Source organism: Vipera berus, assembly GCF_964194415.1.
Source record: "Vipera berus genome assembly, chromosome: 1".
Taxonomy (NCBI): Eukaryota; Metazoa; Chordata; class Lepidosauria; order Squamata; family Viperidae; genus Vipera; species Vipera berus.
Genome location: NC_138202.1, coordinates 353,315,838 through 353,460,016, shown reverse-complemented (window position 1 = coordinate 353,460,016; position 144,179 = coordinate 353,315,838). Strand labels below are relative to the sequence as shown.

The 144,179-nt window shown below is 44.0% G+C and overlaps 3 protein-coding genes across 5 annotated transcripts in view; 1 reads left to right on the top strand and 2 right to left on the bottom strand.

The window, feature by feature from the left end:
* The window catches only part of ACACA (acetyl-CoA carboxylase alpha), a 254,747-nt gene extending 213,939 nt beyond the window's left edge, over positions 1-40,808 (bottom strand). Inside the window, exons 1-3 of the mRNA XM_081313199.1 lie at positions 40,490-40,808; positions 23,131-23,177; positions 21,468-21,714 (exon numbers count right to left, since the gene is read on the bottom strand). Of these exons, the coding sequence (XP_081169325.1) occupies positions 21,468-21,714; positions 23,131-23,177; positions 40,490-40,608 (413 nt within the window). The 5' untranslated portion in view covers positions 40,609-40,808. The remainder of the gene's footprint in view (positions 1-21,467; positions 21,715-23,130; positions 23,178-40,489) is intronic.
* A 9,871-nt stretch (positions 40,809-50,679) lies between these two features.
* RRP15 (ribosomal RNA processing 15 homolog) lies at positions 50,680-64,182 on the bottom strand. Its single transcript, XM_081346621.1, has 5 exons — positions 64,078-64,182; positions 61,832-62,109; positions 57,989-58,086; positions 56,276-56,477; positions 50,680-55,288 (listed from the first exon to the last, which is right to left on the bottom strand). The coding sequence occupies exons 1-5, from the start codon at positions 64,157-64,159 to the stop codon at positions 55,127-55,129; spliced, it is 822 nt and encodes a 273-aa protein (XP_081202747.1). The 5' UTR covers positions 64,160-64,182; the 3' UTR covers positions 50,680-55,126.
* A 1,666-nt stretch (positions 64,183-65,848) lies between these two features.
* On the top strand, positions 65,849-123,025 carry TADA2A (transcriptional adaptor 2A). 3 transcript variants are annotated; one of them, XM_081346606.1, is made up of 16 exons: positions 65,849-66,081; positions 70,347-70,435; positions 72,947-73,053; positions 73,475-73,534; positions 77,856-77,947; positions 79,625-79,782; positions 81,496-81,584; positions 90,884-90,956; positions 94,927-94,990; positions 98,935-98,978; positions 100,670-100,780; positions 105,674-105,745; positions 111,169-111,301; positions 114,013-114,056; positions 118,742-118,815; positions 122,773-123,025. In XM_081346606.1, the coding sequence occupies exons 2-16, from the start codon at positions 70,411-70,413 to the stop codon at positions 122,956-122,958; spliced, it is 1,332 nt and encodes a 443-aa protein (XP_081202732.1). In that variant the 5' UTR covers positions 65,849-66,081; positions 70,347-70,410; the 3' UTR covers positions 122,959-123,025. The 3 variants fall into 3 exon arrangements, with proteins under 3 accessions (XP_081202732.1, XP_081202733.1, XP_081202734.1); XM_081346607.1 differs by lacking the exon at positions 100,670-100,780; XM_081346608.1 differs by lacking the exons at positions 118,742-118,815; positions 122,773-123,025 and adding an exon at positions 117,114-117,314.
* Positions 123,026-144,179: the final 21,154 nt, after the last annotated feature.

Genomic DNA, 144,179 nt, shown 5'->3' with positions numbered 1-144,179 from the left:
CAATTCCGCTAACATTAATTCCGTCAACTTTTAAAACACACGTCGTCCAAAATTCTACATCAAAGCTCCCCACAAACGATCCACCTCAAATCAGATCGGAAAAATGTGCCCAGCCAGCAATCTATTTATTACCTTTGAAGCATATAGTATCTCAGGCCTTGACTTTCTTCTCCCGTCGGTTCACCCATGCTGCCCGAGAAACGCAAAGGTATCTTCCAAAGTTTAGAGACTCTTTTGACAAGACAACTGTGTGACACCCAATGCAGCTGCTTTAAACTAGTTTTTCATGTTGCCCTCCCGCTCTCCAAATAAGCTAGATTTTTTTTTTTAGTTCCTATCAACTGTTTTGCATTTTTAACCTTTGTCCCCTTGCTTTTTTTATGCCCATCTCTCTCCCTGCACGCACCCTTGGCAGTAGGCAGGGACGGAGGAGAGCTACTACAGGCTGCAGCTGAAAGGGAAAAAACAAATTAAATAAAATACGCACAAGCCTTGGAGGAGGGAAGCCAGAGTAAAGAGCTCGCTGATTATGCAATGGGAAGGCACGGGCTTGCTCGTCCTGCAAAATCAGAACACTGCTGACATGAACTAAGAGAAACCCACAAATTGCAAGATTTTACCATCTTTTTCCAAGCTGGCCACGCCAAAAAAAATATAGTAGTACATTTATTCGTTTTTGTTTTATTTATCGCAAAATTTAGAAACCTCCGGGCGGTACACAAGTAAAATATTAAAAATAAAAGCAGGGTATGAAATTTAAAGAAGTGCTAATCCTTGAAAAGTGGGATTTCCAGCTAAATCTCATAGCTGGATTCAGCTTTGGGCTACAAGAAATGGATACCGCAAAAAAGTCATATTTTTTTTAAAAAAATAATATGCTGGAAGATTCGACTTGCTGAAGCAGCAGTTAAGGCAACTCCCTACCCCACCCCAGAATGAATGCAGAAATCTGAATGCTGAACTAGTATCTGCAGGCACAAATTGGAGAGGCATGGGAAAAGTTACTTTCCAATCAGACCCAAAAGCAATGCACTATCCAGAGGGTGGGGGGGGAATCACTGACACTATGATAACTCACTCACATTTGTCACAAAGCAAAGGCCAGCTGAATTTGGCACTGGGTAAATTAAGCAAATAAACAAGTTGCGTAATTCCACTGTGCAATTCAGGGGAAAAGACAAGGATACTTCAAAATCACGTGAAACCTGGTTTTTCAACAGTTTGGGGGGGGTGGGGTTTCAAGCATTTCTTTCCAGTGGTGTTTGTTGTTCATTGCGAAGTCGTGTCCGACCCATCGCGACCCCATGGACAACGTTCCTCCAGGCCTTCCTGTCCTCTGCCATCTTCTAGAATCCATTTAGGCTCACGCCTACTGCTTCAGTGACTCCATCCAGCCACCTCATTCTCTGTCGTCCCCTTCTTCTATTGCCCTCGATCTTTCCCAGCATTAGGCTCTTCTCCAGTGAGTCCTTCCTTCTCATTAGGTGGCCAAAGTATCTGAGTTTCAACTTCAGGATCTGGCCTTCTGAAGAGCAGTCAGGGTTGATCTCCTCTAGGACTGACCGGTTTGATCGCCTTGCAGTCCAAGGGACTCGCAGGAGTCTTCTCCAGCACCATAGTTCAAAGGCCTCAATTCTTTGGCGCTCAGCCTTGCTTATGGCCCAACTTTCACAGCCATACATTGCAACTGGGAAAACCATGGCCTTGACTATGCGCACTTTTGTTGGCTGGGTGATGTCTCTGCTTTTTAGTGTGCTGTCTAGATTTGCCATGGCTTTCCTCCCCAGGAGCAAGCATCTTTTAATTTCTTGGCTGCAGTCCCAAATCTGCGGTGATCTTGGAGCCCAGGAAGATAAAGTCTGTCATTACCTCCATTTCTTCCCCATCTACTTGCCAGGAATTGAGAGGGCCGGATGCCATGATCTTGGTTTTCTTAATGTTTAGTTTCAACCCAACGTTTGCACTCTCCTTCTTCACCCCCAACAAGAGGCTCTTTAGTTCCTCTTCAATTTCTGCCATTAGAGTGGTATCATCTGCATATCTTAGGTTGTTGATATTTCTCCCGGCAATCTTAATTCCAACTTTTGATTCATCTAGCCCTGCCTTTCTCATGATGTGCTCTGCATATAAGTTAAATAGGCAGGGCGACAGTATACAGCCTTGCCGGACTCCTTTCCCAATTTTGAACCAATCAGTGGTTCCGTGTCCAGTTCTCACTGTTGCTTCTTGACCCGCATATAGGTTTCTCAAGAGACAAATAAGATGGTCTGGTACTCCCATCTCTTTAAGAACTTGCCACAGTTTGTTGTGATCCACACAGTCAAATGCTTTAGCATAGTTAATGAAGCAGAAGTAGATGTTTTTCTGGAACTCTCTAGCTTTCTCCATGATCCAGCGTATGTTGGCAATTTGATCTCTAGTTCCTCTGCCTCTTCGAAATCCTGCCTGTAGTTCTGGTAGTTCTCGATCCACATACTGCTGGAGTCTAGCTTGTAGGATTTTAAGCATAACTTTACTAGCATGTGAAATGAGTGCAATGGTGTGATAGTTTGAACATTCTTTGGCACTGCCTTTCTTTGGAATTGGAATGTAAACTGATCTTTTCCAATCCTGTGGCCACTGTTGAGTTTTCCAAATTTGCTGGCAAATTGAGTATAGCACTTTTACTGCATTGTCTTTTAAGATTTTGAATAGCTCAGCTGGAATACTGTCACCTCCACTAGCTTTATTGTTGCTCAGCTTTCCTAAGGCCCACTTCACTTCACATTCTAGGATGTCTGGCTCGAGGTCAATGACCACCTCATCGTGGTTATCAGGGACGTTAAGCTCATTCTTGTATAGTTCTTCTGTGTAATGTTGCCACCTCTTCTTAATCTCTTCTGCCTCTGTTAGGTCCCTGCCATTTTGGTCCTTTATCATGTCCATTTTTACATGAAACGTTCCCTTCATCTCTCCAATTTTCTTGAAGAGATCTCTGATCCTCCCTATTCTATTGTTTTCTTCTACTTTCTTTGTACTGTTCATTTAAGAAGGCATTCTTATTTCTTCTAGCTATTCTCTGGAATTCTGCATTCAGTTGGGTGTATCTTTCTTTTTCTCCCTTGCCTTTCACTTCTCTCCTTTCCTCAGCTATTTGCAAAGCTTCCTCAGACAGCCATTTTGCTTTCTTGCATTTCTTTTTCTTTGGGATGGTTTTGGTTGCTACCTCTTATACAATGTTGCCAACCTCCATCCATAGTTCTTCAGGCACTCTATCAGATCTATCAGAACTAATTCCTTAAATCTATTTGTCACCTCTACTGTATATTCATCAGGGATATGATTTAGTTCATACCTGAGTGGCCTAGTGCTTTTCCCTACTTTCTTCAGTTTAAGCCTAAATTTTGCAACAAGAAGCTCATGGTCAGAGCCACAGTCAGCTCCTGGTCTTGTTTTTACTGACTGTATAGAGCTTCTCCATCTTTGGCTGCAGAGCACATAGTCAATCTGATTTCTGTGTTGACCGTCTGGTGATGTCCATGTGTAGAGCCGTCTTTTGGGTTGTTGGAAAAGAGTGTTTGCTGTGACCATCGTATTCTCTTGACTAAATTCTAACAGCCTGTGCCCTGTTTCATTTTGTACTCCAAGGCCAAACTTGCCTGTTATTCCGGTTATCTTTTGGCTTCCAGCTTTAGCATTCAAATCCCCCATGATGATAAGGACATCATTTTTTGGTGTTAGTTCTATAGGGTGCTGTAGGGCTTCATAGAACCGGTCAATTTCATCCTCTTCAGCACCGGTGGTTGGAGCATAGACTTGGACGACTGTGATATTGAATGGTTTGCCTTGGATTTGAACTGAGATCATTCTGTCATTTTGGGAATTGTATCCCAGTATTGCTTTTCCTACTCTTTTATTGACTATGAAGGCTACTGTCAAGCAATAACATTCAATGTTAGCATTGGAAAGCATCGGAAACTTCACAGCTACTCCATTTCTTCTGAGGGATTCTTGACCGCAGTAGTATACCTGATGGTCATCTGAATTAAATTCACCCATTCCTGTCCATTTTAGTTCGCTGATTCCTAAGATGTCGATATTCAGTCTTCTCATCTCTTGTTTGACCACGTCCAGCTTTCCTTGATTCATGGATCTTACATTCCAGGTTCCTATGGAGAAAAAATCTTTACAGCATCGGACTTTCCTTTCACCACCAGACACATCCACAGCTGAGCGTCCTTTCGGCTTTGGCCCAGTCGCTTCATTCTTTCTGGCGCTACTAGTACTAGCCCTCTGCTCTTCCCCAGTAGCATATTGGACGCCTTCCGACCTGAGGGGCTCATCTTCCAGCGTCATATCTTTTTTTCCTTTTGGTACTGTCCATAGGGTCTTCATGGCAAAGATACTGGAGTGGGTTGCCATTTCCTTCTGCAGTGGATGGCGTTTTGTCAGAACTCTCTGCTATGACCTTTCCGTCTTGGGTGGCCCTGCATGGCATAGCTCATAGCTTTATTGAATTATGCAAGCCCCTTCACCACGACAAGGCAGTAATCCATGAAGGGGTTTCCAGTGGTAGGGGTTAAAAATTTACCATTTTGCCTTTCTTCTCCAAAATTTGATTTATATTTAGAATAGAATAGAATAGAATAGAATAGAATAGAATAGAATAGAATAGAATAGAATAGAATAGAATAGAATAGAATAGAATAGAATAGAATAGAATAATGAGAATAGAATAGAATAGAATAGAATAGAATAGAATAGAATAGAATAGAATAGAATAGAATAGAATAGAATAGAATAGAATAGAATAGAATAGAATAGAATAGAATAGAACAGTTAGAAGGGACCTTGGAGGTTTTCTACTCCAGCCCCCTGCTCAATCAGGAGAACCTATACCATCTCAGACAAGTGACTGTCCAATCTGTTCTTCAAAATATTGGAATACTGCTATCATGTCTTCTTTTCTTTAGCCAAACCCAAGTCCTGCAGCTATTCTTCATATGTTTTAGTCTCCAGGCCTTGGATCATCTTAGTTGCTCTTCTCTGAACTTTTCCAAGGTTTGGTAGTATGCTGACCAAAATTGGCTGCAGTATTCCAGGTGTGGTCTCACTAGGGTTTTATAAAGTGGCACTAATACTTTGCGTGATCTGGATTCTATGCCTCTGTTTATACAACCCAGGATTGTATTAGCTTTTTTGGCTGCTGCTGCACACGGCTGCCTCATAGTCAAGTGATCGTCCACTGGGATTCCAAGGTCCCTGTCACATTTACTGTTTTCAAGCCAGGTTTCACCTAATCTTATTATTAATTTGTTGATAGAAACTTTTCTTTCACTCATTTCTATGAGTGAAAAGAGATTGAAGTAAATATATTCCAGGAAATTGACCCCCAAAGCTGTAAATTGAGGCAATAAAGGTAGTCCTCAACCACCGTCGAGCCCAAAATTTCCATGGCTAAGCGAGACAGCTGTTAAATGAGTTTTGCCCCATTGGATGATCTTTCTTGCCACAGTTGTTATATGAATCACTACAGCTATTAAGTTAGTAACGTGGTTGTTAAGTGAATCTGGCTTCCCCATTGACTTTGCTTGTTAGAAGATCACAAAAGGTGATCACATGACCTTGGCACACAGCAATGGTCATAAGTATGAACCGTTTGCCAAGCGTCTGAATTTTGATCACATGACCATGGGGATGCTGCAACAGTCATTAAGTATGAAAAAGGGTCATAAGTCCCTTTTTCAGTGCGGTTGTAACTTCAAACAGTCCCTGTAAGGCGAGGACTACCTGTATTTAAGTGACAATATTTAGTTTTTTTGAACCATAATTATTTTATCATTTAGTCATAGCCATAGCCAGATTCACTTAACAACCACGTTACTAACTTAACTTCAATTGGTGCAGAATGCGGCCGCGCGAGTTGTAATGGGGGTTTCCCGATACTCCCATGTAACACCTCTACTCCGTGAGCTGCATTGGCTTCCGGTTGCCCTCCGGGTGAAATTCAAGGTGCTGGTTATCACCTATAAAGCCCTAAATGGCTTGGGTCCGGGATATCTGAGGGAACACCTGCTGCCGGCATCAAACGCCCTTCGCCCAGTGCGCTCCCACAGGGAGGGTCTGCTCAGGGTCCCGCCGGTAAGAGATTGCCGGCGGGTGACACCCAGGGATAGGGCCTTCTCGGTGGGAGCGCCTGCCCTCTGGAACCAGCTGCCGGTGGAACTGAGAACTGCCCCCGACCTCCGTTCATTCCGCCGGGGCCTGAAGACCTGGCTCTTCGAGCTCTCGGGCCCAGACTGAGGAGAAATTTTTAATTGGGGTTCTTTTTAATTGAGTACAGGGTCAATTTAATATTTTTTAATTTGGTTCTTAACTTTTGTATTTTGGATTTTTAATTCCCTGTAAACCGCCCTGAGTCCTCAGGGAATAGGGCGGTATATAAATATAACTAAATAAAATAAATAAATAAATAGCAATAGCAGCCATAGCAATAGCACTTAGGCTTACATGGGAAAATGTCCTATCTGTACACAAATCACTAGTGTACAAGGACAGATTATTTATCTAGGGTCTGTAATCTGTGCTCTTCAGGCAGAAATCAGGTGTTCAGTTCAGCCCTCCTACTCTACTGAGCCTCCACGCTATCAGCCCCCTCTACCACCAAGATCCTGCAGGAGAAGGGCAGTGTGGACAACCGTGGGATCTGGCAGGGTGAGAGCTGTGAACCATAAACCCAAAGCTTTCAATGTGTCCCTGCATAACAGATACAGTGCCCTTGCTGACCTTAATAGGGACATTAAGGAAACAGGTCAAGGTAGTTGTGATGATAACTCAAATAAGCAGGGGACCATTGTCCGAGATGAACTTGTTTTCGACAGGGAGAAGTGCGAATCTGGTATTACACACCAGTCATGCAAGAACAGAAAGGCATCCCAAAAGAGAAGCCACCTTCTGGTTGGTGATTCAATTATAAGGGATGTAAATTTAGGAAAGGACACAGAGGGTTCAAAAGAGGTCAGGTGTCTTCCAGGTGCTACTGCCAGTAGGGACAAGGAGCGTATTTTCAAAATAGTCAACAATGCCAGCAAGGAATGTGATGTGGAGGCTATTGTACATCTTGGCACTAACGATCTGTCCCAAAAAGATGTACTCTGTGTGCAGAATGATTTCCAGAGCTTGGGGCAGGAACTCAGCAGAATAGGCTGTAGGCTCACTTTTTCAGAGGTTTTACCAGTGTATAAGGAGCAAAATGGAAAAGGCCAGCGTATAGCAGAATTCAATATGTGGCTAAAGGAGTGGTGTAAAGGGGGCTTTGGTTATATTAGTCACGATGTCTGTAGCTGGTCCAATGAAAAAATGTACAAAAGAGATGGTCTGCATCCATCCAAGAAAGGGACTGAGTTACTTGGCAATAAATTCACAGCTTTACTCGAGGAACATTTAAACTAAACAACGTGGACAGTGAGTTAATTAATACAGAACATCCCGGCAATCTAAGAAAATAGGGGAAGTCAGGCACCACACAAGTTATGTAGCAAGTAAACACAGGGTCAGTCATAAAGGACTCAAATCACTATGAACAGTAAGCAGGGTGAACTAGAAATTCAGGTAAATGAGGGCGGATATGATATTGTTGCCATTACGGAAACATGGTGGGACGAAACCCACAAATGGAACACACAGCTAGAGGGATTTAAATTATTTAAAAGAAACAGACTAAACAAAAGAGGAGGTGGAGTTGCTCTCTATATAAGAAATAACTTTATCTCTACAAAAACAGAGCACAACAATGATGAAATCTGTAAACTGGAATGCATTTGGGTCAATATAAAAGGTGAAAAAAATGACATGGCCATAGGTGCATGCTATAGGACACCCAACCAAGCAGAGGAAATAGATGAACTTTTTGCTAGTCAGCTAACTAAGGTATGTAGGAAGCACATCACAATAGTAATGGGGGACTTTAATTACCCTGATATCAACTGGGAGACAAACTCTGCACCAAGTGGAAGATCAAACAGATTCCTGACAAACCTAGTAGACAACTTTCTCTCCCAAAAAGTAGAGAAGGGAACTAGGGGATTAGCCATATTGGATTTAATTTTCATAAACAGAGATGAAATGATAGAAAATGTCAAACCCACAGGAACCTTGCGGGGAAGTGATCATGCAATATTGGAATTCAACATTCTGGAAGCACAAGCAATAGAACACAGCCAAACTAGAGTCTTGGACTTTAAAAGAGCTAATTTCAATAAACTTAGAGAGACCTTGGGAAGAATTCCATGGATGAGAATCCTAAAGGGGAAAACAACTCAAGAAGCTTGGGAAATTTTGAAAGTGACATAATAAAGGCCCAGTCTAGCACAATGCCAACAAAGAAGAAAAATAACAGCTCTCAAAAGAAACCAGCATGGCTGCATAAAGAACTCTCTGATAAATTGAAAGATAAGAAGGACAAGTATAAGAAGTGGAAAGAGGGGCACGTAACTAAGGCAGAATATCAGCAAACAGCCCGTGCCTGCAAAAATGAAGTGAGGGAAGCTAAGGCTCAAAATGAACTAAGGCTTGCGACCAAAGTCAAAAATAACAAAAAAAGCTTCTTTCAACATATAAAAAACAAGAAAAAAGTTAAGGAAATGATTGGTCCATTAGTGGGGGAAAGTGGCAAGAAGGTGACAAGCAACAGGGAGAAAGCAGAACTATTTACTGTAACTCGTTTTTTGCATCTGTCTTTACACAAAGGGGAAAAACAATCCAACTTACCAAAATCAGCGCTATAAAAAACAGAATAGAAACGCAAGTTAAGATAGGCAAGAAAATGGTAAGTGAGCACCTGTCCAGCCTAGACGAGTCCAAATCACCAGGACCAGATGGATTACACCCCGAAGTTCTCAAGGAACTGGCAGACGTGATCTCAGAACCACTGAACTATATTTTTCAAAGATCCTGGAGCACTGGGGAACTACCAGAGGACTGGAAGAGAGCTGATGTAGTTCCCATCTTCAAAAAAGGGGAAAAAATAAATCCAGGAAACTACAGACGTATCAGCCTGACCTCAATACCTGGGAAGATTCTGGGAAAGATAATCAAACAACAAATCAGCGAACACCTTAATGCAAACTAAGTCATCACTAAAAGTCAACATGGGTTTGTCAAAAACAGATCATGCCAGACAAATCTTATTGCATTCTTTGACCAAGTGACAAAATTAGTGGACCAGACGAATGCTGTAGATACAATTTACTTGGATTTCAGTAAGGCATTTGATAAAGTAGATCACAACCTACTACTTGATAAGATAGAAAAATGTGGATTAGATAGCATCACCACCAGATGGATTCGTAGTTGGCTGACAGGCCGTACTCAGCGTGTGGACCTCAACAGAACTGCATCTACATGGAAGGAAGTGTGTAGTGGGGTGCCCCAGGGCTCTGTTCTGGGCCCAGTGCTCTTCAACATCTTCATCAATGATTTGGATGAGGGGATAGATGGGGAACTCATCAAATTTGCAGACGACACCAAGCTGGCAGGAATAGCCAATACTCCAGAACAGGGGTGTGAAACTCAATTTCATTGAGGGCCGCATCAGCATTGCGGTTGCCCTCAAGGGGCCGGGTGCGTATGGCCAGGGTGGGTGTGGCCTACTGGGTGGGCATGGCTAGAGTGCGTATGGCCTACTGGGTGGGCATGGCCAACTCTACATCATTTGCATCAAGGGTGCCTATGGGGGCCTGGGCAGGAGTGGGACAGATCTAAGGGTCTCTGGCAGAAGGAGGGTCTCTAGGTCAAGGCCAAGGCAGTGGGGGCCATTCCCTCACTGTTTCCAGGCCTTGTGTTTGACATGTCTGCTCCAGAAGATAGGCTTAAAATATAGGAGGATCTGGACAGACTCGAACACTGGGCACTATCTAACAAAATTAAATTCAATGGTGAAAAAAAATACTTTCTACACTTAGGCAGGAAAAATCAAATGCACAGGTATAGTATAGGTGGTACTCAATAGTAGTAACTGTGAGAGGGATCTCGGAGTCCTAGTAGACAATTATTTCAACATGAGCCAGCAGTGTGCTGCAGCTGCCAAAAATCCAACACAGTGCTAGGCTGCATTAACAGAGGGATAGAATCAAGATCACGTGAAGTACTAATACCACTTTACAATGCCTTGGTAAGGCCACACCTGGAATACTGCATCCAGTTTTGGTCACCACAATGTAAAAAAGATGTCAAGAGTCTAGAAAAGGGTACAGAGAAGGGCAACAAAGATGATTGGGGGACTGGAGGCTAAAACATATAGGGAACGGTTGCTGTAATTGGGTATGTGTAGTTTAATGAACAGAAGGACGAGGGGGGACATGATAGAAGTGTTCCAATATCTCAGGGGCTGCCCCATAGAAGAGGGAGTCAAGCTATTCTCCAAAGCACCCGAAAGCAGGACAAGAAGCAACGGAGGGAAACTAATCAAGGAGAGAAGCAACCTAGAACTAAGGAGAAACTTCCTGACAGTTAGAACAATTAACCAATGGAACAACCTGCCTCCAGAAGCTGTGAATGCTCCAACACTGGAAGTTTTTAAGAGGAGACTGGACAGCCATTTGCCTGAAATGGTATAGGGTTTCCTGCCTGAGCAGGGGGTTGGACTAGATGACCTCCAAGGTCCCTTCCATCATCATTATGATGATGATGATGATGATGATGTTGTTGTTGTTGTTGTTGTTGTTGTGCCCTATAGTGATTCTCAACCTTGGTAACTTTAAGACGGGTGGACTTCAACTCCCAGAATTCCCTAAACATCCATGCTTTTTTACACCACCTAAACTTTCTGAATTAGAAAAACTTTCCATGTATGGATGGCTAGGATGCAAAGACACTGTCTCAGGTTAATGGATTCCCTAAAGTTACCGAGCCTTTTGACATGTTCACCCACCTCACATCAGAAGTCTGGAAAGATAAGGATAATACTTACACCAAGTTGACTACTAGAGCAAAAATCAAGAGGTAAACAATACTCCACAGAGAATGAGGTGGCTGGATGGAGTTACTGAAGCAGTAGGCGTGAGCTTAAATGGACTCCAGAAGATGGTAGAGGACAGGAAAGCCTGGAGGAACATTGTCCATAGGGTCGCGATGGGTCGGACACGACTTCGCAACTAACAACAACAAAACAATACTCCAATCCAGGAATTACCAACACAGGCAAACAAGCCAGCAGTAAACTACAGCCAAATCAAGGAACCACACTCCTAATAACACTGATAGTGTGAGCCACTTTCATATTAACAGAGAGCAAACCCCACTCCCTTCTAGCACTGAGGACATTGCCTAGTTGGGTGATGAAATGTCCACAAGAAAACAACTAAGCTCAAAGAGCAGCAAGGACATCATAAACGAAACAAAACGTATTCCTTAATATACTTTTAATAACCAAGGCAAAAAAAAAGATTGTAAAATTGGGCAAGGCTAACTTAACAACCACCTCATTTAGTAACAGAAGTTCCAATCACAATTGTGGTGGTAAGCCGCAACCTGTAATTATGAACTTCAACTCCCAGAATTCCTGAGCCAGCCATGCTGAGGAGAAAGGGAGAGGTTTCCATGCTGAGCCATGCCGGCTCAGGAATTCTGGGAGTTGAAGTCCACAAGTCATAAAGGAGCCAAGGTTCCCCACCCCTGTATCTGTCCATGAGTCTAGAGCAGGGGTGGGGAATCTTGGCTCTTTTATGACTCATGGACTACAACTCCCAGAATTCCTGAGCCAGCCATGCTGAGGGGAAAGGGAGAGTTTCCAAGCTGAGCCATGCTGGCTCAGGAATTCTGGGAGTTGAAGTCTACAAGTCATAAAAGGGCCAAGGTTCCCCACCCCTGGCCTAGAGGAAGAAGTTTGTGCAATAGGATTATCAACAAGCCAAGCAAAGCACTCAGGGCACAGTGTGATGTCCAAACACAAGAATGAAATCAAGCACCATCAAGTTCAGTACAGGTGCTCCTCAAGTTATATGACCACAACGGAGCCCAAAATTTCTGTGGCTAAGCAAGATGGTTGTTAATGAACCTTTACTGTCAAAGTACAACCATGTATACATTGAGATTGGCTGAGCCTCCCTTCGTGCCCCCACCCCCAACTCACAGTGACAACAAACCCTCCATCTTATTACACCATGTGAGCTAATTGCACAACACACCAGCCTCGCAAGTCAATCATACATAAAGTTTATAAAATTATTTCCCGTTCAAGAGCCTAACAGCCCATGGATAAAAGCTGTTCTTCACCCTGTTGGTACGGCTGGCTATACTCCGTGTAATGTTTTGTGACATTTTACGACCTTTTTATTGCCAGTTATTAAATGAATTGCTGCAGTAGTTTAGTTTAGTGATTCCCAACTTTTCTGGCTCCATGGACCGGCACAGTGGCGGTTGTGGCAATGGTGACAGGGGGGAGGGGATGGTTTCACACACGCAATCCACATTTCACACATGTGCAAATGAAGCTTCATGCACTCGCCCACCGCTTTTGCAACCTGGTTCCCCAAAGGCCACAGGTGACCAGTCCTCAGACCTGGGCTTGGGCACACCTGGCTTAGTTAGTAAGACGGTTGTTAAGTGAATCTGGGTTCCCCATTGACTTTGCTTGTCAGAAGGTTGCAAAAGAAGATCACATGGCCTCGGGACACTCCAACCGTCGTAAGTATGAGTCAAATGCCAAGAGTCCAGATTTTGATCACATGACCCTGGGGTCATAAGTGTGAAAACGGTCAGAAGTCACTTTTCTCAGTGCTGTTGTAACTTTGAGCGGTCGCTAAATGAAGTGTCGTAAGTCGAGGTCTACCTCTACTTGAAATATGGATTTTCATGCGGTTCTACCATCATAAATATGAGTCAACTGCCAAGAGTCCAAATTCTGATCATGTGACCATGGGGTTGTAAGGGTGAAAATGTATTTATTTATTTATTTATTTATTTATTATTGGGACTTATATCCCACCCTATCTCCCGAAGGACTCAGGGCGGCTAACAACAATAACATACAATAAATACAGAAATTAAGATAAAATTAAAATTAAAGGCCTCTGTACAATAAATTAAAATTAAAATAAATTAAAAAATGGTCGTAAGTCACTTTTTTCAGTGCTGTTGTAACTCTGAACGGCCACTAAATGAACTGTTGTAAGTCGAAGACTACCTGTAGTTTGCCCTTAACCTTCCTGGGACTAAGAGAGAAGGGCTGGCCCCAACAATACCAGCGGCTGGCTTTATTTATTTATTTATTTATTTATTTATTTATTTATTTATTTATTTATTTATTTATTTAATTAATTAATTAATTAATTACATTTATATACCACCCTTTCCCGGAGGACTCAGGGCAGTTTACAGGGTAATTAAAAACCAAAAATACAAAAGTTAAAAACCAAGTTTAAAAAAGATTAAATTTATCCCTGTATAAATAAAACCCCAGTTAAAATAAGATTAATCCTCAGCCTGGGCCAGAGAGCTCGAAGAGCCAGGTCTTCAGGCCCCGGCGGAATGAACGGAGGTCGGGGGCAGTCCTCAGCTCCACCGGCAGCTGGTTCCAAAGGGCAGGCGCCCCCACTGAGAAGGCCCTATCCCTGGGTGTTACCCGCCGGCAATCTTTTACCGGCGGTACCCTGAGAAGACCCTCCCTGTGGGAGCGCACTGGACGAAGGGAGCTTGATGCCGGCAGCAGGTGTTCCCTCAGATATCCCGGACCCTCGCCATTTAGGGCTTTATAGGTCATCACCAGCACCCTACAGCTGGGCTAGAACTCACAGTCCCCCAGCGCATAGCTTGGTAGCATCCCATGCTGTATTTATAATGGCAAAAACAGGGTAGGGAGGTGTGGTGGTCCTCGACTTACAGGTGGTCCTCGACTTACGACCACAACTGAGCCCAACATTTCTGTTGCTAAGTGAAACATTTGCTAAGTGGGTTTTGCTCCACATTACAACCTTCCTTGCCACAACTGTGAAGTGAACCGCTGCAGTTTTTAATTTCGTACCACGGTTGTTAAGTGAATCTGGCTTCCCCCACGGACTTTGCTTGGCAGAAGGTCGCAAGAGTCAGATGCCAAGCGGCTGAATTTTGATCACATGACTATGGGGGGGGGAAATGCTGCAATGGACATAAGTCTTAAAAAATGGTCATAAGTCACTTTTTTCAGTGCCATTGTAACTCTGGACAGTCACTAAATGAATAATAGTAAGACGAGGACTACCGGTATCCAGGGAAAACAGCAGACCACATTACCGTATTTTGCAAGTTATTTTTTTTGGGGGGGGGGGGAGAATGGGAAAGAGGGAACCAATTTTAAACCTAATTTAAATTTGAGGAGAGGAAGGAGGAGGTGAGGGAGATGAGAAAGAAAACAGTATTTTATTTTCCCTAGTAATTTGGCAGCAGCAGGTCAAATAATCTTGGTGGCCCAATAAATGCAAACAGATAGAGAAAGATGTTCAAGGCTATGGTCCCCTGGCACGCAAAGGTGTACTTCGTGCCATATTTTAAACACACAACAACTGCGTGGTTTTGAGGGCACATCTCCTGGGCCAATTTGGCTATTTAGCCTTCTGATAACTTTACAGAGCTTGGTTAAATTTCAGGAAAGAACGTTAGGTGCCCAAGGGGGCATGATTTCGATGAAAGATTATTTAAAATATTTTGTCAAGCATATTCAAGGAGACCTTGACTTATGAGCACAGTTGAGCCCCAAATTTCTGTTGCTAAGCAAGACAGCTGGTAAGTGAGTTTTGCCCCACTTTACAACCTTTCTTGTTACAGTTGTTAAGCAAATCACTGCAGTTGTTTAGTTAATACGTTCAACGCTTCTGGAGGCAGGTTGTTCATATGGTTAATTGTTCTAACTGTCAGGAAATTTGTTCTCACTGTAGTTCTAGATTGCTTCTCTCCTTGCTTAGTTTCCATCCGTTGCTTCTTGCCCTGCTTTGGAGAATAGCTTGACTCCCTCTTCTTTGGGGCAGCCCCTGGGATACTGGAACACTGCTATCGTGTCACCCATCGTCCTTCTCTTCATTAATAATGATAATAATAATAATTTAATTTTTATACCGCCCTTCTCCCGAAGGACTCACTAAACTAAAGGACTCACTAAACATTAAACTAGACATACCCAGTTCCAGCAAATGTTCCCTGTATGTTTTAGCCTCCAGTCCCCTAATCATCTTTGTTGCCCTTCTCTGCACTCTGTCTAGAGTCTCAACATCTTTTTTATTTGTCTGACATGGTGTAGCGTCTCTGCTTGAGCAGAGGATTGGATTAGAAGACCTCCAAGGTCCCTTCCAATTTTGTTATTCTGTTCTTTTAAACCATAGAACTAAGGAGAAATTTCCTGACAATGAGTAACAATTTATCAGTGGAACAACCTGCCTCCAGAAGCTGTGGGTGCTCCATCACTAGAAGCTTTCAGAAAGAGACTGGACAGCCATTTGTCTGAAATGGTATAGGGTTTCCTGCCTGAGCAGGGGGTTGGACTAGAAGACCTCCAAGGTCCCTTCCAAATCTGTTATTCTATGTTCTAAAAAGGAATTTGCTGAAACTCCCCAAACAAGGAAAGATACTGTAAAATGTGTCAACACAGACTGAAAATGTTCCATGGCAGGAATAGAACGGAATCTTTTGGAAGAAAGCAATGTTCTGATCGGCCTTGAAGAGGAATGGAGATTTAGATTTAGATTTAGATTTTATTAGATTTATATACCGCCCTTTTCCCGTAGGACTCAGGGCGGTTTACAAGGTGTTTAAAACATCAATACAAAAATTTAAAAATGATTAAAAATGATTAAATTCAGTCCCTGAAGTAGAAATATAAAAACCCCAATTAAAACTCTCAGCCTGGGCCGAAACGAACGAACCAACCAACGAAATGAGTGACGGTCGGGGGCAGTCCTAAGCTCCACGGGCAGCTGATTCCAGAGGGCAGGCGCACCCACAGAGAAGGCCCTCCCCCTGGGTGTTATCCGCCGGCATTGTTTTACCGGCGGCACCCTGACAAGGCCCTCCCTGTGGGAGCGCACAGGACGAAGGGAACTTGATGCCGGCAGCAGGTGTTCCCTCAAATATTCCGGACCCAAGCCATTTAGGGCTTTATAGGTCATAACCAGCACCTTGAATCTCACCCGGAAAGCAACCGGAAGCCAATGCAGCTTGCGGAGTAGAGGTGTTACATGGGAGTATCGGGAAACCCCCATCACAACTCGCGCGGCCGCATTCTGCACCAGCTGAAGCCTCCGAGTGGTCCTCAAGGGCAGCCCCATGTAGAGAGCATTGCAGTAGTCTAACTGGGAGGTCAAGAGCGCATGAGTGACTGTGCGTAGGGCATCTCGGTCCAGGTAGGGTCGCAACTGGTGCACCAGGCGAACCTGGGCAAAAGCCCCCCTGGTCACGGCTCCTATATGATCTTCCAAACTGAGCTGTGAATCCAGGAGGACACCCAAGTTGCGAGCCCTATCAACCGGGGGTAACACCCCACCCCCCATCGTTAATGATGGAATAAATTGGTTAACCTGAGATGCCGATATGCACAGCCACTCAGTCTTGGCAGGATTGAGACGAAGCCTGTTTCTCCCCATCCAGACCCGGACCGTCTCCAGGCAACAGGAGATCACGGCGAGGGCATCACTGGGTTGGTTTGGGGTGGAGAAAAAAAGGTGGGTATCATCAGCATACTGATGATACCCCACCCCGAAACCACGAATGATCTCGCCCAGCGGCTTCATATAGATGTTGAACAGGAGGGGAGAGAGAACCGACCCCTGAGGAACTCCACAAACGAGAGGCCTCGGGGCGGATCTCTGCCCTCCCGTCAACACCGACTGTGAGCGGCCCAGGAGATAGGAGAACCACTGTAAAACGGTGCCTCCCACTCCCAACCCCCTGAGATGCCGCAGTAGGATACCATGGTCGATGGTATCAAAAGCCGCTGAGAGATCTAATAGGACTAGGACAGAGGAACAATCCCTGTCCCGAGCCCGCCAGAGATCATTCACCAGCGCGACCAATGCCGTCTCCGTGCTGTACCTGGGTCTGAAACCCGATTAGTACGGGTCAAGATAATCCGTTTCCTCCAGGAACAGAGGAAGCTGATGCGCCACCACACTCTCAACAACCTTCGCCAAAAAGCGAAGGTTGGAGACCGGATGATAGTTGTTCAAAATCGCTGGGTCCAGGGCAGGCTTCTTGAGAAGGGGCCTCACCACCGCCTCCTTCAAGGCGGCGGGGGAAACACCCTCCCTCAAAGAGGCAATTATTACTGCCTGGAACCAGCTTCGTGTCTCCTCCCAAGCCGCATAAATCAGCCAGGAGGGACACGGGTCCAATAAACAGGTGGTGGAGCTCAGCCTCCCCATAATCCTGTCCACATCATCAGGGGAAACAGGATTGAACTCAGTCCAGATAACATGCTCAAGACCGTCCGATTCCTCCACGTAAGACTCTGCCCAGTCAGAGTCCAAACTGGCCTGGATCTGAGCGATTTTGTCCGTCAGATGGTGACTAAACTCCTCGGCCCGACCCTGTAAGGGATCCTCCCTCACCTCCTGGTTAAGAAGGGAGCGAGTCACCCTAAACAGGGCGGCCGGGCGATTATCTGCGGACGCGATGAGGGCAGCGAAGTAATTAGCCTTCGCCGTCCTCATCGCCGCGAGATAAGACCTTATAAAGGTTCTTAACTGCAATCGGTCAGATTCAGATCGGCTGGACCTCCAACAGCTCTCTAGACCCCGTCTCCGACGCTTCATCTCCCGGAGCTCCACAGAAAACCATGGAGCCCAACGGGATCTGCGCCAGGTCAGGGATCACAAGGGTACAACGTGGTCGAGTGCCTCGGTGGCCGCCCTTTCCCAGGCATCCACCAAGTCATCGGGCGGGCTGAGAATGCTAACCAATTTAATCGCAGGTCCTCACTTGTTTGTTAACGAACGCCAACACAAAAACCACAACACACTCTTCCAAGAGGATCGTTTAGCCAACCTCACTGGGTTACAAACATTGTTCTGGGGAAACTCGGGGCTCTCTGGAAATCAATCAAGGGCTTCTCAACCAGTCAGAGCAAACGAGCATCCCTCCCCCAGTCCTGATGCCTCCCAATGGGTTGAAACATCAATTCCCACAGTCATCGGGCAGCAAAAGATGGTACACAGGCAGTCCTCGACTTACGACCACAATGGAGCCCAAAATCTCTGCTGCTAAGCGAGACAGCGGTTAAGTGCGCTTTGCCCCATTTTATCACCTTTCTTGCCACAGCAGTTGTTCAGTGAATCAGTGCAGTTGTTAAATTAGTCACACGGTTGTTAAGTGAACCTGGCTTCCCCACGGACTTTGCTTGGCAGAAGGTCGCAAAAGGGGATTGCATGACTCCCAGCACACTGCGACCCTCATAAATATGAGCCAGGTGCCAAATTTTGATCACGTGACCAAGGGTCGTAATGGTGAAAAACAGCCATAAGCCCCTTTTCGGTGCCATTGAAACTTTGAACGGTCGCTAAATAAACAGTTGTAAGTTGAGGACTACCTGTCATGCACCGGAGACATTGACTCCTTGCGGAAGGATCCCAGCCTGTTGCCTCTCAGTTGTGGGGAAAAGACGCACAATCACCGAAACGTATTTCTATTACTCGTAATCCTTGACCTACAACCATTTGTTTAGTGGCTGTTTGAAGCTGTGACACACTCAAAAAAGTGACTTATGTACATTTTTCACACTTACAGCCATTCCAACATCCTCCGGTTCACATGGTCAAAATTCAGCTGCCATGGCTGATGGCTGCAGTGTCCCGGGATCACATGATCACCTTTTGTGACCTTCTGACCAGCAAACTCAATGGGGAAGCCAGATTCACTTAACCATGTTATTCATTTAAGAACTGCAGTGATTCACTAAACAACTGGGGCAAGAAAGCTAGTAAAATGGGACAAAACTCACTTAACAACTGTCTTGTTTAGAAACAGAAATTCCGGGGTCATTTGTGATCATAAGTCGAGGATTACCTGTATAAGCGAGGCTTGCATTTTGGACCTAGCAAGCATAAGATTTTTTTCTCCCCTAATGGCTTTTCTAGTTCTTTATTTTATTTATCGTATCTAGGAACCGCCCATCTCTTTCACAGAGGGACTCTGTATTCTTGCTATAAACATAATCAAACCACTGTGTTCTTGAAGCACCATTGGCAAAGCTTTTAATTCTAATATTGGCTGGGAGAAAGCTGATGCACAACACATGCAAGAGCAATTAATATTCTGCAAGAGCTCATCCTCAGAAGAGAACCACTGCATGGCAGACTTTTTAAATGCCAGGTGCAAAAAAAAGAGACAGGCTCATTTAAATTTTCGCAATCTCACACGCTGTTACTTGCAAAATCCCATGTAGGATTGTCAATGTAAATTTGCACCTCCTTCATCTGAAACTTCACCCAATCTCACAAAAGAACACTGAGATCCAGCAAACATTATTGAGATGGTGAGACTTTGGCAATTCTGATTATTAGGGCAGGGATTTTCAACCTTTTCACCCATTGTACCACTTTTAGGATATGGCAACATCTGAATACCACCAGTTGCCTAGCAAGGTGTCAAAAACTTGATGACCCCCCAAAATAGGGAAAAAAATGATGAAGTACAACAGGTAGTCCTCGACTTACAACAGTTCGCTTAGTGAATGTTCGAAGTTACAATGGCACTGAAAAAAGTGCCCCACAAGCCACAGCTGAGCAAGACACCTGCCTGCCCGCAGGGGTCTAATCAAAGAGAAAAGCAACCTGACAGTTAGAACAATTAATCGGTGGAACGACTTGCCTCCAGAAGCTGTGGGTGCCTCATCACTGGAGGTTTCAAAGAAGAGATTAGACAAACATTTAATAATAATGATGATGATGATGATGATGATGATGATGATGATGATGATGGAAGGGACCTTGGAGGTCATCTAGTCCAACCCCCTGCTCAGGCAGGAAACCCTATACCATTTCAGACAATTGGCTGTCCAATCTCTTCTTAAAAACTTCCAGTGTTGGAGCATTCACAGCTTCTGGAGGCAGGTTGTTCCACAGATTAATTGTTCTAACTGTCAGGAAGTTTCTCCTTTGTACACAGGCAGTCCTCGACTTACAACCACAATGGAGCCCAAAATTTCTGTTGCTAAGCGAGACAGCGGTTAAGTGAGTTTTGCCCCATTTTATCACCTTTCTTGCCACAGCAGTTGTTAAGTGAATTGGTGCAGTTGTTAAATTAGTCACACGGTTGTTAAGTGAACCTGGCTTCCTCACGGACTTTGCTTGGCAGAAGGTCACAAAAGGAGATTGCATGACTCCCGGCACACTGCGACTGTTATAAATATCAGCCAGTTGCCAAAAGTCCAAATTTTGATCACGTGACCAAGGGCCATACTGGTGAAAAACAGCCATAAGTCCCTTTTTTCCAGTGCCGTTGAAACTTTGAACCATCACTAAATGAACTGTCGTAAGTCGAGGTCTACCTGTATTTGAAATATGGATTTTCATAAGAAAACCAAGATCATGGCATCCGGCCCTCTCAATTACTGCTGGTGAGGAGGGGGCCACGGGGGAGGCGGGACTGGGACGACGGTGCACGTGCCCACAAAGAGGGCTCTGAGTGCCGCCTCTGGCACACATGCCATAGGTTTGCCACCACTGGTTTATGGCATTCTATTCTTCTCTACCATTTTGCTCTAATGGCAGAAAGTGAAGAGGAACTAAAGAGCCTCTTGTTGCGGGTGAAGAAGGAGAGTGCAAAACTTGGGTTGAAACTTAACATTAAGAAAACCAAGATCATGGCATCCGGCCCCCTCAATTCCTGGCAAATAGATGGGGAAGAAATGGAGGTAGTGACAGATTTTATTTTCCTAGGCTCCAAGATCACCGCAGACGGGGACTGCAGCCAAGAAATTAAAAGACGCTTGCTCCTCGGGAGGAAAGCCATGACAAATCTAGACAGCACACTAAAAAGCAGAGACATCACACCCTGCCAACACAAGTGTGTATAGTCAAGGCTATGGTCTTCCCAGTTGCCAATGTATGGCTGTGAAAGTTGGACCGTAAGAAAGGCTGAGCGCCAAAGAATTGAGGCCTTTGAACTCTGGTGCTGGAGAAGACTCCTGCGAGTCCCTTGGACTGCAAGGCGATCAAACCGGTCAGTCCTAGAGGAGATCAACCCTGACTGCTCTTTAGAAGGCCAGATCCTGAAGCTAAAACTCAAATACTTTGGCCACCTAATGAGAAGGAAGCACTCACTGAAGAAGAGCCTCATGCTGGGAAAGGTTGAGGGTAAGAGAAGAAGGGGACGACAGAGAATGAGGTGACTGGACGGAGTCACTGAAGCAGTAGGCGTGAGCTTAAATGGACTCCAGAAGATGGTAGAGGACAGGAAGGCCTGGAGGAACGTTGTCCATGGGGTCGCGATGGGTCGGACATAACTTCACAACTAACAACAACAACTACCTCATGAGAAGAGCCTCTTGAGCTGCGGAGGAACTGAGGTCTGAAAGAGAGTCCGAACTGATGGAGACCGGCGAGATGGACAGGTCTTTGTCTTCTAGCAAGTCAATTTTCACCAAGGAGCTTGTCTCGTCTTCAGAGTTATCCTCCGAAATGGAGCCGATGATGAAATGGGAATGTAAGTTCAGCTCCAGAAGTTTATCGTCCGGAGGAGGTCTGTTACTCATCGTGCCGGCGAAGATTTGTACCGCTAACCAGAAAAATAAAAAAAACTTAGTTTTAAGAAGATTAACATTCAAGAATTTTTCAACATTTAAACACGTTGTCAAATACAGGTAAGTCCTCAAGTTACAACCACAACGGAGCCCAAAATCTATGTTATTAAGGTGAGAAATCTGTCATGTGAATTTAACCTGTTGCTGTTAAGTTACTAAAATGGTTGTTAAGTGAGAATCAAGATTCCTCCATTGTTTTTGCTTGTCAAAAGGTCGCAAAAGGGGATGACGTGACTCCGGGACACTGCAGCCATCATAAATGTGAGTGGGTTGTCAAGCACTCGAATATAAATCACATGACCATGGGGGGATGCTGCAATGGTCATAAGTGTGAAAAATGGTCGTAAGTCACTTTTTTTTCAGTGCCGTTGTAACTTTGAACGGTCACTAAACAAAGTGTTATAAATCGAGGACTATCTACAGTACTGCACTAGCCTTTTTATTTTGCTTGAATAACAGAGATGTCCCTATGTGTCAAAACTGAGAAACAATCAAAAAATTCTTCTTAATTACTTACGGTAAGTCCTTCTCTTATGTATTAACCGAAATATCCCCAGATCTTTCCATTGTGTTTCTGAATACACAGCGGTGTATTATAATTCCGTTCCAAACTTCCAACAGATCAAGCAGAATGCAATGGAGATTGCTTTAAATCAGAGGTCTTCAAACTTGGCCCTTTTATGACTTGTGGACTTCAACTCCCAGAATTCCTCAGCCAGGCACATGCCTGGCTGAGGAATTCTGGGAGTTGAAGTCCACAAGTCATAAAAGGGCCTAGTTTGAAGACCCCTGCTTTAAAAGTTTGTTATTTATATAGGTCAAAAAATTCCTCTTTTCTTGCTACCATAATTGGATTTGCCCCAATTCAAAAATGAATATACTGGTAGTCCTTGACTTGTGAGCACAATTGAGCCCAAATTTTATGTTGCTAAGTGAGACATTTGTCAAGTGAGTTTTGCCTCGTTTTACAACCTTTCTTGCCCCAGTTGTTAAATAAATCTTTGCAGTTGTTAAATTAGCAACACGGTTGTTAAGTATATCTGGCTTCCCCATTGACTTTGCTTATCAGAAGGTTGCAACACTGCAACCGTCATAAATCTGAACCACTTGCCAAGCATCTGAATTTTGATCACGTGATCAGGGGGATGCTACAACAGTTGTGTCCAAAATGGTCACAAGTCACTTTTTCCAGTGCCGCTGTAACTTTGAATGGTCACTGAATGAACTGTTGTAAGTCGAGGACGACCTGTATAGGTCACAGAATTCCTCTTTTCTTGGTACCATAATCAGATTTGACCCAATTCAAAAATTAATATATTTGAAGCCATGGAAAAAGATCAGACCAGAATGCCCCCAAATCATAAAAAGAAAGAAATTTGATAGTGACTGACCTTCAACAATTCTTGTTATCTGAGTTGTGATCCACCGCCAAAATGAACTGAAAGGGAGGGAAAAAAATAAGAAGGTGAGATCAAGGTCAAATCATAATTTTGAGCACCGGAGCGTGTAATGCAAATAATTCCTGAAAGGGGAAAAAGATGATGAAAAAATAAGCTTAATTGATGCTCCATTGCTTAATGAAGGGACAGGGATTAGGCCTCCAGTGCCCTTGGTTGAAAAAAAAAAAACACTTCATGAGCTACAGATAAGCCTTGGTTTATGAGCACAACGGAGCTCAAAATTTCCATTGCTGTTAAGTGAGTTTTGCCTCATATTAAGTGAATCACTGTAGTTATTAAGTTTGTAACAGGTTTTTAAGTGAATCTACGTTCCCTGTTGACTTTTGCTTGTCAGAAGTTCGCAAAAAAGGGATCACATAACCCCGGGACATTGCAGCCGTCATAAACACGAGCCAGTTGCCAAGCATCTGAATTTCGATCACATGGCCAGGTGGATGCTCAACAGTCATAAGTGTGAAAAACAGTCATACGTTGTTTTAACGATCACTAAACAAATGGTTGTAAGCCGAGGACTATTTGTATTTCTGGGGACAACCGCTGTAACTTTGAATGGTTGCTAAGCGGTTGTAAGTCGAGGATACCTGTACTACTATCATGCAAAAGGCAGTTTTCATCCTAAGCAGGAATACATCAAGAGAAGAGAAGAGAAGGGAAGGGAAGGGAAGGGAAGGGAAGGGAAGGGAAGGGAAGGGAAGGGAAGGGAATGGAATGGAGCGTTAACGGAATAATGATAGAATGGAATGGAATGGAATGGAATGGAATGGAATGGAATGGAATGGAATAGAATAGAATAGAATAGAATAGAATAGAATAGAATAGAATAGAATAGAATAGAATAGAATAGAATAGAATAGGTTGGAAGGGACCTTGGAGGTCATCTAGTCCAGGCCCCTGCTCAAGCAGGAGAACCTATACCATTTCAGACAAATGGTTGTCCAATCTCTTCTTAAAAACTTCCAGTGTTAAAGCATTCACAACTTCTGGAGGCAGGTTGTTCCACTGGAACCAAAGAAGACGCCATGAAGCAACACCTCGTGAAGGTTGAGGCAATGTCCCAGATCTGTCTCAAGTCTTCTATGTCCCTCTGTTTACCAGTCCTCCAAACTCAACATACTAACGAACCGAGCTCAACAAGTTGGTATTTATCATTTGAAGAAATTAAGGGAAGAATATATTATGAATATTGGGGGTTTTTTAGAATGTTGATCATTAGGGTTTTACAATATTTTAAATGCACTGATGATGTTACCTAGTTTGGTAATGAAATGTCCGCAAGAAAACCAGCAACCTCAGAGAGTACCAAGGACTCCTCATTTCAACCCTGAGCTACAAATATTCTCTTCTATCAGATGTTTAAAAAATTGGTAGCACTTGCTTAAACTTGGGGAGAGGCGGTTATATTGTTGTTATCTCTGTTATTTTTTAAAAAAGTCGCTTTTGTTATAAATTTATTTGACATAATATTTTTGCAACTTTTCATTTATTTTTTTATTCCCCGTCCCTTTCCCCTTTTACATTTGTTTGCATTTTAATGGCTAGCTTTGAAAAAAGATGCCATGAAGAAAAACAAACAAGTATCTACAAGTACTGCTCCTTAACAGTGTCAACACAACAGTGCTGCATCTCACTTACTCAACAGCCCTACAACACACACACACACACAGACACACACACAGGCACACACACACACACAAAGAGGATTTCCTTAACCAGTTCTGGACCACCCACACAAAACTTCGAGGACCTCACCTTTCAGGATTCTTGGCTAAGATGTCTTTCACAAGAATCACTTACGGCAGGACTTTTGCAGACTGAGACTTTCACAAGGCGAAAAAAAAGCCTACAACTCAGTATTTCTGATTTCAGCTGTGTGGACTTCAACACCCAGAATTCTCAGTATAACCACAGCTGAGGATTCTGGGAGTCGGATGGTCTGGGAACCTTCTCCCATCAGTTGTGAAGGTAGCTGACAGATGTGGTATAATGCTTAAAGCAGAGATGTCCAACCTTAGCAACAACCTGTGAACTTCAACTCCCAGAATTCTCAGTATAGCCACAGCTGAGAATCCTGGGAGTCGGATGGTCTCGGAAGCTTCACCAATCGTTGTGAAAGTAATTGACAGATGACATATAGTGCTTGGTGTAGCTTAAACCTTGGCAACTTTAAGACCTGTGGACTTAGATTCCCAGAATTCCCATGCTGATGGATTTATGGACTTCAATTCGGAAATTGTAAATGCTCCAACACTGGAAGTTTTTAAGAAGAGACTGGACAACCATTTGTCTGAAATGGTACAGGGCAGGGGTAGGCAAGCTTGGCTCTCTTATGACTCATGGACTTCAACTCCCAGAATTCCTGAGCCAGCCATGCTGTGGAGAAAGGGAGACGTTTCCACGCTGAGCCATGCTGGCTCAGGAATTCTGGGAGTTGAAGTCCACGAGTCATAAAAGAGCCAAGGTTGCCTACCCCTAGTATATGGTTTCCTGCCTGAGCAAGGGGTTGGACTAGAAGACGCCCAAGGTCCCTTCCAACACTGTTGTTATTATTGTTATTATTATTTCCCAGAATTCAATTCTGGGAACTGAAGTCCATAAGTCTTAAAGTTGGCAAGATTGGACACCCCTGGATTAAAGTAAGACCCTGATGGCTGTTTTCTAGCTATGTCAAACAGATGAAGGGTACAAATAAGGGTCTTCTCCAAAGTTTACTTCCATTCGAACAATAGCAATAGCACTTAGACTTATACACCTGTCTAAGCGGTTTACAGAGTCAGCATATGGCACCCAACAATCTGGGTCCTCATTTTACTGGAAGGATGGAAGGCTGAGTCAACCTTGAGCCAGTCAGGATCGAACTGCTGGCAGCCGGCATTCAGCAGAAGTAGCTTGCAGTACTGCATTCTAACCACTGCGCCACCAATGCCAGCTAAGCAACTATCAATATTTTTTTACTGTCTATGGTGGAATCTCCAGTTAGAAATGGAGGCACTGAATTCTGTTCAACAGAGGCCAGCCAGATATTGCCACCTATTGTAGGACTGTCATCAACTGTGCCTTTGATACCTCAATCAGAAAGCATCAAATGACTGGTTCAAGCAAAGCATCAATTTGAGACTTTGTGCAATCCATCTGCCTGTGGCCTTTTCTGCAAATGTAGCAATAGCCTAAGATAAGCACTAGAAGGCAGTGCAAATCTCCCAGCCCGACGATGTTCAAAGGGGGAACTCAAACATGCTCAACCTGTTCCATCTCTGCCTACAGACAACCACACAAGTTGCAGCATGATGCATTACAATATCACCACATTTCCAGTTCTCGCTGTTGGTGATTAGCAATGATTTCAGTCTATGTGGACCCCTGTATTTATAAAAACGGTGATGCATAATTCTTACAAATGAGGACTAGTAGCTTAGCTTGTAAGCATCAAGAGACTAACCATGTTTTACAAATTGAAATAGGTCATACCATACGCACCAAGCTAAAAATGATAACAGACCCAAATGCCTACAGGTAATTTTTTACTTAGGACCATTCGTTTAGTGACAGTTCGACATTACAATGGCAATGAAAAAGGCGACTTACAGCCAGTCCTCCCACTTACGACCGTCGCAGCATCCCCACAGTCATGGTATCCTGGTTCGAGCACTTGGCAATCATGTATTTATGGTAGTCCTCGACTTGCAACTATTTGTTTAGTGACCTTTCGGAGTTACAATGGCACTCAACAAAGTGGCTTATGACTGTTTTTCACACGGCCATTGCAGCATCCCCAGGGTCACGTGATCAGAATTCAGAAGCTTGGCAATTGGTTCATTTTTACGACGGTTGCAGTGTCCTGGAGTCACATGAGCTCCTTTTGTGACCTTCTTACAATCAATGGGGAAGCCAGATTCACTTAACAACTGTGTTCTTAACAACCGCAATGATTCGCTTAACAACTGTGGCAAGAAAGGTCATAAAATGGGGCCAAATTCATTTAACAACTGTCTCGCTTAGCAACGGGAATTTTGGCCTCAAGAACGGTCGTAACTAGAGGACTAACTGTAGTTGCAGTGTCCTGCGGTCAGACGATCTCCATTTGCAACCTTCCCAGTCAGCTTCTGGCAAGTAAAGTTAATGGGGAAGCAGGAGTCACTTTATGACCATGGCAAAAAAAGGTTGTAAGACTGGGCTTAGTCACATGATGACTCACTTAACAACCACACCGCTTAGCACCAAAAAGTTGTAGACGTCTTAAAGTTGCCAAGGCTGAGAAACGGCTGGTTTAGAATCTGTTTCGATAAGAAGGCTAAGGTTATCAGCCTCAGCGGATAAGGTCTCTGCCATGAAAATACTTGTCAACGCTGGTAACGTTGGATGTTCTTGCTTTGACAACGTATGAATGAACGAATGAACCTTTATTATCAAAGTACAACACGTGAGATTGGCTGAGCCTCCCTTCGTGCCCCCAACACCAACTCACAGTGACAACAAACCTACCATCTTGTTACACCATGTGAGATGCAGCCATTGGCACAACAATATTGCTAACAGTGTGAGAACCAAGGTTCTCACCAATTTCTGTTGTGAAGTGAGGATTTATCAAGTGAATTTTGCCCCTTTTAACGACCTTTCTTACCACCCTTCTGAAGTGAATCACTGCAGCTGATCAAGTTAGTAACCTGGTTGTTAAGCTTCCCTATTGACTCTGCTTGTCAGAAGGCCGCAAAAGGGGATCACATGACTGCAACCATCATAAATACACGTCACTTGCCAAGCATCTGGATTTTGATCACGTGATCATGGGTAGTTTATCTGAGGCAATGACGAGAGAGAGTCGATGTCTTCGGTTCAAGGATTTATTAACTTAGCCCGGACGAAAACAGAACGATACAACGGCCTTATATAGGCAACTGTCAAACAAGTCAACGAATCAGGGACAGGTGTTTTCCCGCCGAGGGACCCTGTACCAATAATCAGCTGGCAGCTTTTGACATTTCCCCAGTGATAACGCATGCGCGTTGGGCTGGGGGAATCCTGTCAGCTGGCTGCCCTAGCAGCCGGGGTCGGAATAATCCAGCCGGCATTTTGACAGCTAGCGCCTGTCAGAGTATGCGGTCTAGGCGCATGCGTCATTTTGACAGCTTCGCGGCTGCCGCCCCTTTGACAGTCTGCGGCTTCTGCTGTTTGACAGCTCGCGGTCTGGAGCGCATGCGTGGCTTTTGACAGCTGTCAGAGCGGCCGCGTGGAGCGGTTTTGACAGCTCGGGGAGCGCGAATGCGTGTGCGCGTTTCCTTTGACAGCTGTCAGTGCGGCCACGTGGAGTGGCCTGTGACAGCTGTCATTTGTGGAATACGCTGCAATGGGGAACGCTGCAAAAGTTGTAACTGTGAAAAACGGTCATAACGTGCTTTTTTCAGTGCCCTCGTAACTTTGATCGGTCACTAACTGAACTGTTGTAAGTCAAGGATGCCTGTATCAACAACCTGACATATGCAGACAATACCTACCGGTCTAATAGCCGAATGTGAAGAGGAACTAAAGTGCCTCTTGAGGAGGGGGAAAGAGGAGAATGCAAAAGTTGGCTTGAAACTCCACCTTAAAAAAAAAAACTAAGATCACAGCATCCGGTCCGATCACTTCCTTTGCCAATAGAAGGGGAAGAAATGGGAACGGTGAGAGATTTTATTTTCTAGGGCTCCGAGATCACTGCAGGCGGCGACTGCAACCATGAAATTAAAAAGACGCTTGCTCCAGGGAAGGAAAGCTGTGGGAAACCTAGACAGCCTATTAAAAAGCAGAGACATCGCCTTGCTGACAAAGGTCCAAATAGGGTAGTCCTTGACTTACGACCACAATGGAGCCCAAACTTTCTGTTGTTCAGTGAAATATTTGCTAAATGAGTTTTGACCCATTTTACAACCTTTCTTGCCACAGTTGATAAGTGAATCACTGCAGTTGTTAAATTAGTAACGTGGTTATTTAGTGAAACTGGCTACCCCGTTGACTTTGCCGGGCAGAAGGTCGCAAAAGGGGATCACATGACCCCGAGACACTGCAACCATCGTAAATACGAGTCAGTTGCCAAGTGTCTGAATTTTGATCACGTAACTGTGGGGACTCTGCAAAGGTTGTAAGTGTGAAAAACGGTCATGTCACTTTTTCCAGGGTTGTTGTAACTTCGAACGGTCACTAAATGAATTGTCGTAAGGTGAGGACTACCTGTGTACTCAAAGCTATGGTTTTCCCAGTAGTCATGTATGGCTATCAGACTTGGACCATAAAGAAGGCTGAGAGCTGAAGAACAGATGCTTTTGAGTTGCTGGAATAGGGTATGTCTAGTTTAATGAAGAGAAGGACGAGGGGTGACATCATAGCAGTCTTCCAATATCTCAGGGGCTGCCCCAAAGAAGAGGGAGTCAAGCTATTCTCCAAAGCACCTGAAGGCAGGACAAGAAGCAACAGATGGAAACTAATCAAGGAGAGAAGCAACCTAGAACTAAGGAGAAACTTCCTGACAGTGAGAACAATTAATCAGTGGAACAACCTGCCTCCAGAAGCTGTGAATGCTCCAAGACTGGAAGTTTTGAAGAAGAGACTGGATAAGCATCCACCCACCCCCAACTCAACACTGATTCTGCAAACTGGGCAGCACACAGATTGAAAACATAAAATTTCTAAAAACAAAAGGTAAATATTATAGGGAGAGCAAACATATCCCAACCGGAGCAAACATTATACAGCAGAGGGACAACACACCCTGAAAAACAAACCAAAACAGATTTTCAGAGATTATTTTAAGGTTTACAAAGTTGGGGGCCGTCTGAAATTCCAGAGAGATGTTATTCAGAAGGCCACACCAGCACAGAAAGGGCTCACTTCCCAGACCTCATCAATGGATGGGACATGAAAACAAGGGTCCTCTGCAGGATTTTACAGGAGGGTCAGAAATAATAATAATTTAATAATAATAATAATTTTATTTGCATACCTCCCTTCTCCCGAAGGACTCAGGGCGGTGAACAGGGCAAACATATAAAAATACAAAGATACAAAAGTTAAAAAAGAATTAAACGAAATGCCCAAGCTAAAACAATAAGTAAATATATTTAAAACAACAATAAAATCCCAACCCATCCCCCATCAGGCCAGGCCGGCTTGTTCGAACAAATAAGTCTTCAGATCGCGTCGGAAGGAGCGAAGGTCGGGCGCCATCTGGACCTCAACCGGATGATGGGAGAGAGGCCAGTCCCTCAGAGAGAATAAGAATTGCAAGGGACCTTGGAGGTCTTCCTGTGCGAGCAAGAAACCTTATATCATTTCAGACAATCTTCTTCTTAAAAACCTCCAGTGTTGGAGCACCCACAACTTCATAAAAGCAAGTCGTTCCACTAATTAATCCTGTCAGGAAATTTCTCCTCAGTTCTAGGTTGCTTCTCTCCTTGATTAGTTTCCATCCATTGCTTTCTTGTCCTACCTTCAGGTGCCTTGGAGAATAGGTTGACCCCCCCCCTTCTATGTGGGAGCCCTTAGATATTGGAACACAGTTCCCCTAACCCTTCTTTTCATTAAACTAGATATATCCAACTCCTGTAAGCGGCTTTAAAGGTGATTAGAATCGTGAACTGATCCAGGAGCCAACTGGCAACCAATTCAGTTCCGATAGCAGAGGCGGTTATACCAAAATGCATCCATAGCTGCATGCATGGCTTTACACGCAGTCTTCAACTTACAACCATTTATTCAGTGACCAACTGAAGTTAAAACGGCACTGGGAAAAAGTGACCGATGACCGGTTTTCACACTTATGACCACTGCAACATCCCTGAGGTCACATGATCAACGGGCAACTGGCATGGTGGCTACGGTATGTCCCCGGGGTCCCGTGATCAGCTTTTGCAACCTTCTGACAAGCCAAGTCAGTGGGGAAGCCAGCTTCACTTAACGGCCCTTGTTACTAACTTAACGGCAGAGACTCACTTAACAGCGGTGGCAAGAAAGATCATAAAAACTCACTTAACAGCTGTTTTGCTTAGTAATGGAGGTTTAGGGCCCAATTGTGATCATACGTTGAGGACTACCTAAATTCTGAACCAACTGTAGCTTCCAAGGGGCAGCCCCATGTGGAGTGCTTTGCAATAATCAACCACAAAGTTACCCTGGTTCCTCTTTTAACTCTGCCACCAGATGCTATCACTCTTTCCCATACAGAATCACAGGCTCAAGCCTTCACCATGCCATGGCCAACTCAACAGGACCTCCCTTTGAGAGTCCAACTCAGAATAGATCTGAGTGACTTTATAGCAGGGCTTTTCAACTTTTTCACCCATTGTACCACTTTTAGCATATGGCAACATCCGAGTACAACCAGTCGCCTAGCAAGGTGTCAAAAACGATGACCCAAAAAAGGAAAAAAGGGATGAAGTACAGGTAGTTCTCAACTTACAACAGTTCACTTAGTGACTGTTCTAAGTTACAATGAAACTGAAAAAAGTGCCCCCCAAGCCACAGCCAAGCAAGACACCTGCCTGCCCACCCAGCGGCACTCTTCCTCTTGTCCGAGGTTTTCATTGTTGTGAGCATTTCTGTTGAGGATTGGCAGCGGGTGTGGGGTGTTTGGTTTTTATTCCACCCCCACCCCCCCGCTGCTGGGTGGTTGCAGCAGGTTTTGGTCACTTCACATGACCCTGGGACACTGTGACCGTCATAAATATGAATCAGTTGCCAAGCATCTGAATGTAAATCACAAGACCCTGGAGATGCTGCAACATTTCAGCTGATCGACGCTTCTTCTGGGCTCAGCAGAAACGCCAGGATCACTGCTGAGCTCCAGCTGGAGCCTGGCACTGATTCTGGCACTTCCGCTGAGTCCTGACAGCCCTGAAGAAGCACTGATCCTGGCGCTTCCACTGAGCCCTGACCGCACTGCAGCTCCAGCCATCTCTCACTCAGGCTTGTGTGGTGCTGCCATTCCTCTCCCCCGCTACCACTTTTCTAGGATGGTTGCATACCACCTGCCAGGTGCCAATGTACCACAGGTGGTACCCGTACCACTGGTTGAAAAGCCTTGCTTTATAGGACAAATTTTTAGAGCATTCATCACAGCAACCCTTGTGTGTGGTCACAAATTGCCAACAAGGGGTTGTGATTCCACGCCAGCCATTCCACGGCAGCTGAGTCTGAGGAATCAGAGGAGGAAGAGGAGGGACCTGGAGTGACATCAGAGTCAGAGGAAGGCTCCAAGACTTACAGTCGGATGAAGAGCCTGGCCCCTCTACTCACACTCAGGCTGAGACACAGCTGTGCTGGGAGCCTGAGTTGGACAGTGATGAAGAACAGTTGGGACAAATCCAGGATGCACGAAAGCGCAGGCAAGAGAAGCGATTAGGACAGAGGAATGCAATGGGGCGGCTCCAAAGGCAAAGGAGAAGGCCTTAGGAAGCCACGCCTTGGCTGCATTATAAAAGGGAAGGTGTGGGAGGTGCTGGTTGCCAAAGGCAACTGTTTGTGTGGAGGATCGAGTTTTTGTGGACTGTGTTTGTTTGCCTTGGACATTAACTCAGGTCTGTGAGAATAAAAGGGGTTGTTTTTTTCTTGCGGTTCCTGCCTGTTTTTTGGAAGAGGGGTTGCTCCTTGTGAGCATAACAAGGACTCACGTAGGCTGGGACAGAACACAAGGTACCTTAGATGGTGTTGACCTCTACCTCCAGTCTCCTCTTTTCTCTCCATTAGGGATAACAAAGGAGCAATTACATTCTGGCATGCCAGCTAAGGATCTCCTTGTCAGGCCCTTGAGAATCACTTCAATCCAGCGTCTCTCAAATTTTGTACTACTAGAAGAACCCTTGAAATAGTTTCCAACTTAGGGAACCGTACATAAAAGCTGTATCTACGATTCATGGCATACTAGCATGACCTGTAACCTGGAAATGTAATAGTTCTATACCGTGATGGGATTCAGCCGGTTCGCACCACTTCGGCAGAACCGGGAGCTAATTTTTTGTTGCCCAGGCCCAGAATGGACTTCCGGAAGCGGCATCCACACAGAGAACTGGTCGTTCACATATTCACATCTATTTGCGAACAAGCCCATCCGTGGATAAGGGGACCCTGAAATTTTTAACTGAGATAGCATGAAAAATGTACCACCCACCTCAACATTTTCATACATTTTAATTTTTTGCAATTAGCTTATTTGCAGGCGGGGCATTTTTCATGGTGCTTTAGTTAAAAAATAATTTAGGGTCTGCTTATCTGTGGATGAGCTGATCCGCAAGTATATATGGCAGTGTTTTCCCACCTGAACCAATTAAAGATATGTGGACTTCAACTCCCAGAATTCCCCAGCCAGCAGCATGACTGCAGTTTTTCCTGAAAACTCAAAATAAATGTCATGGTGTTTTTTTTATGAAACCGTCATAAAATGCAGTCATGTGACCATGGGGGAGAATTGTCAGAACTTTGAATCCAGGTCATAAGTGCCCCCCGTGGGTTCATCAGAAGTTTGAACAGTTGCCAAGCAACCAGTCATCAGTCAAGGACTACCTGTACAGCAGATTACCAGCACATTTATTCAAAGGTCAATTTTATAATGGCGATTGCTCTCAACAAATATTTTTAGATTGCTTCATGTTTTACATAAACAGAGATGTCACCATGAGGCAGATTTCCTCACCTGGTTGTTTTGCAGATTATGAACTTCAGTTCCCAGAATTCTCAGAAATTGCTTCACTGGATCAGGAATTCTGGGAATTGAAGTGTATATAATTGGAAAGGGCCCAAGACGGAGAAGGCTGGCAGAAGAGGCTAGAAATACTTATAGCATGATCTAAAAAGCACAGAACTGAGCAGGGATCAATTTGTGATTGCTTTTTTTCTGCAAAAAAAAATTCAGATAAATGTAAATACAATTGGAAGGGGTTTTAGAGATCATCCAATCCAGTTTCAATTACAGCATCTTTGACAAATGAATGTCCAACTTCTGTTTAGAACAGTGTTTCTCAAACTTGACAACTTGTGGACAGACTCCTGGCTGTGGAATTTTGGGAGTTGAAGTCCCTGCATCTTAAAGTTGCCAAGGTTAAGAAATTCTGGTTTATTTATTTGCATCCCACCTTTATTGTTTTTACAAATAACTCAATGTAACGAACATATCCAAACACAGTTTCCCCCTCCTGTTTTCCCCACAACAGCAGCCCTATGAGGTATGTTGGGCTGAGAGACAGGAACAATAGAAATAGAAATATAATAGAGTAGTATAGGATAGGATAGAAAGAAATATAATAGAGTAGGATAGGATAGGATAGGATAGGATAGGATAGGATAGGATAGGATAGGATAGGATAGGATAGTTGGAAGGGACCTTAGAGGTCATCTAGTCCAACCCCCTGCTCAGGCAGGAAACCCTATACCATTTCAGACAAATGGCTGTCCAATCTCTTCTTACAAACTTCCAGTGTTGGAGCACCCACAACTTCTGGAGGGAGGTTGTCCCACTGATTAATTGTTCTAACTGTCAGGAGGATTATCAAGATAATGAAGGCTCTGAGACCAACCTTATGAGGAATGGTTACAGGTAGTGCTTGATTTATAATCATTCGTTTAGTGACCGAAGTTACAACGGCACTGAAAAAAGTGACTTATGACCATTTTTCACACTTTTGACCATTGCAGCATCCGCATAGTCATGTGATCAAAATTCAGCTCGTATTTGTCACAATTGCAGTGTCCCGGGGTCATGTGATCACTTTTTGAGGCCTTCTGATAAGCAAAGTCAATGGGAAGCCAGATTAATTTAACAACTGTCTTACTAACTTAACAACTGCAGTGGTTCACTTAACATCTGTGGCAAGATAGGTCGTAAAATGGGGCAAAACTCACTTAACAACTGTCTCGCTTAGCAACAGATGTTTGAGGCTCAACTGTGGACATAAATCAAGGATTGCCTGTATTTATTTACTGAGTTAGATCTTTTTAATATATTTGATTTAAAAGGCACCCAACTCCATAAAACTATGTGGAATCAATATCAAGATGATGATATTATTACTAGAGAGTAATAGCAATATATATATATATATATATATATATAGCAAAAAAAAACCCTCACAGCCAACACACATTCAGGGGGAGGGCCTTCTCTGTGGGCGCCCCGGCTTTATGGAATCAGCTGCCGGTTGAGCTCCGGATGGCACCTGACCTTCGCTCCTTCCGACGCGGCCTGAAGACCTACCTATTTGAGCAAGCCGGCCTGGCCTGATGGGGGATGTGCTGGGGTTTTTATTGGGGATTTTTATTATTCTACTGTTTTTAGCTCGGGCTCTTATTTAATTCTTTTTTAATTTTTGTATTTTGTATTTTTATGTGCCCTGTTCACCGCCCTGAGTCCCTCGGGAGAAGGGCGGGATATAAATATAATAAAGATAAAGATAAAGATTAGTAAAGCTAAAAGAAAATGACATTTATAATTAAAATTGACACCAGCAATATTAATAAGAACAAAGCAAAAAGCAACATGCCAAAAGCAAAGAAATGGTCTAATCCAGGGGTCTTCAAACTTAGCCCTTTTATGATTTGTGGACTTCAACTCCCAGAATTTTTCAGCCACCTGGCCTAATCTAATGGATACTGCATCTTGCAAGAGAGGCTTATGTATCATCCTGGAAAAAAACCAATCTTTTAAAGTCTTTCTAAACAGTAAAAGAGACAGGGCCAACCAAAAATTTAAGGAGCAGGTGGAGAATTTTCCAAAGAGAAGGTATATCTCCTAGATCCCATCAGGTAACACTGCTTCTGGTTGGAAACCTGGAACTCATTCTGTTAATTTAATGTACAGTATATGCAGAATTTAACCTCAGTATAACCACCAAAAGCCACCAAAAATATATTAAGAGGACCTATGATAGCAATCTTCAAATATCTGAAACCTTATCATACAGAATTGGTAACAGACTTAAGATTAGAATCATTGAGTTTAAATTAGAAGGAAATAGAATCAGGCTAAACTTCAGAAATAAACTTCTCACTATCTTCTGGCATTGATGATGTTACCTAGTTTGGTAATGAAATGTCTGCAAAAAAACCACCTAGCTCAGAAAGCACTGAGGACCCCACACATCAGGAATAACTTCCTGATTATAGGAATTGTTACCTGGTAGAAAAAGAGGTGTAATCTCCTTTACCAATGGCTGGATGATCATCTATCAAAGATGTTCTGGTAGATCTTACACTGAACAGACTTTTGATTTTATAATTCAACAGCATCTTAAAACGTTATGCAGTATTATTCTCCTGTATCAGATGATGTTTAAATTCAACACGCATTCAACATTGGTTTGTTTTGTTTTTTACATTGTTAACTCACCCAGAGTCACCTTGTGATGAAATGGGCGGCAAATAAATTGAATTAAATAAATTCTCTACATCCACGTTTCTCACATGACCCCAGGATGCTGCAACCTTGCTTGCCAAGCACCTGAATTTTGATCATGTGAACCGTGGAGATGCCCCGATATACGAGCCCCGGTTGCTACAACACTTTTTCCAGTGCTGCTGTAAATTCAAGCGGTTGCTAAATGAATGGTTGTAAGTCAAGAACTACGTGTATACAGTTACAAATGAAAGCTATGAAATAATGTTTTATTTTGACGGATCCATTCAGTCAGTACTTGCTGCTTTATCACAGATAAAATAGGGAAAAGTATTGTTCGCTAGGCGGCAATCGGAGCCAGAATCTAAATTTTAATCTAAACTTCTGTCACAGGATTCGTATGTTTAAGCACATTATAGAGCCAAGTTTCCAACACTGTGATTAAGGTGCTGAAGCAGGAATACAGCAGGGGTGGGGAACCTTGGCTCTTTTATGACTTGTGGACTTCAACTCCCAGAGTTCTTGAGCCGGCATGGCTCAGCATGGAAACTTCTCCCTTTCTCCTCAGCATGGCTGGCTCAGGAATTCTGGGAGTTGAAGTCCACAAGTCATAAAAGAGCCAAGGTTCCCCACCCCTAAAACAGAGGAATCTAGCTCCCAATCCGCTTTCTGGCTTGGAGCGCCTTGTGCTATTTTGGGCCAGTCTCTTTCTCAGCAAAATCTACTTCACAAGGTTGTAGCTGTGGACACAAAATTAGAGAAGCGAATGTTATACGTATACGCTGTGGGGAAAGCAGGGTGGAACTCTAATAAATGAATCAATATTTTGATCACAGGCTTCATGGTTTTAATCTTTGCTTAATATTAATTAGTTTGATGCAATAACGAGGAGTCCTTGGTGCTCTCTGAGCTTGGTTGTTTTCTTGCTGTTACATTACCCAAACTAGGTAATATCATCAGTGCTAGAAGGGAGTGGATTTTTTGCTCTTTGTTTATATAAAATGAGAACCAACTCCAATCCCTACGAACACTGATGATGTTACCTAGTTTGGTAATGAAAGGTCTGTAAGAAAACAGCCAAATTCAGAGAGCACCAAGGATCCCTCATTTCAACCCTGAGCTTCAAATATTCTAATTTATTGATACAACAGTTCTAAGGAAGGAAAATTCCCAGAGTCTATGTCATAGCCTTGAGACTTCCCTGATTCTTGAAATTGCATTTTTTAAAATCCATGTCAAAGTAGATATTATTATTATTATTATTATTATTATTAATTATTTATTGAATTTTTATACCACCCTTCTCCCGAAGGACTCAGGGCGGTGAACAGGGCATATAAATAGAAATACAAAAGTTTTAAAAAGGATTAAATAATTGCCCAATTAAAACAATCAGAATATAAAACCCATTAAAACCCTAACGTTCCCCCATCAGGCCAGGCCAGCTTGTTCGAATAAATGGGTCTTTAACCCGCGCCGGAAGGAGCGAATATCCGGTGCCATCCAGAGCTCAACCGGCAGTTGGTTCCATAAAGCCGGGGCACCCACAGAGAAGGCCCTCCCCCTGGGGGCCACCAGCCGGCATTCTCTGACCGGAGGCACCCTGAGGAGGCCCTCTCTGTGGGAACGCACAGGGCGGAGGGGAGTCAACGCCGGCAGCAGGTGGTCCCCGAGGTATTCCGGACCCATGCCATGTAAGGACTTAAAAACCATCACCAAGACCTTGAACCTCACCCGGAAGACAACTGGTAGCCAATGCAGCTACCATTCTTCAACTCTCCCGTCACCAAACTGTCCGAGGCTCGTTGGTAATTCTGTTCAACAAATACATGAACGATGGTACCAAAAATGTTTATTCTGTCTATAATCTCTGGGATGATTCAAAAAGAAAATGAATTAAGCCGTGCATGACCACAGGTATAGGATGAAAAGCTTTGAAACTACTTAAGATGGATTGCAGTTGGTTGAGAATTGAATTATAAAGCCTGTGAATGTCAGAACAAACACATGAACAGATGTTTTTGCACTCAGGACAGATCATCTGGCTTCTGGAAAGATCTTAATCAAACCACTTTAATACACATTCCCATCCCTATCCACACAGATGTTTATATATTATTTCAGTTTGGGCATTTGGGAAGAACGCTCAGCATATTTCAAATCATTCCATGCCATAGAGAAAGAGAGAGGGAAAGAAAAAGAGAGAAAAAGAGGAGAGAGATGGAGAGAAAGAGAGACAGAAAGAGTAAAAAGAAAGAATGAGAAAAAAATAGAAAGAGCGGGGAAAAAGAGAAAGAGACAAAACAAAGTCCGACAAATTTTAGCTGATCTTGGAAATTTAAATCTTACACATGAAAGCCTTTGGGCCAGTCATTCTCTCTCAGTTCAACCTACCTCACGAGGTTGTTGTGGGAAAAACAGGAGGAGAAAGGAGAATTATGTATGTTCCTTGCCTTGAGTTACTTATAAAGTAATAAAGATGGAATAAAAATCTAATAAATAAGTAAGTTGAGACAAGCTGGATTTTCCTTGGAGATGTGGCTACCAAAAAACCCCCAGGGCTTTTGACTAAAAGAACAAAAGACAAGGAGCAAGGCTAAATTACTTTGATATTGCTGTCAAGAATAGATTATAGTCCCATTATCTTGAGTCCCCATCAAGGAACTCAACTCAAAAGACCCATTCTAGGTCCTTCTCTTGCTTTTTAATTCTGACCAGCAACCAGATCTATCAAAAGGATTGAGGCATAGGGGGAAAATATGCTGAGAAGATCATGAAAAGCCTGTGGCCAATTCTGTATCCCTGAAACACCGGTTGAGTGCTTTATTTTCTTGACTAACAGTTCTCCCTATTTTCTTCCTTTTGAAAGATCCCTTCCTCCATGGAGGTTTGAGAGCTGGGCCTTGATCCAATCTCTCAAAATCAATGCACCCACAACCTTCTGAAAGCAACGAATGGAGGAGGGCCTGTATCTGCAGCTCCCTAAAATCCCAAACAGCTTCTTGATCAGCAAGAAGACCCAGACTGAGGTTCCCTTATCGTTTAGGAACAGCGCAATCAAGCACAACAGAGGGAAGACACTTCAAAGGCTTTAAAAGCAGGATTTCTCAAGTGAAGATGTGTGAACTTCAACTCCCAGAGTTCCTCAGCCAGCCTGCACCCTGGGGAATTCTGGGAGTTGATGTCCACACATATTACAAGTTGAGGAACACTGCCTTAAAAGTACGAAGGGGGAGAGGGGAAACGATCTTGACTTTCCCCCATTTTACTTTCTTTCAGGCTGTCTGACTACAATTTCACCATCCGCATCAGTTCCCAAATGGGTCGGCTTATTTACATAGGGTTGTTCAACAACCACTTGTACCGCTGCTCCTCTGGGGGTGGAGAACAAGCTTTGTGGCGACTTTTCCTTCCCGGATTCCCGGTTCCCACGTTTCACAAGGGCACCCCCCCACACCTCTCTCTCTCTCTCTCTCTCTCTCTCTCTCTCTCTCACACACACACACACACACACACACACACACGATCCCCCAAGCCGTCAACCCAAACTCGCCCAGCTTAGGCACCAGATCGTACCGAGCAGCTGTTTCTTCCTAAACCTGGAGGAGGACCTCTTTGATGGAGGAGGAAAAGGATCACGAGCTAGTTGGGAGATCTCTCCAGGAGTCTCCCCGATCGATCTGGATCCCCGGCGTCCCTTGAGAGGGATCCGGTGCCAGAGACCCCCCTGCTTCGGGGCCCCTAAAGAGCTGAGTCTGTAACGGGAAAGGCGAGCCGGGCGGAATGAAACAAAAGGCGGAAAGAGGGAAGGAAAGAGAGGGAGAGACGGGAGGGCTCCCCCATTCAGAGATGGGGAGGAGGAGGGGGGGTGAGTCCCCCATGACCCCGATCCTTCCATAGCGCCTAAAGGGGGCGCCCCTTCTGGCCCAGAAGGCTGCTCACCTGAAGGCGCTGGCGGGCCACAAGCGGGGATCCCCTCCGGGCGCTCCGGGCCTGACGCAGCAAGCGGCGGATACTCTGGCGGGTGGCGTGGACGAGGCGGCGGGCAGGCGCTCTCCCATTCAGCGGGAGCGCATGGGTCCGAGAGCCCGGCCGCTGGCAAGCTCCTCCTGCTGGCTCCCACTCTGCAAATGCCAAACCCGGCCGGTTCCCCGCGATCTCCCGGGATCCCTTCGCCGGCAACCTTCCGCGGGCAGCATCCCTCCCGGACCTGCGGGCTACGGGGCAGGTTACTCCAGGTCAATCCCCTCTAACCCCTCCCCGGCCGCCTCTCTCTCTCTCTCTCTCTCTCTCTCAACCCCCCCCCCCTCTCCGCGCCTCCCCAACCCATTTCCCCGTCCCCGGCGCAGCCACACGCGCTCTCCCCATTGGCGCAGCGCTCTCACCCCAAGCCGTGGGCGTCACCAATCAGGCCAGCTCTGGCGGGGGGAGGAGCCAATCAGGAGACGGCAGTGGCCTGAGCGGATCGCTCCCCCCTCCCCCCGCGCCTTGGTTCTTGGGGGGAATCCACCAGGAATGAGTTTTCGCTGCTGTCCGGATCTGGCTGGAGCTGCGCTGCGCGTCCCCAGAAGCGGCTGGGGAACTGGCAGCAACCTCTGCCACCGCTGGGAGAGGGTGTGTGTATAGAGCAGGGGTCTTCAAACTGGGCCCTTTTATGACTTGTGGACTTCAACTCCCAGAATTCCTCAGCCAGGCATGCGCCTGGCTGAGGAATTCTGGGAGTTGAAGTCCACAAGTCATAAAAGGGCCCAGTTTGAAGACCCCTGGTATAGAGGGTGCCCTCCCCACACACACACACACACAAACACACACAAGTGGAGGGACGGCCCCAGGCGCCCCAATGCATGGGTGGCAGCTGAGCCTCGTTTGCACAAAAGATGGAGCGTGGCAATTGTGTTCCGTCGGAGGTACGCTGTCTCGTGTCAAGCTTGACACGGCTACGTTTCCAATATCCGGACTTCGAGGGGGACCCTTGGTACTCTGTTCTCTTGCAGACGTTTCAGTACCCAACTAGGTAACATTATCAGTGCTGGTTGGGACTGAGGACCACGGAGCCCTCGTTTCAACCTTGAGCTACCGATATTCTCTTTTGTCAGGAGTTGGGCTGGAAGCCTACAGGTGTTTTAATTTAATTTAATTTAATTTAATTGGATTTATATACCACTCCTCTCCCAAGGAACTCGGGGCGGTGTACAGGGCAATTAAACACTATAAACAACACATGATATACAAAAATTAAAATGAAATTAAACCAATAGCCCTAAACCAAAGAGCCTTGGTGGAGCAGTGGGCTAATGCCTCCTTAAGTAACACCAGCTGCCTGCAATTAGTGCAGGTTCGCATCCCACCAGGCTCAAGGTTGACTCAGCCTTCCATCCTTCCGAGGTAGGTAAAATGAGGACCCAGATTGTTGGGGGCAATTAAGCTGACTTTGTAATAATGCCGCTTGGGGTGTGTGTGTGAAAGCCCTAATAAGCAGGCATATACATAGAATGAAGGCTACTGCTAAGCTTGTAAGCCGCCCTGAGTCTTCGGAGAAGGGCGGGATATAAAACAAACAAATAAATAAATAAATAAATAAACAATAAAACACATTCTAAAATTTAAAATTTTAAAAATGTAAGATCTAAAATTCCAGTCCCTCAGTCCAGGCCGGCAAGTTCAAATAGCCAAGTCTTCAGGTCGCGGTGGAAGGAGCGAAGGTCGGGAGCCATCCGGAGCTCAACAGGGAGCTGATTCCAGAGGGCAGGCGCGCCCACAGAGAATGCTCTCCCCCTGGGGGCCGCCAGTCGACATTCCCTGACCGACGGCACCCTGAGGAGGCCCTCTCTGTGGGAGCGCACAGGACGATGGGAAGTTAACGCCAGCAAAAGGTACTCCCGTAAATAACCCGGACCCATGCCACTGTTTTAGAGCAGTGATGGTGAACCTTTTAGAGACCAAGTGCCCAAACTGCAACCCCAAACCCACTTATGTATCATCGGGTGGATGTGGCCAATTGGGTGGGCATGGTTGTAGTGGTAACGGCAGACTGGGTGGGACTAAATATTTCAATCAATCAATTCCAACTTTGCGAGAACTTTTTTTCCCCCCTAGAGTTGAAATTGATTGATTGAACCTTTTTTTTTCCCAACACGGCGGCAGAGGCCTAAAGCGAAAAGGTTTTATAAAACCCAGCTATAGGCCTGGAAATGGGGCGACGGCACACGTGCCCACAGAGAGGGCTCTGCGTGCCACCTGTGGCATCCATGCCATAGGTTCGCCACCATGGTTTTAGAGGAAAGAAAGGCAAATGAGATTCACAATTGGCGCGACTTAAAAACATATCTATTTGAGCAGTTCTGACCTGGTCTGATGGGTTAGGGTTGGGGTTTTAATATGTTTTAATACTGTTTTAAACTGGGCTAAATATTTAATCGTTTTTTAACTTTTGTATTCCGCTTTTTTATATTTATTGCCCTGTACACCGCCCTGAGTCCTTCTGGAGAAGGGCGGTATAAAAATATAAATAAATAAATAAATAAATAAATAAAGGCAGGCCATCATGTGGTGTTTGAGGAGGGGGATTGCTGAGGAAGATTTGGAGGATTTCCTCCCTTGATTTAGTACAACAGTGGTCCCCAAACTTTGCGGCTTGGCGGTCCGGCTGGAGGGAAGAGGGGAACTAGGCTGGTTGAGTACCTCATGCAAGCAACGTGCACACCTGCCACTCATGCGGCCCAATTCCTGTCTCCCCCCAGCCGTGCGAGCTGCAGAGTGAAGCACGTGTGCGCACCGACCTGCCACTTGGCACGAGTCAAGCTGTGTGCACATGTGTGCCAGCCCACTGTTCGTGTGGCCCGGTTGCAAATAGGCCACAGCCCAGTAGTGTCCCAGGGGTTGGGGACCCCTGTAATACAACATTCTTATGTTAAAACCTACTGTTTACACAATTTCTTTATCCCTGGCCTGGGCAGTACAAGTAGTCCTCAAGAGCACAATTGAGCCCAATATTTATGTTGCTAAGTGAGAAATTTGTTAAGTGAGTTTTGCCCCATTTTACGACTTTTCCTGCCGCAGTTGTTAAGCGAACCACTGCAGTTGTTAAATTGGTAACACGGTTATTAAGTGAATCTGGCTTCCCTATTGACTTTGCTTGTCAGAAGGTTGCAAAAGGGGATTACATGACCCCAGGACACTGTGACTGTTATAAATGTGAGTTGTCAAGCAATCAAATGTAAATCACATGACCATCGGGAGGCTACAACGGTCATAAGTGTGAAAAATGGTCATCAATCACTTTTTCCAGTGCCATTTTAACCTTGGAACAGTCACTAAGCAAACTGCTGTAAAGTCGAAGACTATTTGTACCTTAGCAATCTGCGTGCTATGAATAAGCAGAAACAGCATTTCAGCATGCAGGATATACACTGTGTAAAAATAAAAGGGAGAGGGGTGATTTAAAATGATTGTAAAATGTATTGCTATGCACTGAGAGCTTAAGGGAAGGTGGACTGTATTTAGCATTCTGATAGTTAACATCTGATAGAGAATTTGAAAACACGGTTATTACAAGTAGTCTGACTTACATTCATTTAGCAACCAAAGATACAACAGCGCTGAGAAAAATGACTTACAATCTGGGTCCTCGTACTTATGATCATCACAGCATCTCCAGGTTCATGGGGTCAAAAATTGGCCACTTGGCAACTGGCAAGTATTTAGGATGGTTCCATCCCAGGGTCATCTGATCGCCATTTGTGGCCTTCCCAGTGGACAAGCAAAATCAGTGAGGGAGATTCATTTAATAACTGCAGTTATTCGTTTAATAAACTGGCAGAAAAAGTTGTAAAATTTCATGTAACTCAGGGCTTTTCAACCTTTTCACCCATTGTACCACTTTTAGTATATGGCAACATCCGAGGACCACCAGTCGCCTAGCAAGGTGTCAGAAACTTGATGACAAAAAAAAGGAAAAAAGTGATAAAGTACAGGTAGTCCTCAACTTACAACAGTTCGCTTAGTGACTGTTTGAAGTTACAATGGCAATAAAAAAGTGCCCTCCAAGCCACAGCCGAGCAAGACACCTGCCTGCCCGCCCGGCGGCGCTCTTACTCCTGTCTGAGGTTTTCATTGTTGTGATCATTTCTGTTGAGGATTGGCAGAGGGGCTGGAGTGGGGGGTGTTTGGTTTTTATTTCCCCCCCCCCCCGTCTGCTGGGTGGTTGCAGCAGGTTGTGGTCACTTCACATGACCCTGGGACACTGTGACCGTCATAAATATGAATCAGTTGCCAAGCATCTGAATGTAAATCACAAGCATCTGGAGATGCTGCAACATTCCAGCTGATCGGCACTTCTGGGCTTAGCAGAAGTGCCGGGATCAGCGCTGAGCTCCAGCTGGAGCCTGGCGCTGATCCTGGCGCTTCCGCTGAGCCCTGACAGCCCTGCAGCTCCAGCCATCTCTCGCTCAGGCTTGTGGGGTGCTGCCACCAATTCAGCTTATTCCCCTTCCCCGCTACCACTTTTCTAGGATGGTCGCGTACCACCAGCTAGATGCCAATGTACCACAGGTGGTACCCGTACCACTGGTTGAAAAGCCCTGATGTGACTCATTCAACAACCATCTGGTCTCAATTGTGGTTTTAAGTTGAGGACTACCTGCACTTCATTTCATGCTAACCGTCAACGTTGTATCATATGACCAGTGGGTTATGTGAATCCAGCCTAGAGTGTCAAGACTGGGTTTATTCAACATTTTCAGATTTTTTTTGTGGGTTAGCATGACATGGGAATGCCTCTGAACAAAGGTTACATTCATACATTTGATACTGACAATGTGCACTTTTGATTTACGTAATCAGAGGCTTGAACAAATACTGGATTGTGGCCCAGAAGGTAGTTAATTGTATGGCCAAATTCCTCCTCCAGCTTGATTTCTGTATTCTATATTTGTAATTCACGCAACATGTCAAGACATATTTTGCACAATTCCATCTCAATTATAGGCTCATACAACATGTTGAGACAAAAGTCACTCACTACAAATGACAACCAAGATAGACAAATTGTTGTGCCTTCCCACAATAAGTGAATCTGGTTACAAAGTGCTTTCTCTGTCTTATGTACCATTAAATAATTATTACATTGTTACTACTTAAAGGGAGCATAAACCTACCTTGCTGACGGTTGTGCTGTTTTTCAAAGGGAACCATTTTTCCTGATGCAGAAGTGCAGGCAGTCCTCGACATACGGCCACAATTGACACCAGAATTTGTTGTTAAGTGAGGCAATTAAAGTGAGTAATGCCCAATTGCCATGGTTGCTAAGTGAACTGCTGCAATTCTTAAGTCAGTAAGTGAATTGAGCTTTCCCCATTGACTTTGCTAGCCAGACGCCAGCTGGGGTCACAAATGGTGATCACATAATCCTGGGACTATACAACTGTTGTAAACATGTACGGATTGCAAGCACTTAAATTTTGATCATATGACCGGGGAGAGATGCTGTGAGACGTCTGGTACTAAATCACTTATTTCAGTGGAGATGTAACTTCGAACAGTCACTAAACAAATAGTTGTAAGTCAAGGACTAGCTGTATAAACTTGCAAAGATAAGTTTGTTGAAACCACTTTCTGGGCAGTGATTAGTGTTGCTTTCCAGCATATTGCAGAAGAATAAAACGTAGGTCAGGATTACAGTATTAGCTATGATTTTTCCTTACTAAGACTTGCATTAATTCAGAATGATTACTCCATGCAATTAGAGTAGGTACTAAGATTTCTGTTGGTACAGTGTGTTAGAGCAGCTTTATGTTGTAACCTTGAAAAAAGTTCTTTGCCCAAGTGAACTCTTCTGAAATTCAAGGGCTTTTCAAACTAGGTTGAAGCAAATCTGAAATTATTGCAATGTATTATTTAGGTGCAAGAGTTAAGCAGCTTAACATGAAACCTTGCGTAAAGGTTTGTCCCAGCAGGAGATGAATAAACAAATGGATTTACAAGACAAGAAAATCTGCAGCCAGCCAGATACCCTTAAAAATTGATAAAAAAATCATGTGAAAAGAAAGTTTCTTCATTGCTGTACTTCTGGAAACCAGGAGAGCCTTTTTGAGATTGTGGCAAACCTGTTACAAGTAATCTTCGACTTACAACCATTTATTTAGCGACCATTTAAAGTTACATGGCACTGAAAAAAGTCCCTTATGACTGGTCCTCACACTTGCGACTTGTCACAGCATCCCTACAGTCATGTGATAAAAGTGTACTTCTTATTTTAAATCTAGGACATCAATCTGAATATTTATTTATTTATTTATTTTTAATCCCATTTATATCCCGCCCTTCTCCGAAGACTCAGGGCGGCTTACAATTTAAGCACAAACCAATGTGCTTAGCAATAGCCTTCATTCTATGTATATGCCTGCTTATTAGGGCTTTCGCCCCCCCCCCAAGCGGCATTATTACAAAGTCAGCTTATTACCCCCAACAATAGCCAAATCTGTATTTTATTGGAAAGTTATGTGTGGTCAGAAAAAAAATCAACTGTGTGGATGGCCTAAAGAGAGCATTTTGGAGACTTTATGGCATACCAGAAAATATCTCTGCCCTCATTTACTTTCCCGCACGGGCAAGCTTCAACCATGGCTGCCATTTTGTGAAAGTGCCCCCAACCTAACCTTTCCCAAGCTTTCTTTATGCCAGGTTCACCCATAGGACTGAAGGAAAAAAAATCCAGAAAAAGATATAAAACAGACCATTTTTGCCATGCCACTTTAAATTCTTGTCTCCATGCTGGAATACAAAAAGAATTAACCTCACCTTAATCTTGTTTTTCAGATTTGCCTGAATCACAGAGTCCTCCTGGGTTTAAACGACCATAAACTTTGGATGTGGGTTTTTTCAAGCTTTTTGTCAAGCTCAGAAATGAGCAGGCTATTGAATTCACTAGCAGAGTGTAAAAGATTTATAGGAGGGTGTAAAACTTTATTACGGTCGCTGTAAACAGCAGATGTAATTTACAGTAACATGCACAATAAAAGTCACTGTGAGCTACAGACTTCAATATCCAGCATCAAGCACAACCATAGGTAATCTACGCAGCTATAAAATAGACCCTGGTGCGCAGTTTCAGATGGAGCAAAACTTTGTAAATTGAGACTGCAGTTTGTCTCTTGGTTTCCCACATGATCTTTAACAAAATGCATTAGATTACCTAGGAGTGTTCCTAAGGTAAAGGTAAAGGTTCCCCCGCACATGCGTGCTAGTCATTTCTAACTCTAGGGGCCGGTGCTCATCTCCGTTTCAAAGCCAAAGAGCCAGCGCTTGTCCGAGGACGTCTCCGTGGTCATGTTTTAAGGAAGAATCCTTATACCATGAAAACTGCTAATTGGAGATAGAGCTCAAATTTAAAAAAAAAAGACATATTCATGTCATGTGGCCGGCATGACTAGACGCCAAAGGCGCACGGAACACTGTAGTGGTCCCTATTTTCCTACTTGCATTTTTACGTGCTTTCGAACTGCTAGGTTGGCAGAAGCTGGGACGGGTAACAGGCGCTCACTCTGTTACGCGGCACTCGGGATTCGACCCGCCAAACTGCCGACCTTCTGATCGACAAGCTCAGCGTCCTAACCCACTGAGCCACCGTGTCCCTCCGGAGTGTTCCTAATCAGGGCCAATTAAAAAAGGAACAATAAAACAGGGTGCAGTGCAAGGATTCAGGGGCACCCAAGCCACAAGCAGAAGTTCAAGTGGTCCAGAATGCAGCAGTCTACACAGCAATAGGTTTGCCCTAAGCTTGTCTATGTAATATCTCTTGCGAGAGCTGCACTGGCTTCCAGTTTCTTTCCAGGCGCAATTCGAGATGCTGCTCATCATCTTTAAAGCCCAAGTGGCACAGGGCCAGGCTATCTGTGGGACTTCCTTTCCCAGATCAGATAGGGTGGGCCTGCTCCTAGTCCCTTCCCCCATTCCTCCTGGGGGAATGAGGAACACTTGGTGCTCTTTGGGCTTGGTTATTTTCTAGCAGACGTTTCATTACTGGAGCAGTGCATTGATGTTGTTACCTAGTTGGGCAATGAAACATCTGCAAGAAAACCACCAAGCTCAGAGAACATCAAGGACCTCTCATTTCAATGTTGGGAAACATGCCTTTTCCATGGCAGCTCCCTGCCCTATGGAACACTCTGCCCCCCCCACCCCCCCAAAAAAGTTCTTATCCTTCTTTAAAGCTCTTCCCCACAAGTGCTAAGATAAGATTGGATGACTGCACAAGAGAAGTTTGACTTGGCACCAGGTTTTTGCCGTTTTAAATGTTTTCATCTGTTTAGTATGATTTTATACGTTGTCTTAACTTTGAATTGGGAGCTGCCCAGAATTGGTTAGAAGATAGGCAGCTTTATAATTCCTTTTTTAAAATAAGTGAGTTCTAGTTCATGTTGTTAATTCTGTCTTCTGTTACCTCTGAATGACGAATACTGAATCACGGGAGTAGAAACACGGGGTTTTTTAGAGAAAGTAAGTTGTTCAAAAGAAACTTTGCTGACAGACTTGAAATCAGGGTTTTGTTTGCCACAATTACTGCAGCAGATGCCAAATTCCATCGGGTTGTTAAGCATTGGTTTCTGCTCTTATGAAGTCTTGGCTAGATCATAAATCAGTTCTCTTTACAGTGTTCAAAACAGGATTTTTTCCTTGGTCAAAAAAACCACCATTGGATCATTTCCAATAAAGTTGGAAATACCCGTTTTAAGCTCAAAATCTTTTCAGTTCAGAACAGAGTGGGTAGATGAAACCATTTTGAGTTCAAATTGTTTTTAATTCAAAACATTTGGCATACTACGATTTGCCAGAATTAAGATGGGTTTTGTCTAAATGAGGACAAAATAATCCTTTCTCACATTTTTACTTGTTGAGAATAAATGGGGTTTCTCACACACACACACACACACACAAACATACAACAGCAGGAGTTACTGTAGGCCATGCACCACAAGCTTAGCAACACTATATTCTGGAGTAACAAAAAAACCCATTGTTTTAGAACATGAAGGAAAAAATGAGACATGGCGACATGGCAACATGGCATTATGAGTTTAACATTTTTTTTAAAAAAAAAAATCAATGCATGTGGAAATGCTTCTTCCATCAGAAAAGCCTCATATGAACGTTGTTTTTCCAACATTACAAGGAAGGAATTAGTCATTCAAATTTAAATTAGGTCGACAGATGTCCTACTCAGAACTAGGGGGAAAAACCAAACCCCTACAAATTCTGTATTCAGGAGTAAGTTGTAAGTTTAACAGCATCTTCCCTTTAAAAAGGCCACCAAAATCTGGCCTGAATAAACTTTTATTATTCTATTTTTCTTTCAACGGTCTAATCCAGTGAAAGCATTGGAATTAATTAAGGACAAATCAAATGAGATCTTATTAAAAGGCTATGACATATGAAGGCCACTGAGGGAGAATCAAACAATCTTTTTCTTTTAGGGAGTCAAAAGCTGGATGTGGTTTTTTTCCTCTCAGTTATTTTAATGTTTTCTTCAAGTTTGGGGGTTGGGGGTGGAGGGGTTGCCCTTATTGAAAATCGCTCAGTTCTTTCTGCAAACAAAATAACTTCCAGTTGCCTTCCGTGTGAAGTTCAAGGTGCTAACAATGACATACAAAGCCCTACATGGCATGGGTCCGGACTACCTACGGGAGCACCTTCTGCCAATGTCAGCACCCCACCGTCCTGTGCGCTCCCACAGAGAGGGCCTCCTCAGGGTGCCACCGCTCAAGGAATGTCGGCTGGTGGCCCCCAGGGGGAGGGCATTCTCAGTGGGTGCGCCAGCCCTCTGGAACAGCTTACCAACCGAAATCCGGATGGCCCCCGACCTCCGCACCTTCCGGCGCGAATTAAAAACTTACCTGTTCCAGCAGTCCGGCCTGGCCTGATAGCTCTAATTGGGGTCCCAGTTTGTATTTTACTATTGTTTTTTTCACTATTGTTCATTCTGTATGCCTACCTTATTCTGTACACCGCCCCGAGTCCCTCGGGAGAAGGGCGGTTTATAAAAACAAATAAATAAATAAATAAATAAAAACATTACAGCAGCAGCAGGAGAGTCCACCAACCCCATTTTAACACAATACAATCTAGGAGTTTTTCCACTGAAGCAGACCAAACATCAGATAAGAAGATAAAACTTTTTATCACAAGTATCAACATTTAATCAGTTTTAACATTTCATCTCATTTATTTATTTGCGGCCCCAAATATCAAGGTAACTCTAGGCAGGTTACATCACAAGGTGAAGCATGGAAAAGGGACAAACACAGATAAAAATGTCATAAAAATCGCAATATTGTAAAAGTTTGACCCATTTCCCCTTAACTTTTGATCTGACGCAAAAAATGTGTCAGGAATTGTTTTTTAGAGGGACATAATACAGGTAATCCTCGAGTTACGAATGAAAGGGAGCCTGCCCATTCCATTCGTAACCTGAGGATTCATAAGAGTGAATCTCGTACTTTGGAACGCAAATCACTCCCAGTTTTTCTCCAGGCATTCGCTAATTTAATGCATGGGCAAATGTGTTGTGATTCAGTGTCAGCCTGTGCTCCCAGCAGCTGAGTCCGATGAATTGGAGGAGGAGGGGTTTGGAGAGCCTTTGGTGTCGGAGGGAGGTTCTGATGCACTGCAGGACTCTCAGCCTGGCCCCTCCAGTCATGTTCCTCATCAGGCCCCAGCTGTGTGAGCACGAGGTGTCGGACTTAGATGAGTCACAGCTGAATCTGTTCAGAGATGCTAGAAGCAGAAGGCAATCCAGCAGGGCAGAGCAGAGAAAATCAATGAGGCAACTCAGTGAGAGGAGGAGAAGGCAGTGAGAAGCCACGCCTTGGGACTGATAATAAAAGGGGAAGGTGTGGGCGGGGCTGGTTGCTGAAGGCAGCCATTTGAAGACGTTCTGAGAGTGTCCTGGTCTGTTCTTGTTACTTCTGTTTAACTCTTGTTTGATATTTTGATTTCATTTATTCTGTTGCTTTTTGTTTGAACCGTAAATTTGGATTGGGTTTTTCCAGCCTATTGACTGTAAAAAGGAAAAAGGGGTTGTCCCTGACACACAAACAGGGCCGGTCGTAGGCTGGAACAGAACAAAATGCGTGGCTCGTTAAGTAAACACGAGGTATCGAGAAGGCCATGGGGGAGCCTAGTGATGGAACAGGCCACCTGCTTCAAACCACCCAAGCAGCTCCCCCAATGAGATACCACATGTTCCCTCCCCTGGGGTCGCCACATTTGCTCCCCCGCCCAATCCTGCTGGGCCAGGTCACTTATCTTGTGAAGATCCGTCTCCTCTCCAGCCTCTTGTTTCTTTGCTCCCGGCAAGAGCAGAGGGAGGCCTTGGAGGCTCAGGACAGACCTCCGGAAGCATGTGGCCACCGCCCACAGCCTCCATTCTGGGCCTCGGAGGCCTCCCGGGCCCAGAACAGACCTGCGGAAGTGTGTGGACGCCACTTCCAGAAGTCCTGGAAAAGCCTTCCAATGCCCAGATTGGGCCTTTGGAGGCACGCGGAAGCTTCCCCCGGCCTCATTTCCGGGTGGCAGTGGCCAGGAGGCCTCCAAGGCCCAGATCGGGCCTTTGGAGGTACGCAGAAGCGTCCCCCGAGCTCATTTCCAGGTGGCAGCGGTCTGGAGGAGGCCTCCCAAGGCCCAAACCGGGCCTTCAGAGGCACACACAGAAGCATCCCCCAGCTTCATTCCTGGGTGCAGCGGCCCGGATAAGCCTTCCGACATCCGGATCGGGCCTTTGGAGGCACACGGAAGCGTCCTCCGGCCTCATTTCCGGGCAGCAGCAGCCTGGAGGAGGTCTCTTAAAGCCCAGATCAGGCCTTCAGAGGCACAGACAGAAGCATCCCCCGGCTTTGGTTCCATTCTGTTGCAGAGAACAGAGGCCTAAAGCACCATGAGATCAGTAGTGTGAGATGTCACGTGAACTTGGGTTACTTTAGGCCTCCATTCTCTGCGAACAAATCGAAGGCCTGGAGCAGCCAAGAAAGCGAAGGACCTAGATCTTCGCAAGGTGAGTATCCAAGGCCTGGTGCCTAAGGAGACCCAGGGAGAGAATAGCCAGGTTGAATGTTGCAGTGCCAATGCGGTGGTTTGTAAGGGTGAACGACTGCCACGGTGCAACATTCGTAATTTTGGGATTTTCTTCATAAACGCTGGGGGGTGGGTGGGTACTTATCGCGTAACTTTGAACGTTCACTAAGGGAATGCTCGCAACTTGGGGATTACCTGTATTGTACAATACACAAACATTTCACGTTTTTTCCTTCTCTGCTCAGTTTTTTTTTATAAAAGACAGAATCCGGGTCTAGTTCTACAACCATTTGCTCAAGATACAAATTTTACATTAAAAACAGCAAATGCTTGCATTTTTTTCATTTATACATTATGCTCTACCTATAGATATTAATATGGCAATATAGGATTGAAACTTGAAAGGCCACATCTACTTCCATATTCGACTGACACAGCTTAGGGGAAATATTAACTCTGTTTACTGCAATGTTATATTTATGGGAACAATGGTAAGAAGTCAAATTTTAGGGACTAGTTAAAAAAAATATATACAAAGTTTAGGAATAGCAATTATTGCTCTTGATGTAGCAATATATTCTTCTTTCAAGTTATATGTATATCCAGGTAACCCTTGACTTACAGCTGGTTGCTTAGTGACTGTTCCAAGTTCTAAAGTTGTCCCAACTGGTAGTCACATGATTGTATTTTGGTTGCTCAACAACTGGCCCACATTTACAGCCATTTGCAGTGTCCCACAGTCATATGACTGTAATTTACAATGGTTTTGCCAGAAACCGTTTTTTTTATTTCTGGTTTCCAGCAACAGGCCCATTTGCCACCTTGTGAACACTCGGCTCACTTGACAACCACCACCACAAAAACACTGTAGAAAGAAAAGTCTAGTGATGACCAGCTTTATAACCATCACAACTTCCAACCATAATTGGCAGGCTCAGTTACGATCATTACCCTATTTTTCTGTGTATAAGACGCTATTTTTTCCTGCACACACCCTGTTCAAAAATCAGGTGCATCTCATGCATGGAAAATAATGGTAACCTTCGCAGCCCAGGGCATGCCTGTTTGGGTTGCCATGCCGCCTGGTGCAGGTGTCAAGCCCCCGTGGGCTTGCCACTAAGGGGAGGGGATTTGCCAGCGCTCCAAACAGAAACTCGCATGCCAGAGCGTCTTATACAAGGGTGTGTCTTATAGACGGAAAAACACGGTAAGTCGAGGATTACTTGTATGCACAAAAAAGAAGACAAAATATACAGGATATATACAACAAAGAACTTTCTGGTTACAGTTATGCCTTTCTTCTGAAATGCCAAGTGGCTGCTTTAAGTCTAATGAAACGAATGAGCAGGAATCACAGAATTTCTTCCCTAAATTTGCACGTTTCCTCAAAAACCTCTGTTTCCACTGCAACCACAAATGGAAGTTTTCTCCCTGGGTTTCTCAGATTAGAAATAGATCGAATGAAAATTAATACTTCACAGCCACTTTTATCAGTAAGGGGAAAGGGTAAATATGCATTTTCTCCTATTACAGAAGTAGTCCATTTTACCTGTTTCTAAGTAAGAAACAACAACAACAAAAAGAAATACTCCTGCTTCATTGTGCTAACTGAGGTAGAAAGGACTCTTTGCTTTTCACTGGTGCCAGGCAGGTGTGATTGAGCCATTACAGACCAACCCTCAGCAAAATCTTATGATCTCAGCCTTTTACAAAGTCCATGTATAAACAAAGACGTTTAACTCAGTGAAACCTGGAATAAACCTGCAAAGTAAAATGACTGATTTAATGGCGGGTGCCTGATTGGGACCATCAATCTAGTTTCCACTTCAAAACCCATCCCTTTCCTGACTGCAAAGATACAGCATATAGACATATGTATAACCCACCCCAGTTTAAGACTCCAGGTACCTTAAAGGTAAAGGTAAAGGTTCCCCCGCACATGCGTGCTAGTCGTTTCCGACTCTAGGGGGCGGTGCTCATCTCCGTTTCAAAGCCGAAGAGCCAGCGTTTGTCCGAGGACGTCTCCGTGGTCATGTGACCGGCATGACTAGACGCCAAAGGCGCATGAAACGCTGTTACCTTCCCACCGTAGTGGTCCCTATTTTTCTACTTGCATTTTTACGTGATTTCGAACTGCTAGGTTGGCAGAAGCTGGGACAAGTAACAGGCGCTCACTCTGCTACGCGGCACTCGGGATTCGACCTGCCAAACTGCCGACCTTCTGATCGACAAGCTCAGTGTCCCAACCCACTGAGCCACCACGTCCCAGGTACCTTACAAGTATTCATAACTATGCAAAAGGCATTTGGATTGGCCAAGTTGACCAAATATTGTTGCAGAGTCACAGGACAGTCAGCTAATCCATTGTTAAAATTACTGTAATTTATTTAAATTTATCGGCTGCCCAAGTTTCATGTTCTTTAAAGTGGTCTGGGTATAAAAAAAGGTGTCCTTTAAACCCCAATCCTTGCACAGTGTCAAAAATACCCTTGGATTTCTGGGTGACTCTGAATATTATCGATCTGAATCACTTCCACTCTCCTGCTTGATGCTGCTGTCTTCCCCAGCATTGTTCTCCTCTTCACTTTCTTTATCCCAGTCCTTCATTGAGGCTCCCATCATGTAATCGTCTCGCAAGATACTCCATGCTGGAGCTTCTTCAGATTTCAACTTATCCTGAGAATTTGGGAATGCAAAGTAGAGGAAAGTTCAGCATACAATAACTGAAATGAAAAGTTGGAGTTAGGATGGCAGTATCCCATACGTCTGAACTGAGAGACTAGCATTATCTTATACCCTGCTCAAAGAAGAATTTAGCAATAGCAATAGCACTTAGACTTATATACCACTTCACAGTGCTTTACAGCCCTCTCTAAGCAGTTTACAGAGTCATCATCTTGCCCTCAACAATCTGGGCCCTCATTTTATCAATCTTGGAAGGACGGAAGGCTGAGTCAATCTTGAGCCGGTCAGGATCGAACTCCTGGCAGTGAACTGCATTCTAAACACTGAGCCACCACAGCTCCTACTTACCACCAACAATTAACACCTGAATGTGTTCTGCTGTTGGTTTGAGAGGAGACCACTGTCAACTATCACTACCCTCTCCATCTCAGACACACCAAGGCCTGTACACTGCACAAGCCAGAAAGATGACTGAGAAAATATCTACAGACCCCTTGCATCCTGGACATAAACTGTTTCCACTTCTCTCTCAGGCTGCCACCAGAAGAGTATTGCATAGCAAAACAACTAGACACAAAGGTAGTTTTTCCTCCATGCCATCATTCTGCTAAACATTGCATTCCCACAGCATTGTCTTATGCCTAAAGATATTTACCCATGTAGTAGGGCTGTATTGCTATTATCCTTCTCATCTTTTCACCTTCCCTACTACCTTCTCCTACTGGTAACTTTATGATTTATCACTTGTGGTATGTATGTTTATGATTGGATCTTATGATTTATGACATATGACCTATCACTTAGTTGTTTGTATGTACACTGAGAGCTTATGCACTGGAGGCAATTCCTTGTCCAATCATGTATTCCTCCTATTCCTTTCAAATTCATTTACAGAGTATCTTTGACTTAGAATCATTTGTTTAGTAACTGTTCAAAGTTATAACAGCACTGGGAAAAAAATGACTGAACATTCCTTACCTGACGGCTGTTTGATGACTTTCTAGCAGGATTTTGTCCCATTTCTTTTCCATCCATTCCTCGGAGGACGTTGATGAAATCTCTTTTGGAAACCGAGGACATCAATTGAGCTCGTTTCCTCTCAGAACTGCCTGCTTCTTTTATTTTCTCATCCACGTTGGTTTGGTGCTTCCGGACTGCATTGAACAACTGAACCACACCCCTGGAAATTAAAAGGAATCATTAGGCAGCTAGGTTTAACGACAGAAGCAATGTTTATGGGGAGCCCCCCCCCCCCCGACACAGCTTCAACAAGGAAGCATAATTATAGCTGGTCTTCAATTTATGAGCACAATTGGGACCAGAACTTCCATTGTTAAGGAAAGCACTTAAGTGAGTCGTGCCAATTTTAGGTCCTTTTTTGGCTACAATTGTTAAGAGAATCCGGCTCCCTTCCCCCATTGACTCTGCTTGTCGGACAGTCGCAAATGGAGATCACACGATCCCTGCAACTGTTGTAATTTATGCCAATTGACAAGGGCCTGCATTTTGATCACGTAACCATGGGAATGTTGTGACGGGCTAGTAACTTTGAATAGTCATCAAACGAGTGGTTGTAAGTAAAGGACTAACTATAGGGTTAGGACAGGGGTAGGCAACCTTGCCTCTTTTATGACTCATGGACTTCAACTCCCAGAATTCCATGAGTCATAAAAGAACCGAGGCTGCCTAGCCCTGGGTTAGGATACCAGAAATATTTTTTCCCCAATTACCAAGCTTATTCAAAAGTCAAAGAAATCCAGCTTAGTTACTCAATACAGAGGTCCCCAACCTATGGGCCACAGTCCACTAGAAGTCCATGGCCTATTCGCAACTAGGTTGCATGAGCGGCTGGCTGGTGTGCACACATGCAGCCCCACTCCTGCAAGCATTGTGGACACCTGGGGCCCCACTCACACGAGTGTCGTGGGGGCTCACGGCCTCACTTGCATGAGTGTCGTGGGCAGTAGGAGCCTCACATGCACAAGTGCTTGGGGCCCCACTTGCGCGAGTCACGGGTGCTTTCGGCCCCCCTTGCGCAAGCAACAGGTGCTCATGCATGCAAGCACGTGCCTGTCCCTCCCACAAAACCATCCCCACTGGGCCACCAACCTGGAAACGTTGGGGAACTCTGATTTAATACATTACAGTCTGAACCACATTTTATGTTTTTTTATAAGACTTCTGAATTCTTTTGCTGATATTTTATGAGATAGACACATATATAAATCATTCAAGTCACTCAAATCAGCCAAGAATTTGATTTGATCAGAAGCAGATAACCCTGCAAAGCTTTTTGCTTTGCTTTGCTGTAGTGCTTAAGGTACCAGGCTAGAAACCAGGAGGCTGTGAGTTCTAATCCCACTTTAGGCATGAAAGCCGGCTTGGTGACTTTGGGCCAATCAGCAGAAGACTGTGAGTTTTAGTCCCACCTTAGGCATAGAGGCCAGCAGATGGCTTTGGACCAATCACAAAGAGCCTGCGAGTTCTCGTCCCACCTTAGTGACTTGGGGCCAGTCCCTCTGTCACAGCCCAACCCACCTCACAGGGTTGTTGTTGTGAGGAAAGTAGGAGGAAGGAGGAATATTAGTTATGATCACTACCTTGAGTTATTTATAAAAGTAATAAAGGCAAAAAATTTTTTTATTAAATCTAAATCCAAAATCTTTCCAAAGCCCAAACGTTCATTTTTACCTTGTGGCAATCCTCTGAAGGTTTCTTTCAACTTCTCTGTCTTTGACAATATTTGGCTTCACTCGGCACAGCATTTCCCATTCTCGCTTTTTATTCAGCTGGGTTACAAAACACAGGGAAGAAATTAGCCACTTAATAGAAAGCACTGAAGGAAGAATCAAATGCCCTCCAAGCTATTATTTGCTACAGGAGAACACTGGCATTATGATTACTGATACTCACTCTTCCACACTAAAGAGGAACTTTCGGGAAGGCACAAGAGAAGACTTCCGCCCCCCAGGAAGGATAAATTTGCTTTCCTTCAATTAAATTGAAAAAGTGTTCTTCAAAATTATCCAGAAGCTTCAGTTAGTTCAAAATGTGGACGCCCACGTGGTTTTGTGCAACTCTAGATTTGCACGCAGGTCATCTCTCTTACGGGAGCTGCCCTAGTTACTGATTGGCTTCTGGCTCCAATTCAAGGTCCTGGCTGACATATTTAAAGCCCTACAGGGCTTAAGGCCAGGTTATTTGAAAGACTGTCTTTTCCCAGTGGTGTCTACTTGACCTACCAGAGCAGGGAGGCAAAGAATGCTACGGGTTCCCTCTCTTAAGAGGTCCATCTGATAGGACCAAGACGGCCCTTCTGCATGGTGGCTTCCTCCCTGTGGAGCGCCATCCTTGTAGAGATAGGATTGGCCCCCATCCTATATGTTTTTAAAAGGCTCTGAAGATAGGGTTTGGTCAGCTGCCCTGATGTCCCCAGGGTGATACGGAGCCCATCAACGGTTTAGTTCAGTGATGACGAACCTTAGAGACCGAGTGCCCAAACCGCAACCCCAAACCCACTTATTTATCGCAAAGTGCCAGGGTCGCATCAGCATTGTGGTGCCCTCGGGAGGGGGGGGCAGGGAGGCACCTCTGAGTGCCACCTCTGGCACGCAAAATCCAAGGGTGCAAAATGCCACCGTGCTGCAAGGCGCAAAAACGGCTGCCACCGCAGCGCGGGGTGCAAATACAAGGCGCTGCACCACACAAGAATGGGGCAGGGCTAGTATCACGCAGGCACTAGCCCCGCCCCATTTGCAGCACGCATGCACACATGTAAAATGCTTCCCCCTCCCTTTTCTTCCAGTCCACCAAACGACAATGGTTGGTGACCTCTGCTCTACCACCTCTACTTGAACTTGTTAGTCGGTTGTTTTGCCTCCTTTGTGCCGGATGCGGCTCCTGCTTTGGGCGGCGGTGGCCGTCTGGTGGACCTGCTGCTGGCTGTGGTGGTGCGTATGCCAACAGAGAGGGCTCTGAGTGCCACCTCTGGTATGCGTGCCATAGGTTCGCCACGACTGGTTTAGTTGTTATTGCCTGGGGGGGTGGAGGTTTATTGGGTTTCTGCCTGGAGAATTCTGGGAGTTGAGATGCACACATTTTAAAGCTGCCAAGCTTGAGAAACACTGATTTACACTATGTGTCGTGTATACAACTTATTTAGCAACTAGTAACTCCGTTTATTACGTTGTTATTAATAAGAGAGGAAAAGCTTCAAGGCTTAGACGGATAGTAAGTATGGTTTACTAGATATGTCTGCTGTTAACTCCGAAACAATTTTGGCTTAATGCTGAGAAAATAAAACAAAAAAAAAACCTCCTTGAGTTTCTATAAAATAGCTAGAAGGAAGTCAAAATTGCCCAATTTTCTTCATAAAACAACCCTCCAGAAATGTAACTACAGTCTCAGTGTTACTACTACTGGTCTTTAAATCCTTATTTAAGAACAAAATGGACAGCCATTTTTCTGAAATGGTATAGGGTTTCCTGCCTTAGCAGGAGGTTGGACTAGATGACCTCCAAGGTCCCTTCCAACTTTATTATTATTATTATTATTATTATTATTATTATTATTATTAACTGTCTCACTGGGGAGAAGCCATGAAAAGGCTTCCTTCTGAACCAGAGAACCCCAACCTTTTGGGCACGAGGGACCAGTTCTGCAGAGAGAGGTTTTTCCACGGACCAGAAGGGCTATGGTTTCATGTATTGCCTGCATCCCGCGGAAAGGGTTTCACTTGTTTGCGCGGCCCAGCTTCTGACATGCTGCGGCCCGGTGCCAGTCCACGGACTGAGGGTTGGGAACCCCTGTTCTAAACCATAGGGCAAAACAAAAGATTATATTCATATACTAAGCTATGCAGATGATACCACTCTAATGGCAGAAAGTGAAGAGGAACTAAAGAGCCTCTTGTTGCGGGTGAAGAAGGAGAGTGCAAAAGTTGGCTTGAAACTTAACATTAAGAAAACCAAGATCATGGCATCCGGCCCTCTCAATTCCTGGCAGATAGATGGGGAAGAAATGGAGGTAGTGACAGATTTTATTTTCCTGGGCTCCAAGATCACCACAGACGGGGACCGTAGCCAAGAAATTAAAAGACGCTTGCTCCTGGGGAGGAAAGCCATGGCAAATCTAGACAGCACACTAAAAAGCAGAGACATCACCCTGCCAACAAAAGTGCATATAGTCAAGGCTATGGTCTTCCCAGTTGCAATGTATGGCAGTGAAAGCTGGACCATAAGAAAGGCTGAGCGCCAAAGAATGGAGGCCTTTGAACTATGGTGCTGGAGAAGACTCCTGCGAGTCCTTTGGACTGCAAGGCGATCAAACCGGTCAGTCTTAGAGGAGATCAACCCTGACTGCTCTTTAGAAGGCCAGATCCTGAAGTTGAAACTCAAATACTTTGGCCACCTAATGAGAAGGAAGGACTCCCTGGAGAAGAGCCTAATGCTGGGAAAGATTGAGGGCAATAGAAGAAAGGGACGACAGAGAATGAGGTGGCTGGATGGAGTCACTGAAGCAGTAGGCGTGAGCCTAAATGGACTCCAGAAGGTGGTAGAGGACAGGAAGGCCTGGAGGAACCTTGTCCATGGGGTTGCGATGGGTCGGACACGACTTCGCAGCTAACATCTTTGTGGGCATGATAGCTTTGAAAACCTGAACATTCTACACGCTTTGTTTAGCGGCCCCAGTTTTTTGGGGGGAATGCATTTATTTTCTCTGGCTATGTATGATTTTACCTTCCATTTTCTTTTGTATTTCTAAAAATTATATTTCACGTGTTACCTGCCTCTTAATGGCAGTGAAACTGAAAATGTTTATCATGCAGGATATACACTATGAAAGTAATATAGACGTTCTCCCCCTCCGAGGGGCAGAGAAGTAGAAGTCACGTAATATCCTACGCCTGGGGGCATGACGTAATATGTTTCTGTTCCCAAAAAGAGAATTAAAATATTCATTTTATACATTTAACAACAGTTTTACATTTATTTGTTAATCCAATTTATATGGCTGCCCGTGTATCCAAGAATCTTTAGACAGAATTAGTTAACTTGCCAAAATTAGGGTTTTGTGATACAGGGAATCCTTGACTTAACCATTCATTTAGTGACTGTTCAGAATTACGATGGCACTGCAAATAAGTAATTTACAATCTGTCCTTGCACTTATGACCATTGCAGCATCCCGATGGTCTTGTGATGAAAATGAGGGCAGTTGGCAACCGGCATGTATTTACATGGCTGGTCTCAGGCCATGTGATCACCATTTGCAATCTTCCCAGCCAGTTTCTGACAAGCAAAATCAATGGGGGAGGGGGGGAAGCTGAATTTGCTTAACACCCATGTGATTAACAAGTGCAGTGATTTGTTTAACAACGGTGGCAAAAAAAGTAAAATCAGGTGGAAGTTACTCAAAAGCCGCCTTGCTTGGCAATAGAAATTCTGATCCCAATTGTGATCATATGCTGAGGATGATCTATATCTCAACCACTGCACATCTCTTGAATACTAGCAGTAATATGCTTTTCCCTACCTGCTTCCTCTGCTCCAATCTTTCTTGCTTTGCTTTTCTTCGCTCTGCATCCCGCTCCTTGTTTTTCAACAGGATAGTGGGCTTATCACTAGAAACCTTTTTGTTAAGCACTTTGGCCATGGCTTCAGCCCATCCAGCGTTTCCTGCTTCTTTGGATTTTGCTGCATCTTTAGGTGTATCTGTATCTGGAGTCTTAGGTGTATCATCAACTTCATCATCCTGCTCTCCATCATCACTTGAAAAGCTGTCTTCTGGAACCCCTGAACTCCACTCAGATCCTGAAAGAAACAGAACATCCTTGTTACTTGCACCATATCCATAACCAAAATACTTTATGTACATTTTTGTAACTTAATTCAAGTATCCATCACTGTTTTTAACTAGTAGCCCACAAGAACAAGGGGAGCGTGTATCATTTCAAGGAAACAATGAGAATGTGCGTTTTGCACAACCAAGGTGACTTCTGGCAGGACCAAGATGGGGTAGTGCAATCCATCTACATCTGCTTCATCTCAGATGGATTTCGATACTATTGATCATTATATCTTTCTGAACTGTCTAAGGATTAGGAGCGTAGAGCACTCTATTTATTCAACAGTCTGACTATATATTAAGGGAAGCTGGATTGAAAGAAGATATGGAGGAAGAAAGAAAATTGGAAGAAGAAGCTTCAGTTATCTGTGCTATGCTAATCTGGTTACTTGATAGCCCAAAATTGGAAATCTTTTCTCCCAAAATCAAATATAAAGACAACCAATCTAATGACAAAGGTACAACAACCAGTTTTAGGATTGACAATGAAGAGGTAGGTTTCTTCCTTTTAGGATTACCCATTAGCAATAAAGGAACAAGCAGGCAACAAATATGCAATGGACACTAGCCCTTGTCACGAGCAGCCATGAAGGCCTTGGAAAAAAATATTCAGATGCTGTGATATGTGATCACATGATATATCTACAAAGATCACTATAAGCAACAGTATACCCTGTGACACTATGAAAGTGAAAGTTGGACCTTGAAGCAGGATAGAGTATTGACAGTAAGATAGCCAAGAAAACAAACCAATGAATCATCAAACAAATCAACCCAGAATTCTCACTCAAGATGCAAATTACGGGCTCAAATGATCCTACTTTGGATATAAGATCAAAGACCCAGCTCTCTGGAGAAAGATCTAATGCTGGGAAAGGTGCTGAATGATCATCAGCCAGGAAGGTAGACTGAGTTACAGCGGCTATAACACCTGAAGGATCAAGTTGAAAACAGAACCTCCAGGGGAAAATTTTGTGTGGTCACCAAGGCTCCACACCAACATAAACTCTCAATTTCACTACCTTATGAGGAAACTTCATCGGTGTAAGGTTTGGATGAGCAATAAGACTGCCTTTTTGTGAAGCAATTAATATCGTGAGATCCTCGGTGCTCTGATCTTGGTTGTTTTCTTGCAGACATTTCATTGGTAGATAACATTGCTCGTACTGATGTTACCTAGTTGGAAAATGAAACATCTGCAAGCAAACAACCAAGCTCAGAGAGCACCAAGGACCCCACAATTCAGCTCTGAGCTACAAATATTCTTTTCTAGCGGCAATTAATATCGAGCAAAGAAATAAATCAACCCAAGAAAATGAGGGCTCCTTGGTGGTCTCTGAGCTTGTTTTCTGGCATAAATTTCAATTACCCAAACTAGATAACGTCATCAGTGCCTACCACTGATGTCTGCAAGAAAATAAGCAAGCTCCGAGGGCAGCAAGGACCCTTCATTTCAACACCGAGCTACAAATATTCTCCTTTATTGGCAACCCAAGAAAAAACGAGTGACCCACAATCACGTGGGAGGCTGAGAAACGGAAAAAGCTACAGACACCAGAACTCAGGACTTTTTTTTCTCACAGAACGCTCAGAACGGAATTCCGGCACCTTTTTTGGGATGGAACCTTGTAAGGGTAGGCAACGCGGGTTGTATGACACGTGTGAGTTCCGGCACCCTTTTTCTTTTACAAAAAAAAAAGCACCGCCAGAACTAACGAGCTGGGAAAGAAGGCGCTGTTAACCAGACATTCCCCAACAGGGACCCCCTTTATCCTACGCTTCCCGTTATAAATACAGGAGACGGGTTTTAATTTGTCCCGTCGCTTTTTGAGCAGAAACCCTTTTTTGTCTTTCTCCACAACTGCCGCTGCCTCTTCTCCCATCGGCCATCCGTTAGCGGGCTAACCAGTTGCAAATCTCGTCCCCAGCTTTACCAGTATCGCTTTCTTCCAATTCAGCGCCGACAACTTTCGCTTCCCCACGTGGATCGACGGCAGCCGCCGCCATCTTGCTCATCCCGACCCTTAAAGCGGTCCGGGGAAAACACGCAACCCGTCACAAAAGTTCCGGGCAGGACTATTTTTAGAGACAGGACGGGGATGGGCGGGGTTTTTAACCTGTTGCGTGCCCACACGTTTTAATTCTTGATGGGAAGAACGCAATAGCTGTCGGGGCGGGTGTGCTACAGTCAATTGGGAACGACGGGGTGATCTGGGGGAACCTGGGTGTCTCAGCCCAAGACCTCCCCTAGAGTCGCTTTGGCAAGCGAGATGGGCGGCAAAGGGAAGGAAGGAAGGAAAAAATGGAGGGAGGATAATGGAAAGAAAAGAAGTAAAGGGAAGGAAGGAAAAAATGAAGAAAGGATAAATGAAAGAAGGAAGGAAAAAGATGGAGGGAGGGAGGGAAGGAGGGGGAAGGAAGGAAAAAAAGTAAAAGGAAGGATGGATGGATGCAGGAAGAAGCCTGCAAGAAAGCGGGGGTCGATCAATGCAAGAAATGGGAGGAAGAAGCTCTTGTAAAGCAGGATTTGGCAAGTCTGCTGAGATTTCATTCTGAATGAATGGACTCAGTGGGTGACTTTATAATAAAAGGCTAGGAGCCAGGCTCTGAATGGAGCTCCCCAAAACAGTGTTTCTCAATTTCAGAAAGGTAACCCAAAAGGTGCTTTTCAAAAAAAAAGGCAGCCAGATTAAGTTGCCTTTTGAAAAGCACCTTTGGGACAAGGCGGATGATTGAGACTCTCCATAGATACTCAGAAACTTAAGATGTGCGGACTTCAACTCCCAGAATTCCCCAGCCAGAATTCTGTGAGTTGAAGCCCCCAGGTCTTAAAATGCCTGAGGTTGAGAAGCGCTTGGTTTAACCACACAGCCATTATTGTAGTCATTAATTTCCCATTTTAATTGCTCACGGTTCGTTTTAACTGCTAACCACCCATTTTAGAGCTTAATGGAAGTTGGCTTGGAAGAGTGAGGAAGATTCTCAGGGATGACTCACACCCTGGACGGTATCTCTTTACTCTCCTACCATCCGGTAGGAGATATAGGAATATAGCCAGCCGTACCAACAGGCTGAAAAATAGCTTTTATCCGTGGGCTGTTAGGCTTTTAAATGGGACATAATCTTATGCAGAATTGACTTGGGAGGCCGGTGTGTGGTGTAGTTGGTTCACATGGTGTGGTAGGATGGAGGGTTTGTTGTCACTGTGTGTTGGGGGGAGAGAGCAGGGGGGGAGGCTCAGCTAATCTCAATGTACACATCTTGTACTTTGGCAATAAAGGTTTATTATTTATTATTATTTCCCATAGTAACGGCTAATTTTATTTTTTTTAACGGGAGGGCCGGCGTGCAAATCCAAATAGTTATGGCAGGAGTCTGGGAGTTGAAGTCCACAAGTCATAAAAAAGGCCAAGTTTGACGACCCTTGTGAGTTATATAGTCTCGGCCAGGGGTCTTCAAACTTGGCCCTTTTATGACTTGTGGACTTCAACTCCCAGAATTCCTCAGCCAGACACGCTGGCTGAGGAATTCTGGGAGTTGAAGTCCACAAGTCATAAAAGGGCCAAGTTTGAAGACCCCTGGTCTCGGCCTTCCTCTTCCTCCCTTTCTCGCTCATTTATACTACAACGGGACACCTGGGCAGCGCGTGCCCGCCTCGAAAGAACATTCGCGGGCGCGCGCCGAAAAGGCGGGAAAGCGGCAGGGGGCGACGGCCAACGGGGGCCGTGGGGGGGGGAGAAAAGGAGGTGCCCGCGTGCTCGGCCTCCCTGATGCCCCGCCCACCGCCCATCGGGCTCGAGCACGTTCGAGCGGGAGCGTGAGGAGGCGCGTGTGCGCGCGCGCCGGCAAAGCATCAACAGGGAGGGAAAGAAAAAGAAAGAAAGAAAAAAAAGACTGGAAGATTAAGGACCTTCCGCCCGGAGGTTTGTCCGGAGCAGGTATCGTTAAACGTCGGAAGGCCGGCCGAGGGTATATAGGCAAAGCCAAGCCGGCTTCGGTGGAACGAAAAGAGTGAAGGAAGAAACAAATCAATAAAATAAATAAGCCGGGGAGGTGATTTCGGTGGGAGGGGAAGCGGGAAGAAAGAAGAGCCTGAAAGAGGGCATGCGCGTGGGTGGGTGGGAGGGGGGGGGAGAAAAAGGGGGGGGGGCAGCAAAAGCGGGGAGCGCGTGCCGTGAGGAGCCACGCGGGCGGGGGCTGCGCGTGCGCCGGCGGCGGCTCCCGCTCATTGGACGAGGGGGCGCGTGGCGCTGACGTAAGCAGCGAGTTTGGCAAGGAGGGAGGGAGGGAAGAAAGGGGCGGTTGAGATGGTCAGGGTGCGATGTAGCGGTTGTCGCCCTCTAGGGGGCAGCAGATCCAATTCCAGATCAGTCGGAAAGTTAGAAAAAAACGCCCAAGAAGAAAGCCAGGGCCAAACTACTTTCTTATACTTTCCAAAAAAACTACATGTCTGAGCAGTTCATGAATCCCCCGAGAGTTGAGCTTGTTTAGAGGAGACTTTATAGGGATGTCAAGCAGTGTTTCTCAACGTCAGCAATTTTAAGATGCATGGACTTCAACTCCCAGAGTTCCCTAGCCAATATGTTGGTTGGGGAATTCTGGGAGTTGAAGCCCACACATGCTGGCTGGGGAATTCCACACACATCCATGCAACGCTTTATACCAGGGGTCTTCAAACTTGGGCCTTTTATGACTTGTGGACTTCAACTCCCAGAATTCCTCAGCCAGGCGTGCCTGGCTGAGGAATTCTGGGAGTTGAAGTCCACAAGCCATAAAAGGCCCAAGTTTGAAGACTCCTGCTTTATACGGTTGCCTTTTGTTCTCACTCCTGTGTTTGGAATATCCTCTTCAGCGACCATGATTTTCAGAGTTTTCCCTTTCCTGTCCATTCTTCCTTCAGGTACAGATAGTCCTCAAATCGTGACTACAGTTGAGCCCCAAATTTATGTTGCTAAGTCAGACATTTGTTAAGTGAGTTTTGCCCCATTTTATGACCTTTCTTGCCACAGCTGTTAAGTGAATCACTGCAGTTGTTAACAACACGGTTGTTAGGTGAATCTGGCTTCCCCATTGATTTTGCTTGTCGGAAGGTTGCAAAAGGGGGTCACGTGACCCCAGGAAGATGCAACCATCATAAATAGAAACCAGTTGCCAATTTTGATCGCATGACCATGGGGATGCTCCATCAGTTGTGAGTGTGAAAAATGGTCACAAGTCACTTTTTCAGTGCTGTTGTAACTTTGAATGGTCACTAAATGAATGGTTGTAAGTTGAGGACTACCTGTATTAATTTTGTGTTGCAATTCTTGTTCATTCTGCTTTGTTTGTGCACTTTTGTGTTCAACCCATGCTCATTCAGCACTTCTTCATTGTGTCTCGAATCCTTGTTTTACATCACACACTTCTTAACTACTCCGTTCCCAACACATTCAAATTTCATTTATACATTTATATATTTATATCCTGCCTTTATTATTTCTACAATAACTCAAGGCAGCAAACATATCCAACACATCTTCATCCTATTTTCCCCACAACAACCCTGTGAGGTGGGTTGGGCTAAGAGAGAGCGGCAGGGCCAAAGTCACCCAGCTGGCTTTCATGGCTAAGACAAGACTTAGCTCACCGCCTCTTGCTTTCTAGTCTGCTGCCTTAACCACAAGATTATGTTTCTTGCGATGTATCCAATTCATATATCCATTTAACTGGGTGGAAAAAGATTCTTGAATTAAGCTATTTTTGCTTCTTTAGCAAATGCAGGAAATCCTTGGCTGATGACTGTAAATGAGCCAAAAATTGTAATTGTAATTGTAAATTGATTATAAGTTGTGGTCATTAAGCAGATTGCTACATGATCGCAGCTGATTTTATGACCTTTTTTTGTGGTGGTGGTGGTTAAGTGATTGTCCCAGTTGTTAAACAACACCATTTTAGCTAATGGGTGTTTTTGGCAACCCCCCCTGCCAAGAATAGTCATGTGATCATGGGATGGTGCAAATGGTTCTGCATGAGGGCCAGTTGTCAAGTGCCCAACACTTGATCACATGACCAGAGGGGAGGCAACTTTGAACTTTGAAACAGGGTCATAAGTAGCTGCAGGGAGGGGTCTGTCATAATTTCGAATAGCTGCTAAGTGAGTAGTCATATTTCAAGGACTATCCATAATCTTTCCTTGCAACTCACTAGCATATATTCTAACTTTCTATCGAGCTCGGGACAGGGGTTATTCCTCTGTCCTGGTCCTATTAGACCTCTCTGCGGCTTTTGATACCATCGACCATGGTATCTTACTGCGGCGTCTCAGGAGATTGGGAGTGGGAGGTACTGTTCTTCAGTGGTTCTCCTCCTACCTTCTGGAACGTTCACAGTGGGTGTTGGCGGGTGGGCAGAGATCGACCCCGAGACCTCTCATTTATGAAGTTCCTCAGGGGTCGGTCCTCTCACCTCTCCTGTTTAACATCTATATGAAGCCGCTAGGTGAGATCATCCGTGGTTTTGGAGTGGGATATCATCAGTATGCTGATGACACCCAGCTTTTCATCTCGACCCCAAACCACACCAGTGATGCCCTCGACGTGATGTCCCATTGCCTGGAAGCGGTCCGGGTCTGGATGGGGAGGAACAGGCTTCAACTCAACTCGGACAAGACTGAATGGCTGTACATACCGGCATGTCAGGAAATTCAGATTATTCCATCTCTTAATATTGGGGGCGGGTTATTACCCCCCGTAGATAAGGCTCGCAATCTGGGTGTCCTCTTAGATTCACAGCTCTCCTTAGAAGATCATATAGGAGCTGTGACTAGAGGGGCCTTCGCCCAGGTTCGTCTGGTGCGCCAGTTGCGACCCTATCTGGACCTGGATTCCTTGCGTACAGTCACCCATGCACTTGTGACCTCTCGTCTAGACTACTGCAATGCTCTTTACATGGGGCTGCCCTTGAGAACCACTCGGAAGCTTCAGCTGGTACAGAGTGCAGCTGCACGAGTTCTTTTGGGGGTCTCCCGATACTCCCATATTACACCTCTGCTCTGTGAGCTGCACTGGCTTCCAGTTGCCTTCCGAGTGAAATTCAAGGTGCTGGTGATGACATACAAAGCCCTACATGGCATGGGTCCGGATTACCTACGGGAGCACCTACTGCCGGCGTCAACGTCCCTCCGTCCTGTACGTTCCCACAGAGAGGGCCTCCTCAGGGTACCACCGGTCAGAGAATGTGGGCTGGTGACCCCCAGGGGGAGAGCATTCTCGGTGGGTGCACCAATCCTTTGGAACCACTTACCAGCTGAACTCCGGATGGCCCCCGACCTCCGCTCCTTCCGGCGTGATCTAAAAACTTATCTATTCGAACAAGCCAGCCTGGCCTGATGGATTTGGGTTTTAAAATTATTTAACTAATGTATTCTTATTTTATTGCCCTGTACACCGCCCTGAGTCCTTCAGGAGAAAGGCGGTATATAAATCAAATAAATAAATAAATAAATAAATATACACATCTTAAAATTTCTCCATACATTTTGTTGATTCCATCAAAGTACAGGTACTCCTCACTTAAATTCTTGTCCGAATTACAGTTCTTATGTCACTGAGTGACACAGATGTAAAGTGTAACATCACATGACCAGGCGACTAAATGACAGCAGTTCTGGCATTTCCGATGGGTGTCATTAAGGAACTTCTGCACCATGGTTAAGCCATTTGTGATCTTCTGCCATCTTCCTCATTGACTTTGCTTGCCTAGAAGCCAGCAACAGAGGCTGCAAATGGAGATCATGTGACTGCAGGATGCTGCAGTGTTGTAACTGTGAGACCTTTGCCCAGTGCCTGGATCATGTGACCATGGAGATGCTGCAGTAACTGCAGCTACAAGTACAGGTGAAAAGTATCACTCGGCACCATAATAAGTTTAAACCGTTGCTAAATGAGTGGTCATTAAGTAAGGATTGCCTGTACTCAAATTAATCCACTTGCTAACCGGTAAAATGAATTCCTTTTTACTCTGTGCAGGCAGTTCCCTTGAATCCTATTTGTTTTTGAAACTACAGAAAGTTACCCATCATACTACACAATGATTCACTTTAGAAAAATTAGGATTTATAGGGTCAGAGGTAGAGCTTGTTTCACCTGAATCTAATGGAGATGAACTCGGGAAACTTCTCAGTGCTTAAAAATTGCTAGATGTGTTTTTCCCCCTCTTTTTGCAGTGGCTGAATATCCATAGAGCGTCATTCAAAAGAAGGCAATTACCATTGCATCTTAGAAAGGTTCATGGATCACCTGGCTTCATTTAGCAGTAAGTAATGTTAACTCTGGAATTGCAAAAAAAAAACATTTTTTAGAAGGAAGAATGTTATTTAACCTTTGTAAAATAAATTAAATTTAGCATTAGACTCTGGGTTGGTGAAGGCAGAACATGCTTCATTTATGAGGCAAGATGTTCTTACGTTATGGAATAATCCTAATAGTGGAGCTTGTGAGTTCACTGTCTCTGGAAGTTTTAAGAGGCTGTATAGCCTCCTCTTAATAATGGAATAATTATACAGCAGATTTCAGACAGTTGTCTCTTCCAGTTTTATAGTTTTGTGGTTCAAAGGCATTTGCCAACTTTTTTATACACCACTGAGGTAGATCTGCTCTTCTGCTTTCTGTGAAAAAAGGCAAAAGTCAGACAACTTAGAATAGGGGTGTTCTGGGAGTTGATGTCCACAAGCCTGAAAGTTGCCAAGATTGGACGACTTAGAAGTAACTTGAAAATTCTTACTTTAAAAAAAAATGCCTTAAAACTGAAAGAAAATATATGAATGAATCTCTTAAATAGTGCAATTAATCTTTTGTAGCAAAATAAGCCAAGAGTATTATGGCATGTTAAAAACAACTAAAAATATTTTATTACAGTATAAACCAAAGGCATGCCAGCTGGAAATACTACAAACATTAATCCCAGTAGCAACATAAGGAGGGTTGTTCTTAAGCTTTATCAAACCCAGCTCCATTTTATAAAGTGGCATATAGAACATTATTGTAAATAATATGGAGTGGAAATGAAGTTTATTTAAACATGTATCTAAAGATGGAGTGCATTTTTAAATAGCATGTTGATTCAAATAAGCGATCCATAAATAACTACCAGAGAGTCCCCATTTTTATCAGAATTATAATAGGAAGTTTAACCTTTAGAGATGGTCCTCGATTTAATTTCTTTAGCAACCTTTGAAGTTATGATGGTGCTGAAAAAAGTGACTTGTGACTGGTCCTCACACTTATGACTTTTGCAGCATTCCTATTGTCATGTGATCAGAATTTGGGCACTTGGCAACCATCTGTCACTACCTCCATTTCTTCCCCATCTGTTTGCCAGGAATTGAGAGGGCCGGATGCCATGATCTTGGTATTCTTCATGTTAAGTTTCAAGCCAACCTCTAGATGGCAGTAAAGATTCTTGGTTGACAAACAGATCCACTGTTTATCAATGTTCCCTTCCAGGGCTAGGAGCAGACACAAGGGCGAGTCAAAGCAAGGATTAAGAGGGTTAGGACTGTTAGGCTGGCAGGGGGAACAAAATGTCCTTCTCCTTTCCAGAATTTCTGCTTCTCGGAAAGTTGCCATTTTCTAACAGAGGAATTTTAAAGGGAGTATCCTGTGTCAAGTTTGTAAGAGAGAATTCTATCTGGCCATGACTAAGGGCAAAGGTTTCTTGTCTTGTTACATGTGCCAATCAACACAATAGTTGCCATTCATGACTGCCGTCCTGAAGGATCCCTTCACTGAATTGTAAAAAAACAACAACACATAGCTTGGATTTCTTTGTGGTTTTATTTCCGCTTTTGGTATTTATAAACATAGACTACTAGCCTGTCCAAGTGGAAACTTCACCCACGGTCACAGTGCTTGTCCACGATACTATCTACCGTGATAAATCGGATAACAATTAAGGTGCTAGCAGACTTGTTCTTCCTTGCTTGGTAAAGAAATCATGAGATCACTTTGTTGAATGTCACTCTGCACTCACAAGCAAATGGATTTTCTCCACCCAGTTGAATGGGTGAAACATGCATAATTGATACAGCCCGTCCTCAACTCACAATCACATTTGGGACCAGAATTCACATCGCTAAGCAAGGGGGGGTTGTTCTGTGAGTCGTGCCCAATTTTATGACCTTTTTTGCCACATTTTTTAAGCAAATCACTGTAGTTAAGTGAATCACACAGCTATAAAGCGAATCCAGCTTCCCTCGGTGCCCTTTGCTTATCAAAAGCTGGCTGGAAAGATCACAAATGGGGATCATGTGACCCCAGGACACTGCAATTATCCTGAATGCATGCCAGTTGCCGAGCATCTAGATTTTCATCACGTGACTGGGGAATGCTGTGTTGTTTGTAAGTGTGAGCAACAGTTGTAACCCACTTTTTTCAGTGCCATTGTAACTTCAAACTGTCACTAAACAGAGATGCTGTGAATGCTCCAACACTGGAAGTTTTTAAGAAGAGACTGGATAGCCACATGTCTGAAATGGTAGAAGGTTTCCTGCCCGAGCAGGGGGTTGGACTAGATGACCTCCAAGGTCCCTTCCAGTTGTTGTTGTTATTCAAAGACTACCTGTATATTAAATTCTGAGTATGTATGATTATGAAATAAGAGATTGTAGAACTTTGGCTGTATTTCTTATAATGATGATTGATCCTTAGTCAGCATCCAGGTTTCAAATGTGTACGCACCCAATGTTCTGCCGATACAGAAGGAAGAAATTTGCTAAAAAGCCCGTTGTTTATTTTTAAAATACATATTAGTTTTGCTCTTTCACAGACGACCCTTTTGACAAGCCACCATGCCGAGGATGTTCCTCTCACCTTGCAGAGCCGTACATCAAATGTGCAGAATGCGGCCCACCTCCTTTTTTGCTATGCTTGCAGGTAAATTATATTTACAAGGAGAGAGAAGAGAACGCAAGGACAATATCTTGGCCACTGGGGCTGATTTTGTTCCATCGTTGGACTGAGTAAGCTAGAACAGACAAGAATTCTTTTCTTTCTTCCAGAAGAGGCTCCTTGTCAATTTGGGGCATTGATCATATTCACCTGTTTTGAAAGGGACAGGGGTTGCCCCCCCCCATCTTCCCCCAAGCTTTATTCTGGGTGCCTGTTTTTATGAAACAATGCTAGCAAAAGGAAAATGTTTGCTGGAAATGTTTCTGTAAATAACAACAGTGACAGAACGCTTTTTGCTTGTGATGAAATGGTACTGGTGGGAAAGGGAGGCAGGGGGCCCGTGTTTTGTGATTCCTCAAAACTCCTTGTAACAAGAATGAATACAAATATTAACCTTGTTTTCCAGTGCTTCACAAGAGGATTTGAATATAAGAAGCATCAAAATGACCACTCCTATGAAATAATGGTAAACGTACAGTTCTAATTCATCTGTCTTGCTTTTATTCAGTTGTTGTCATCTATCTTTTTTATTAGATTTTTATTCTGCCTATATTCGTTTATTAATAACTGAAGGCGGTTCATACTTAATGCTCCTTCCTTCTCCTATTTTCCCCATAACAGCAACCCTGTGAGGTGAGTTGGCCTGAAAGGGATTTGCCCGAAGTCATCCAGCTGGCATTTATGTCTAAGACAGGACTAGAACTCACAGTCTCCTGGCAATCGGCTTAAAGCAGCGGTATTCAAACTTGGCCCTTTTATGACTTGTGGACTTCAACTCCCAGAATTCCTCAGCCAGGCGCTACCGGCTGAGGAATTCTTGGAGTTGAAGTCCACAAGTCTTAAAGTGGCCATGGTTGGAGACCCTTGCTTTAAGCCAGGGGTCTTCAGACTTGGCCCTTTTATGACTTGTGGACTTCAACTCTCAGAATTCCCCAGCCAGCGTGTCTGGCTGAGGAATTCTGGGAGGTGAAGTCCACAAGGCATAAAAGGGCCAAGTTTGAAGACCCCTGGCTTAAAGTCACCCAGCCAGGTTTCATGCCTAAGGCAGAACTAGAACTCATAGTCTCTTGGTTTTTAGGCCAGCATCTTAACCTGTACACCAAGCTGCCTCTTTCTTTATGGAATATGTCCTAACAATACAGGTGCAGGGAACTTTTATGTTTAGGGGTACCCTTTTAAACGATTATTTCACTCACTGTAAGTATAGGAATAATAAAATGTCAGTACCAAAAAACTTGGGAAAGGAATTTTTAAAATACTTGTACTTATTGTTTATTTGTTTGTTAAATAAATATCAGCTGGAAATGGCTGCTGGCTTATTGGCAGACTCTACCCTCACCTTCACCCTGTTCTCTGCTCTCCATTGTTCCATCTTTTTTGGTTATCATATTGATGTATTCTCATTATGTTCTTTTTATTGTTCTATTATCTTTTGTTCTCTGAACACTCTTTTCATTGCTTCCTTTTTATTGTTGTAAGCCACTTAAGGTAGCCCCATGGTGAGACAGGCGGCAAATAAATTTAACAAAACAAAAATTCTTTTGGAGGGTTCTCAAATAAAACGGACCTCAGAAGCTTCCAACTAATTTCCTGTGCCTTGTTTTTCCAGAGGGGAAAAAACCACATGCTTCTTAATTTGGTAGTTTGAAACTGAATTTCAGTAGTTTAATAACAAAAACCACCAAGAAAAAGCTGGGAAAATATAGGTTGTCCACATCAGTTTCAGAAGATAATAAACCTGTAATAAACCTGTTTTTTCTTCCAACTGAGTGAACTCCAGATAATGTTGATTTCAACCAATTTCCACAACCCCCAGTTGATGTGTCCAGTTGGGAGAATCTGAACGAAATGTTATTTATGTAATGCTTTTGTTCACATAGAGTTTGAATCAGAAAATACCTTTGTTAATAATTTGTCATGCAGAACAATTAACATTTTCCAATCCATTAACACTCCTAAAGCAAGTCGTGCTTTATTTTAACCACTCCTGCCATGTTCCGTCCAGGATTAGCTGGCCCACAGCTAAATTAGCAAGAAATTCTTTGTTACATTTCATAACAATGCTTCATAACTAACAATAATTACAGCCTGAGTGATGTTTACTTTGTGTGGCATAATTAGTTAAAATTCCTGTGGGGTGCTGCTGAAACTCCTAAAATGTCAGTCTGCAAGCAGCAGTTTGCCTCGGTGACAAAAGTGTTCATTTGAAACTGTTCTGCATGTTAAATCTGTTAGTCATCAATGGACGTTGTAAGCTCATTATTGGATTTTTTTTTAGGGGCACCATGGGCAAATATGGGTATCATTCTCTATGCCTGCAGGTATGAGCAAAAATGAAATCCACCCATTCCCACTGGAACAAATTCAAAACCAAATTGAGTATAAAGAAACTTAACAGAATAACAGAGTTGGAAGGGACCTTGGAGGTCATCTAGTCCAACCTCCTGCTCAGGCAGGAAACCCTACACCATTTCAAACAAATGGCTGTCCAGTCTCTTCTTAAAAACTTCCAGTGTTGGAGCGTTCACCCACTTCTGGAGGCAGGTTGTTCCATGGTTAATTGTTCTAACTGTCAGGAAGTTTCTCCTTAGTTCTAGGTTGCTTCTCTCCTTGATGAGTTTCCATCCAAAGGTTGCTTTGGAGAATAGATTGGCTCCCTCTTCTTTGTGGCAGCCCCTCAAATATTGAAACACTGCCATCGTGTCACCCCAGTCCTTCTTTTCACTAGACTAGGCATACCCAGTTCCTGCAACCGTTCTTCGTATGTTTAGCCTCTTGTACTTGTATTCGTACTCTTGTGGTTTATTATCTTAAAATTATATCAGATATCAAAGCAAATCACTCAAACCTTTCATTTAGGCGCATTGAACTTTGCACTTCATATTCTAATTTGTGTATATGCCTGCATGTTAATTTTTTTAAGGTTGTGTAGAGCAGGAAGTGGCAGGAGAAAACAGAGAATTACACTTCATGGTATCTTTGAGAAATTTTTAAGCCCTACAGCTGGACCAAAATTCCATCTTCCTGGTCTGTCTTCATTTTAGCAGCCTAGTTTAGGTCAGAGGAAGCCACCCAATTCCTTCTGTTAGACAGCATTTCAGAAACCCTGTAAAACAGGGGTCTTCAAACTTGGCCCTTTTATGACTTGTGGACTTCAACTCCCAGAATTCCTCAGCCAGGCATGCCAGCTGAGGAATTCTGCGAGTTGAAGTCCACAAGTCATAAAAGGGCCAAGTTTGAAGACCCCTGCACTAGAACCTCAGTCAATGTTATATCTTGATATGGTTATTTCTTTAAATGTTTTTAAAAGTACTATGAACATACATTATCTCTGATTGTTTGACCTTTGGGGATAAGCACCATTGATCTAAATGCAGGAGGAGAGTTAAGAGCCATAAAATTAAAGGCATGAGATTAAAAAAAAAATCCTTTTCATATAGGTGTGTGGGGGAGATGTCCTGATTTAATAGCTGCAGTTGGTTCTGAAGACTTGGTTGTTTACTGAAATGGTTGCTAAGTGAACAGAAAGAGAGATAAGGAAACTATTCCCCTGTAATTCAGATAAAGTTCTCTCTCCGAGCGCTCTGTGCCTGACCCCTTTCCCCCTCCACTTTTTTGCCCCCCCTGGCAGGATGGGAGATTGCTCTACCATGGGCAAATTAACAAACTCAGCTCTGTGAGCTTAATTACTTGATTAGAAGTCTCCCAGGATCACAGATTATTCCTGAAACTGACCGGATCTTTAATCAGTTTCCCACTGGAGCTCTTGTTGTACAGTAAATGCAGACATTGGTTGTAAAATGATTTTTATTACTATTTATTACTCTCATATTTGTAAATGGTCACTATTCAACACAGTTGTTAAACTGTATCTAAGTGTATATAGAGAGAATAAGGTCTTACATGCACAATACACACATCACACGCATACTTGTTTGTGTGTGAAGAATCAAAACCTTGTGAGGTAGATAAGTCACAAGTTTTCATGACATCTCATTAAAATGATGTGTTTTCCATTTTTTAATATCTTTTGTCACCTGTGGCACTGGACGTCATTTGAAAATATTATATCTGGGCTACCATAGGGCCTGTCACACAACTGAACATGCACTCCTTAATCTCTCCATTTAAAAATAAAATTTGTGAGAAAATGTGTGAAATAGATTAAAAGTTCTTTTCTCTGGGTTGTAATATTTTGAATTCCAGGGTTGATCTTTGTGGGATATTTCTGCAAATAGAACTCCAACATCAGATGACAACTGTTTATTTTTTTATTTATTAAGAAAATTTATATGATTGCCCAATTCACTTATGGTGACTCTGGGCTGCTTACAGAAATAAAACCCCAAATACAATTTCTTGCCTACAAGAAATCGACAGCAACCCAATAGTTGCCTGAAAGAGTTTGGAATTCAAGGAGTTATTGCCAGGAAATAAACCTGTCTCATTGCTCTGTCTGTCTCTCTGTCTCTTTCCCTTTTTCTCTTACTCCCTCTTTCTCCTCTCTCTCTCTTTCTTTCTTTCCCTTTCTCTCTTTCTCTTTTCTCTCTTTTTCTTTCTCCCTTTCTTATTCTTTCTTCCCTTCTTTTTTTCTCTCTCCCTTTCTTATTCTTTCTCTCTCTTTTCTCTCTCTCTCTCTCTTTGTTTCCACTTTGACACCCATATTTAGTGGAAATGCAAATAAAATTCCTGTCTGTGAGGCTTTTCCAGAAAGGTTCATGGGATTTCATCAGCCTACACAATTGCAAATCCAAATGATTCCTTTTGATATTTGCTTCCCACTGCAGACCTCGAATTTCCCTGTCCTTGATCCTACCTGGACCGCTCAAGAAGAAATGGCTCTTTTGGAAGCAGTGATGGATTGTGGCTTTGGAAATTGGTGAGAGTTTCTGAGGATTAACCAGTTGCACCTGGCTGGGGGAATCTTCCAGGTGTCAGTGGGTGTACAGGTAGTCCTTGACATATGACCACAATGGGGCTGCCGATTAGTAGTTGTATGTGACAACGTTTGTAAATCAGGTTGGTTACCATTTTTGCAGAAGCAAACCTGTTTGCTATGGCTATGGTTTTGCCAAAAACCGCAAGCGACTTCCGGTTTTCAGCAGAACCGTCATAAAATGTGGTCATGTGATCGCAGGATCTGCAAATGGCTGTAAATGCAGCCATGTTGCCAAGTGTCCAAAATGTAGTCATGTGACCGCAGGGGGGCAGGAGCTGACCATCAAAATTTTTGAACTGGGTCATAACTCCCTTTTTCCAGGTATGTGATAACTTTGAACGGTTGCTAAGCCTGTACAATTAGAATGGTCATAAGGGTGGGACCAGGGGAAAGAGAGAAGGCAAGGGTATTACAAGTAGTTCTTGACTTACGACCATTTGCTTAGTGACTGTTCACTGAAAAAGGTGACCTGTGACCCATTTTTGACACGATCATTGCAGCATCTCCATGGTCACGTGATCAACATTTGGACACTTGGCAACTGGCTCATATTTGTGACAGTTGCACCGTCTTAGGGCCACGTGATCATCTTCTGCGACCTTCTGACAAACAAAGTCATCGGGGAAGCCAGATTCACTTAACGACTGTTGCAAGAAAGGTCATAAACTGAGGCAGATCTCGCTTAACTGTCTTGCTTAGCAACAGAAATTTTGGGCTCAATTGTGGTGATAAATCGAGGACTACCTTTATAATCGTAACTGGCAAGAGTTGATAAGATGGAGGTCAGGGTGGCAGTTGAGCGGTAAGGCAATATCTACTCGTGTTTCCCCCCAAAATAAGACCAAGTCTTATATTAATGTTTGCTCCAAAAGACCCCATTAGGGCTTATTTTCTGGTTAGGGCTTATATTCGGGGAAATAGGGTAATAAATTCATCCAATCTTAAGTGGGGCTTATTTTGCGGGGGGGGGGACTTATGAACGTCCTGAAAAATGCTAGGGCTTCTTTTCCGGTTGGGTCTTATTTTCGGGGAAACATAGTATGTATTGTCCCCCAACAATCTGGGTTCTCATTTTACTGACCTCAGAAGGATGGAAGGCTGAGTCAACCTTGAGCTGGTCGGGAATGAACTCCTGACAGTGGGCAAAGTTAGCCTGCAATACTGCACTTTAACCGCTGCACCACCACAGCTCAGTTGACTAGGTTGACCCCCCTCTTCTTTGTGGCAGCCCCTCAAATATTGGAAGACTGCCATCATGTCACCCCTAGTCCTTCTATTTGTTAGACTAGATTGGTCCACCCCAGGCACCTGATGGATGCTATTGGGTTTCAGAGGGCTTATTCTTGGAACTCCGGTCCACAGTTTGAGCGAGGCCTTTGCTGCCAGTTAAAGTAAGAGGTTGACAATGTCTGTGGTTCAGATTATTATTTTAGATTGTGCCTGTGCAACCTCTCGGAGAACTCTGAGCATGGTCCAGAAGAAAACCAACCTTTCCAGAGTTCTCCAAATCGTTTCCTTTCTGAACCCAACATTATTATTTTTTTTGCTCATCTCTACAGTTATCACAGATTTTATGAGCCAGGCAAGTTACTGGTCCTGTTTCTTGGCCCTTTACAGGCAAGATGTAGCCAACCAGATGAGCACAAAGACGAAAGAAGAGTGTGAAAAGCATTACATGAAACATTTCATCAATAACCCCCTGTTCGCATCCTCATTATTACACCTGAAGCAGGCAGGGGAGAAACAGCACAACAGCGTAGCCATTCCATTTTACGGTAAGTGCCAGTCACAATGAAAGATGGAAAAGTTTCCCGTTCTTCTTCAGGCTTTAAAGGCAGCCACGAGTTTATTAGAGACAAATCTGTAACACAGTGGTTCTCAACCTGAGACCCACACTGCCATATTAACCTTTTTGATTTGGCGGCCCGGAAAGGGAGGCAGGCAGGCACTGCTACGTGTGTGTGCAAAATGGCCATCCCACATATTTTCCTTCATTGAGAGTCACTAACCAACTGGTCATAAGTCAAGGACTACCTGTAACGCATTTGGAGAACTGCAGAAGGAAAGTTCACTGGGCTGCCTTCAACATCACTCGGAAGCTACAGCTGGTCCAAATAGAATTTAAACCAGAATTGTTTCTGTTAGGAATGATAGGCCCCAACTATGACATGGAGAATGGATACTTAATGTTGCACGTATTGACAGCAGCGAGAATTATGTATGCCCAATATTGGAAAAATGAAACGTTACCAACTGAAGAAGTATTAATCAAGAAAATACTGGACTGTGCCGAAATGGATCGATTAACTTTAGAGATTAAAGAGAGAGAACTTTCAGTTTACTATAGAACTTGGATCAAATTTTATCAATGGCTAGATAAGCGAGTTAGAGAGAAAGGAATGTGATATGCAATTTTGAATTTATTTGAGTAAGAAAAATACTATACATTGAAAACGTAGTATTGTTTATGATAATCTATTATACCTACCATTGTTGTTATTAGCTTTACTACTGTTATTTATATATATTTACCCAGACAATATGCTGTTTGCCAAATATTGAATGTTATCGGGGGAAACCCCAAACCTCACCCCCAACCTTTCCTGTACCCTATCCCAAATTCCCATCCCATTACCCCTCTTTTTAACCCTATAAAAAACTAATAAAAAAATTTTCCCAAAAAAAGAAGCTACAGCTGGTCCAAAACGCCACAAGTGCAAATAGTGATGGACACTTTGCAGTACACCCAATGTCACATCTCTTTTGTTCAGCTGCACGGGTAACCACTAGGCTTACGGATAGCATGGAAGGTTCTAGTTGCTATCTATAAAGCTCTACCTGACAAAGGGACTGGATATTTCCCAGGCTGCCTCTCCAGATAGGGATATCTGCCTAACCCCATAGGGTTTGCTAGATCAGAGGCCCCCAACCTTTTGGGCACCAGGGACCGGTTCGGTGGAGAGAGGTTTTTCCACGGCTCAGAGGGTGCGTGGTTTTGTGTGCTTTTCCCCAAAGCCACGTGGCCTGACTCGGTTTTCTCCAGAGACCTTTAAAGACCTGGTTCTTGGCACCGTCACTGAACTGGGACACCGTGTGAACCAGCTACAGACTGCTTTTCTTTTTTTAATGGCTGGGTTTTTTTCCTCCGTGTTTTTACCACTGTCGTTTAATCGATTATATTGTTTGCTTTTAACGGCAAGCTGAATCGTTTGCAGGAGGGGCAGCTGTAGAAATTGAAGCTGTAAATAAATTATAGGAAATATCAGCATACGATTAACAACAACAACAAATTGTTGTTAAAAAAAATAGTTTTCCTCTATGCCGGTTCTTCTCAACCTTGGCAAGTTTAAGACCTGTGGACTTCAACTCCCAGAACCCCACCCCCCCCCCCAGCTGGCGTGAGAGTTGAAGTTGCTGAACTAACTTACTCTGAGTAAGCTTTGGAAATTGTAACAATGCATTTTATTTTATTTTATTTTATTTTTTAGCATCTGAAGATCCTCCCCGGCCTACCTTTGATTCCCTTCTTTCTCGAGATATGGCAGGATACATGCCAGCAAGGGCCGATTTCATTGAGGTAAAAATGTCTCCGAGTTGACTGCTCTTTTAGCTGTTTTTAACTTAACGTCTGTGCCTATGTTTCTGTGTGCGTATATAAAACTACTGTTTTATGTTTAGCTATGGATAACAGAGTGAGCGCCTGTTACTTGTCCCAGCTTCTGCCAACCTAGCAGTTCGAAAGCATGTAAAAATGCAAGTAGAAAAATAGGGACCACTACGGTGGGAAGGTAACAGCGTTCCGTGCGCCTTTGGCGTCTAGTCATGCCGGCCACATGACCACGCAGATGTCCTCGGACAAACGCTGGCTCTTCGGCTTTGAAACAGTAGATGAGCACCGGCCCCTAGAGTCGGAAACGACTAGCACGCATGTGCAGGGGAACCTTTACCTTTTTATGAATAGATATAATTTTATCTCAGATGCTTACTTTGGATGGACCAGGAAGCATTGCAGTGAGCAACACAGCAGCCATGCAACTGAAATGCCCATGTTAGATTCCTTATCTTGATGCTCTTCTTTTGACAATCTATAGGTCTTTAATAAAAACTATTTCCTGATGTTGAACATGATAACAGCAGCACGGTTACTGGTGGGACAATATTGGAAGAAGGATAGTTTGCCCACTATAGAAGAATGGGTGTTTAAAGTTTCGAATCTTGCAGAAATGTCTAAGATTTTTGCTTATTTGAAAGATCATTCACAGGAAAGATATATTTCAGTTTGGAGGAGATGGATAAATTATATTCAGAACAAATATGGGACTAAAAAGTTCCATTTAGCTTATGAGTAGATTTTAGTGGGATATTGTTATTGGTACGTTGTTTGTAGTTATGTTAAAGGGGAGTTAAAGCACATTATGAATTTGGTTAATTGTATATTATGCATAATTTTTATTTAGAATATGATTATTGTAACTATAATCCTGTATTTAGCTCTGGGAAGTGGGGGGGGGGAAAGTGGGTGGGTTTGGGGTGGGAGGGATTTGGGGATATATTGTAAAATTTTGTTTTTGTAAAACTCTTTAATAAAAAAAATAAAATAAAAACTATTTCCATGTATAAATAACACTTTGCAATCGTGTAAATAGAAAGAGCCAGTTTGGTCTAGTTGTTAAGGCCCCGGGCTATATACCGGGATACTATGTGTTTTAGTCCCACCTTAGGCATGAAAGCTGTCTGTATGACTTTGGGCCAATCATTAGGAGACGGTTAGTTTTAGTCCCTCCTTAGCCATGAAAACTGGTTGGGTGACTTTGGGCCAATCCCCAGGAGACTATGAGTTCTAGTCCCACCAGGAAAACTGGTTGGGTGACTTGGAGTCTATCACCAGGAGACTGTGACCTTTACCTTCGGTCCTTCCGCTGTGACCTGAAGACATGGATGTTCCAACAAGCGGGTTGGACTGACTATGGTTTTAAATTTGGTTTTTATTGGGTTAAATTGTCGTTTAGTTTAGTTTTATTGAATTTTTATACCGTCCTTCTCCCGAAGGACTCAGGGCGGTGATTTATTTATTATATCCATTGTTTAATTCTTTTTTAAATTTTGTACTTTATGTTTTTTAATTTTTTATTGTTGTGAGCCGCCCTGAGTCCTTGGGGAGAAGGGCAGCATATAAATTTAATAAATCTCAATCTCTCTCAATCTCTAGTCCCGCCTTAGCCATGAAAACTGGTTGGGTGACGGGGTCAATCACCAGGAGGCAGCGAATTCTAGTTCTTCCTTAGCCATGAAAACTGGTTGGGTGACTTGGGGTCAATCACCAGGAGACTGTGAGTTCTAGTCCTGCCTTAGCCATGAAAACTGGTTGGGTGACCTGGGGGGTCTATCACCAGGAGACGTTGAGTTCTAGTCCTGCCTTAGACATGAAAACCGACTGGGTGTCTTTGAGCCAGTCACTCCCATTCAGCCCAACTCACCTCACAGGGTTGCTGTTGTGGGGAAAATAGGAGGAGGAAGTAGTGTTAGATATGTTGGCTGCCTTGGATTATTTATAAAAATAAAATAGGTGGGATATACATAGAAAAAACCCCCACATCTTTTTTTAAAAAAATGGTTGTGCTTTGTTCTCCAAAACCAAACAGGTCAGTTTTGCCATTTCTGCAATTCTGACTTTTTCACAGTCCATACCTCCACTGTGAGATTTTCATTATTCGTCTACTATTATAGTGGTGCCACTTTTATATTTGCTAAATTTTGTTTCAGAGTCTGGAGCTATTGGATGAAACCTGGCAATTTTGTCTAATTATTTTGTGATTTTTTTTCCCTACGAGAAATGTTGATTGTTGTTATAATGTCGTACAGGTGTTTCAGATCACTGCCCAACTGTTGCCAATTGATTGCAGGCGGAGTGGTGTATTTCTGGGCTATTTTTCATTTCTGGTCATAGATCATAATCTATTAAGAGGTTTGCTTTTGCGAACTACCTTGGATTTCTGCTGAAGGACATTGCAGGTAGTCCTCAATTTACGACCACAATTGAGCCCCAAATTTTTGTTGCTAAGTGAAAAATTTGTTGAGTGAGTTTTGCCCCATTTTACCACTTTTCTTGGCACATTTCTTAAATGAATCACTGCAGTTGTTAACTTAGCAACACGGTTGTTAAGTGAATCTGGCTTCCCTATTGACTTTGCTTGTCAGAAGGTCGCAAAAGGGGATCAGGTGACCTCGGGACCCTGCAACCGTCATAAAAGTGAGTCACTTCCCAAGCACCCAAATGTAAATCACGTGACCATGAGGATGCTGCAACAGTCCTAAGTGTGAAAAATGGTCACAAGTCACTTTTTCCAGTGCCGTTGTAACTTCAAACGGTCACTGAGCGAACTGTTGTAAGTCGAGGACAACCTGTATTTAAATCTTTTTCAATGAATAAGAGAAAATCAACAATTTATAGTCCCTTCTGTACAGTACCAGTAGTTCTCAACTTACAACTGTTCATTTAGTGACTGTTCAAAGTTACAACGGAACCGAAAGAGTGACTGATCAGTTTTCACACTTATGACCATTACAGCAGCCCCATGGTCACATGACCGAAATTCAGATGCTTAGCAACTGGTATGTATAAAGTTTGTGCAATCACACCTAGTCGTTAAGTGAATCATATCATTAGGCAAACCTGGCTTCCCCAGTTGACTTTGTTGGTTGGAAGCTGGCTGGAAAAAGTCGCAAATCGCGATCACATGACCACAACATACTGCAACTGTTGTAAATGTAAGCTGGTTGCCAAGCACTCAGATTATGATCACATGACCATGGAGGTGGTGCGATGGTTGTAACTTTTGAGGAGGGGGGTCATCATTTTTTTCTGAGGCTGTTGTAACTTCCAACCATTGTTAAATCAATGCTTATAAGTCGAGGGCTATCTCTATTCAGCTTTTTGCTACTGGGAGGCCTTGAAATGATAAATTAATTTATATGGATTTGCCTCTCCTCATCAGGCTAACATTTAATTGTGCTTAGTGTTGGAGAAGCAATAAGTACATTATTTATTTTTTACTTTCAATATTCCGTTCCTAATTACAAAAAGGGAAAGTCCTAGTTTCTCACAGTAAAAGATTAAAGGCCAATTTGGAGCCTGATTACTTTTTCTACTACTTTTACTACAATCCTCTGCTCTTACAACGTTTATTTATGTGGAAATGTACAAACCCAACATTCCATTTCAGGAGCCCTCAGGACAGATTACAGCGTAATTAAAACGGTGCAATAATCCCAAATATTTAAAAAATGCATCCACAAAATCCTACAGATCTCTAGGACAGCGACCACCTGATTCACTTAGCAACTGCAACAATTGTAGTGATTCGCTTAACTGTGGCAAAAAAAAAGTTCATTAAATGGGGCAAAACTCTCACTTAACAGCTGCCTTGCTTAGCAATGGAAATTTTGGGCTCAATTGGATAATAATAACAACAACAACAACAACCACCCTAACTTGGAGGTCATCTAGTCCAACCCCCTGCTCAGGCAGGAAACCCTATTCCATTTCAGACAAATGGCTGGCCAGTCTCTTCTTAAAAACTTCCAGTGTTGGAGCATTTCACAGCTTCTGCAGGTGGGTTGTTCCTCTGGGTAATTGTTCTGACTGTCAGGAAGTTTCTCCTTAGTTCTAGGTTGCTTCTCTCCTTGGTTAGTTTCCATCCGTTGCTTCTTGTCCTGCCTTCAGGCGCTTTGGAGAATAGCTTGACACTCCCTCTTCTTTGGGGCAGCCCCTGAGATACTGAAAGACTGCTATCATGTCACCCCTCGTCCTTTTCTTCATTAAACTAGACACACCCAATCCCAGCCACCGTTCCTTATATGTTTAAGCCTCCAGTCCCCTGATCATCTTTGTTGCTCTTCTTTGCACTCTTTCCAGAGTCTCAACATCTTTTTTTACATTGTGGTGACCAAAACCGGATGTGGAATTCCAAGTGTGGCCTTACCAAGGCATTGTAAAGTGGTATTAACACTTCACGTGATCTCGATTCTATCCCTCTGTTAATGCAGCCTAGCACTGTGTTGGCTTTTCTGGCAGCTGCAGCACATGGCTGGCTCATATTTAAGTGACTGTCCACCAGGACTCCAAGGCCCCTCTCACAGTTACTACTATTGGGCAAGGTACCACCTGTGCATTTGGTTTTTCTTGCCTAAATGTGGAACCTTACCTTTTTCACCCTTGAATAAGTCAAAGACCAACTGTATAGATAGATAGTCCTCGCTTAATGATCACCGTCAGGGCTGAAATCTCAGTCATTGACCGATATCCCACAGCTGCTTTGTTCAATGATTGCAATCCTGGCACTCCTGGTTGCAGTTGTTAAATAATTGTGCTGTCATTAAGCGGATGGAGTCCCAGGTAAGGAACGTAATGCCTCTGGGGAGACCGTGGGAGGCTCCGCCCACGAATTTAAAGCCTTCCCTCCTGGAATCCAAGGGAGGGACAAGAGGGAGAAACGTTGAGTACACAACCTGCTAAGAGCTTCCCCACCCTCCTGAGGCACCCCGTACTCCTTGCCGCTCTGCCCCTCTCCCTTTTTTTCTCATCAAATACTCAGCAGGAGAAGAGTTGCAATTGCCACTTCGACCCATGTGCTCTGTGAACATTTTTTGCCGAGGAAAGTTCCTTCAACAGCTGAGTCACCCACCCACTTAGATTACTGCATGGGGCTGCACTTGAAGAGCATTCGGAAACTCCCACAGCTGCAAAATGCAGCTGCGCTGGTTACAAGTGGGGGCGGCTACACGACACATGTAATACCACTATTATTACTATTATAATTACTACTACTCTATGAGCTGCATTGGCTTCCAATGTGTTTCCCAGATGTAATTCAAGTTGGCTGTCAGCTTTAAAGTCCTACCTGGCTTGGGAGTGGGTTACCTGAAGGACAGGTAGTCCTCAACTTAACAACAGTTCATTTAGTGACCCATTCAGAGTTACAACGGAACTGATAAAAGTGGCTTATGACCGTTTTTCACACTTAACGACCATTGCAGCTTCCCCATAGTCACCACGATGTAAAAAAACATGTTGAGACTCTAGAAAGAGTGCAGAGAAAAGCAATAAAGACGATCAGGGGACTGGAGGCTAAAACATACAAGGAACGGATGCTGGAATTGGGTATGTCTAGTTTAATGAAGAGAAGGACGAAGGGTGACATGATAGCAAGTCTTCCAATATCTCAGGGGCTGCCACAAAGAAAAGGGAGTCGAGCTATTCTCCAAAGCACCTGAAGGCAGGACAAGAAGCAACGGATGGAAAAAAGATGTAACAAGATGGTGGGTTTGTTGTCACTGTGAGTTGTGGGGGAGGGGGGCACAAAGGGAGGCTCAGCCAATCTCACTGTATTCATGTTGTACTTTGATAGTAAAGGTTCATTCGTTCAAAACTAACCAAGGAGAGAAGCAACCTAGAACTAAGAAGAAACTTCCTGACAGTTAGAACAATTAACCAGTGGAACAACCTGCCTCCAGAAGCTGTGAATGCTCCAACACTGGAAGTTTTTAAGAAGAGACTGGACAGCCATTTGTCTGAAATGGTATAGGGTTTCCTGCCTGAGCAGGGGGTTAGACTAGATGATCTCCAAGGTCCCTTCCAACGTATTGTTGTTGTTGTTATATGATCAAAATTCTGATGCTTGACAACTGATTCATATTTATGACAGTTGCCGTTTCCCAGGGTCACGTGATCACATTTTGTGACCACCTGACAAAGTCAACGGAGAAGCCAGAATCACTTAATAGCCATGGAAGAGGACTGGAAGAGAGCTGATGTAGTTCCCATCTTCAAAAAAGGGAAAAAATAGATCCAGGAAACTACAGACCTATCAGCCTGACCGCAATACCTGGGAAGATTCTGGAAAAGATAATCAAACAACAAATCAGCAAACACCTTGATGCAAACAAAGTCATCACTAAAAGTCAACATGGGTTTGTCAAAAACAGATCATGCCAGACAAATCTTATTGCATTCTTTGACCAAGTGACAAAACTAGTGGACCAGAGAAATGCTGTAGATATAATTTACTTGGACTTCAGTAAGGCATTTATCAACCTACTACTTGATAAGATAGAAAAATGTGGGTTAGACAGCATCACCACCAGATGGATTCGTAGCTGGCTGACAGGCCGTACTCAGCATGTGGTCCTCAATGGAACTGCATCTACATAATAATAATAATAATAATAATAATAATAATAATAATAATAATAATAATAATAATAATAATAATAATAATAATAATAATAATAATATAAAGTTGGAAGGGACCTTGGAGGTCATCTAGTCCAACCCCCTGCTCAGGCAGGAAACCCTATACCATTTCAGGCAAATGGCTGCCCAGTCTCTTCTTAAAAACCTCCAGTGTTGGAGCATTCACCACCTCTGGAGGCAGGTTGTTCCACTGGTTAATTGTTCTAACTGTCAGGAAGTTTCTCCTTAGTTCTAGGTTGCTTCTCTCCTTGACTAGTTTCCATCCGTTGCTTCTTGTACTGCTTTCAGGTGCTTTGGAGAATAGCTTGACTCCCTCTTCTTTGTGGTAGCCCCTGAGATATTGGAACACTGCTATCATGTCACCCCTCACCCTTCTCTTCATTAAACTACACATACCCAATTCCAGCAACCGTTCCCTATATGTTTTAGCCTCCAGCCCCCTAATCATTTTTGTTGCTCTTCTCTGTACCCTTTCTAGAGTCTCGACATCTTTTTTACATCGTGGTGACCAAAACTGGATGCAGTATTCCAGGTGTGGCCTTACCAAAGCATTGTAAAGTGGCATTAGTACTTCACTTGATCTTGATTCTATCCCTCTGTTAATGCAGCCTAGCACTGTGTTGGCTTTTTTGGCAGCTGCAGCACATGGAAGGAAGTGTGTAGTGGGGTGCCCCAGGGCTCTGTTCTGGGCCCAGTGCTCTTCAACATCTTCATCAACGATTTGGATGAGGGGATAGATGGGGAACTCATCAAATTTGCAGATGACACCAAGCTGGCAGGAATAGCCAATACTCCAGAAGATAGGCTTAAGATACAGGGGGATCTGGACAGACTCGAACACTGGGCGCTATCTAACGAAATAAAATTCAATGGTGAAAAAAATAAGGTTCTACATGTAGGCAGGAAAAATCAAATGCACAGGTATAGTATAGGTGGTACCTTGCTCAATAGTAGTAACTGTGAGAGGGATCTCGGAGTCCTAGTAGACAATCACTTCCAATATGAGCCAGCAGTGTGCTGCAACTGCCAAAAAAGCCAACACAGTGCTAGGCTGCATTAACAGAGGGATAGAATCAAGATCACGTGAAGTACTAATACCACTTTACAATGCCTTGGTAAGGCCACACCTGGAATACTGCATCCAGTTTTGGTCACCACGATGTAAAAAAGATGTTGAGACTAGAAAGGGTACAGAGAAGAGCAACAAAGATAATTGGGGGAGTGGAGGCTAAAACATAGGGAACGGTTGCTGGAATTGGGTATGTTTAGTTTAATGAAGAGAAGGGTGAGGGGTGACATGATAGCAGTGTTCCAATATCTCAGGGGCTGCCCCAAAGAAGAGGGAGTCAAGCTATTCTCCAAAGCCCCTGAAAGCAGGACAAGAAGCAACAGATGGAAACTAATCAAGGAGAGAAGCAACCTAGAACTAAGGAGAAACTTCCTGATAGTTAGAACAATTAATCAGTGGAACAACCTGCCTCCAGAAGTGGTGAATGCTCCAACACTGGAAGTTTTTAAGAAGAGATTGGACAGCCATTTGCCTGAAATGGTATAGGGTTTCCTGCCTGAGCAGGGGGTTGGACTAGATGACCTCCAAGGTCCCTTCCAACTACTACTACTACTACTACTTCTTCTTCTTCTTCTTCTTCTTCTTCTTCTTCTTATTATTATTATTATTATTATTATTATTATTATTATTATTACTATTATTATTATTATTATTATTATTATTATTATTATTATTATTATTATTAACAACCGCAGTGACTCACTCAACAGCTGTGGCAAGGAAAGTCGTAAATTGGGGCAAAATTCATTTAACGACTGTCTCAGCCACAGAAATTTTGGGCTCAATTGTGGTTATAAGTCAAGGACTACCACTAGTGTCTTTCTCCCAAGAGTTTTCTACCTGTTTGATCAGATCCAACAGACTGGGCATGCTGCAGATCCCTTCAGCCAAAGAGTGCTGACTGGTGGGAATTAGAAAAAGGGCTTTTTTATGGAATATCTTTTCTGCAGAGATCAGACTGACCCCCAGCCCTGTTGGCCTTTTGCAAAACTTTAAAAACTTAGCTCCATACTCACACCTTGGGCTCAGAATGTATGAAGGGTCCCGTTACTTGGCTTCGCTATTAGCGGATTAACCATCCACGCTGCTCTTTATATTTAAACGTATTTATTTTATGGATATTCTTTGGTTTAATGTCTTTTAAATTGTTCTAATTGTTTTAAACTTTTAGATTTGTAAGCTGCCCAGAGTCACTTGGTTGAGTTGGGCAGCCATAGAAATTGAATAAATCAATCAATAAATAAGTGCACACAGTGGTCTTAGCCACAAATTAGCCAGTCAAATGTTACTTGAATCCAGCTGATTCTATTTTGTGAATCCAGCTGATCTAATTAATGTTTATTGAGTTGTGCATACATATTCAGACAAAATCAGGTTCGGTCTTTACTCAGCCTTGGTAAAGCATGAGTAAGCATGTTTGTGAACCTCGCCACACTCTGTTATTTGTCTGCCTTCCAGCTCGGTGAATTATATTTAATTAAAGTTACTCAAAGTTATTCAGAGCTAACTGGGAGCCATTTTTCCTCTTTTTAATCTTTTCTTTTCTTTTCTACAGGAGTTTGACAATTATGCTGAATGGGATTTAAGAGATATAGATTTTGTGGAGGATGACTCAGATCTTTTACACGGTGAGTTTTACTTCCATGGTTGAAAGTCTTGAACATGTCTTCCTTTCTCCACTTCCAAAGGAATAAATTCCCTTGGAATCATTTTTTATTCCTAATGACTTATTGAACATGTCCACATCAGCTTTTTTTTTGGCAACAGAAGTACAGTAATTATTTCCAGGATTTTTTTTTAAAATGACTCTAATTATAGTGGGGGTCCTTGGTGCTCTCTGAGCTTGGTTGTTTTCTTGCAGACATTTCATTAACAAACTAAGTAACATCATCAGTCCTAGTCTAATTACAGCTCTAGAGTTTCTTAGTAATGCCCCATCCGAATATTTACCAGGTTGAACTTTGCTTAGTTCCAAACCCAGACAGATTCGCCTGGAATTTTCATCTGGTATTCAATCATATTGATATCCTCAGAAACAGCCATCCTTAAAAATACGTTGGATGGGTTGATTTGATCTGATTTCTACAACCATCTGTCTCAGCAAATGACTCTGGGCAGAGTAGTCATAAAAACAGAAAAATCTTAACTTTCTTTCTCAGTTGCTATCTGAAAATACATATTTCACTTTAGCTACTTTTTTTTTAAAAAAAATAGCAATTTTAGGACATTTTCACGTATGTTTTCCACAGTACGAAACATCCTTGCACTACAGGGGGTTGTTTTATTTCTCAGTTTGATTTATTTATACTTCAAGGCAGGGGCACCCAAAGCAGCTCGCAGCATAATTACATTATAAAACTTGTAGAACGTTAAAAAAAATCACAATTTCTAATAAAACAAAACAGCCTCGCACCCTCGGAACTGTCATACAAGCAGAAGCTTGATACAGAAAAATCTCGCTGCATATAAAAAAACACCTTAATGTGGAATTTGGTTATAGAGCACTGAAATTTATTTATTTATTTATTTTGTTTTATTTTATTTTAATTCCATTTATATCCCGCCCTTCTCCGAAGACTCAGGGCGGCTTACAAGCTTAGCAGTAGCCTTCATTCTATGTATATGCCTGCTTGTTAGGGCTTTCACACACACCCCAAGCGGCATTATTACAAAGTCAGCTTAATTGCCCCCAACAATCTGGGTCCTCATTTTACCTACCTCGGAAGGATGGAAGGCTGAGTCAACCTTCAGCCTGGTGGGACTCGAACCTGCACTAATTGCAGGCAGCTGGAAATGAACAACAAGGCCAGGTCTGTGGCATGCTGCTGTTCATGAGCATATGGCAGTCACAGATAAAGAGCATCCTTCACTAGTCACTCCCAATCCTAAGCACATATGTTATTACAGGTAGTCCTCGACTTATGACCACAGCTGAGCCCAAAATTTCTGTTGCAAAGCGAGACATTTGTTAAGTGAGTTTTGTCCCCTTTTATGAATTTTCTTGCCACATTTGTTAAGTAAACCACTGCAGTTGTTAAATTGGCAACATGGTTGTTAGTGAATCTGGATTTCCCATGGATTTTCCTTGTCAAAAGGTCGCAAAAAGGCAATCACATGAGCCCGGGACACTGCCGCCATCATAAATATGAGTCAGTTGCCAAGCGTCTGAATTTTGATCACGTGGCCACTGGGGATGCTCCGGCAGTTGTTAAGTGTGAAGAACGGTCATAAGTCACTTTTTTCAGTGCCGTTGTAACTTTGAACGGTCACTAAATTTATTTTATTTATTTATTTATTAATTTTATTTGTATACCGCCCTTCTCCCGAAGGACTCAGGGCGGTGAACAGGGCAGTACATATTAAAAAACAAAATACAAAAATTAAAAAAGATTAAACAAAATGCCCACGAATAAGTTAAAACACATTAAAAAAGTAGGTTAAAACACATTTATAAAACCCAACCCCATCCCATCAGGCCAGGCCAGCTTGTTCGAAGAAGTAACTTTTGAGATCGCGCCGGAAGGAGCGGAGGTCGGGCGCCATCCGGAGCTCGACCGGAAGATGGTTCCATAAATCCGGAGCGCCCACAGAGAACGCCCTCCCCCTGGGGGCCGCCAGTCGGCATTCTTTGAGCGGTGGCACCCTGAGGAGGCCCTCTCTGTGGGAGCGCACTGGACGGAGGGAAGTTGATGCTGGCCGCAGGTGCTCCCCAAGGTATTCCAGACCCATGCCATGTAGGGCTTTGTAGGTCATTACCAACACCTTGAATCTCACCCGGAAGACAACTGGAAGCCAATGCAGCTCGCGGAGCAGAGGTGTAACATGGGAGTGTCGGGAAACTCCCAACACAACTCTCGCGGCTGCATTCTGTACCAGCTGGAGCCTCCGAGTGGTCTTCAAGGGTAGCCCCATGTAGAGAGCGTTGCAGTAGTCCAGACGAGAGGTCACGAGCGCGTGAGTGACCGTACGTAAGGCATCCCGGTCTAGATAGGGCCGCAACTGGCGCACCAGGCGAACCTGGGGGAAGGCAAATGAACTGTTGTAAGTCGAGGACTACCTGTATTATTACTGATTATTATTAATACATTTATTTGGCATCTATCTTGCCAGGCAGCTGCTTTAGGTAGCTCACAACCCTAAAAAAACAACAACGAAGAAACAAAAAGGACATTTAAAGAAAGGGAAAGCAAAATAATAGAACAATCCAACAAACAAGGAAAAAGAAAACAGAAAATATGTCGATATGACTAGCAAAAAAAGAGGAGAGCAGAGAGCAGGGGGGCGGTGGGAGGTGGAGTCTGCTGTCAGTCTAGCATCCACCTCCAGAGTCGAATCCCCCCTTTGGGTCCCCAGACCAATTTGCAAAGCCAGATCTTTAGGATCTTATGGAAGGTGGCTGGAGGTGGATCTTACCCTGGAGAACAGGATGTGCCAAAGGGCCGTGCTGTGGCACAGAAGGTTCTTCTTCTGGGTCCCAAAAGCTGGAGTTCTTTGACTGAAGGGATCTGCAGTCGGCCATCTCTGCCAGCTCAATGATTTATGGTATCAATAGAAGAGACTATTCATAGCTCGGGGTTGAACTGTGGCGTCCTTGATGCTCTCTGGGCTTGGTTGTTTTCTTGCAGACGTTTCGTCACCTAACTAGGTAACATCATCAGTACTAAGGGCAATACCTAGCTGCGTAACGGAACGTCTGCAAGAAAATCAAGAATCAAGATCACGTGAAGTGTTAATACCACTTTGCAATGCCTTGGTAAGGCCAGTCTTGGAATACTGCATCCGGTTTTGGTCACCACGATGTAAAAAAGATGTTGAGACTCTGGAAAGGGTACAGAGAAGAGCAACAAAGATGATCAGGGGACTGGAGGCTAAAACATATGAGGAACGGTTGCTGGAATTGGGTATGTCTAGTTTAATGAAGAGAAGGACGAGGGGGGACATGATAGCAGTCTTCCAGTATCTCAGGGGCTGCCCCAAAGAAGAGGGAGTCAAGCTATTCTCCAAAGTGCCTGAAGGCAAGACAAGAAGCAATAGGTGCAAACTAACCAAGGAGAGAAGCAACCTAGAACTAAGGAGAAATTTCCTGACAAGTTAGAACAATTAATCAGTGGAACAACCTACCTCCAGAAGCTGTGAATGCGCCAACACTGGAAGTTTTTAAGAAGAGACTGGACAGCCATTTGTCTGAAGTGGTATAGGGTTTTCTCCCTGAGCAGGGGGTTGGACTAGATGACCTCTAAGGTCCCTTCCAATTATTATTATTATTGTTGTTACTATTGTTACTATATTGCTATTATTGCTATTACTATTATTATTACTATTAGTATTATTAAAACAGCTCAGCTCAGAGAGCACCAAGGACCCATATGAACATACGTAGGCGCGGAGTCTCATATGACCATGTTTTGAAAGAGATTCTTTTCCAAGTAGGATTTGGATCACCTTGTTGTGTTCTTTTCCACACTGTAAAGAAAACAGACAACTGCTGTGACGATATGGAAGATCAGTGTTGTAATCCATTCCCCGCATGAAGGATTTTTATTCTTTTCGTCTCTCTTCTCTCCCGCCCACCCACCCCCCACCTTGAACTTTTCACAGCTTTGAAGATTGCAGTCGTGGATATCTACCACTCTCGGTTAAAGGAAAGGCAAAGGAGGAAAAAGTGAGTTTTGGGTAATTTCCCCCCACCACCAATATTCTTTCACCACTGTTAAAAAGTTCCTTGGCTCTTAATTGCAGTTCTCTACTAGCATTTCAAAAGGGATAACTATGACACAACACAGCTCAATTCTGTTAATTGCTCCATTGATACATGTACGGGTAGTCCTCGACGTACGACCACAATTGAGCCCAAAATTTCCATCGGTAAGCAAGACGGTTGTTAAGTGAGCTTTGCCCCATTTTACGACCTTCCTTGCCACTCTTGTTAAGTGAATCACTGCAGTTGTTAAGTTAGTAGCCTGGTTGTTAAGGGTATCTGGCCTCCCCGTTGACTTCGCTTGTCAGAAGGTCGCAAAAGATGATCACACAACCCCAAGACACTGCAACCGTCATAAATACAGACCAGCTGCCAAGTGCCTAAATTTGGACCACATGACCGTGAGGATGCTGCAACGGTCGTAAGTGTGAAAAACAGGCACGAGTCACTTTTTCCAGTGCATTGTAACTTCGGACAGTCACTAAACGAAGGGTTGTAAGTCAAGGATTACCAGTAGTGGGAAAGGACAGTGATAGATATATCATAGGCATCAAATGGGAGGTGCTGTCGAGGGTCCATGAAAGATGGAGTGGGAACTGTGTGCCAGGTGTTTGTACTCTTTTGATACTTAACGGTTGTTTGAAAAGTAGGAAGTTTGGGTATGATTACAGCAAAGATGCTTTCCCTTCCACTTTTATGGCCCTCAGAATCCTCTTTTTCTCCCTCTTCTCCAAAAACCAAGTTTGTCATGACAGTGGCTTACTGTCCACCTAGTAGAAATCCCAAGGGTGCTTTTTCAAAAGGCAACTGGACTTAACTTGTTTTTTTTTCCTTTTCCTTTCCGTCTCCAAGGGAAAAAACAACAACAAGGAAGTCTTTTGAAAAAGCACCTTTGGGACATCCATGACCTGGATGACTAAGAATCTCTACAGACATTTACCTAGTACAGGGTTAGGCAACCTTAGCTCTTTTATGACTCGTGGACTTCAACTCCCAGAATTCCTGAGCCGGCATGGCTCAGCATGGAAACCTCTCCCTTTCTCCTCAGCACAGCTGGCTCAGGAATTCTGGGAGTTGAAGTCCACGAGTCATAAAAGAGCCAAGGTTGCCTACCCCTGACCTAGTAGAAAGCAAATGCTCCCTCCTAGAAGCTTTGAGGACATTGTCAGACTCCTTGCCTCCTCAACTGGAAGCAATCAACCTGAAGAACAAGAATTAAAAGAGCTCTGATGAACCATATTAATTAGAAGGAAAGGTTAAGGTTAAGGCTGCAACACAAGAATTCCACTGACTGCCCTTCTTTCAAGTGAGACAGTCAGACACCCATACAACTATACGAATGAGAGTGCAGTTATAAGATTATAAGGCAGGCCTCTCTTCTGTTTGCTTCCACTTTTTCTCTGCTGGTAGTTAATCTCTTTTGTAAAAGAAAGGTACTCTTAAATACCTTTACAGGTAGTCCTTTGACTTACCACAATTCGTTTAGTGACCGTTCAAAGTTACAAATACAAGTAAAAAGTTAAAGAGCCCTGGTGGTGCAGTGATTAGAACGCAGCATTGCAGGCTGACTCTGCCCACAGTCTGGATTTCGATCCTGACCGCTCTCAAGGTTGACTCGGCCTTCCATCCTTCCCAGGACGGTAAAATGAGGACCCAGATTATTGGGGGACAGTAGGCTGTAAACCACTTAGAGAGGGCTGTGAGGCAGTATATAAGTCTTAAGTGCTATTGCTATTGCTACAACGACACTGAAAAAAAAAACGACTTATGACCAGTCCTCACATTTAACAACTGTTGCATCATCCTGGCAGTGATTGATTGTGATTTGGGCCCTTGACAATTGTTGTGCATTTATAGCAGTCGTAAGATCTCAGGGTCATTTCATCTCCATTTGCGACCTTCCCAACCGGCAAAGTCAACGGGGAAGCTAGCAGAGAGGATCCCAGGTCATGTTCCTGTGATGTCTCACTTAAGGACCACAGCAAAAAAGGTTCTAAAATTAAGTGGGACCATGTGATGTCTCATTTAATGACCACATCATTTAAAGATAAATTTTCCAGTCCCTGTTGTGGTGGTATGTCAAACACTAGCTGTATCAGGGGTCTTCAAACTTGGCCCTTTTATGACTTGTGGACTTCAACTCCCAGAATTCCTCAGCCAGTGTGCCTGGCTGAGGAATTCTGGGAATTGAAGTCCACAAGCTGGGGTCTTCATATTTGCCCCTGTTATGACTTATGGACTTCAGCTCCCAGAATTCCTCAGCCAGCGTGCCTGGCTGAGGAATTCTGGGAGTTGAAGTCCACAAGTCATAAAAGGGCCAAGTTTGAAGATCCCTGATCTGTACTGTCTGAGTGACTGATATTCCTCTCAGTGGGAGAAGCAAGTCCTAGATGCCTATGTTCATTAAGAGATATAGGGTACACATAACTAGACACAGGTAGTCCTTGAGTTATGGCCACAGTTGAACCCAAAATGTATGATGCTAAATGAGACATTTGTTAAACGGGTTTTGCCCCATTTTATGATCTTTCTTGCCACAGTTGTTCACACGGTTGTTAAACGAATCTGGCTTCCCCATTGACTTTGCTTGTCAGAAGATGCCAAAAGAGGATCATGTGAGCTCGGTACACTAAAATCGTCATAAATCTGAGTCGATTACCAAGCGTCTGGATTTTGTTCAGAGCTGAAGAAGCTGCATGGATGAGAAGCCGAAACATCCTTCAGAGAAAAACAAGAAAGTCCAGTTGGCTCATGAAAAAAGCACCTTTGGAACTTGTTGCTTAAAGTTGCTGAGCTTGAAAAATAACTGCTGTAGATCAGTTTTTCTCAACCTTGATCACTTGAAGCTGGCTGGAGTTCAGCTCCCAGAATTCCCTAGCCATGTTGGCTGGCTGGGGAATGCTGAGACTTGGAAGTCCACCAATCTTCAATTGCTCAAGGTTGAAAAACACTGCTGTAGATTGGGGGTGGGGGGTGGGAAACGATGGCCCTCTTATGACTTGTGGACTTCAACTCCCAGAATTCCTGAGCCATACTGGCTCAAGGAATCTGGGAGTTGAAGTCCACAGGTCATAAAGGAGCTATCATTCCCCGCCTCCGAGGTAGATTCTTGCAGTTAAGTCTACTATCTATAGAATTAGCACCAAAACGAAGAATAGAAACTGGTAGTAATTGTAGTCAACTTGATAAAATTGGAAAACACAAGTTCCCCCGTCTTCTCTGCTCGTTGCTCCATGCCAGGCATTTTCCCAGCCACATGGAAACTTGTTTTAGTGTGATTTTATGCAAATTTGAGACAGTGTTAAGGCAGCCTTGACACCTACATTGATGGGAATCTGTTTGGAGGTAATTTACTTGCAGATTTTATCCGCTGCATGCAAACAGCTAACACCGTGTCAATGCAAGACTGTCATTTGGTGCTGCTGGCAATGTTCACCTTAGGGATTTGAAAAGATAACTTCTAGCTTGGGCATTTGTTAAATATTAAATGAGGTTGTGTAATTAATTAATTAATTAAAAATGGGGGCCCTTCTTTGAACAGGTCCTTGGAGCTAGAAACCTCAAACAACAGAGTGGGTCCCTCAGCATTTTTTACACACACACACATACACACACACACACACACACACACACCTGGCTAACATTTTAAAAATAAAACACTCCCTCCAGTAAGCAACCTCATGTTCCTAGCCTGTCATCTGCTAACTGAGTAGTTCACCCTGCCCAGAAGGAAACTTTTCTGCCTGTTCCAACAAATCCTACTACTAAATGTCTGTCCAGCCTTTTGGCGGAGATCATGAAGGGAAATATGACGCCATTTCCTTGGAGGGTGTTATTGTTGGTGTTCTTTGCTGCTGGTGCTTGTTCGTGATTGGAAATACTACTAATAAGCATCTTTTAACTTACAGAATCATAAAAGACCATGGACTAATCAATCTCAGAAAGTTCCAGCGTAAGTACCTCAAGTCGTTGACTTTAATTTCATGCTGCCTCTCTAAAAAAATAACAGCGCCACTACATTCCCCTTTTAACTACAGCTTGTGCTTTATGTAATTCTATTTGAGGTAAATGAAAGGCAAATTGGAGGCTTCCGGGGCATGAAAACATCTGCTCATCTAGATCTTTTGTGTTATTGAAGCAGACTTGGGTGAGAAATCTCTGGGAGCTCCAGGAAAAGCCGTATCTGTTTTTAAAATTTGAAATGCAGGTAGTCCTTGACTCATGACCATAACTGAGCCCCAAATTTCTGTTGCTAAGCTAGATAGTTGTTAACTGTTACTATCTTTCTCGCCACAGCTATTAAACGTGAATCAGTACAGTTGTTAAGCAAATTTGCCTTCCCCACTGGCTACGGGACTTGGGTTTGGCTAGTCTAAAGAAAAGAAGAAATAGGGGAGACACGATAGCAGTGTTACACTATCTGAGGGGCTGCCACAAGGCAGAGGGGGCCAGGTTGTTCACCAGAGCACCAGAGGGAAGGACGAGAAACAAAGAGAGAAGCAACCTGGAATTAAGGAGAAACTTCCTGACAGTGAGGATTAACCAGTGGAACAGCTTGCCACCAGAAATTGTGGGCGCTCCATCACTGGAGATTTTTAAGAAGAGACTAGACATTCACCTGTCTGGGATAGTATAGGTTCTCCTGCTTAAGCAGGGGGCTGGACTAGAAGACCTCCAAGGTCCCTTCCAGCATTCTATTCTATTCTATTCTATTCTATTCTATTCTATTCTATTCTATTCTATTCTATTCTATTCTATTCTATTCTATTCTATTCTATTCTATTGAATATAGCAAAAGATGATCACATGACCCCGGGACACCGTCATAAATGTGAACCACTTGCAAAGAATTTTGATCACTTGCTGCAGTGGTCGTAAGTGTGAAAAACTATCATAAACAACTTTTTTCAGTGCTGTTGTAACTTTGAACGGTCATTAAATGAACTGTTATAAGTCGAGGACTACCTGTATCCATTTTTAAAATGTGCAGTGTTCCTTTACAGTGGCATAGCTGTGATTTATGAAGTTTCTGCTGTTTACTCCCACTTTCCAGCAAAAACTGGAAAGAATGGCTCTGCCTAACTTCGCAAAAAAAGTTCATAACATCAGGTCGGTCACATTGATATCCCATTTTACGACCATCTAGACTTACGATGCTAAGTTGAGGACTATTTATAAAGGAGAAGGCAATGTTGGCTACTTCTGTCTGATTTTAGCACCTTGTAGCATGTTTTCCCGAAAATAAGACAGGGTCCTATGTTAATTTTTGCTCCAAAAGACGCATTAAGGCTTATTTTCCAGTTAGGGCTTATATTCTGGGAAATTCGGTACTAAACGCATCCGTCTGGTTGATGATCTTAACTGGGCTTATTTTTGGGTGGGGCTTATGAGTGTCCTGAAAAATCATGTTAGGGCTTAATTTCCGGCTGGGTCTTATTTTCGGGGAAACACGGTAATGTGTTATGAATTTTGGGATTGCAGTCTGAGCCAGGAGTGTCTTCAGGCATCTTCGCCGCAACCACATGGTTGTGGCCACCATCTTGACTTTTTTGATTCCCCCCCCCCTCCAGATGCTTTGATCTCAGCTTATCAGGACAGCTGGGAAAATATGACTCAATGGACATTTCCTTCTTTGTTTTGCAGTTCTGGAAAGGAGATACCCCAAGAAAGTTCAAGATATCTATGAGACAATGAGGTGCTTTGCAAGAATATTAGGACCAACGGAACATGATAAATTCATAGAGAGCCATGCGTGTAAGGCACTTTCAGGTTTTCTAATTTATATTTATTTACCTAGGAGTTTTTCACTGGTACAGGGATCAGCCAGGAAGGTAAAATGCATCTAGGTGGATTTGATGTAGAATTGCTGCATTTCTCACCACAGAACGAAAGAAAATACCTGTTTAGCGAATGATGAATCTGTCAGGACCCACCCCAAACCACGTCTTAGGAAGACAAAATTCTTGGAGTCAAATCTATTCCAAAAAGAATCTTTACTATGACATGCTTGGTTGTAGGAACGAGACAGGACTTAATATTATTCCACGAAGTAACCCCTTATAAAGAGTTCCCGGTTTAACCCCCCTTAACCCCCATTTGGTCAGTCCCCCATCCTTTCTCTCGTATCATCCATCTTGTGGGAAAAAGGAAATTAGGACCCTTCATGTTTATTGCTGTCTTCCGTGACAAAAACCAGATGCTAGCCCCCCCTTTTGTTTCCCCAGTTCAAAAGGCTTCTTTCCTTTGAAATGCCTATTGCCGGTTCAATACAGTACACATCTATTCTATTCTCTTCGGGAGATGGCAGAATCCATGGAATAATGTTTGAAACATTCCATTTATGAATATGATATAAATGGATTCTGACAGAATCTGTTATTGGAGAAGGGTGTAAGGTAGGAGCTTCAGTAAGCTATTCAGGAAAAAAAAGAGTCGCAATGCACAGACCGACAGATTTTATTTGCTTTTGTCTTCATTTTATTGTTGTTGTTAAACCATTTATGTTTAGTTATTAAATTTGTTGGCCGTCTATCCTGCCGCAAAGCAACTCTACCTGTCGTAGAATATTTCAATAAGTCAGCTTTTTAAAAAAGGGATAAAATAACTATGTTAAAACATTCAATATCAAACTAAAAAGGATAAGGAATAAATGAGTGCAACATTCCTCAAGTTACAACAATTCACTTAGTGACCGTTCGAAGTTACAACGGCACTGAAAAAAAGGGATCTATGACCATTTTTCACACTTGCGACCATTGCAGCATCCCCATGATCACAGGATCAAAGTTCAGATGCTTGGCAGCTGGTTTGTATTTATGACAGCTGCAGTGTCCTGGGGACATGTGATCTCCATTTGATCTCCACCTTCTGACCAGCAAAGTCAATGGGAAAACCAGACTCACTTAACAACCATGGTTCCAACACCTGCAGTGATTCACTTAACAACTGTGGCAAGAAAGGTTGTAAAATGGGACAAAATTCACTTAACTAATGTCTCACTTAGCAAGAGAAATTGTGGGCTCAATTGAGGCCGTAAATTGAGGACTGCCTGTTTAACACAATTGAAAAAATCTCCATGGTTCCTAGAGGGAAGAGTGCAGGGTTAAATTATTTTGCCTGCTTTTAGTTGATGAGTCTGCTTAGGCCCTTCAATTATAAAATATATTGAGCAGAATGCCTATTACGGTACAGTTGGTTTGGATGGATTTTAACAGAGAAAATCAGTATGTAAATAAAATACTAGTCTGTGCGCCCGACACACAGCTTCCTTTTTCAACACCCCCTAAATAAAACCAGCAATTATCTTGTCAGATAATGGTTGTTTGGAAGTTAAACAATTTTATTTTTCTTTTCCTGAAACAAAATACCATGTGTAAACCCTTCAGGGCTCCATTTCCCAAACAAAGCAATGGGTTTTTAAAAGCTTGATGCAGGAACACAGAGTATTGCAATAAACCCAATTAAATTAAAGAAATTAAACACATAGATCTCTCGCCTTTTAATAAGGAATGTGAGAACAAAAGCCTCATCCTTGTGTCTTTAAAAAGAAGTTTGTAGGCTCTACCCACCTCAATTCACATTTTTAATACATGAACTAATTTGGATGTCTTTTTCCCTTACGCAAAGCTCAGAGTGACTTTTTCCAGTGAAATGTCCCTCACTCAGAATTCCCATTCCACATTCAAAACAGATTGATTTGAAACGTTTTGCGCAAGGTTAGTTCCAGTGGTGGGATTCAGCCGGTTCGCACTGGTTCAGCAGAACCAGTAGCTAAATTATGCTGTGTTCGGAGAACTGTCTGAATGCACACTGCTTCTGGAAGTCAGTTCTAGGCCTGGGAGGCCTGGAGGAGGCCTCCCAGGCCTAGAACGGCCCACCAGAAGTGCGTGGATGCCACTTCTGGAAGTCAGTTCTAGGCCTCGGAGGCCTGGAGGAGGCCTCCCAGGCCTACAATGGCCCACCGGAAGTGCATTGATGCCACTTCCCAAAGTCCGTTCTAGGCCTCGGAGGCCCAGGCCTGCATCCAATAAGAGAAGTGGTGGTTCAGGTATTTGAATCCCACCTCTGGTTAGTTCGTTAATTTGTCTTAATTACAGGTCCGGAAATGAGCGAGCGGGGGGGACCCTGACCATTTCTGTATATTAATATTGCAAAAATGTAGAACCCCCTTTAGATTTTTTTACAAGTCTTATTCAAGAGTCTGGTTTTTACCTTCAACAAATGCTGAACGTTGTTTTCCACGGTCAGTGTTTTACTCAGTTGTTTTACTCATTTTCTTAGTGGCTTACACACAGAAACTGCTTTTATCCACAGGAGTGCAGCTCACAACCCTTACTTTGAGTTTTCTCTTCAAAGGAGAAAAAAAAAGAGCTGAATGAGATGTATGCCATTGGCTCCGTTGCTTTACTGCATTTCCACCATCACTGCAGGGTTGGGACAATCCCATAGCAGACTGGAAAATTCTTCACAAAGGCCACTTCTCTGTTCATTAAACTGGAATATGAAGCTAACTGATACTCTAAGGCAGTGTGTTTCAACCCTAGCAACTTTTAAGTTTATTTATTTATTTATTTATTCATTTGATTTATATACCGCCCTTCTCCCGAAGGACTCAGGGCGGTGTACAGGGCAATAAAAATAAGAATACAGGATACAAGATTTAAAGTTAAATGATTGTGCCCAATGTAGTAAGTTAGTTAAAAATAATGTTAAAACCCCAAACCCATCAGACCAGGCCGGCTTGTTCGAATAGATAAGTTTTTAGATCACGCCGGAAGGAGCGAAGGTCGGGGGCCATCCGTAGTTCAGCCGGTAAGCGGTTCCAAAGGACTGGTGCGCCCACCGAGAATGCTCTCCCCCTGGGGGTCACCAGTCGACATTCTCTGACTGGTGGTACCCTGAGGAGGCCCTCTCTGTGGGAGCGTACAGGATGGAGGGAAGTTGACGCCGGCAGTAGGTGCTCCCGTAGGTAATCCGGACCCATGCCATGTAGGGCTTTATATGTCATCACCAGCACCTTGAAGCTATGCTGGCTGGGGAATTCTGGGAGCTGAAGTCCGCACATCTTAAAGTTGCGAGGGTTGAAAAACACTGCTTTATTGGGTTTTAGAAACTAAGTTTCCAGTACAGTGGACTACTGTAGCATGCTGGCTGGGGAATTCTGAGAGCTGAAGTCCACATACTTTAAACATTGGTATGGCTGAGAGACATTGCTCTAAGGCAGGGGTCTCCAACCTTGGCCACTTGAGGACTTGTGGACTTTAGCTAATTCTGGAAGCTGAAGTCCACACACCTTAAAGTTGCTACAGTTTATTGGGGTTTAGGGACTTGAGGTTTCCAGCTCTGTGGACTACTACAGCATGCTGACTCTGGAATTCTGGGAGTTGAAGTCCACAAGTCTTGGAAGTTGCCAAGGTTGGACGCCCTTGCTCTAAGAAATCCAGAGAATTAGGGTAATGTAATGTTAAAAGTGTTGGACTATAAATAGACTCAGGTTCAATTCCATCTTCAGCTCCAGCCCCCTTCAGTAACTTGGGACCAGTCCCATCCTCTTAGCATGAGAATCTCTGTGATGCAGGATTAGGTAAGTGGAGAAGTGGAACCCCCTAGCGATTTTGGACCAATCCGTCTCTCCACCCAAGTGTCATTCGATTCCAGGGGTAGGCAACCTCGGCTCTTTTATGACTCATGGACTTCAACTCCCAGAATTCCTGAGTCAGCTACGCTGACTCAGGAATTCTGAGAGTTGAAGTCCATGAGTCATAAAAGAGCCGAGGTTGCCTACCCCTGTTCTAGTCTATTGGGGAAGGTGCTTGATTAGGAACAGGGAGGCCCAGATTCAAATTCCCCTCTCCCAGCTAGAGAAGCTCCCTAATGGGCTTTGGGCCTCACATCTCAGAGGCGGGGTGCTCATCATAAGCTCATCCCTGTCCTATCTGTCTCTTGGCTCTTGTAGGCGTGGTTTTAGCACAATATTTAATAATATTTTAAATGGCGGTTTGTTTTAATCGTCTGTGGAGATCCTCATTCATCCAGGTCATGGTTGTCCCAAAGGTGCTTTTTCAGGAGGCAACTGAACTTTCTTGTAAGAAAAGTTCAGTTGCCTCCTGAAAAAGCACCTTTGGGTTTGTTTTAATCTTTGTAACTATTTTGTAATTATGCAAATAATCAGAGAATATATGGAACAACGTTAGAGTCACCTTGTAGGGGAGATGGGCAGTGTAGAAATAAAAATAAATAAATAAAAATAAATAATAAACTCGAGAATCAGCGTGGTCCATTGGTGAAGGTGATGAAACACAAGTTCTAATTCCCCCACTTGGCCACACAATCTCCCTGGGCGACTTCATTCTCTCTTAATCCAGCCCACTCTAGAGTCAAACCCTCATCCAAGCAATAGTAAAATTATTAAAGTCCTTAAGGAAAGAGCCAGATATTTCTTTAATCAGTTTTTTAAAAAAATCAAATTAACTTTTCACTTGCTTCTGCATTTTTTGCTTTGGGGTGGAGTTTTTTCCATGTTTGTTTTATACATTTATATGTAAAGAATCTGTTTTAAATGCAAATAATGATTTAAAAAAAACAAGAGAGCCACAACGTAACAAGTTCTTTATTGCTTTTTTGTTGTTTTCATTTTCCATTATTCAGTGGAGCTTGAGCTGCGAACTGAAATCAAACGCTTACAGGAATACAGGGTAGCAGGAATCACCAATTTCTGCAGTGAGTATGTACTGAGTAGTACTAATTCAAGCACTTACAAGTTACAGTGACAGGTTGTTCCACTGATTCATTGTTCTCATTGTCTGGAAGTTTCTCCTTAGTTCTAGGTTGCTTCTCTCCTTGGTTAGTTTCCATCCCTTGCTTCTTGTCCTGCCCTCAAGTGCTTTGGAGCACTTCTTTGGGGCAGCCCCTGAGATATTGGAACGCTGCTATCATGTCACCCCTTGTCTTTCTCTTCATTAAATTAGACACTCCCAATTCCAGCAACCGTTCCTTATATGTTTTAGCCTCAGTCCTCCATAATTGCCATTCGCACACCTCCTAGCTGGCTCATGACAAACAGAGTTAATAAAGACGGTGGAAGTAAAATTGTAATCGTAATGTTCTGCTTAGCGACTACAGCACTTTGATTAACGATGGAAGTGAGGGCATCAGCCCACTGTAATCGCATGACTTACCACTTTGTGACCAAGTTGCTGGTCCCAATGATGGGGACATAAGCGAGGGACTACCTGTAGAGATTAAATTGTCTGTATCTGTTCTGTGGTGTTGCCACACATAAATGACTAAAGTCACGTGTTTTGAAACCTAAGGTATTAGTGACAAAGGCTCAAGTCATTATAATTGAGAAGAATCCGCATTCTGCAAAGAAGGTGGATCTTTAGGGAATGCCCCAGATGGCAGCTGCTAAATTCTGCAGCAATGACCAATTCACCTGAAAATGAGGTGGCTGACTCACAAACCCATGTGAGTCCTTTCATCAGAGAATACAGTAACTATATGCTCTGTCATTAGAGTCCAGCTTCTTGCTAGGAAAAAATAATAATAACCTGCTGTCAGCTGTGCCCAACAATTGTCCGTATGAGAGCTTTCAAACCAGCCATCTTAAATCTTGATTTTACAGTATAATAATAACAATGATGATGGGAGGCCTGGCCTGATGGGAGGGGGTTGGGTTTTTATTACTTTTAAATGTGTTTTAATCTATCTAAGAGTTCTGGGCACTTGTTTAATCTTTTTTAATTTTTGTATTCTGTCTTTTTAACATGTATTGCCATGTTCACCGCCCTGAGTCCTTCGGGAGAAGGGCGGTATACAAATAAAATTAATAATAATAATAATAATGATGTTGGAAGGGACCATTGTTGGAAGCACCGAAGTAGCCAGAGGATTTGCTGGTGACATCGACATTGCCCCCCCCGGGGGGGCACTCAGTTGGGGGCTCTTTTTTGTGTCCCTGTGAAATTGCCTACTGAAGTGGTACCCATTAATCAACTTGTGGGTCACCTGCTTTCAAACTGCTGGGTTGGCAGGAGCTGGAGTGTGTGACAGGAGCTCATCCCATCTTCCAGCAGCAACGGGTCTCAAACGCAAGCCTACCCATCAGCAGCCCAGCGTTCCAACCCCTTTTTATCTCCCATCTACAGTAAATTAATCTATAGCAGGGGTTCCCAACCAGGGGTGCGAGACAATATTCCAGGAGGGTGCGAAAACTTGGATTTAGAAGTTTCAAAATTATAGTGTATGTGCATAACTTCTTGCCGTTATTTCGAACTTTTGTAAGGGGCGCGAGAATATATCAGAAGCGTCCTAGGGGTGCAGGGTATAGAAAAGTTTGGGAGCCGCTGATCTGTAGGAACGAATCCTGAATTCATTTCAATCTCAAGCTGAAAACTAGTTAGAAATCAATAAGTACGTAGAATGGAGGATGCTTAGCTTCATCTTCGCATCCCGGTATAAAATGAGCACTGTTTAGTGGCTGTTCGAAGTCACAAAAGCACCAAGTGACTTATGACCATTTTTCACACTTAACGACAGTTGCGGTATCTCCATGGTCATGTGATCAAAATTTGGACGCTTAGGAAGAAGAAGAAGAAGAAGAAGAAGAAGAAGAAGAAGAAGAAGAAGAAGAAGAAGAAGGAAAGAAAGAAAGAAAGAAAGAAAGAGAAAGAAAGAAAGAAAGAAAGAAAGAAAGAAAGAAAGAAAGAAAGAAAGAACCAAATTTTTGTTGCTGAGACGTGTTAAGTGAGTTTTGTCCCATTTTATGACCTTTCTTGCCACAGTTGCAAAGTGAATCATTGCAGTTGTGCAGGTCCTTGCACTTAACAACTGTTGCAGCATTCCCACCATCATGGGATTAAAATTTGACTGTTTGGCCACCAACACGCATGTACAGCATCCCGGGGTCCCACGATCGCCATTTGTGACCTTCCCAGCTGGCTTCCGACAAGCAAAGTCAAAGGGGAAAATTGGATTGGCTTAACAACTTCATCATTCACTTAGCAACTGCAGTGATTTGCTTAACAACCGTGCAAAAGTTGTAAAATCAGGTGTGACTCATTTAACGACCACCTTACAACGAAAATTCTGGTCCCAATTGCGGCTGTAAGTCGAGGACTCTCCATAGTCAGGTTACAGAAAAGACAAATTTAGGTTTACCTCTTATGCGCTCAGAAATATAGTCCATTCTTGATATTTCATGCTCAGTAGTCATGAGAAAATAGGTCTCCCCAGGTTATTTTCCTGCAGTAAATCTGGTTGACTTCTCAAAGCCCAATAGGAAATGTCAATCACTTGGATTTCATTGCATCTGAATTTTTTTTTTACAACTCTGTAAGAGTTATTTATAGACGTATTCAGTTTTGACATGTCTGATAAATATTAGGTTGTTTTTTTAGTGACTCATTGGCCACGTGGATTTAGTGATAAGGGTTAGCACCTCTGTATTTTTACGTTTATTATCTTCCTACCAATGAGAGCTTGGTTACTTTAAAAAACTTTTTAAAGTTTCATTATAAAATAATACAGAAAACTAAGGCTTTTTCAGTGCAGTAAAATACAAAAACAAAACCCTAACCCCAAACAAAATACAACCTCAACCTTTTGAACATAACACTTCAAGCCCTTTGTATCATAGCACAATCAGTCTGATCATCAAAACCTAAAATCAACATTTCAGGTTTTTTTTTTCCAGTTTTGAGCAGTGGAACACTGCTATCATGTCCCCCCTCGTTTTTCTCTTCATTAAACTAGGTAAAAAGGTAAAGGTTCCCCCGCACATACGTGCTAGTCGTTTCCAACTCTAGGGGCCGGTGCTCATCTCCGTTTCAAAGCCGAAGAGCCAGCGTTTGTCCGAGGACATCTCCGTGGTCATGTGGCCGGCATGACTAGACGCCAAAGGCGCACGGAACGCTGTTACCTTCCCACCGTAGTGGTCCCTATTTTTCTACTTGCATTTTTACATGCTTTCGAACTGCTAGGTTGGCAGAAGCTGGGGCGAGTAACAGGCACTCACTCTGTTAAAGCGGCACTCGGGATTCGACCCGCCAAACTGCCGACCTTCTGATCGACAAACTCAGCATCCTAACCCACTGAGCCACCGCGTCCCTTATTTCATTAAACTAGACACTCCCAATTCCAGCAACCGTTCTTCATTTTTCGCCTCCAGTCCCCTAATCATCTTTGTTGCTCTTCTCTGTATTCTTTCTATTTTTAACTGTCCAAATTACCATCAAAATAAATTGTTTCGGTAACAGTCCCTGGCTTGGCAAGCTGTATGGCATCACATTCCACTCCATCACCTTGGAAGTGCCAGCGGCTCCCACGGGACGGCACGAAGAGTAGTGTCGTGGAAAAAAACCCAGTGGAAAAGACGAGACAGGAACACAAACCAATAATTCTTCCTTTAAGATTCAGAAGTTTATTTTTCTAATAATTTGGAACATAGCAAGCATAATAACACATCATCACGTACATTAATAACCCATTGCAATGAGGACCAAATGGTTATAGCAAATTCCAATAGCACAGCTATAGGCCAATGGCCAATCAATCAGGTCCAGTCCCAACTTTTTATGCCCTTTCGTGTCCTATGAATGTAGGCAGATGGTCCGCTGACTTTTGCTGACTTCTTACTGACTTTTGCTGACCTCTTACTGACCCCCTGCTGACCTACTTTCCACATATACTTTCTGCTGAACATAACTTTCCACATATACCCGTGTACATTGCAGCCCACATCCACCAGCTACTCTCAGTTCCCTATTTCTCCCACAGATAATAATACTCGTGTTCCAAATATACATAGACCTATCTACTTCGCAATTTCATATTGCACAGAATACAAAATAGTACCTTCGTATTGTGAAACGGTATAAAGTTCAAGCCAAAGCTTTGTTTTAAATCACTACTGGGGGGGCGGGCTATCACAGGTTTGCTCCAGCCTCATCTTGTTTTTATTATTATTATTATTATTATTATTATTATTATTATTATTATTATTATTATTATTATTATTTAATTTAATTTGTATACCGCCCTTCTCCCGAGGGACTCAGGGCGGTGAACAGGGCAATACATAATAAAAACAGGATACAAAAATTAAAAAGTAATTAAACAGCAATGCCCGTAAATAAATTAATACACATTAAAAGTTAAGACCAATTTATAAAACCCAACCCCATCCCATCAGGCCAGGCCGGATTGTTCAAAAAGGAAGGTTTTGAGATCGCGCCGGAAGGAGCGAAGGTCAGGGGCCATCCGGAGCTCAACCGGCAAGCGGTTCCATAGGTCTGGCGCGCCCACAGAGAACGCTCTCCCCCTGGGGGCCACCAATCGACATTCTTTGATCGGAGGCACCCTGAGGAGGCCCACTCTGTGGGAGCGCACTGGACGGAGGGAAGTTGACGCCGGCTGCAGGTGTTGCCGTAGGTTATCCGGACCCATGCCATGTAGGGCTTTGTAAGTCATCACTAACACCTTGAACCTCACCCGGAGGGCAACCGGCAGCCAATGCAGCTCGCGGAGCAAAGGTGTAACATGGGAGTATCGGGAAACCCCCAGCACAACTTGCACGGCTGCATTCTGCACCAGTTGGAGTCTCCGAGTGGACTTCAAGGGCAGCCCCATGTAGAGAGCATTACAGTAGTCTAGACGAGAAGTCACGAGCGCATGAGTGATTGTACGCAAGGCATCCCGGTCTAGATAGGGTCGCAACTGGCGCACCAGGCGAACCTGGGCAAAGGCCCCCCTAGTCACAGCTCCAATATGCTCTTCTAAAGAGAGCTGTGAATCTAGAAGGACCCCAAGTTGCGCGCCCTATCTACGGGGGGTAATAGCTCAGCCCCCATATGAGGAGGGGGCTATATTTTCATCTCCCACAGTAGTTTCAATTCCCTCTTATCCCAGCCTGCCTTCTGCCCCACAGCTCCCTCCCCCCATTGCCTGTGGCAGACTGGCATCTGACGGGGCACGGCTATAGCCGGATGGCAGTCCTGACGTACTTTTTAAGGGGGCAAAACTCTTTGGGTTTATTTGACAGGTGTTTGCGTGTGTGTGTGTGTGTGTGGTGGGGGGGGACTGCAAAAACCTGCCCCAGCGCTCTTCTGACACCCACAATTCTCTTTTCTGTTCTTTGGACACAGGCGCGAGGACATACGATCGTCTCAAGAAAGTGCGGGAAGAGGAGCGACTAAAACGCACCATGCTTTCCGAAGTCCTCCAGTACATCCAGGACAGCAGCGCTTGCCAGCAGTGGCTCAGCCGGCAAGCTGACATGTATGTTGCGTGTTGCTTTGAGCTTAGAAGAAAGAAAGAAAAAAAGAAATTGGGTTGTTTTTTTTTAAAACGGGCAGGTTTGCTTGAGGAAGGAATGAATAGATACCGTATGAAAAAAGAAGCCACTGGCTCTTATGTTCACCTTTTGAGAGTTCTGTCAATCTTGGGTGGAAAAAAAAACAGAATAGGACCAGATTTTTTTTATACATACCGTATATTTATGTCCCGTCTTTATTTTTTATAAATAACTTAAGACTGGGAACATATGTAATACGCCTTCCTCCTCCTCTGATTTCCCCCATAACAACAATCTTTTAGGGTTGGGCTGAGACAGAGGAGCTGGCCCAAAGTCACCCAGCCGGTTTTCATGCCTAAGGCAGGACTAGAACTCACCATCTCCTGATGATTAACCTAAAGTGACCCAGCTGCCTATTCACGCCTAATGTGGGTGGAACTCACCATCTCCTGGTGATTGACCCAAAGTGACCCAGCTGACCTTCATGCTTCAGGCAGGACTAGAACTCACCGTCTCCTAGTTTCTAGCCTGGTGCCTTAACCTCTAGACTAGATGGGTTCATTTCCAGGCAAGAACTACGTTCCTATTTTCTGTTCCAAGATATGAGCAATTGTTCTTGGGAAGCAAGGGTGTACAATTGATGTGCCAAGCCAGGCAGGAATCCAGCCATCTCTGGCTTCTGAAAATTGTGCCACCCAATACTGGCACTCTCCTGCATTGGTGGCTGACATCACTCCAACCTCTAGCCGTGGTGTTGGGGCCAACAATTAGGAAACTTCCCTTTCCTGCAACTGGCGAGCGTGAGGCCTCCACCCGGGTTCTGAGAGGTGGCTGGTCTTTTCTGAGCTCATTCATTCCTGGAGACCACAGAGAGAAGTTACAGAGAGGTCCTTACCTTCTCGGCAAAGGGAAATGGTTGTGGAGCTCAGCCAAGACTTCCTTGTCTCCCCTTCCTTCCATCTGTCCCCCTAGATTCAGTTTGGGCTTCCCCAAAGCCTGCCTTGGAGGGTTCTTTCCCCTGGAAAGCCTTGGTCCTCAGCTGCTTAGAGCAGGGCTTTTCAACCAGTGGCATGGGTACCACCTGTGGTACATTGGCACCTGGCAGGTGGTACGTGACCATCCTAGAAAAGTGGTAGTGGGGGTGGTGGGGAATGGCAGCACCGCACAAGCCTGAGCGAGACACGGCTGGAGCTGCAGGGCTGTCAGGGCTCAGCGGAAGCGCCACGATCAGCGCCAGGCTCCAGCTGGAGCTCGGCGCTGATCCTGGCGCTTCTGCTGAGCCCAGAAGAAGCGCCGATCAGCTGGAATGTGGCAGCATCTCCAGGGTCTTGTGATTTACATTCAGATGCTTGGCAACTGATTCATAGTTAATGACAGTCACAGTGTCCCAGGGTCATGTGAAGTGACCAAAACCTGCTGCAACCACCCAGCAGACGGGGGGGGGGGGTATAAAAACCAAACAACCCTCCATCCCACCCCCGCTGCCAATCCTCAACAGAAATGCTCACAACAGTGAAAACCTCGGACAGGAGGAAGAGCACCACTGGGCGGGCAGGCAGGTGTCTTGCTCGGCTGTGGCTTGGGGGGCACTTTTTCAGTGCCATTGTAACTTTGAACAGTCACTAAGCGAACTGTTGTAAGTCGAGGACTACCTGCATCACTTTTTTCCTTTTTTTTTTTTTTTTTTTGGTCATCAAGTTTTTCACACCTTGCTAGGCGACTGGTGGTACTTGGATGTTGCCATATGCTAAAAGTGGTACAATGGGTGAAAAGGTTGAAAAGCCCTGGCTTAGATTGCTTTTGTTCTCCCAGTCTGTTGCTTAGCTGGATTCACTACAACTGAAGAGTGACACTCATGTCAGATTGGGTTCCTTAGCTCAGGGGTCCCCAACCCCCGGTCCGTGGACCGGTACTGGGCCGCGGCATGCCAGCAACCAGTCTGCACAAACAAGCAAAGCCCCATCTGTGAGATGCAGGCAGCACACAAAACCACGCCCCCTCTGGTCCTTGAAAAAACCCCTCTCTTCCTGGAACTGGTCCCTGGTGCCCCAAAGGTTGGGGACCTCTGCCTTAGCTTCTGTCTGTTGAAGGCCCATAGGGCACACGGCCAAAAACAACAACAACAACAACCACAAATTACAAGTAGTCTTTGACTTACAGCCACAATTGAGCCCCAAGTTTCTGTTGCTAAGTGAGACAGTTGTTCAGTGAGTTTTGCCTCATTTTACGACCTTTCTTGCCACAGCGGTTAAGTGCATCGCTGCAGTTGTTAGCAACATGGTTGTTAAGTGAATCTGGCTGCCCCCCACCCCAATTGACTTTGCTTGTCAGAAGCTTTCAGAAGCTGATCACGTGACCCTGGGACGCGTCAACCGTCAGTTGCCAAGTGGCTGAATTTTGATCATGTGACCCGGAGGATGCTGCGACTGTCGTTAAGTGTGAAAAGTGGTCACAAGTCCCCTTTTTCCAGTGTCGTAATTTTGAACGGTTACTGAACAAATGGTCATCAACGGCCATAAAGCTGAAGAACAACTATATGAAGCCCCCTTCCTTTCTTCTGCCTTCCCTGTAAGGGCTGCAGCCTGGAAGCAGCCATAGCCTCTGTCTGCTCTTTCATCTTCTTGCGGAAGTTAGCCCTAACGCATGGAACTTCGCTTTTTGCTAACCTGTTCCTTTTTTTTCCTCCCATTTACAGCGATTCCGGCCTGAGTCTCACAGTACCAATTACATCAAATTCAGGTATTTCCTTCTGTGCCTATCTACCGGTTGTTCAGCTGTAAAAATTTGGCAAGGGAGTCCAGATCCCTAACTATTAATGCACTCATCATTCCCTCCAGCTTGGCATTCTCCACTGAAAATTGTTCCGGGAAAGCTGGCAGGTTTCTGGTCCTCACTCCACATCTTTGTCGAAGGCCACAAATGGATAAGCAGGAATCGTTTTGTTTTTTTGAAGGGGTGGGTGGGTTATTCCTTGGTGCTGTCTAAGCTTGTTTATTTTCTTGCAGGCATTTTATTACCCAACTAGGTAACACCATCAGTGACGATGTTATCAATGCACTGATGATGTCACCTAGTCTGGTAACGAAATATCAGCAGGTCAGAAGTCCCACAGTTCAAACCTGAGTGATAAATATTCTCTTCTGTAGGAATTGTTTTGTCTATCACGTGGATTCTGACTGAGCATAATGGAGCATAAATATCATAATCTGCTAAAATCAATTAAACCTTCCAATGTAACATCAGCTGCCCCCAATATAAAATGCATGTGACATATAAAATCAATACATTCAAAATAAAAAGGAAGTGATTTTTAAGTGACCTCAAAGCATCCATTAATAAAAGAAGCATTTGTAGTGCTCTTTTCGCTTATTAGTGCCCAAAGTCGGGGTTTTTTCTCAGCAGATTAATTGCAGTAAGCTGCACCAGCAGGCAGTGCACACAGACACCCACTCTTTCATCAGGCCACTGGATTTAAGAAAGTGACACGTTACTGCAAAGAAGCACTGATGACATCTATCCCTCTGACATATTCACACTTGTGTGTGTGACTGTTTTACATGTGTTCACAAGAATGTGTGGCAATGCTGTGTCACGTGCCCATCCAAGGAGTCCTAGCATGTCATTCCCCAGTCAGGATCTTGATACTAAATTGGGAATCTCTAGAACTCAAATGAGGCATACGTGAAGCACATTAGCAATTGACGTTCCCTGTAGAATCTCAGAAGGAGAAAAGAGAGGGTGGCTGTTGGGATGTGAGGGTGTCTCCCTTCATCTGCGTTTGCTCCAAGCTAAAGACTTGCAAGCTATGTTCTTTTTTTTTTTCATTTTAAGCCACTGCCCATGAGGTAATTAATGGCTGGCGTTTCCTTTCCCTCTGAGCTCACCGTTGTCCTTTTCTCCCACCCACTCCTGGGTGTATATATAGTACTAGCTCAGCAAAAAAAAAATGGTGAAGGCATCTGCTGGACTTCAGTCACGGCACCCTAAACACGTTAATCTTGAAGGTAGCCCAAGACTTTTGTGGGCTTTAGTCTAATTGCAGGGGAAATCATCATCATAATAATGGCATTTCTCTGCTGACAGCTCATTGCTTAGTCAGTGTTCCTACTCATTTACTTAACTGCTTCTTTCCAGCAATTACCTCACATAATGTGAGCAGGTTTCAACGCGAACTATTCAGCTACACTGCTGGTGTCTGATGTGTCACCTGTTCAGGGCTTGAGCCTGCTCAGAAAATAAGGCTCAAGCTTGTCAGATGCGCTCTGAATATACCCCAAATTGCCTGTCTGCTATTTGGTCAAATATGGCCCAGTAACCATAAGAATTCCCGTGTCCATTGGATGTCATGCCTCTCCTAAGGGAATTATTTATTCCAGCATTATGTTAATTTTATTTATTTATTTTATTTATTTTATTATATTTATATACCGCCCTTTCCCGAAGGACTCAGGGCGGTTTACAGGGTGATTAAAACAAAAAATACAAAAGTTAAAAACAGATTTAAAAAATTATATCCGTCCCTGAACAAATAAAACCCCAGTTAAAATTAAAATTAAAATTCTCAGCCTGGGCCAGAGAGCTCGAAGAGCCAACAATGATACAAAATGATGTTCAGTTGTGCTCGTTTGTTTCTTGCAAAATATCCTGAAATGCCAATTATAGGTAGTCCTCGACTTACGACCGTAATTGAATCTGGAATGGTTGTTGTACAGGTAGTCCTCGACTTACAACAGTACATTTAAGTGACCGTTCAAAATTACAGTGGCACGGAAAAAAGTGACGGTTTTTCACACTTTACAACCATTGCACCATTCCCATGTTCACAGGATCGAAATTCGGGGGCTCGGCAACTGGTTCATATTTAACAACGGTTGCGGTGTCCCAGGGTCATGCGATTCCCCCTTACGACCTTCTGGGGAAGCCCGATTGACTTAACGACCGTGTTACTAACTTAACAATTGGATTGATTCACTTAACAACTCTGGCAAGGAAGGTCATAAAATCGGGCAAAATTCACTTAACAAATGTTTCACTTAGCAACATAAATTTTGGGCTCAGTTGTGATGGTAATGGCAGGACTACCTGTAAATCAAAATGGTCGCTAAGAGGGTCGTCATGGGACTGCACCTGATTTACAGTCTTTTTTGCAGTGGTTGTTAAGTCGAGGTTTACCTGTAACCTGGTGGGGCTTCATTGCTAGATAAATGCTTGGAATCATAGAATCTTTAACCAGGAAGGAATTCTTAGACCAGGAATGTCCAAACTTGGCAACTTTAAGACCTGTGGACTTTGACTCCCAGAATTCCCCAGCCAGCCATGCTGGCTGGGGAATTCTGGGAGTCAGAGTCCACAAGTCTTAAAGTTGCCAAGGTTGGACAGCTCTATCTTAGACCATCCTAGATAAACAGCCTTCCAACCTTTGAAAACTGGTAAAATTCCCCACAATTCTAGGACTCTTCCAAGTCTTCATAATTCTCACGGTCAGGAAGTTCCTCCTTTGAAATTTGAAATTGCTTCCCTAAAGCTTCCACCTGTTGGTTCTTGTTCTACCCTCCGACACGGTGGAGAATTTAACTACACCTTCTTCTGTGGAACAGCCCTTTGGAAGATTGCTATCAGGCTTCATGTTTAAAATCCCACGGGATCCTGTTAAATTATTGCTATCAAAATGCCAAGGTTTCAAGCAAAGGTAAATCCATCAGTTGCCATATCTGACTACTGAGGGAGCCTTCCCTTTGGATCAGGACTTCTCAAGTACAGTAGAGCAGCTTCTTAATCATCAATCTTTCTCGCCAGGATCGAAGCGGTCAGGACCAAACAGAAGGACCAAACACTGGGTTGCCAGAAGAGAAACTGAGGCCTGATCTGAATTGTTAGTTATTAGTGTCTTTGGAACAGACCTGGGCATTTTATGGCCCTCCAGGCCACATCCGGCCCTTTGGCTACTCCTATCCGGCCCACATGGATTGCTTTTAGTGGTAATCCTCTACTTATGTCCAAATTTCTGTTGCTAAATGAGACATTTGTTAAAGAAACTTTTGCCCTATTGTACGACCTTTTGCCACAGTTGTTAAGTGAATCACTGCAATTGTTAAATTAGTGACAGAATTATTAAGTCAATCTGGCTTCCCCATTGACTGCTTGTCAGCAGGCGGTCGCATGACCCCAAGTCACTGCAACCGTCATAAATATGAGTCAGTGGCCGAGCATCTGAATTTCGATCACATGACCACGGGGATGCTGCAACGGTCATAAGTGTGAAAAACGGTCATGAGTCAGTTTTCAGTGCCGTTGTAACTTTGAACGGTTACTAAATGAACTGTTAGTTCAGGACGTAAGACTGCTGGTTTGTTTTTTTTTCAGTTTACACATGTGCGTGCGTGCGTGCCCTACACACCTTCACAGCCCTCTTGTTTCGGCCCTCCACAATGGTCCTCATTTCTCATGTGGTCTCTTGGGAAAATTAATTGCCCACCTCTGCTTTGGAAGGTCCCCAAATCACAGATTGTGGGCGATCACTAGCACTCAGGTTCTTTTATTCCCACACAAGGGGCTGCTTTGATGAAAAACACCTCCCCCTCCCCCCCTATTGATGCATCAGTGATGCCAGTTGCACATCCTGAGGTAAACCTTTTTTGGTCCTCTCAGAACAGGGCCCAGGTTGGTCAAAACAGCGGGCACCATTTCCAATAAATCTGTCTGCTGTCATGGTTCCAACAGATGAGACTCTTCAAAGAATTTCGAGACATTGTTTACCTTAAAGAATCTTCATTTGAGTAGCATCATAGCATCGGCACTAACATAGTCGAAGCCAAAAACTGAGTTCCCTTCCCCTGAGCACACAGTATCAAAACACAATTCCCTCCTCCAATTAACAGCCATAAATCACATTCTCCAATTAGTTTGAAATGCAGGCTTCCCCTCCAGTTCTCCAGCCCAGGCAATTCTTATCATCTCTTATTTCAATAACCTTGGTTCTCACACTAGGTCCAGTGTTACTATGTCTAGCTAAACCAGGGGTGTTAAACTGCCGGCCCACGGGCCGGACGCATCACACAGAAGCCGCGCCCACACCCCTTTGCCGGCAATGGCAAAACCGTCCCGATACGTTGTGCGACGTCACGTGACGTCGCGAGTTTGACATGTCTGAGCTAAACTCTCGTGCACATTCCTCCCCCCCCTAGCATCGTCTAACTCGTAAGAGTAAAACAGAAGAAAACGGTTGCCTCTCCATCTGTTGTCAAAGCAAAAACATTCAGTGTTAGCAGCGTTGACATCCGCCCCCATTTTATTTCGCCCACTCTTCCTCCCCCCCCTTCCGCCCCTTCTAATTCACTGCCCTCCATGTGAGAAATAACTGCAAGAGCTAGTTCTTTCAGTCCTGACACCTTCTAAGCAGAGCTGGTGGTTTTATTTTTCCACAGGTAGAAGAAGCGCCCCTCCATTGAACCTCACCGGTCTCCCTGGAACGGAGAAGCTGAACGAGAAGGAAAAAGAGGTAATGGGGATTCAGAGACTAGTTGCAAAGCCCCTCGTGTTAAATTGCTGTTGGTCTTGTTCAGACAGTGTGGCTTCTTACCCCATCAAAGTGTTTGTGGCCCCAAATTCCTGCTGTGACTGACAGTTATGCAAATCTAGTCTAACGCAGGGAATATGCTGCCTATTTCCTGCTTGTGTAATCTTTTCCATCACTATTTCATAGAAAGCCACCATTGTTTATTGGGATCGGCCTGCAAATGCAGGTCTGTTGAAATGCTGGCATTGCCTGATGGGCTTTGTGTCAGTGGCGTAGCGTGGGTTGTCAGCACCCGGGGCAAGGCAAGTAATTTGCGCCCCCTCACTCTCGCACCGCACGCCTGGCACCCCCCTGGCGTAAGAAGAATCGAGCCTCCCGCGATCTCCCGTCCCCCCCCCACCCCTCTGAAATTCTCGCCCGCTTTCACAGACTTGTTCTTTTACACCGGCTGCAAGTACCAGGAGCCAAAGGCAGCCTCTCCGAAAGCCTCACACCCAAAGACGCAGGCACGCCCACACCGAGGAACGCCGCCGCTGGCGAGGCTCGCAGACGCCGCCGCTGCCGTTCTTTCTTTCTCGTTCGCGGGAGCGTGTGGCGGCGTGCACATACAGAGGCATATATAGACCCAGGGAGCCGCCGAGCCTTCCCCCACCCGGAGAGAGAAGCGTTTCTGTGTCGGCGCAGGCACAGATACCCCTCGCTCGCGAGCAGCCTTGCCCTAGCCCGCCGGTCGCGCCCCCCCAAATGTTGCGCCCGGTGCGGCCGGCCCCCCCTGCACCCCCCACGCTACGCCACTGCTTTGTGTCATTAGCCCTAATCACACAATACCTGTGTGTATAAGTGATCACTGGAAATGCCAGCTCCAGGAACACATACAGGCCTAAATATTTTCCCTGCCACCCTCACAGACTCAGTTATTTTTATTTTCAAAGACACACACAGCAGGATTGTGCAAAAATGGGAAGGAATGCAGGTTTTGTAAAAAAGAGAAATAGCCTTTAAAAATATTGAACGCTTCCTTCAACTCGCTCAATTCCTGAATACAGGTAGTGCCTTCACTTATGACCACAATTGAGCCCAAACTTTCTGTTGCTAAGTGAGACAGTTATACCCAAATTTACCCAATTTTACAGTCTTTCTTGCCACAGTTGCTAAGTGAATCTACCACAGTTAAATTAGTAACACAATTGTTAGGTAAATCTGGCTTCCCCATTGACTTTGCTTGTCAGAAGATCGCAAAAGGGGATCACATAACCCTGGGACACAGTTGTCATAAATATGAGTCAGTTGCCAAACAACTGAATTTTGATCACATGACCATGGGGATCCTGCAATGAAAAACAGTCATAAGTCACTTGAGCACCGTTGCAACTTATTGTCAGTAAACGAATTGCAAGTTGAGGATTACCTGTAGAAGCCTTTAAGAGTCAAGACAATGAACGGACACATTTTGGATTGTCTTCCTTTCTTCCTCTTAGGAAAGTAAAAAAACTGGCTGCCTTTTTTTCTAAATCTCCCAAACCTTCCAGACAAATTCTAGCTAGTTATTCGGCTGATATTTTTCATGTCTCTCAGTATTATAGGTGAACATTCTTCACCTGTAGCCTTGGCAGAAGCTTCGTTTTCCTTGGCGGTTGCCATTTTGTTCTGCTGGGTTACATCAGGTTCAGGTTCTCCCAGGTTCGCCTGGTGCGCCAGTTGCGACCCTATCTGGACCGAGATGCCCTACGCACAGTCACCCATGCGCTGGTGACTTCCCGTTTAGACTACTGCAACACTCTCTACATGGGGCTGCCCTTGAGGACCACTCGGAGGCTTCAGCTGGTGCAGAATGCAGCCGCGCGAGTTGTGATGGGGGCTTCCCGACACTCCCATGTAACACCTCTACTCCGCGAGCTGCATTGGCTTCCGGTTGCCCTCCGGGTGAGATTCAAGGTGCTGGTGATGACCTATAAAGCCCTTAATGGCTTGGGTCCGGGATATCTGAGGGAACACCTGCTGCCAGCATCAAGTTCCCTTCGTCCAGTGCGCTCCCACAGGGAGGGTCTTCTCAGGGTCCCGCCGGTAAAAGATTGCTGGCGGATAACACCCAGGGGGAGGGCCTTCTCTGTGGGTGCGCCTGCCCTTTGGAACCAGTTGCCCGCGGAGCTTAGGACTGCCCCCGACCTTCATTCATTTCGCCGGGACCTGAAGACTTGGCTCTTTGAGCTTTCCGGCCCAGGCTGAGAGTTTTTTAATTGGGTTTTTTATACTTTTTTTCAGGGATCAAATTTAATCTTTTTAATTGTTTTTAATTTTTGTATCAATGTTTTAAGTACCCTGTAAACCGCCCTGAGTCCTTCGGGAAAGGGCGGTATATAAATTCAATAAAATAAAATAAAAATAAAATAAAATCAGAGCATTTTCTTATTCGTGTAAAGGGAGAAAAGTGGGCAGTTAGTGTCTCCACCGCAGTCATTATAGCCCTAGGGAACTTAAGAAGAGGGCTAGAGTTTTTAGGATCTGCTAGCATTGCTAAGGTGAACAGCAGATTCGTAAGCTCTTATTACGACCTACAGAAGACGCAAAGGGCTTGTCATGTAATTAATGTCTAGCAAGGTGCTTTTTCAAAAGGCAACTGGGCTTTCTGTGTGTTTTTTTTTCTCCTGAAGATGTTTCACTTCTCATCTTAAGAAGCTTCTTCAGTTCTGACTGAATGGTGGGGAATGGAAGGGTGACTGCAAGGAATATAAGTCCTTCCATTCCCCACCACTCAGTCAGAACTGAAGAAGCGTCTCGGATGAGAAGCGAAGTGTTTTCAAGGAGAAAAACAAAAATAAAGCATGCTGGGGAGAAGTACGACCTGGGTGACTGAGAATCTCCATAGACCAGGGGTCCCCAACTTGGCAACTTTAAGACCTGTGGACTTCAACTCCCAGAATTCCCCAGCCAACTGGCTGGGGAATTCTGGGACTTGAAGTCCACAAATCTTAAAGTTGCCACGGTTGGGGACCCCTGCCATAGACATTCCTCACATAGTTGCTTTTCAGAGTTGGGGAGAGCTAGGTTTATGAAAAGGTACCGAAAAGGACTGACTGATCTTACTGTTGTGGGGGTGGGGGTGAAGAGACAGTCTGATTGGCACCTGTCAATTATCCTGCATTAGGCACAGCTAGGTGTCTGACTTAGAATGCCCAACTGTATTATGAAGCAAATTTCCTGCACAGCCAGTTTGGGAAGAGTAGAATTTCTGACTGTTACCAAGACCAGATGTTTTGAACATGGATGAGAGGTGGTAGTCCTCAACTTATAACGCTAATCAAGCCTGGCAATTATGGTCATAAACCGTGATGGTTGTAAAGTGGGTCATCCTGTGATTGGATCTGTTTTTAGAACCTTTTTTTTTTGCAGCAATTGTTAAGTGAATTTCCCACACTCATAAAACAAACACCACTGTTCATTATGGGATATTTTTTGTCAGAAATCAGAAGTGAACGCCTGTAAATTGTGGTCATGTGACCGCAGGGTGCTGCAAATGGCCATAAATGCGATCTGCTTGCTGAGTGCCCCCAAATGCAACCACGTGACCGTGGGGGGGGAGGGTTGATGCTGGCTGGAGAATTCTGGGAGTTGAAGTCCACATATCTTGAGGTAGTTAAGGCTGAGAATCATTGATCTAGAACGAACATGGATGGATGATTAAGCAGATGCAGTCTTGCTGAAATTGGGAGAATTGGGTTGAAGTGAGGAGGAGAGGGTGACAATGCTGGCTTGGGAATTCTGGGAATTGAAGTCCACAAATCTTAAAATCGCTAAGGTAGAGAAACACTGATGTAGAATGAACATTGAGGGGTTATTAAGCAAATGCAGTCTCAGTGAAGATGGGAGCGAGGATGAAAATGAAGAGGAATGGGTGATTATATGTAGGACACATGACTAACCAGAATTGGTTTCTCCTAGCTCTGTCAAGTGGTACGGTTGGTCCCTGGAGCATACCTAGAGTACAAAGCCGCCTTAGTCAACGAGTGCCACAAACAAGGAGGCCTCAGGCTAGCCCAGGCCCGGGCCCTGATCAAGATCGACGTGAACAAGACCAGGAAGATCTACGACTTCCTCATCCGAGAAGGATCCATCACCAAAGCCTAACAGAAAAGCAGAAACTTTGTGTGTGTGTGTGTGCGTGCGTGTGTGTGGGAAGGAGGGGACTTCTGCACCTTGTGCTTTTGAAGCAAAGATTGGGGCTTTGTCTGTCATGGCTGCCTTGCAAGATGGAGAAGATCTCTTCGCAAACTTCCTTCACATTTCCTCGGTTCTTTTTAACTCTGGTGTGTAACGATTGTGCGCCCTGTGCTGCTACGAACTTGTTGGAAAGAATAGTAGGATATGTAATCTATTAATAAAATACGAGTGGGTAGTGTATCTCACACTTCTGATAGCTCTAAAAGCGAAGCGTGGAAGCTTTTTTGCTTCAGTCCTACGAGTGGCATAAGTGCAGGCCTGAAACACTTCACACTCGCTTCTTGGAACACATTTTGTGCTCAGCTTTTGTGTGGGAGAACCGGCAGAAAAATTCCTTTTCCTTTTTTTTTTAAAGGAGGCCCCGTTGAATGCTAGAGGAAATAAAAGCTTTCATCACCTGCTCATGTTACCCATTCTAAAATTACAACATTCAGAAGGAGGGAGGGAGTGAATTCAGCGCAGGAGCAAGGAGCAGAGTAATTATTAATCACTTCTTTTTCATGTATCTGAATTCTACATCAAGGATTCAGATATTAGGTGCGCGTAGGGTGTATATGGAGCGGCTGAACTGGGAGGGTCCATGAGGTTTCGGATCGTGAAAGCACAGGTTTTGGCAAATGGATTGACTTATAGCAATAGCTTTTAGGTTAATATACCGCCCCATAGCCCAGCCCCCTCTAAGCAGTTTACAATGTCAGCATATTGCCCCCAACAATCTGGGTCCTCATTTTACCAACCTCTGAAGGGTGGAATTCTGAGTCAGCAACCTTGAGCCGGTCAGGATCGAACACCGGCAGTTGGCAGAATTAGCCTGCAATACTGCATTCTAACCACTGCGCCACCAAGGAACAAAATGTTATCGAGGGACAGAGTGAGGAGGTATGAACAAAATTATGAACCTCTAACGTGACTACTCCGGTAGGTCTTCTTGTGGTCCCAATCCTGGCAGTCTGCTGGGAGTACTTAATACTGAGGACTAGCCTTTGAAAATAGCACTGTGGGGTCCTTGGTGCTCTCTGAGCTTGGTTTTTTCTTTTCTTGCAGACATTTCGTTACCCAACTAGGTAACCTCATCAGTTTGCAAACCTGGCTCCCTTCTAGCACTGACGACGTTACCTAGATGGGTAATGAAACGTTGCAAGAAAACCACCAAGCTCAGAGAAGAGCATCAAGGACTCCACAGTTCAGTCTTGAGCTAGAAACATTTCCTTCTGTTAATATCAGCACTGTTTTGTTATGGGCTTCTGCAGGACATCTTAGATCTCAGATGGTAGTCTGAGCTAATGAAGCTATGTGTGCATTTTGAGCATAAAAACTAGAAACTTGTCGAATTATAATCATGCAGGCCCAGGGTTATATTATCTGTTAGCACTTCGGGGAGTAAAAAGAGCCTTGTCACTAGGAAGTGTCCTAGTGAGCAGGGGGTTGGACTAGATGACCTCCAAGGTCCCTTCCAACTACTTCTTCTTCTTCTTATTATTATTATTATTAAGTAACACTGCATCAGCAGTCCGGCTAGTGAAACTTCTAAAAAGGAGCAGAGCAGAGCAAAATTTCTGCCTTGCGTCTGTCCTGTGCTTGTGATTAAATATTAAAATCCGTGCAAAATACAGGTACTCCTTGACTCACTGACCACAATCGGGACCAGAATACCTGTTGCTAGGGCACACACAATTGTTAATTGAGTTGTACCTAATATGGCTTTTTGCCATGGTTGTTAAGTGACTCATACCGTCATTAAGTGAAACCGGCTTCCCCCATTGACGCTGGCTGTGGAAGCTGGCCGGGAAATGGCAATCACATGATAAGGTGCTGCAACAATTGTAAGTACATGCCAGTTGCCAAGTGCCCAAATTTTGATCGTGTTGACCGTGGGGATGTTGCGATGTTGTGATGACTGTACGTGTGAGGACCAGGTCGTAAGTCACTTTTCAATGCTGTTGTACCTTCAAACAGTTGCTAAATGAATGGTTGTAAACTGAGGACTATCTGTAGCTAAAGCTATTGTATTTTAGCAATAGATACTCCACTTTGGAGAAGATGCTTTGAGTTCGGAACCACTTCAGGGCGTTGCAACTTGGGAAATAGCAGTGTAACCCTAAAACTTTCTCAGACATAAAGTTATAGCACAGAATGTCCTAAAAAAAAGTCTCACTTAGATTGACAGTACTGTCAACCTTGAATTTTAAAACCCTAAGCACAGCTGAGCTGAATTAAAACCCTAACGTCGTAAGATGAACTGGCGATGGAAAACTTGTGTAGTATGATCAGAAAACCAATGACAAATGAGTCCAGCATAAACTAAGGGAATCTTCACCTTTAATTTACTATACTAAAGATAAGATAAACCTTTATTGTCATGTGTGCACAACGGCACACATCAAAAATGAAATTTAGTTGCCCGCTCTCAAAGTGAAACACATACATGCCACACAACTAAACATACTGTATACAACATATGTATAGACCCACACCTACATATACATAACGGAGACCTGGTTGGGCCCAGAAGGTGGCGTGCCTCTGGTTGATCTCTGCCCACCAGACTTCCGAGTGCTTCACCGACCTCGGACTCAAAGTAGAGGCGGGGGAGTGGCAGTAGTTATAAGAAAGACTCTTTGTCCTCAGGAGACCACCATTGTCCAAATAACCGGATGTGAATCCCTCCTCCTAAGATGTGGCCCTAGGTCACAGCTAGGCGTACTACTGATATACATCCCGCCTAGTCGTACATCAACGGCCCTGCCTGAGCTTCTCGATATCCTCTCGGGGCTGGTGGTTGAATTCCCCAAGTTTATAGTTTTGGGTGACTTCAATCTACCATCCCTAGGAGGATCATCTGAGTTAGCCCGAGAGTTCATGGTTTCCATGATGGCCATGGACCTGATACAAGTAATTCAGGGACCGACACATGTAGGAGGCCACACGCTTGATTTGGTTTTTCTATCTAAACGATGGTTAGATGATCTTGGTGGGGGTTCCCCAATTATTACACCCCTGTCATGGACTGATCATCACCTCCTGAGACTGGTCTTCTACTATGCCACTCCTCGTTGTGGAGTTGTGGAACCATCAAGATGGTTCCGTCCCAGGCGCTTAATGAACCCTGAGAAGTTCCAGGCAGCACTGGGATCTCCACCTGCCTCCTTTGCTCACAACTCGGTTGATGCCTTAGTGGAAGCCTGGGAAAAGGCTGCCACGGATGCACTTAACCTAGTTGTTCCCTTGCGGCCCCTGACCCGATGCAGATCCCAATTCGCTCCATGGTTTTCCATAGAGCTCCGGGAGATGAAGCGTCGGAGAAGGGGCCTAGAGAGCCGTTGGAGTTCCACCCGATCTGAATCCAACCGATCAAGACTAAGATCCTTTACTAGATCTTATCTTGCAGCAATGAGGATAGCGAGGTCCAATTACTTCGCTACACTCATTGCATCTGCAGATAACCGCCCGGCCACCTTGTTTAGGATAACTCGCTCCCTCCTTAATCAAGAGATGAGGGAGGATCCCTTGCAGGCTCATGCCGAGGAGTTTTGCCAACATCTATCGGACAAAATCACTCGGATCCGGACCAGCTTAGACTCCGACTGGGCAGAGTCTAACGATCAGAACATGGGTGATCTTGTCAATGTTATATGGGACGAGTTCGACCCTGTGACCCCAAAGGAAGTGGACAGAATTATGAAGAAGCTGAGCTCCACCACGTGTTTACTAGATCCGTGCCCTTCTTGGCTGGTTTATTCAGCTCGAGAGGGAACACGAACCTGGATCCAGGCAGTGATATCCGCCTCCTTGAGTGAGGGTTGTTTCCCCTCCGTCTTGAAAGAAGCGGTGGTGAGACCCCTCCTCAAGAAACCTACCTTGGACCCAACTATATTAAACAACTTCCGTCCGGTCTCCAACCTTCGCTTTCTTGCTAAGGTTGTTGAGAGTGTGGTGGCACATCAGCTCCCTTCGGTTCTGGAGGAAACTGACTATCTAGACCCCTACCAATCGGGTTTCAGGCCCGGACACAGCACAGAAACGGCATTGGTCGCACTAATAAATGATCTCTGGAGAGCTCGGGACAGAGGCTGCTCCTCTGTCCTAGTTCTAGATCTCTCAGCGGCTTTTGATACCATCGACCATGGTATCTTGCTGCAGCGTCTCAGGGGATTGGGAGTGGGAGGCACGGTTCTCCAGTGGTTCTCCTCCTATCTCATGGGACGTTCGCAGTCGGTATTAACAGGAGGGCAGAGATCGAGTTCGAGTCCTCTCGCCTCTCCTATTCAACATCTATATGAAACCGCTAGGTGAGATCATTCGTGGTTTTGGAGTCGGGTATCACCAGTATGCTGATGATACCCAGCTTTTTATTTCGACCCCAAACCACCTCAGTGATGCCCTGGATGTGATGTCCCGTTGCCTGGAAGCAGTTCGGGTCTGGATGGGGAAGAACAGGCTTCAACTCAACCCTGACAAGACTGAGTGGCTGTACATACCTGCATCTCGGGATACTCAGAACATTCCATCTCTTTCTATAGGGGGTGAGTTATTACCCCCCACAGATAAGGCTCGCAATTTGGGAGTGCTCCTAGATTCACAGCTTTCCTTGGAAGACCACATAACATCTGTGACTAGGGGAACCTTTGCCCAGGTTCGCCTGGTGCGCCAATTACGGCCCTATCTAGACCGAGATGCCCTACGTACGGTCACCCATGCACTCGTGACCTCTCGTCTGGACTACTGCAATGCTCTTTACATGGGGCTACCCTTGAAAACCACTCGGAGGCTCCAACTGGTACAGAATGCAGCCGCGAGAGTTGTGTTGGGAGTCTCCCAATACTCCCATGTTACACCTCTACTCCGTGAGCTGCATTGGCTCCCAGTTATCCTCCGGGTAAGATTCAAGGTGCTGGTAATGGTTTTCAAAGCCCTACATGGCATGGGTCCGGAGTACCTTAGGAATCACCTGCTGCCAGCGTCAACGTCCCTCCGTCCAGTGCGCTCCCACAGAGAGGGCCTCCTCAGGGTGCCGCCGTTCGGAGAATGCCATCTGGTGGCTCCCAGGGGGAGGACGTTCTCTGTGGGCACGCCTGAACTATGGAACCGTTTACCGGTTGAGCTCCGGATGGCTCCCGACCTTCGCTCCTTCTGACGCGACCTAAAAACACATCTGTTTAAGCAATCCGGTCTGGTCTGATGGGTTCTTTTGTAATTATTATCTTAAGGTAACTATCTTCTACATTTGGGCTAAATTAGGGTTTAATTTATTTTCAATATCTTTATTTGTACATTCTATTATTTATGTCACTGTTCACCGCCCTGAGTCCTTAGGGAGAAGGGCGGTATACAAATCAAATAAATAAATAAATAAATAAATAAATAAATAAATAAATAAATAAATAAATAAATAAATAAATAACAAATAAATATTACACACTGTCCATCTTGAATATATAATGGGAGGAGGAAGCCTGAGAGTTCACACGGTTAATGCTGTATGGAGTGAAACTATGACTGAATTTGGATGTTCTGCTGCGGATACCATGAAGCCCCCTCCTCCCAGAAGGTGACAAGGAAAACAGGCCCTGAAGAGGGTGTGTAGTGTCCCAAATAATCTTACGGACCCCCTGCTCAAGCAACGCTTCTGTGCTATGTCCTGGATGGGAGGGAGGGAACTGCCAATGATCTTTTCGGCCATCCTCACCACTCTCTGCACCGCCTTCCTGTCTGAAGCAGGGATGCTTCCAAACCAGACTGTGATGCTGTATGACAGGAAAGCTGCTTTTTTTTATTGAAAAGTTTTATCATACATTTTATCTTTAACAAACCCCCCTACCCCTCCCCTATCCCTCCCTCCTTACCCCTCCCCCCCTCCCCCCCCCCCGACTTCCCAGAGCTAAGTACAAGGTATAAAAAACAAAAAAAAAGAATCATAAACAACCATATGTTAACAACCGTAAACTCTAAAATCTATCACTCTCTAGCTCATATAGGATAACTACAAACACTATTAATATAAAATATATAAAAAAAGAAAAAAAAGAAAAAAAAAAGAGAAAAGAAGGAAAGACTTATTCAAATGCTACATGAAACTTTTTAGTCCCATATTTGTTCTGGATATACTCAATCCATTTTCTCCACTCCATAATATAGCGTTCTTGCGAATGATCTTTCAAATAGGCCGATATCTTTGCCATCTCTGCCAGGTCAGAAACCTTTAAAGTCCATTCTTCTATAGTCGGCAGTTCCTCCTTCTTCCAATACTGACCTATTAAGAGTCTTGCTGCCGTAATTAAATTCAACATCAACTTAGTGTCCACAACTGTTGCATCTGTCATTATTCCCAACAAAAAAAGTTGCGGACAAAACTTTATCCTCTGTTTAAAAATCTTCTGCATGTTCCACCAGACTTTTATCCAAAAAGCCTTAACCTTTTTACAAGTCCACCATATGTGAAAATATGCTGCTTTTTGACACACAAGTTTCTCCATGACATCACAATTGGTGCAAGCACAGGCTGCCAAAGAGAGCGCCACTCTAAATATAACTCCTGTGCCATTCAAATCCATGCAACGGGAATAAATTCAGCCGCGGTGTGTTTTTCAAAGGCATGGTGCTGCTCTATGTCACCCCCTTTGTGTACCTCTTAAAAGGCAGAGCCAGATTTAGAAAAGGCTTGTCACTAAAGTATGACTGCCTGGCAGACAACGGTCACGTTCAGGCAACACTGAATCATAAAGATAAAAGAGCCATAAAAATAAGAGAGCCAGTTTAGTTAAGGCACCAGGTTAGAAACCAGGACACTGGGAATTCTAGTCTCGCTTTAGGCATGAAAGCCAGCTGGATGGCTTTGGGCCAATCACCAGGAGACTTGGGAGTTCTAGTTCTACCTTAGGCATGAAAGCCAGCTGGATGGCTTTGGGCCAATCACCAGGAGACTTGGGAGTTCTAGTTCTACCTTAGGCATGAAAGCTAGCTGGATGGCTTTGGGCCAATCACCAGGAGACGTGGGAGTTCTGGCTTAGTGACTTTAGACCAGTCCCCCTCTGGTTGTGAATTATTTATTTATTTATTTATTTTATTTATTTTATTTTATTTTATTGCATTTATATACCGCCCTATTCCCGAAGGACTCAGGGCGGTTTACAGGGTAATTAAAAACCAAGATACAAAAGTTAAAAACAAATTTTAAAAAAATTATATATGTCCCTGCATAAATAAAACCCCAATTAAAATAAAATTAATCCTCAGCCTGGGCCAGAGAGCTCGAAGAGCCAGGTCTTCAGGCCCCGGCGGAATGAACGGAGGTCGGGGGCAGTCCTCAGCTCCACTGGCAGCTGGTTCCAAAGGGCAGGCGCCCCCACTGAGAAGGCCCTATCCCTGGGTGTTACCCGCCGGCAATCTCTTACCGGTGGCACCCTGAGAAGACCCTCCCTGTGGGAGCGCACTGGACGAAGGGAACTTGATGCCGGCAGCAGGTGTTCCCTCAGATATCCCGGACCCAAGCCATTTAGGGCTTTATAGGTCATCACCAGCACCTTGAATCTCACTTGGAGGGCAACTGGAAGCCAATGCAGCTCGCGGAGTAGAGGTGTTACATGGGAGTATCGGGAAACTCCCATCACAACTCGCGCGGCCGCATTCTGCACCAGCTGAAGCCTCCGAGTGGTCCTCAAGGGCAGCCCCATGTAGAGAGCGTTGCAGTAGTCTAAACGGGAGGTCACGAGCGCATGAGTGACTGTGCGTAGAGCATCTCGGTCCAGATAGGGTCGCAACTGGCGCACCAGGCGAACCTGGGCAAAACCCCCCCTGTTCACGGCTCCTATATGGTCTTCAAAATTGAGTGGAGAAAATAGGAGGAAGGAGTATTAGGTATGTTTGCCAACTCGAGTTATTTATAAAAATAATAAAGGTGGGATAATCAATAGGCAGAAGACTAGCAGAGCACATCCACCAACACCAATTATCAGTCAGAAGACACAATAAAAACTCCATCTCACCACACGTGGACAGACTCCGTTTCAGCTGGGAAACTATTAGCTTTTTAGACTTAGCCAAATCCAAGGGAATTCCTGGAAGCATGGCATTCAACAAATCAACCATCACTAGACACAAAGAGATAAACCACATTTACATACCATTCAAAAGAGTCAATAAAAAAAAACTAGGAAAGGAACTAAATCCCCTCCAGCAGCCAACAGTCAGATAAGCAAGGATCAATACCAGACAAACAGGCAGAAATCAGTAATTAAGGAACCACCAAGAGGGAAACCACATTTCCACCAAAACTGGCAGGACAAGCTGATCCCACGTTGATGATGATGATATTACCTAGTTGGGTTTTGAAATGTCTACAAGCCACCAACCAAGCTCAGAGAGCACCAAGAACGCTACAGAATAATATAATGATATATTAAAGGTAAAGGTTCCCCCGCACAATAATATAATTTTATATTTTTACAATAATATAATTTTATATTTTTACTTATTTTATTTACCAAATAAATATTCCTATTATTTAGAAGCAGCAATACAGAGTACAGGTAGTCCTCAACGTATGACCACAATTGAGTCCAAAATTTATGTGGCTAAGTGAAAAGTTTGTTAAGTGAGTTTTGCCCCATTGTACGACCTTTCTTGCCACAGCTGTTAAGTGAGGTGCTGCAGTTGTTCAATTAGTAGCACGGTTGTTAAGTGAATCTGGTTTCCACACTGACTTTGCTTATCAGAAGGTTGCAAAAGGTGACCTGCGGACACTGCAACCGTCATAAATGTGAGTCAGTTGTCAAGCATGCAAATGTAAATCACGTGATCATGGGGATGCCGCAACGGTCCTAAGTGTGAAAAATGGTCCTTTTTTCAGTGCTGTTGTAACTTTGAACAGTCACTAAGTGAACTGTTGTAAGTCGAGGACTGCCTGTACCACAAAATACGTCGAAAAACATATACAATGCAAGCAATAAAAACCTGGCAAAAGAATGACACACAGACAGATTTTCAAAACCTAAGAGAAAAGAAGGGAAGGACAATTGAGGGAACCTGACAGCCAAGGTGATCCAGTGCAAAAACTCTAAATGGATGCAAAACATCTGCAACCCAAAACAGTCTGAGCTGAAACAGTGAAGGTAGTCCTCACTTAACAACCAGTCGCTTAGCAACCATTTGAAGTTACAACAGACCTCCAAAAATGGGCTTAGGACCTAATTTCGAAGTTCCGACAGCCACCCTCCCCCGCGGTCACGTGATTGGATTTTGGTGTTTGGCAACCACTTTGCATTTGCACCATTTTTTTGGCCGTTCTGTGGTTCATTTCCGGTTTCCGGCAAAAAAACGCCCATTGGATATAATGGATTTATTTAATAACTGCCGTATGGCCATAATTCCAGACTCGGTTACAGTCATAAACTGAGGGCTGCCTAAACTGGAATTCTTTCCTGCATGGTCTGAATAACCCAGGGGTCTTCAAACCTGGGCCTTTTATTAAAAAGTTTTACAATACATTTTATCTTTAGCAAACCAAAAAAGAAAAAAAAACCCTCCCAACCCCCTCCCCCCCACCCTCTTCCCCCTCCCCAACCCCTCCCTCCCTTTCCCCTCCCCCCCCCCCCCGGGCTTCCCAGAGCAAAATACAGGGTATAAAAATACAATCATAATCTAACTTACGCAAACAATCCTAAACTATTTAAACTACCGAACTTTAACTCATATAAGAAAACTCCAAACATATATATATATATCATATCAATAATTATACAAATACAAAATAATACTTTCCAATCTAATACCAAAACACAGGGTATAAAAATACAAACAAACAATCATGATCTAACTTACGCAAACAATCCTAAGCTATTCAAACTATCAAACTTTAACTCATATAGGTAAATTCCAAACATACATATATATAACCTGGGCCTTTTATGACTTGGGGACTTCAGCTCCCAGAATTCCTCAGCCAGGTACGCTGGCTGAGGAATTCTGGGAGTTGAAGTCCACAAGTCATAAAAGGGCCAAGTTTGAAGACCCCTGGAATAACCCATTCTGAGTTTAAAACAGAGCTTGAAATGCTTTTTTTATTCAAAAGGTTTGGCTATTTTCCCTAATATCCCATTTTTCACACTGCAATTTATCATTTTATATAAAATATTAATGTCTGGGACATTGTAAACAGCTCGAAGGTGCTGTGCCCAACAGTTGGCAGAGTACTGTTTTGATTAGCAAACAAAAATATATCTTCTCCAAATAAACCTGACTCCTTCTCTTGATCCAAAAGTTGAATTATCACACACACAGAAAAAAGGCTAAGAATTCAGCAGAGTTTTATTCCTAAGCACAAAACATGCTGAGAGGCACCAAGTAGTGTTATAAAAAGACAGACCTTTGCAGCATGCAACAGTCAAAGCTTGTAACCCCAAAAGAAAACAAGACAACTATTAGACCTGCTGAATTGAAATAACGCAGAGAGCAGCTGGGGAAAATGGAATTCTTCCCTTGGAACAAGCCAGCGTTATCCTCGTTTATCCTGGCTTTCAGTCTGGAAACCAAGAAACAGTCTGTTCACAATTTGCTTTTGTGCCTGGTCCTTCAAACGCCTTATCATGTTGGCTGCGCTATGGCTATTTTTACATATGGAGCTGTAGCCAAGGAGCATGGTGTTAACCCAGCAAAAAATAATATGAGATGGAAAACAAGGAAAGAAGGATTTCCTCCCCCCCCACACACATATGCTCTTGAGTATTGGTGCTTGCTATGCAAAAGAGCTCAGTCAGGCCTTGAAGCTGCTGCCCATTATAAGGCTTAAAAAGCTGGGCAGCAAAGGCCAAATTGGCAGCCTGATTAATATATTTATTTATTTTATTTTTTATTTTAATTCCATTTATATCCCGCCCTTCTCCGAAGACTCAGGGCGGCTTACAAACATAGCAGTAGCCTTCATTCTATGTATATGCCTGCTTATTAGGGCTTTCACACACACCCCCAAGCGGCATTATTACAAAGTCAGCTTAATTGCCCCCAACAATCTGGGTCCTCATTTTACCTACCTGGGAAGGATGGAAGGCTGAGTCAACCTTGAGCCTGGTGGGATGCGAACCTGCACTAATTGCAGGCAGCTGGTGTTACTTAAGGAGGCATTAGCCCACTGCTCCACCAAGGCAAAGTATATGAACAGTCCTGCTAACCCAGGGGTCTTCAAACGTGGCCCTTTTATGACCTGTGGACTTCAAATTCCAGAATTCCTCAGCCAAGTGCCTGGCTGAGGAATTCTGGGAGTTGAAGTCCACAAGTCATAAAAGGGCCACGTTTGAAGACCCCTGTGCTCACCAGCCTCTAATCCAGCCCTTGTCAACCTTGGCAACTTAAAGATGGGTGGACTTCAATTCCCACAATTCCCCAGCCAGCATGGGTGGACTTCAACTCCCAGAATTTCCAGCATGGCTGGCTGGGGAATTCTGTGAGTTGGTCCACCCATCTTCAAGTTGCCAAGGTTGAAAAATACTGCTCTAATCCGTAACTGATTTTTTTTTAGGCTAAAGGATTGAGAATAACTAGCAGTTTTTGAAGTCCATGAAGCTTCAAGCTTGCCATCCAACCAGTTTAGCAACATTCGCCATATAGGCAGGTGTCCCTATTGTGGAGCCAATGAAGCTCACGAATTAGCATCAGCCCATCGCCTGTCAAGCTACAGTTCTTCATTCCCCAGTTATCTTTCCTCTGATCTCACCAAGGTGCAGCCAGCTATGTAACTGCAGCAAAGAGCTTTTGCAACTGATACTGGCCCACAAACACAAGTTGAGCTGTCAGGAGCTCCTGGTTAAAATACAGGTGGTCCTCAACTTACGACCACAACTGAGCTCAAAATTTATGTTGCTAAGTGAGATATTTGTTAAGTGAGCTTTGCCCCATTTTACGACTTTTGGCCCCCCTCTTTCAAACCAGCGGTCCTCTCTGTCCAAAATGTGGACTTTGCTGTCTTTGAAAGAGTGTATTTTAAATGCAGATGGACTGCTGACTTTTCTCCTGATTGGAGGCAGAAGCTTGTCCACCCAAAGGATAAAACACCCAGACAGAAACTGAGCTATGTGGTTTATGCAGTACAATGCAGTGAGCCATGTGCAGATCTGTACATTGGGGAAACAAAACAACCACTTCATAAACGCATGGCACAACATAGGAGAACAAGCCCATCAGGACAAGAGTCAGCAGTCCATCTGCATTTAAAAGACAAAGGCTGTTCTTTTGAAGACAGCAAAGTCCACATTTTGGACAAAGAGGACCGCTGGTTTGAAAGAGGGGTCAAAGAGGCCACCTATGTCAAAACTGAACAGCCCTCTCTCAACCGAAGGGGAGGGATATGACATCATCTACCTCCAGTCTACAACACGGTCCTTTCAACAGTTCCAAGAAGGTTCCACACCCATTTGCACCACTCAGGTGACCCTGATGACACAGATAAGCCTCCAGGGGCTTCAATGACTGGCTAAAAGGATGCAAATGACCAGCTGGCTGCAAGGACTATAAATCTTGCCATTCCCCACCATCCAGTCAGAGCTGAAGAAGCTTCTTGGAAGAGACCCTGAGGACACAGGTAAATCTTCAGGTGGCCTCAACGACTCTCTAAAAGAATGCAAATGACCAGCTGTCTGTGAGGAGTATAAATCCTTCCAGTCCCCACCATCTGGTCAGAGCTGAAGAAGCTTCTTAGATGAGAAGCGAAACATCTTCAAAGAAAAACAAGAAAGTCCAGTTGCCTCCTGAAAAAGCGCTTTTGGGATTATCCAATTTTATGACATTTTTTGCCACGGTATAATTGAGCAAATCCAGATTTCCTCACTGACTTTGCTTGTCTGGGAAGTTAGCAAATGGCGATCACATGACTGCAAGGCACTGCAACCATTCCAGTTGCCAAGTGCCTGAATCACAATCAAGTGACCGTGGGGGATGCTGCGATGGTCATAAGTGCAAGGACCAATTGTAAGTCACTTTTTTTGGTGGTGTTGTAATTTTGAATGGCCCCTAAATGAATGATTGTAAGTCGAGGATGACCTGTTTTGCCGGTCTGTGGATGGCCATCGCTCCAAATACGAGAAAGCGTTGTTGTTATTACAGCAGTGAGAATATTATTATTATTTAGTACCATGCTATCAAATTATGTGAGCTTAATGGTTTATTACTAACAGATAGTTGGAAGAGTTCGGTAGATGGTTTTGTAGGCAACTTCCTGCAAGCTGCTCTGTTATCGGCGGAAAAAGCCACTACTTTGTTGGTTCAGAAGAAAATCACAAAAAAGAAATCACAATAAACCTATATCTTTGTTGTTGTTAGCTGCGACGTTGTGTCCGACCCATCGCAACCCTATGGACAACGTTCCTCCAGGCCTTCCTGTCCTCTACCATCTTCTGGAGTCCATTTAAGCTCACGCCTACTGCTTCAGTGACTCCATCCAGCCACCTCATTCTCTGTCGTCCCATTCTTCTCTTGCCCTCAACCTTTCCCAGCATTAGGCTCTTCTCCAGGGAGTCCTTCCTTCTCATTAGGTGGCCAAAGTATTTGAGTTTTAGCTTCAGGATCTGGCCTTCTAAAGAGCAGTCAGGGTTGATCTCCTCTAGGACTGACCGGTTTGATCGCCTTGCAGTCCAAGGGACTCGCAGGAGTCTTCTCCAGCACCATGGTTCATAGGCCTCAATTCTTTGGCACTCAGCCTTTTTTATGGTCCAGCTTTCACTGCCATACATTGCAACTGGGAAGACCATAGCCTTGACTATATGCACTTTTGTTGACAGGGTGATGTCTCTGCTTTTTAGTGTGCTATCTAGATTTGCCATGGGTTTCCTCCCCAGGAGCAAGCGTCTTTTAATTTCTTGGCTACAGTCCCCATCTGCAGTGATCTTGGAGCCCAGGAAAATAAAATCTGTCACTACCTCCATTTCTTCTCCATCTATTTGCCAGGAATTGAGTGGGCCGGATGCCATGATCTTGGTTTTCTTAAGTTTCAATCCAACTTTTGCACTCTCCTTCTTCACCCGCAACAAGAGGCTCTTTAGTTCTTCTTCACTTTCTGCCATTAGAGTGGTATCATCTGCATATCTTAGATTGTTGATATTTCTTCCAGCAATCTTAATTCCAACTTTTGATTCATCTAGCTCTGCCTTTCTCATGATGTGCTCTGCATATAAGTTAAATAGGCAGTGCGACAGCATACAGCCTTGCCGGACTCCTTTCCCAATTTTGAACCAATCAGTGGTTCCGTGTCCAGTTCTCACTGTTGCTTCTTGGCCCACATATAGGTTTCTCAAGAGACAAATAAGATTTATTTATTTATTTATTTATTTAATTAAATTTTTATACCGCCCTTCTCCCGAAGGACTCAGGGCGGTGAACAGGGCATATCTTAAAACTACAAAAGTACAAAAGTTAAAAAAGAATTAAATTATTGCCCACAATAAAAACAATAAAAAATATATATAAATATTAAAACCCTAAGTAATTCCCCATCAGGCCAGGCCAGCTTGTTCAAATAAATGGGTCTTTAACCCGCGCCGGAAGGAGCGGAGATCCGGTGCCATCCGGAGCTCAACCGGCAGCTGATTCCACAAAGCCGGAGCGCCCACAGAGAAGGCCCTCCCCCTGGGGGCCACCAGCCAACATTCTCTGACTGGAGGCACCCTGAGGAGGCCCTCTCTGTGGGAATGCACGGGGCGTCTGGTACACCCATCTCTTTAAGAACTTGCCACAGTTTGTTGTGATCCACACAATCAAAAGCTTTAGCATAGTCAATGAAGCAGAAGTAGATGTTTTTTTGGAACTCCCTAGCTTTCTCCATGATCCAGCGTATGTTAGCAATTTGATCTCTAGTTCCTCTGCCTCTTCGAAATCCTGCCTGTACTTCTGGTAGTTCTCGATCCACATACTGCTGAAGTCTAGCTTGTAGGATTTTAAGCATGACTTTACTAGCATGAGAAATGAGTGCAATGGTGCGATAGTTTGAACATTCTTTGGCACTGCCTTTCTTTGCAATTGGAATGTAAACTGATCTTTTCCAATCCTGTGGCCACTGTTGAGTTTTCCAAATTTGCTGGCAAATTGAGTGTAGCACTTTTACTGCACTGTCTTTTAAGATTTTGAATAGCTCAGCTGGAATACTGTCACCTCCACTAGCTTTGTTGTTGCTCAGCTTTTCTAAGGCCCACTTCACCTCACATTCTAGGATGTCTGGCTCGAGGTCAGTGACCACCTCATTGTGATTATCAGGGACATTAAGCTCATTCTTGTATAGTTCTTCTGTGTAATTTTGCCACCTCTTCTTAATCTCTTCTGCCTCTGTTAGGTCCCTGCCATTTTGGTCCTTTATCATGCCCATTTTTGCTTTAAATGTTCCCTTCATCTCTCCAATTTTCTTGAAAAGATCTCTGGTCCTCCCTATTCTATTGTTTTCTTCTATTTCTTTGCACTGTTCATTTAAGAAGGCATTCTTATCTCTTCTAGCTATTCTCTGCAATTCTGCATTCAATTGGGTGTATCTTTCTTTTTCTCCCTTGCCTTTTGCTTCCCTCCTTTCCCCAGCTATTTGCAAAGCTTCCTTGGACAGCCATTTTGCTTTCTTGCATTTCTTTTTCTTTGGGATTGTTTTGGTTGCTACCTGTTGTACAATGTTGCGAACCTCTGTCCATAGTTCTTCAGGCACTCTGTCTATCAGATCTAATTCCTTAAATCTATTTGTCACCTCTACTGTATATTGAACAGGGATATGATTTAGTTCATACCTGAGTGGCCTAGTGCTTTTCCCTACTTTCTTCAGTTTAAGCCTAAACTTTGCAATGAGAAGCTCATGGTCTGAGCCACAGTCAGCTCCTGGTCTTGTTTTTACTGACTGTATAGAGCTTCTCCATCTTTGGCTGCAAAGCACATAGTCAATCTGATTTCTGTGTTGACCGTCTGGTGATGTCCATGTGTAGAGCCATCTCTTGGGTTGTTGGAAAAGAGTGTTTGCTATGACCATCGTATTCTCTTGACAAAATTCTATCAGCCTGTGCCCTGCTTCATTTGGTACTCCAAGGCCAAACTTGCCTGTTATTCCGGTTATCTTTTGGCTTCCTACTTTAGCATTGCAATCCCTCATGATGATAAGAACATCATTTTTTGGTGTTAGTTCTATAAGGTCAATTTCATCCTCTTCAGCACCGGTGGTTGGGGCATAGACTTGGACTACTGTGATATTGAATGGTTTGCCTTGGATTCGAACTGAGATCATTCTGTCATTTTGAGGATTGTATCCCAGTATTGCTTTTCCTACTCTTTTATTGACTATGAAGGCTACTCCATTTCTTCTGAGGGATTCTTGCCCGCAGTAGTATACCTGATGGTCATCTGAATTAAATTCACCCATTCCTGTTCATTTTAGTTCGTTGATACCTAAGATGTCGATGTTCAGTCTTGTCATCTCTTGTTTGACCACGTCCAGCTTTCCTGGATTCATGGATCTTACATTCCAGGTTCCTATGGAGAGAAAATCTTTACAGCATCGGACTTTCCTTTCACCACCAGACACATCCACAGCTGAGCGTCCTTTCGGCTTTGGCCCAGTCGCTTCATTCTTTCTGGCGCTACTAGTACTAGCCCTCTGCTCTTCCCCAGTAGCATATTGGACGCCTTCCGACCTGAGGGGCTCATCTTCCAGCGTCATATCGTTTTGCCTTTTGGTACTGTCCATAGGGTTTTCATGGCAAAGACACTGGAGTGGGTTGCCATTTCCTTCTCCAGTGGATCACATTTTGTCAGAACTCTCTGCTATGACCTTTCCGTCTTGGGTGGCCCTGCACAGCATACCTCATAGCTTCATTGAATTACGCAAGCCCCTTCGCCATGACAAGGCAGTAATCCATGAAGGGGAAAACCTTTATCTAGTGAGAGATAAATAGGTTCCAGATTGGGAATTCTTATAGCCCGGCCCTTTTCATTTCAATAAAAGGTAAAGGTAAAGGTTCCCCCGCACAAGTGTGCTAGTCGTTTCCAACTTTAGGGGCCGGTGCTCATCTCCGTTTCAAAGCCGAAGAACCAGCGCTTGTCCGAGGACATCTCCGTGTTCATGTGGCCGGCATGACTAGATGCCAAAGGCGCACGGAATGCTGTTACCTTCCCACCGTAGTGGTCCCTATTTTTCTACCTGCATTTTTACGTGCTTTTGAACTGCTAGGTTCGCAGAAGCTGGGACGAGTAACAGGCGCTCACTCTGTTCGCGGCACTCATTTCAATAAGTCAACGCTAATAATCTAACAAAGCATAAAAACAAAAATACATATAAAAACAATAGAAAAGATGATAAAAGACGTAACACATAATCAACACCTCAGTCAACACAGGGCAAAAATGTAAACCAAGTTCCACTAACATTTTAGCCCTAAAGCCTAAGGGAAGAGTCTGGTTTTAATATAATTTTTATTAAAAGTTTTAAAAATAATAGATACTACAAACTAAAACTAGGCAATGCTAGCGGTGTTCCAATATTTGAGGGGCTGCCACAATGAAGGAGGGTGTCAACCTATTCTCCAAAGCAGAACAAGAAGCAACGGATGGAAACTAATCAAGGAGAGAAGCAACCTAGAACTAAGGAGAAATTTCCTAATGATAAGAACAATTAACCAGTGGAACCACTTGCCACCAGAGGTTGTGGGGGCTCCGTCACTGGAGGTTTTTAAGAAGAGTCTGGACAGTCACTTGTCTGAAATGTTATAGGGTCTCCTGCTCAAGCAGGAGATTAGACTAGAAGATCTCCAAGGTCCCTTCCAACTCTATAATAATAATAATAATAATAATAATAATAATAATAATAATAATAATAATAATAATAATAATAATAATAATAATAATAATAATAATAATAACAATAACAATAACAATAATAATAATAATAATAATAATAATAATAATAATAATAATAATAATAATAATAATAATAATAATAATAATAATAATAATTTTATTTATATACCGCCCTTCTCCCGAAGGACTCAGGGCGGTGAACAGGGCAGATATATAAAAAATACAAAAATACAAAAGTTAAAAGAAAATTAAACATATGCCCAGCTAAAAACAATAAATACAAATATTAAAAATGACATAAAAACCCAACCCATCCCCCTTCAGGCCAGGCCGGCTTGTTCAAACAAGAATGTCTTCAGATCGTGACGGAAGGAGCGAAGGTCGGGCGCCATCCGGAGCTCAACCGGCAACCTCTATATGTTAAATTAGAGAAAAAGAAAAAAAAACAGAAAAAGCTAAAAGCAATAACAAGGGGGGAAAAGAAAAAGAACAAAATATAAAGACATAAAAGTCTAAAGAACCAGGTTTTTAAGATCTTCTAAAGGCCAATGGGACCTTTGAATGAATGAATGAATGAATGAATGAATGAATGAATGAATGAATGAATGAATGAAAAGTGCAAAAGCAAAAAAAACAAGTGCAGAAATGAACGAATGCTTTATTACAGTTAACGTATTATTAATAAGTGATTAAAACATAATTAGTGGTTGAAATGTCCAGACAATAAACAACACATAATAAAACACACATTTCTAAGGAGACCAAAATAATAGGCGATGGTTTGCTGCGTCTGTTTTTCAGGTCATCCTCATTATCTGGAGCTGCATGATACAGGTCATTCTTTGAAGTTGAGAAGCTTGCCTCTGCTCAACTGAGCAAGCAAGAATTCATCAGAATGGCAGGAAAATATGAGAATAGGGCATAATCATGCTACCTAGCTACCTAAAATATTTTGTTTGTCGCTCAGAGTTGCCTGGAACCGGGAGATGGGTGGCAAGTAAATGGATAATTATAATAATAAGAAGAAAGCAAAGGTAGTACCAATAGTCATAGGTGCCTTGGGTGCAACCCCAAAACATCTGGAACAGCTGTCTATGGAGATTCTCAGTCATCCAGGTCATGGTTGTCCCAAAGCTGCTTTTTCCAAAGGCAACTGGACTTTATTTTTCCTTGAAGACATTTCACTTCTCATCCAAGAAGCTTCTTCGGTTTTGACTGAATGGTGGAGAATGGAAGGATTTATATTCGTTGCAGTCATCTGGTCATTAGTATTCTCTCGGAGAGTCGTTGAGTTCATTTGGAGGTTTATCTGTGCCCGCAGGGTCTCCTGAACAGTGCAAATGGGTGTGGAAGCTTCTTGGAATTGTGGAAAGGACTGTGTTGTAAACAGGCGAGGGGTGTTGTTGTATCTCTCCCCCTCTGTTGCGAGAGAGCTGTTCAATCTTAATGTAGATGGTCTCTTTGACCCCTCTTTCAAACCAGCGGTCCTCTCTGTCCAGAATGTGGATTGGACTGGTCAGGACTTTATAATCTTGACTAGCTCAGCCTTCCATCCTTCCAAGGTCAGTAAAATGAGGACCCAGATTGTTGGGGGCAATATGCTTATTTTGCAAACCGGTCAGAGAGTGGCGTAAGGCATGATTAAGCAGTATATAAGTCTATTGCTATTATTATTGAATGGTTTTTTTAGGGAATAAGAATTCCTCCTGTCATGGACCAGATGCAACTGGCACATCATGTGAACTTGTGTAAAGGCCCTCTTAGCCACAGCTGCTACCCACTTTTTGAGCAAGCGCGGTGAGTCAAAGAAGACCCTCGAGGTCTACCACAGTCTCAAATGGGGAAGTAGAACTCCATCAAGACCCAACAATGAAAATGTCCCCAAACAAGCCCCCCCCCAAGAAACATAGTTACTAGGTCTTAATAGGTTTGCTCCTTCTATTCATCCTCTAGATCAGCAGTCCCCAACTTTCTGGCTCAATGGACGCAATCTAGATCAGGACTTTTCAACCTTTTTACCCATTGTACCACTTTTAGGATACGGCAACATCCGAGTACCACCAGTCGCCTAGCAAGGAGTCAAAAACTTGATGACCAAAAAAAGAAGAAGAAAAAAAGTGATGAAGTACAGGTAGTTCTCGACTTACAACAGTTCTCTTAGTGACTGTTAGAAGTTACAATGGCACTGAAAAAGTGCCTCCCAAGCCACAGCCAAGCAAGACACCTGCCTGTCTGCCCGGTGGCACTCTTCCTCCTGTCCGAGGTTTTCATTGTTGTGAGCATTTCTGTTGAGGATTGGCATTGGGGATAGGGGGGTGGGGGGATTTGATTTTTATTTTTCCCCTCTCTGCTGGGTGGTTGCAGCAGGTTTTGGTTACTTCACATGACCCTGGGACACACTGACCATCATAAATATGAATCAGTTGACAAGCATCTGAATGTAAATCACAAGACCCTGGGGATGCTGCAACATTCTAGCTGATCGGCACTTCTTCTGGGCTCAGAAGTGCCAGGATCAGCGCCGAGCTCCAGCTGGAGCCCGGCGCTGATCCTGGCGCTTCCACTGAGCCCTGACAGCCCTGCAGCTCCAGCCGTCTCTTGCTCAGGCTTGTGCGGTGCTGCCACCGGTTCAGCTCATTCCCCTCCCCTGCTACCACTTTTCTAGGATGGTCGCGTACCACCTGCCAGGTGCCAATGTACCACAGGTGGTACCTGTACCACTGGTTGAAAAGCCCTGATCTAGGTCTCGCACGTGCACAAATGAAGCTTTGCGCATTCACCCGCCACTTGCACAGCCCGGTTCTCAACAGCCCCCAGACCAATACTGGACCACAGTCCAGGAATTGGGGACCCCTGGCCTAGATCAATATTTCTGAAGCTTGGCAGAGTTGAAAGAAAAATCAGGTTCAGTTCCAAGCCAGGAGAAAAAAAATGGAGGCTGACTGCTTAAGAAAGAAAGTTCTTGTTTACTGATGAGCAGAACTAACAACAGCATGTAGTTCTAGGACAGCTGACAAAATGGCCAAGTGAATGGATGGATCTTTATAGAGTTCTGATTGAGATGTTCCAGGGGATTGTGCAAGGTAGTGCACAATGGTGGTGGGTAAACCCTATTATGTCCGGTCTTTAGAAATTGGGTGGAGGTGGGATTTTTAATCCCATCCACTCCATCCTTCTGTGGCTGGAGGCGTTTTGTTCATAAATAGATTGGCCAAGTCTTCCTAACTGGTTCAGAAAATCTGCATTCCTAAAAGCCAGCCTCTTCAGGTTTATGACTGCTTTACACTGACAAGTTCACCTGTGCAGGCAATTTAGGATTGCGGTGTCCA

Coding starts and splice junctions, on each gene's coding strand:
- RRP15 (XM_081346621.1), bottom strand. CDS start 64,159: ATGAGCAAGATGGCGGCGGCTGCCGTCGATCCACGTGGGGAAGCGAAA. Junction 58,087..61,831: donor GATTGGAGCAGAGGAAGCAG/GTAGGGAAAAGC, acceptor TTTGTAACCCAG/CTGAATAAAAAGCGAGAATG. Junction 55,289..56,275: donor AGTCATCAAACAGCCGTCAG/GTAAGGAATGTT, acceptor CCAAATTCTCAG/GATAAGTTGAAATCTGAAGA.
- TADA2A (XM_081346606.1), top strand. CDS start 70,411: ATGGATCACCTGGCTTCATTTAGCA. Junction 70,436..72,946: donor TCACCTGGCTTCATTTAGCA/GTAAGTAATGTT, acceptor GCTCTTTCACAG/ACGACCCTTTTGACAAGCCA. Junction 100,781..105,673: donor ATTCATAGAGAGCCATGCGT/GTAAGGCACTTT, acceptor TCCATTATTCAG/TGGAGCTTGAGCTGCGAACT.